The sequence below is a fragment of the Brachionichthys hirsutus genome, unplaced genomic scaffold (genome assembly GCF_040956055.1).
Source record: "Brachionichthys hirsutus isolate HB-005 unplaced genomic scaffold, CSIRO-AGI_Bhir_v1 contig_574, whole genome shotgun sequence".
In the NCBI taxonomy this organism is placed as follows: domain Eukaryota; kingdom Metazoa; phylum Chordata; class Actinopteri; order Lophiiformes; family Brachionichthyidae; genus Brachionichthys; species Brachionichthys hirsutus.
Window position 1 is genome coordinate 1 of NW_027180504.1, and position 110000 is coordinate 110000.

General features: G+C 43.0%; 2 protein-coding genes across 2 annotated transcripts; both read left to right on the forward strand.

Moving 5' to 3' along the window:
• Positions 1–716: 716 nt before the first annotated feature.
• Positions 717–24797, forward strand: LOC137915688 (fibrocystin-L-like; the record flags this gene model as incomplete). Its single annotated transcript, XM_068758828.1, has 21 exons — positions 717–909; positions 1435–1577; positions 1715–1819; positions 2148–2333; positions 2878–3051; positions 3244–3449; positions 4273–5245; positions 6740–6988; positions 7224–7373; positions 8369–8543; positions 9171–9327; positions 11360–11516; positions 11642–11851; positions 13880–14009; positions 15476–15717; positions 19308–19426; positions 19563–20592; positions 21421–21612; positions 22403–22554; positions 24094–24250; positions 24631–24797. Coding segments are annotated over 21 exons (5267 nt in total), but the record flags the coding sequence as incomplete, so codon positions are not given.
• A 7314-nt stretch (positions 24798–32111) lies between these two features.
• Positions 32112–81134, forward strand: LOC137915687 (fibrocystin-L-like). Its single transcript, XM_068758827.1, has 53 exons — positions 32112–32157; positions 33600–33744; positions 33858–33966; positions 34061–34118; positions 34192–34285; positions 34562–34615; positions 34710–34783; positions 34889–34931; positions 35206–35276; positions 38771–39033; positions 39138–39229; positions 39328–39487; positions 40964–41099; positions 41218–41361; positions 41505–41659; positions 41973–42081; positions 42776–42867; positions 43089–43199; positions 43382–43525; positions 44761–44885; positions 44965–45125; positions 45355–45524; positions 45633–45662; positions 45775–45895; positions 46531–46628; positions 46936–47058; positions 47343–47448; positions 47789–47896; positions 47981–48145; positions 48975–49096; positions 49332–49464; positions 50159–50351; positions 50720–50862; positions 51000–51047; positions 51469–51654; positions 52198–52377; positions 52573–52757; positions 53582–54554; positions 56055–56303; positions 56539–56688; positions 57684–57858; positions 58486–58642; positions 60675–60831; positions 60957–61166; positions 63196–63325; positions 64792–65033; positions 68624–68742; positions 68879–69908; positions 70737–70928; positions 71711–71862; positions 73367–73523; positions 73904–74066; positions 81098–81134. Exons 1-53 carry the CDS (start codon positions 32112–32114, stop codon positions 81132–81134), a joined length of 8790 nt encoding a protein of 2929 aa, XP_068614928.1.
• Positions 81135–110000: the final 28866 nt, after the last annotated feature.

Sequence of the window (110000 nt, forward strand, 5' to 3'; positions counted from 1 at the left end):
CCGTTCGTCAAACAACAGACAGAATAGAATAATGTCTAATTCTTGTTTGTGTGCTTTCGTTTCTTGTTTGTGTGCTTTCGTTTCTTGTTTGCGTGCTTTAGTTTCTTGTTTGCGTGATTTCGTTTCTTGTTTGTGTGATTTCGTTTCTTGTTTGCGAGATTTCGTTTCTTGTTTGTGTGATTTCGTTTCTTGTTTGTGTGATTCATTTTCTTGTTTGTGTGCTTTCGTTTCTTGTTTGCGTGATTTCGTTTCTTGTTTGTGTGATTCATTTTCTTGTTTGTGTGCTTTCGTTTCTTGTTTGCGTGATTTCGTTTCTTGTTTGTGTGATTCATTTTCTTGTTTGCGTGATTTCGTTTCTTGTTTGTGTGATTTAATTTTTGTTTGTGTGATTTAGTTTTTGTGTGTGTGTTTTTTTCTTGTTTGTGATTCCTTCTTTATTGTGTGCGCTACGATTTGTTGTTGTGTTTTGCACTTCAGGGCCACCGTAGACTACAGTTAGAAAGTGTAACTGCTGTAAACCAAATTGCCTTCCGAGGGACAAAATCAATAAAAAGTATTTAGTATTACCTTTCTCCTCATCATCATGTCCACCAGCTCTCTAGTTTTTCCCATCATCGTCCCTACTCTCAGTCCGAAACTCTTCCATACCGATTATCTTTGTAACAGACTCAAGACGCTTCATGCATGTGATCTGACGGATATTTGCTTTTATGTAGGACACAGAGTTCTCACCATTCAGGGTTTGAACCTGGGAGGACCGAACAATGACAGCAAGGTGTTTGTAGGCACTGAAGAATGTGTCACCATGGAGTGGATTGCGACAAACATCACCTGCCTTCTCCCCGTGCTGCCACCCGACCTGTATTGTGTACAGGTGCAGGTTGGAAACAGTGGCTACCCTCAGACAAGGTGCGTGGGCCATGACAGACATTTTCACACTCTGTGATTCCACAAATTATTCCAATTCATCACCATCAGCAATGGCGACAATGTGTTCTTTGTTTGTTTTTCTATGACAACCCTCATATTACTATTTGTTTTACTTTGTTTGACGTGTTGAAAGATGTCAGGACAGAATGTCCTGTGAATGTATTTTTCAGGAAGTGTAAGAAGTTCAAAAGGGCATGAACAAAAACTTTACAAGTTCTTAGCGTGCATAGAAAATATAGCTTGCACAGGAAGTGTACTCATACACACATAAATGTTTTAAGTGCTGGTGAAAACATATTTTGTGTTCACAAAAACATTTCTTGAGAGCACATGATCTAGCTATTCAAGATCATTAAGTTTATATATCAGATCAATCAAACTGATCCGGGGTTACCTACTTATGTCATCATAGTAAAACTGGTGAAGTCTTTATAATAAAAGTCATTTATTAAAATCCATCATATATTAATCAGTTGGGACTGTATTGCACGTTTTGTTTCATAGCAATGGTGTGAACACAACCATTGAATACATCCTCCAAGTCAACAGCATCTACCCAGTGGCTGGCTCTTTAATGGGAGGAACCAGGCTGACTGTTTCTGGATATGGTTTTAGCAACAATGTTTCTGACAACACCGTCTCTGTTGGTAAGCGACATGGAGGGAGAATAGAAATCCCATCATGCAACTTCTCCAAAACAGCTTTATTCAGAATTTTAAAAACTCAAATATGTAAAAGCAGCTGCTCCAGGTTTCATGCATGATGTTATGTTGTTTTTTAACAGGAGGAATCGATTGCGATGTGATGACAGCCTCAGAAAATGAGCTGCAGTGTGTTATGCAAGCAGTGGCGAAGAACCACACTGTCACCAACCAGGGAGTTCACCATAGTAGGTTTATGTTTCCATGCTTTTTGCATGTGTCAAACTAAATCCTAGTTCACCTAAGTTGTGTACAAAAGATGGAGGATTCATTTGCTAGAAACTGCTTGTGGCATGAAGATGCAAAGCAGTTGGGGAATTGGATGATTGATCACAGGTGTGACTGCTCTGCCGCTCCATTCTCTGCCACGCCCACTGTCAAAAGAGAGGGAGAGAGGAAAATGAATGAAAAACAAACCAAGGAAAAACCCAGAACCCCAACAAGCTGAACAAATAGAGAATATTTATATATAGAGAATATTTATAAGACAAGTTAACATTTGTCTCTGTTTTGTAGTCTATGGAAAGGGATATGCATGGGATCCTTCCTCATTGACTGTGTCTGTTGGAGACAGACTAATATGGAAATGGGAGGCTCAAATCGAACGGTCGCAGACATTTGCCGTCTATAGTGTGTCCAGCCCAGGTAACACCACCTATAATGGGGGACCAATCTACAGTGGAAGGACCAGGACCTCCAAAGGTACAATGCTAAGATATCGTAGCTCAGGAGAAATCAGATGTAAAGTCTCTCAAATTAAAAGGAAAATTCCACCTAAATAGTTTGGCAGTTTAAGATGTCATTGCTTTTTTACGGTCTATGCATATAAAGCATTATTTTTTGTACAGGTTTGTAACTGTGTCTGTATGATAGATTTTATTTTTAGTACATTGTATTTTATTTTTTGCTTAGCAGATTTTGCATAGCTTCCTCCTAATCAATAGTATTTTTCTTTTTCACCTAATTTATCATTCTACACCTATTGTTTGCATTTTAACAATCTTGAATTATACTCTTGATCTTATTACTCTTAATATTATTTTATAAATATATTATTATCACTGTATTATACTTATTTATTAGAATAACTTCTTTGCTGGCTTAGGTATGATGCATTTAAGCACAGCATTAGCTCTCTGGATTCGGGGGGTATATCATGTGTTAACGTTCGGTCAGTCCTCTCTGTGTGTATTCATGTATTTCTTGGAAAAAAGTTATATCATGAAATGTCTCTCACTTCCCTCAGGGTATTTAAGGTATCGATTCACCATACCGGGGAATTATTACTTCTCCAGTGGCTTCATAAACGATGCCGGAACCTTGCAGATGCAAGGAGTCGTCAAAGTGAGACCTCGAGAGGATAAGAGCAACAAAATCTCAGTCAGGGTGGGAAACCAGGATGCCAAATATGTGGCTGGAGGTAACTGTTTATGTGGATAAGCTAGTGTTCAGCAGCCTCATCCTCTAATGTGTGTGTGTGTGTGTGTGTGTGTGTGTGAATTTATTAATAGAAAGATAGGAAATCAAGTCAGACGTCCACGAGGTCCGTATTTGTTGCTCGGCAGGACAAATCATTGCAGTTCATGAATGGATTGAACTATCTCTCCTTCAGGTTATCATTGTGTCTCCAGAGCCACCTCACCGTGCGTCGCTTCCAGAGACTGCCAAGAGCCCAACCTGCCTCCAGAGGGCCTTTTCTTCGTCACCTCCTCCTGCTTCACCCCCACAGTGGAGTCCATCTCTCCCAACCAGGGCTCCTACCACCAGGTCATCCACATCCAGGGAAGTGGCTTCGGCATCATCACCTGCGCCAATGAGGTTTGTTTCATTTTCAAGTCTAGATTCTGCACTAACATTTTCATACAAATAATAAAACGTTTGATAACATTAGACTTAATATTTATTTGTCAGGGTCTACAGAAGTAAAAACAATAAAAGAGCACAACTCGCACTCCATTGCGTGTGTAAGACGTGGGTAGACTGAACACCTGGACTCCCACCAGCTCAGTGGGTCTGCACTTATTTGGATAAGCGGCTCCTCAAGATACGAGCTGACTTATTTTGCCTTTGTGTCAACCACGTCAAAATGTGTCCAGATTTTACTACGTTTTCTATCACTAGTTTTTTCCCTTACCCTTTCTAGCGCGTCGTTTGTCTCTAGTCTAAAGTTCTCCTCTCTCCCTGCCTCCCTTTTGTTTCGTCCGTTCGCTGTGCTGCATGTGCGTAACCCCCCCCCCCCTCTTCCCCCGCTCGTTGTGGACACGCAGATGCCCACACACATCTCGACCAATCACGTTAGACTTTAACATAATTTTTTTTGGCTCACAATCAGCTCCCAATGACGGGAACCGGCTCCTGTCGTTCACTTCAAAGTCTGAAGCGTGATCTACGGGCGGCACACATGCTTTATTACAGCACGGACACCCGACAATGTTAATTAGGTGATATTAGAAAAATAAAAAATAAAAAATAAATTATTTTTGGGTGATATTGGAAAATTTCTCGCGGCACACCGGTTGGGAAGCACTGTTGTAGACTATGAACTTAATTGTTTGTGTTTAAAGCCATGTTTTTCTCCACGTTTAATACAGTAGCCTTAAAGTTCATTTGGCTAATGCTGTTGTATCCCTTCATCCTGGAGGTGATGGTGGGAGGTCATCCTTGTCAGGTGATCAACAGCACTTCCTCTGAGATCAGCTGCCATCTCAGCTACAACAGTGAGCTTCCCATTGGCATCGTTCATGTTGTAGAGGTCAGAGTCAACAACCTTGGAAATGGCATCATCGCTATACCGAAAGAGATCAACCGTCGATTTGTGGTTCTGCCTGTGATTGATTCAGTCTCGCCTCTGACTGGCAGCCTCACCGGCTCCACCCGACTCCACATCCTTGGTTCTGGTTTCTCTGATGGACAAGTGACTGTAGCCAACGAGCCCTGTATCATTGTGTCAGTCAATTACACTTCAATCATCTGTAACACCGCTCCTTCTCAGCCTCACAATGGTGATGTTGTCTTCCATATGGGTCGGATCCAAAGCTCTTGTGTGTCTGACTGCTCCTTCCTGTACTCTTCCGCTGTCACGCCCACGGTCACCAGTATTTCCCCGAACAGCATCAGTCAACCAACCACAGTCACCCTCGATGGTTCAGAGTTTGGCAGCGATGTAGATGATGTGTCAGTGTTTGCCAGCGGAATAGAGCTGAAAGTCAATGCCGTGAAAGACACCAGCATCAATCTGAGCGTGAATGCCCTGCCGGCTGGTGACCACCTGCTCAAAATTATTGTGAGAAGTAAAGGCCTTGCATCAAGTGCAGTGACCCTGACCAGCCTTCCCCAAGCCGTCCTCAGCCCTGAAGAAGGCAGCCTTGCAGGAAATACCCTTCTTGTAATCACTGGAAATGGCTTTGTTCCGGGCAACACCGGTGTGATGGTCGGCAGCAAGCCCTGCAAGATTGAAAAAGTAACTTCAGGTTTGCTTCACTGCATGACGCCTCCTCACAGCGAAGGACAGGTGACTGTCAACATTCAGGTCTTTTTGGTGCAGTACCCTCCTCTCAGCTTCAACTACTCTGCAGCTCACACTCCCGTCATCAAATCTGTCATCCCAGCATCTGGTAATTATAGTTCTGTATCTCCTGCTGGTATATAGTTAAGTTTAATTCAGTTCTTTCAATCCTTATACATAGAGTTTTAGGTTTTGTTTTGTGTGAAATATTCAGTCTCATTCATACTAATAATTTAACTCTAAATAGTCCTTGAATGTGCATGGAATTTTGCTCAACCAGTCCAAATGTGTTTTTGAACTTGGAGAAGGAATTCGACCGTGTCCCTCGGGGTGTCCTGTCGGGGAGTCCTCCGGGAGTATGGGGTATCGGACCCCTGATAACGGGCCATCAGTTCCCGATATTTGATCAGAGCTTGGTCCGCATTGCCGGCAGGAATTTGAACACATTTCCAGTGCTGGTTTCACTCCGGGAGGGCTGCCCTTTGTCACTGATTCTGTTCAGAACTTTTATGGACAGAATTTCTAGGCGTTGAGTCCGGTTTGGTGACCTCAGGATTGGGTCTTTTTGCAGATGATGTGATCCTATTGGATCCATCAGGCTGTGCCCTCCATCTCTCACTGGATCGGTTCGCAGCCGCGTGTGAAGCGGCCGGGTTGAGAATCAGCACCTCGAAATCTGAGGCCATGGTTCGCTGAGCCGAAAGGCAAAGCTCTCAATTTACCAGTCGATCTTTGTTACTACCCTCACCTGTGGTCACGAGCTTTGGGTAGTGACAGAAAGAACAAGATTGCCGGTATAAGGCGCCGAAATGAGCTCTCCCCTCGAAATAGGGTGAGAAGCTCAGTCATCCGGGAGGAGCTCGGAGTAGAACCGCTGCTCCTCCATGTTGAGAGGAGCCAGATGAGGTGGGCATCTATTTTGGATGCCTCCCGGACGCCTCCCTGGTGAGGTGTTCAGGGCACGACCCACCGGGAGGAGACCATGGGGAACACCCATGACATGCTGGAAAGACTATGTCTCTCGGCTGGCCTGGGAACGCCTCGGGATCCCCCCGGAAGAGCTGGAAGAAGTGGCCGGGGAGAGGGAAGTCTGTGCTTCCCTGCTCAGGCTGCTGCCCCCTGCGACTCGGCCCCGGATAAGCGGTTGAAGATGGATAATGTCACTTTCAGTTTTTCACGCTACACTCTCTAACATCTCATCGATTAATTGATGCCAAGCATACGTACAGCAGCTCTGTTTCTTTCTTTGATAGCCAGATGCATCTTCTTTAACTCGAAAGCTGCATCATATCCATTTCCATGATTAGCGTGTGTTGGTGAAGCGCAAAATGACTGAAAAACTTAGTGTGAGTGTGTAGAAATCCATTAATTAGCCACATCATTGTATGACTTATTCCCGCATGGGGAAAACAGTTAGCAGTTTATCGTCTTTTAATGGCGTACAGAACGTTTATTTAAACACGTTTCATGAATTCTGCCTGCGGTGGAATCAAATAAGGGTTTAGCTCCATTTGTCATGAGTTATCTCACGAACCAAAAGCCATTTGGCGGAAGCTTATTTCTTTCATATCATATTGATTCACTCTGTGCCTATTTCCCACAGGGCCGAGTGGTGCAGTCCTCAGAATCACAGGTTCAGGATTTGGCTACGAGTCTCAGCAAATCAACGTCACCATCAATGACGTCCTCTGTGATGTGTCCTCAGTCTCTGACACACAGATTGAGTGTAAAGCAGGAGACAACCCGGGGGGGGCTTACCTGGTAATGCTGAATCACGACAGCCAGGGCAATGCCCAGTCAGATGTCATGTTCTCGTATGAGCTGACTCTGAGCAGCGTACAGCCGAACGAGGGTAGGTGGAGATGTCTCCATATGAATGAATGAATGAATGCATGAATGCTAATTATAAAGGGGGGTGTCTTGTTAAATTCAAGCCCCTCAGAATCCATTCCAGCTCCCTAAAGGATTATCCCCAATGACCTTGTAATCCTTTTTGATTAAACGAAATAGTTTACTGCTTTAGTGCATCACAATTTACAGGTTTTATATTTTCATAGTGAGAAAGTTCTTTCTCGTGTGTGATTCAGGCAGTTTTGGTGGCAGTGCTCTGCTGTCTGTTCTGGGTTCTGGGTTCGACCCACAAAACTCTACCGTGATGATCTGTGAGGAGGAGTGTGAGGTTCTCAGACGAATGTCGACATCGACCCAACTCTACTGTCTTTCTCCATTCAACAAAGGTAAGTTTGGTTTACATCATTTCACCTTAACGATTCACTCAGATGCAGTTCAACGTATCATCTCATCCATGTTTGTTAAGGAAAAAGTATGTGCTGTCCTCACTACTACTGTACTTTCGGTTTGTCCCCGGAGGGTTCGCCACAGTAAATCAACGTTCTCCAATCCACCCTGTCCTTTGCATCGTCCTCCCCAACACCAGCAACTCTCATGTCCTCCCTCACTACGTCCATGTATCTTCTCCTGGGACGATCTCTAGTCCTGTTCCCTGGCAGTTCCATCCTCAGCATCCTTCTACCGATATAGTCCCCGTCTCTCCTCTGGACATGTCCAAACCATCAAAGTCTGGTCTCTCTGACCTTGTCTCCAAAACGTCTAACCTTCACTGTCCCTCTTATTGTCTCGTTTCTAACTGCTTGACTGGAGCATAATAATGCAGTCAGATAACTCTTTGACAAATTGACAGGTGCATTGTGTTCTGAAATAATTTCTTAGATTATCAGATTAACTCAATTGGCAGAACAAAAAAACAAAAAAAACAGATCTACCATCAGAAAGGATGAAACGCTTTTACAAGTTAGGAATGTGTTCCTGCAGGTTTCTGGTATTTTGTTTTTGATGATGATGAATATATTTATTAGAATGTTAGAGTACAGGTACAGTCACACAGTAGCATGTATTACAGTACAAATACAGTCACACAGTAGCATGTATTACAGTACAAATAAAGTCAAACATCCTGTCTAAGAGGAGCATTTCAAAAAAGCCCTTGCGTTCTTGTTTCCATTGAAAGTCCTTAGTACATAGTTCACATACATGTTCACAGACTCACGCAAAGTTAATGCTGTCTGTCTGATCGGAATCAGTTTTCAGGAGATGATACAAGAATGTGCCATAAAACAATGACATGTCATGAATGATGAAGCACGCATTTTAATTCTTCCTGTTCTTTTGTCAACCGAATGTGACTGTGCTGGTTTGTCTTGTGTATTTTTAGGTAGCCAGTCAGAGTTGAGCTGCGTGGTTGCTGTTATTAACCCGTTGGATACAGTAAACATGCCGAATGGCTACACCTACAAAACTCAGTTGACTCCGGTGATCACTGATGTTTCTCCTCGTAGAGGAGGCACTGCTGGAGGCACCTGGCTCACAATCAGAGGCTACGGTTTCAGGTGCAATGAAAGAAGAGAGAATGTGGTTTGACAGATGACACAATGGAGGAATCCGCCCAGATTCTGACCGGTTGTTAAGAATTAAGTGCTCAACTTACGTGACACAATGACTTTTGTGTCACGAGATGTCCTTCATAGAGTTTAATGCAATGACATGTCAACACACAGTGTCCAGAGGTCCTTAGTCTTGTATGACAAGCACAAAGTATTTTGTGAATACAATTTTATGCATACAACAAACAGAAATATTTCCTTATAAATACACACACACACACTTGTCCCTCCCCTATTTCATGTGATACAGTATTTTTTTTGTTATATTTTTAGCTTGTGGGATTCCAACACCTATAAATAAGTGATATAATTGGTTCTTGAACTCTAACATGCTTCATTTACTTCCTGCTTACTGTTACTTCATAGCATTGAGATGTATTGTGTTAAAAGATAATAAGTCTTTTGCTCTTTCGTCTGCTCTATTTAATTTAATTTCATTATACTAACATTTTTATTCAGTGTATCCGCCTAATCCTTATATTGCCTGATATTTTAATCTCTAGACAATATACAGTATAGTATTTCTTTTTTGCCATCTTTCCCACATACTTTTCCTCTCCTTTTCCTCTACAGCACGGAAATGAATGAAGTCAATGTTACTATCGCAGGGTCAGTGTGTGATGTTCAGTCCTCCAGTGACGCACACATCATATGCTTGACAAACTCTCAGCAGCATTCTCAAGAAACCAAAGTCAGAGTCAGCATCAGAGACCTCGGCAAAGCCAAGCAGGTGAGAGAGGTGTAAAAACCCGGTGGTTGTGGGAGACATAAATATACACTCATATACATAGAACCCCTATGTCGGCTCTCCATTTCTAAAGGGTTAAATGAGTAAATGAGTAAACAGTGGCTTTCTCCTAGGGAGATTTACCCTGCGGCTTCAACGGTCTCGCTATTAGAAATCACTTAGGCTGAAACTAACATTTAACATCTTAACATAGCTTTTAGAATCTGGATGTTACGTCATAGAAGTAGTCAATCAGGAGAAATAAGTTTTATAATTTCTCTGAATTTATTGTAGGCATAAGCAATAAGCGGAGCAGAAAACATATAAATAACAAAAGCTAAAATCCAATCATAATAAATACTACTCAACCTCAGCTTTCCCTAACCACTGATCCTTCAACACCCCGAGTGTCCGTCCTTGTCATCATCCATTCAAGGGAGAAACTATTCTCCCTTGAATTCTCCCTTTGTGCATAATGCCCTCTGTTGCTCCTCGGGGCGTGCTCTTCAGTCAAAGTGGGGAATTCCAAAAAATGTATCAAAAGGGAAACAGAATAAGGGTCAAAAGGAATATTAATTTGAGAGATGGAACTCTTCCATTGGGCCCAAACAAAAGAGTTAAATCCTCTGCCGCGTAGAGCAGGACGCTGGAGGTGCTTTTTGATGAAGTCTCGCTGGGTTCCTCCATCACCTCAGAGTGTGGTCACGCTGCAGGTTGGAATTTCACTTTACAGAACAGGATGGCGAGTGTCGAGAACGCTCTAACTCACTTCGTGGTTTCAGCGAGCTTCCTCTGCAGTTGTTTAAAATAGCTGAAAATGTATTCTCTTTGAAAGCAGCACCACGTAGGCGATAAACAGGAAAAAGAAACCAAAAAGTCAATTCAACTCCGTCTCCTCACAACAGCCGGTGTGAGTTTGCTCTGAATCCATCTCGTCTTATTCCTGCTACACATTTTTGAACCTAAGTGCATGCAATTACTTTCCTCCTCGAACTCTGGAACTCTCCGTACCTTCTTGCTGCCACGCACTTGCGGCTATTTGGGAGAACTAGAACCTCTCCCACCGAGGCCCCGAAGATTTCCCTGCTTTCTGGCAGCTCAGAGTCTTTTATAGTTCCAGTTATTCTCCACGCGAGTCACGTGTTTTCTGATAAAAATTCTGTATTTCTCTTTTTTCTTCTTCTAAACACCAGGTGTTGAGAGGGGACGTCATCTCTTGGCCCCCCTTCACTCTCTCCACCAGCCTCTCTCTGTTCCTCAGTTGAATCTTCACCTAGTCTCTCTGTGTCCTGGAGTCACCTCTCCCAGTTCTGTGTCCCCAGTTGAATCCTCAATTAGTTCTCTCTGTGTCCTGGAGTCACCTCTCCCAGTTCTGTGTCCCCAGTTGACTCCTCACCCAGTTCTGTCTGTGTCCTGGAGTCACCTCTCCTTCATTTTGTTCAGGCATCCCAGGCGGCCATGGTAAGAGTCCTGTGGCTCTTCACTTTGCCATCATCTTCTCAAAATGTCCGCTCCACCCCGCCTTGTCTGTGTCTTCACCTGAACCATAATTTTAGCTCTGATCCTCCATTTTGGTCTTGTGACCATATTTGGTCCTGCATTTCCTCTTTCTCTGCTTCACTCAAAGTCATTACCTTCTCAAAATGTCCCTGATTAACCCTTTAACATTCAGTACAGTCAAACGTTTGATAAAGAGATCATATACCAATTTATTATATACCATTATCAATTCTTAACAGTTGATTTTCTCACAGATCATCATTTTACATAATCATTATGACCATGACATATTGTGTTACATGTTATACCCATGTTAATATCTTCTTATTTGATTCTTATCAATGCTCTAACCGATTTTATTAATGCAAAAAGCTGTTATCCTTTGAGTTGGCCTAGAGAGGGAGACATTTGACCTCAACCTAACTTGACAGAGGACAAGTCCCATTAAGGCTGCCAAAACACACAGTGTCTGTTTCACAATGTGCTGTCCACTCAGTGGATGTATCTGTCTTAAGCCTGTTTCTTTTTTCTTTAGGAAAGTGCAGATTTCTTCTACATTGATGTGTGGTCGTCCAGATTCACATGGGGTGGTCTGCCTCCCCCTGAGAAGGGTTCCTTTGCTGTTATAACTAAAGGCCAGACCATCCTGTTGGACATTAGCACCCCAGTGCTGAAAATGCTCCTTATTCAAGGTACAAACATCAGTACATGTAAAAACAGAGAAAGAAAACCCTCCTCACATCCAGTGTCGTTGATCAAAGCCTGAAGGTGAAACCTTGGACCTTTAGTGTATAACTTGCTGTTTCGTTGCACTCAGGGGGGACACTGATCTTTGATGAAGCAGACATCGAGCTGCAGGCAGAAAACATCCTGATCACAGATGGTGGACATTTGCAGATCGGGACAGAGGAGGCACCATTCCAGCACAAGGCCATCATCACCCTTCATGGACATGTACGCTCAGTTGAACTCCCCATTTATGGAGCCAAGACACTGGCTGTCTGGGAGGGAGTGCTGGACCTGCATGGTATGAACGCACAAAGACAGCATCGATACCACTCTCTGTTACAAGAGCTAATGGAGTACTGTACATAATATAAACCAATATATGAACGGATACACCAAAAATATCCATCCATCCATCCATCGTCATCCGCTTATCCGGGGCCGGGTCGCGGGGGCAGCAGCCTCAGCGGGGAAGTCCAGACTTCCCTCTCCCCGGCCACATCCTCTAGCTCTTCCGGGGGGATCCCGAGGCATTCCTAGGCCAGCCTAGAGACATAGTCTCTTCAGCGTGTCCTGGGTCTTCCCCGTGGTCTCCTCCCGGTGGGACGTGCCCTGAACAGCTCACAAGGGAGGCGTCCATGAGGCATCCTAAATAGGTGCCCAAGTCACCTCATCTGGCTCCTCTCAACGCGGAGGAGCAGTGGCTCTACTCCAAGCTCCTCCCGGATGACTGAGCTTTTCACCCGATCTCTAAGGAGAGCCCAGCCACCCTACGGAGGAAGCTCATTTCAGCCGCTTGTACCCGCGATCTTGTTCTTTCGGTCACTACCCAAAGCTCGTGACCGTAGGTGAGGGTAGGAACGAAGATCGACCGGTAAATCGAGAGCTTCTCCTTTCGGCTCAGCTCTCTCTTCACCATGACGGATCTGTGCAGAGTCCGCATCACTGCAGACGCTGCACCGATCCGTCTGTCAATCTCCCGCTCCACCCTTCCCTCACTCGTGAGCAAGACCCCGAGGTACTTGAACTCCTCCACTTGGGGCAGGATTTCCTCCCCAACCAGGAGGGTGCACTCCACCCTTTTCCGGCTGAGAACCATGGCCTCGGATTTGGAGGTGTTCATTCTCATCCCAAAAATATAAAACTTAAAATACAAATAAATCCAAAGTGGCCATATTTGAAACACTCGTTAAGCTGGTGCAGTGGTCCCCAACCAGCGGCCCAGTGCCGGTCCATGAGGCATTTGTTACCGGGCCGCACAGAAAGAATAACTAATGCATACAATTTCCATTGTATTGATTATTAGCGTCTAAAAGGTGTTTTATTTTGAAAAACGACCGGATCTTTGCCAACGTAACATTCGCCTGTGAATTTTCACGCTTTACGTGATACGTTACTAAACACAGACATGAACTAGCCAAAATTAAATTAAAGAACAAATGTCGTTGGAGAGCTTCTTTGCTAATGGGACAGTCCAACTGAGGAGGAAGAAGAGCCGCCGATAACCTCCAAGAAAATAAACCTTTTAACAGACAAACCAGGAGTCAGACTTAAAACTCAGATTTATCTACAGCTGCCTGCCTTCGTTAACGAGGTAACAAAGGGGTCAAAACTGCTTCAGCACATAGAGACAAAGAATCCCGAAGTAAAAGACAAGAACCCTGAATTAAAAATCAAGAATGTGGCATTTATGAAACAAAAAACCTGACCATGAAGGACAGAAGCGATTATTGCGACCACAGCTAATGGTGAGTAGATATTGGTGTAATACGTGTTTAATAGTTATTGCAAGTGCATAATATAAAGTTTATTGGTAAGATTAGATTCCTCTTTTTTTATTTAATTACCCCCCCTTGTCTGTGAAAAAATTGCCCGCCATGAAACCAGTCCGTGGCAGGAAAAAGGTCGGGGACCGCTGAGCTAGCGGACATCTCTGTATGAATCAAATCTTTACCAATGCAGATTGAATAAATGAATAAGCCAAACCAGTGGTCAAAGATTGTAGAGGTTTGCTGCTACTGGCATGTCGGTGCTATGTAAATGCTAATGAGGAGACTTATTGCAGTTGCTGCACCAGACATAAAGCTAACCTGCAGGTTAGACTGCATGTCTGAGCTCCACCACTGTTGACCCAAAAACTCACATTCATGCCTCCGTTTCATCTATATTGCATGTTTTAATGCATGTTGAAATTTCTTCCCAAACCCCAGTTATTGACATCATATCACAATAATTGGACCTCGTAGATTAACTTAAGTCATCTGTCCTGTGGGAATGTTCTCATTACTTTCTTCACTCAGGTGTAATTGTTCACAACCTGTCCGTCCAGGTGTTCCAGTTCCTGTCCCCTGGACCCATTTGTCCCAAACAGCCCCCCAGGGCTCCAGCACCCTGACCCTAATGAAGAGAGTGACATGGAAAGCTGGAGATGAAATTGTCATTGCTTCTACTGGTGACAGGTACAGCGAAGTCTACAGTTTATGATTGTAAAAAAATGAGTGAATACCTCAAAATCTAACATTTTAGGAAGCTTATTGAAATATTAGTATTAATAAGTGGCACTCTGGAGTGGCAGAGAATTATGTCAGAGTAGGTCAGGACATGTATGACAGTTGTACGACAGAAGTGATGTGTGCAGGGGAGTTTAATGTAGAGGTGGGATGCACCAGAGATCAGGTTTAACCCCCTTTTTGTTTGCCATGGTGATGGATAGACTAACAGATGAGGTGAGACGGGAAGCTCCTTGGAATATGATGTTTGCAGATGACATTGTGATCTGCATTGAGAGCAGGGCGCATGTAGAGGAGAATCTGAAGAAGTGGAGGTCTGCTCTAGAAAAGAGAGGAATGAAGGTGAGAGGAGTAAAACAGAGTACATGTGTGTAAATGAGAATGTCCAAGGGGGGACAGTGAAGTTACAAGGAATAGAGGGTAGAGCACTTCAGGGACTTTGGGTCAACAGTGCAGAGTGATGGAGAATGTGGAAAGGAAGTGAAGAAGGCAGTGTGCAGGCAGGCTGGAATGGGTGGAGGAGAGTAGCAGGTGTGCTCTGTGATGGGAGAGTGTTGGTGAAGCCAGCCATGATGTATGGATTAGACACAGTTGCTTTACAGTTAAAAGTGGCGGAGATGAAGAAGCTGAGGTTCTCCTTGGGAGTGACCATGTTTAATAGGATTAGAAATGAGACAATAAGAGGTACAGTGAAGGTTAAACGTTTTGTAGATAAGATCAGAGACCAGACTTTGATGGTTTGGACATGTCCAGAGGAGAGATAGTAACTGGTAGAAGGATGTTGAGGATGGAACTTCCAGGGAACAGGGCTAGAGGTCGACCCAGGAGAAGATACATGGACGTAGTGAGGGAGGACATGAGAGTGGCTGGTGTTGGGGAGGACGATGCAAAGGACAGGGTGAAGTGGAGAACGTTGATTTACTGTGGCGACCCCTCACGGAACAAGCCGAAAGTACAGCAGCAGTAGTAGTAATCGAAATCTTCCATTTTAAAATAGGGTAAAATGATAATACAGTGTAAAAACCCAAACTATGCCTTCTTCTGTGTAGCTATTTGCAGCCAGCAAGAGATAGCCTTACTAATAATTATCTAGGTATGAAAAAATATTTTGAACCTTTAGTATCTTATTAAATTTGTTGTTTCCCTTAAATAAAGCAGAAACAGGGAAATGAGGAACACCCGAAAAACTAGCTAGAGCACTGATGTTAACTGGTGTAGCAGCCCAATGACACTATTGTCTGAATTATGGGAAGTACAAATTAAATATTGAATAGGATTATTTTAAGATGCCTTTAGTAAAACAAGGCATTAAATAAAATGAAGACAACAACAAATAAACAAGAGCTCTACTTTCTGGTACCAATAAAAATGTGTGGAGGTTTATTTGTGGTAAATGCCATTTATGCTCTTTCCAGACATAGCCAGCGAGAGAATGAAAAGAGGACAATCGCTGCCGTGTCGTCTGACGGCAACACAATAACGCTGACCGAACCTCTCGCTTACACTCATCTCGGGGTGACCGTCACGCTGCCTGATGGCACAAACTTTGGAGGCAGAGCTGAAGTGGGTCTCCTCACCAGGAACATCGTGGTACAAGGCTCTCAAAACCAAGAATGGAAAGACAAGATTGATGCCTGTCCCAATGAGTTTAGCCCAGGTTCTGTATTTCAGTGGATTATGATAATATTTGAATTTTATTGGTCTTAACTCTGCTCTGAATGTCCTGTAAAAATAGAAAATATCAGACATAGCATCTTTGTTGTGAGAGAAGTTATTACATGCTCAAACTGAGAACAAATTTAGATTCACATATACGCCATATACTGTAATTAGCATTTTATTCCGTGGAGGCTTATTTCTAGATTGTGTACTTTTATAGACTTTTACGCGGGCACAACTTGCACTCAGGAGTGTCTGCCAGGCCCCAAGTGTGAAGGTTGGCCATGCTTGGGAGGACGTGGTAGACCGATTGTATGAGGAACTTTGTGCGCAGAGGTTCAGCTCTCCATAGCTCTGCGCAGGTGATTTTTGGACATGCCGACCATCTTGTTGCAAAGTTCTTCCTCCACCTCTGCACGGATCTTATCTTGGATCAGTTGCCGCTTCTCCTTTCCACTGGTATGGTCGTAGCGTGGCTTAGGAAAGCTACCAAGGCCTGCCCTCCCCATTGCTATGGTTCCAAGCAAGGTTTTATGCCTCACCTTTGTCTCCACTCTGCTAACAGCTTAGAAAGCCTTTATTGTCATTGCATAGTGGATATACAACGAGATTCGGAGTCTTGTGCCTGCCACTTCCTCCCGGTCATAACCAGGATTCCTGTCAAGGACACCTTGACATCTGCCGAGTCCCTGTACATCATCACCGTTCTGGAGTGGGTGACTTTGAACTCTTCTTTTAGTCCACTGAAAGGGAGGGACAAATCAATAAAAAGTATTTAGTATTTAGAGGTGCAGCTTGGTGGAATGGCTATGCAGGGCAATGCTGTTTAAGGACTGAGGGAGCCCCAGCCATCTCCTGAGAAACTGGCTGATGGTCTTCTCTAGTGCCTCTACCACGGTCATCGGTACCTTGTAGACTAATAGTGGCCAGAGTATTTAAGGCAGGACTGCTGGCACTTCCAGGCCTTCAAATTTCCTCAGAGACCGGATTTGTTGATGGCTGTAAGCCAAGGTGACAAGTCATTCTTGGTCTGCTGCTGCATCCTTCAGGGATCTGTTAAAGATTTTACCCAGGCTCTCAACAGGATTTTTGGTCACTGTTGGAATATTGGTCCCTGCCAGTGTAAAGCGGAAATGTTTGGCCACTTAACCTTTTTCAGAACCAGAGACCTTAAATTTGCTGGCTTAAATCTAATTGTTGCCCATGAGATGAGCTTTTCAAGCCCCTGAAGGAGCCACCTGCACCCAAGACCAGATGTAGCCATCACTGTTACATTGTCCACAAAATCTCTTATTGTCGGGCAGATGTTACTTGGCCTGAGGAGACTCTTGTGCAAAAGTTGTTGTAATAGTCTATGATGAGATTGCAGATTTTCTGAGGAACTTGGTGTCTTGTCAGTACTGTTTCGACAGGCTTGTGCAGGATAGAACCGTAGGCATTGGTTAAGTCAAGCCAGAGGGTTGCCAAGTCTCCTTTGCTTTCCTTTGCCTCCTGGATCAGCTGTGTCACAACTCCGGTATGCTCCAGGGACTCCCGGAACTCCCCCCTTCTGGTCAGAGGTGTCTATGTAGGCATTCTTCAAGAGGAACTCTGTTCGTCATTTAGACACAAACTTAAAGAAAATCTTGCACTCAATGCTGAGCTCTGAGATTATACGAAACTGCTGGATGCTACTAGAGTTCTCTTCCTTCGGGATCCAGATGCCACCGGCATACCTCCGCTGGGTGGCGACTTTCCCTCTCTGCCAGATCACCTTTAAGATCTTCCACAGCTGTTTGAGAAGCCGTGGACACTGCTTGTTGACCATGTAAGGTACGGTGCTGGGGCCGGCAACCAAGCCAGATCTTGCGGCTGTGACAGCTTATTTTACCTCTGCCAGGGTGGTTGCAGACCTATTGAATTGGGGGACTGTTGCTAGAGGTGTCACCAGTGCCTTGCAAGGGCCAAGCTCTTGATCTCTTGAAGTGTCACTGAAGGTGGTATTGAGATGATGTTGATCTCTTCTACGGGGCAGGCAAGGTGGCCGCTTTGCTTTAGGCCCAATATATCACAGCTTGAGGCGGGCCTGTGTCCTTTCCACACCAACTTCCCCTGTCATCTCAGATCCACCTCCTGCAATCAGTTAATTCCTGTCCCCTGTGGTCCTCTCATCACCTGCAACACATCTCTCATCAGCCCGGACTCTATATATAATCAACTCAGTCCGACAGGGCAGGCCTCTCCTCTGCCTTGGCTGCCTTGAACTGGCACCTCAAGTATTCCAATTCTTGTTTCAGCTGGTTTATCTTGACTTCCAGCTGGATGAGCTTTGCTGGGTTGCTTGCTCTTCGCATTTGTTCCACTCCAAAATGCTCAGCTCCTGTATTCATTATGAGGTAGCATATGGTTTGGAGTTTCTGGTCAGCACTGCCCTTCGAGATGGCATTCAGGCTCGTATCTACGTCCTCACCCAACTTGGTCCACTCCTTGCTGTTGGCAACAGGCCACTTTACGGGACGATGTTCAAATTTCCTGCTTGGTGGGGGGATGAGTGTTTCTTGGAGGTTCCGGGTGCTGTGGGGGGACGAGTGTTTCTTGGAGGTTTCGGGTGCTGTGGGGGGACTCCAAACCTGGCTCCTCCTCCATCTGACCAAAATCTGCAGTTGGTGCATCAAGGACTGTTGCGTCAGCTGCCGCCCCCTGAGCGTCGCTTCACTTGTTTACTCCCGAGGCAGGCCATCTTTGTCTGGTGGATCTTCAGACTGCTTGGGTTTTTGCAGACTTTGCCGCATATGCAGACTGTGCTCGGAATCTGTTGTCCATTTGCTTGGGTCGTTGCCAGTAAATCCGTCCTGTTTGGGATGCTCATCCTCCCTCCCTCACGGACATCCCTTGGGGTTTTTCCCGTAGATTTTTCATAGCAAGTTTAGGTGCTCCCTCACGGGAGCTGTAGGTTGGGCGGCTAACCTTTCCAACCCAAGCTGCTGTCTCTCCGGGCTGTCCGTTGTCTCTTTAGCCATCACCACTCTTTTCATGGACGTCCTCCAGACTTTCCTGGAAGTCACTGGCTGGGCCAGATGTGACAGAACTTTAATACACCTTACAATGATTCTTGGACACGCCATCAGTGATAAACCAGGGGTCACTGGGTGTTTTGGGTCTTTAATCATCATACACCCTCTAACTCCAAGGAGTTTGAGCACTCTCTGAAGTGAATGTCCAGCGAAACCGCTGCACCTGAATTCAACTGGCTCACAGCGGGCTTTCCAGCCATTGCTCCAGCACTGCAATGAGCTCAAAGTATTTGGCAAACTTGGGCTCATTTGCCTCATCAATCCGGTTCTCTAAGGGGGCAGTCTGTTCCAGCAGAATGACTTGTTTGGTGGACTCCGATGTTAACACCATATCTGGGCGGAGTGAAGTGGTAACTATGTTGGCCGAAAAAGGTAATTAAACAATACAGATCATTTCATTAAAAAAATATATAATGCATGTTGAAGGCTTGACTCCATCACATACCTTGTACGTATTATGAGATAATAATATATATATTAGTAAATGTCAGTATGTTCATGTAATATTAAGGCATATTCTGTCACTTTGTTGTAGATCAATTTGCAACCCAAACTTGTTTCCAAGGAAAGCTTGGGGAGGAAATCGGAGCAGACCAGTTTGGATGCAGCATCATGTTACAGAATCTTGCAGTTGGCAGAATAGAATATGTTGAGGTGCAATGCTTTTAAAATTTCATCTGAAACCTAGTTTTCTGTTATTCTACACTGCCCATTATTGCTCTGTTTTGATCAGCGGTAGTTGTACCTTTTTTATTATGGAGTGCAAACAAGTCTTTCTGCTATCTCACAGGTTTTCCATGCCGGACAGGCCTTTAGATTCGGACGTTATCCCATCCGCTTTCATCGGATGAGAGACATTAACAATCAACCATATGTGAGGGGTTGTGCTATCCATGAAACATTCAACAGGGCAGTAAACATCCATGACACTCACAATTTACTATTGGAGTTCAATGTCGTTCATAACATCAGGGGCAATGCTTTCTTCATGGAGGATGGCATTGAGACACAGAACATCATCCAGTATAACCTGGCAGTGTCGGTCAAACAAAGCACCAGCCTGCTGAACGATGACATCACCCCTGCTGCCTACTGGTCCACCCATGCCAGCAACATCATCCGACACAATGCCGCTGCAGGAGGGACTCACTTTGGCTTCTTGTACCGCATGCACGAGCATCCCGAGGGTGCATCTTTTGACAGAAACATCTGCCTGGAGATGATTCCCCTGGGGGAATTTTATAACAACACTGTACACTCACAAGGCTGGTTTGGTCTTTGGATCTTTGAGGATTATTTCCCCATGAAGGATGGGGTTTGCCACTCCAAAAGCCCGGAACCTGCCGTCTTCTCCTTCCTCACCACCTGGAACTGTGAGAAAGGTGCTGAGTGGGTTAACGTCGGTGCTGTGCAGTTCAAACAATTTGTCATGCTCAACAATGAGAAAGCTGGTATTGAAGCCAAGCGCCTGATTCCTTCTGCAGTGACAGGTTTTGGATTAGATGCAGGAGCAATAGTGTTCGACAGCATTATCGTGAGTCACGTTGATGAGCTCGGGCTGGGAGAGGAGCACTGCACAAGTCAAGGTGTCATTGTGCCTTTAGACGATGGCCTGAGTGTCCTTAACACAACATTCATCAACTTCAATCGGCAAAAGTGTTCAGCCATCGGGTTTACCTCCATTGATGGGAGTTGCACAGACCATTGTGGCGGCTGGTCATCCAGATATGGACAGCTGAAGTTCTTCAACTCACAGAACAAGGTTTTCTTCAGGCGGGAGCATGAAGCATGGCTACTCGACGTTGATGGCTCCCTGACAGGTACTCATATTTCTCTCATTAATATTCAATCTATTTGACTGCTAAGACTTCAACCAAGGAGGTCCTGTTGTCATTTTGTCATTAGTAGCAGGCAAAAATGTACTATTCCATTGACCATAGGACCTCCACCAATGTTGTCATTTTGTCAGTACTGTAATAGTTGGTACAAATTGACTATTGCAATGACAAAAGAAAAATGCATTTTTAGCTAAATTAAAATTGTTTCACACACTAAGCTTTAAGCCTATGAATGTAGACCTGTAAAAGCAGCTAAACATTTATATTTTTTTAAAAGATTACCTAAACTCAATTGTATCATATTTGATACACTTGATTTGTCAGGATTTTGAAACTTCTACATAAGATAAAGATTTTTTTCTTGAAAAACCTGTTGTAGGTATATAATCAGACACATACATTTGAATTTTGCACACACAAAAATGCAGAGTGTAGCAAAAATAATACGCTCAAGTATGGAAATTCATGATTTTTTGCAGGGGGAAATTTGTTATGGTTCCATAAATACTTTTTTTCTCTCGATTATTTCCTTGTACAGGATTTTCCGGGTTTGAGCAGTTCAACAAACATCTCTCAGAAACGAGTGAATAATTCATTTGTTAAGAACTATTTCCAGGAGTGTATACATATATCAGTAATAAAAAGAATGGGAGGTTTCTGTCTTCAGATTGATATATTTGGTTGTCAGATAACATTTTAACAATACAGTTCAGCACATTTTATATCATTATTTATTTGATATTTGATGAAAATCAGTTATTGTTTTTATTATCATGTTGAACTGGGTGCTGTTCATTTTGATCATTTCAGGTAAACCTGACCATAAAGTCGTGCCTATGAGCTCCTTGCTGGACCGTGCTCACTGTTCCCCGAGCCCTGAATTCAGCGTGGGTTTCCCCGCCGCTGTCTGCGACCACACTGTCAACTTACATCGTTTGGCATTAAATAAACCAACTCCAAGCGCTCTGGAGTGGAAGGATGTTGTCATAACCAACGAACATGGTACTTATTAAATACTCTCTTATTGCTTTCAAAGCAAAGTTGTATCTGCATCCATCGCTGACCTCTAGTGAACATTAGTTTGAATTGTGGTAAATAATGAAAAGGTTGCTTGTCACTCCCCAACCCCCCCAAAAAACAGCAACAATAAAATAAATCAAACTCTAACTAGAAATTCAACCAAACAGAATGGAAACATTTTAATATGCAATGCAGCTACGGTCTGGAATAGCTTATCAGAAGACACGTGATTTCCAGAAACATGTCACTGTGGGCTGGTGAGCCCTTCCAAATCTTTGCCGACACCAAAGTATCATCATCTTTATTTTCTTTTGTGTGATAACAATCCAGGCATAGTGTCATTACAAGCAATGTCAGCCCATCAAAATGTAATTTAATAAACAGACTGTGGAGAAATGAAGAGTGAAAGGATGCAAAGGACAGGGTGAAGTGTCGAAGGTTCATTTGCTGTGGCGACTACTGAAAAAGAGAGATTAAGACTTCTGCAGCCCGTTTCCTGCCTTCAGTTGAACCAAAAATGCAAAAATGCAACCACTTCACTTTAGCCATTGTTTAGCATTTATAACTGTAAATAAGGAGATATATAAACATCTGATAAATTTTCCATAGTAGAGTGTAATGAAGTGTAAACAGATTTTTTCTTTAACAGCTAGAATTTTCAGATAATGAATATAAAAAAAATACAGCTGTACTATGTAAATCTTTTATAGAAAGAAGACCATTAATTGCATTAAGACTGTTGTCTTTGTTGTTATTAAACTCCCTCATACAGGTTCAAGTGTGATTCCACATCTGGAGAAGAAACTCACTCATGGATTTTGCTGGATGTCTCTGCTGCCCTCAAAAACAACATACAATTTGTACTTTAAGAACTCGGGTCATATCACCAACATCACTTATAATGCAAAATTCTATGGCTTCAAGGTAAATGAACAATGTGTGATAAAAAATTAGCAATACAGTAGTCCCTCATTTTCCGTGGGGGTTACGTTCCAAAAACAACCCGCAATAAGTGAAATCCGCAATGTAGCGATCTTTATTTTTTTCAATTATTATACATGTACATACATGTTTACCCTCGCCGAAGCGGAGGCGAGGGTATTGCAATTGGGTGCGTTTGTATGTATGTCTGTCTGTCTGTCTGTCTGTCTGTTTGTTTGCTTGTTTGTCTGTCCGGGCGCATAACTCAAATACTAGTAACCCAATCGACTTGAAATTTTTACACAAGCAAGGTTCTGTCCGTGGCTTGGTCCTCCCCGTGAATGGCGTTGATCCGGATCTGGATCCAGATTCTAGAATTATTTTTGCCCTCGCCAAAGAGGAAGCGAGGGTATTGCAATTGGGTCCGTTTGTATGTCTGTATGTTTGTCTGTCTGTTTGCTTGTCTGTCTGAGCACATAACTCAAAAACTAGTAACCCAATCAACTTGAAATTTTTACACAAGCAAGGTTCTGTCCGTGGCTCGGTCCTCCCTGACAATGGCGTTGATCCGGATCTGGATCCAGATTCTAGAATTATTTTTATATCTGGAATTGTGCCTGTGCTGTAAACTGTCACTTTAAGAGGGAGGGAAACGAATGGCATGATGGGAAAAAGAGTCCAGAAGGTGTCCTGTAGTATGTACCGGAGCAGCAAGCTAGCGCAGGTTTGGCCCCTCTGATCCGGAAGCCCTGTTTACTGTCTCACAAGATCCAATAGTCTTTTGGAGCCGAGGGTCTGCAATCTCTGATTGTCGTTTTCTAGTTTAAGGCTGTAAAACCCCTCACCACACACTTTATACACGTTTAACAGTCAGGCATTAATCTTCATAGATTGTTTCAGTATTATAGAATGAAACCAAAGATCAAAACCCGTTTTCAGAACTAAACATTTGTTTGAGAAATATAAATATATAGTACGTACAGTAAACGTTTTCCTGTTAATAATGTTAAGGCGTGCAGGTCGAGGAAAGAGCCGCTTGGAGTGCAGAAGAACAAATATTCTACTCGTGCTGTCTTTAGCCTCTCATGCTGCTTTATTGGATAGCTTAGCACAGCGGAACGGCAGCGGCTACATATATCAACAGGAAGAAACAATACCTAAAAGGGATGTGATGTTTATGCTCCTACAAAATAAAAGCCTCTTTTTACACAGAGAATAAGAGCGCTATAAAACAAACGCTTAACAAATAAACGTGATAGCTTCTAGAAATAACAAATTTAATTTTAATGATCAACCTACGAGGTTGAACACATAAGAAGTTGTTAATAGCAACTCGTGCATATTTCACAGTTCCTCCGACCGCGCCTTCGTCCTTGCGCCATTTCAAGGCGCGGTCAAGTGCAAAAAATAAATTCTGAAAAATTGCATTAAAACTTCACGAAGTCGCGGAAGATGAACCGCATTATATCGAGGGACTACTGTATACTCAATTTTGTTTGTTCATACTTAGGTTTTATTCCTTCAACTTTTTTGTCCACACAGCCGGATGAATATGTGATCATCAGCCACAACTTCACCCAGAGTGTAGACAGGGTCCACATCATCGATGACAGGAACGGCTCTTCAGCACAGCTGACATTCAGCAACAGCAACGGGGACTGGTACTTCAACAAGACCTCCAATGTCCTCTCCTACATTGGTTAGGCACACTTTAATATGGATACTGTATGAAATGTTTGATTATTCCTGTCCTATTTGGTAGCTACGTCCTAGTGTCATGTCTCGCGCTTTCCATTTCCAACGTTCATGTCATTTGTGTTTTGTTTTGGTTTTACGGCCTATAAATTATAAATTCACAGCCCAAAACGTTCACAAATACTGGCTATGAGCATAAACATGGTAAATTGATGTGATTATTGCCATTTTCTTCAGTGGTGATGCCATTATCAGTGTGTGAAGGCCATGTCACAGTGTGTGTGTCCATAGAATCCATGCCCTTGATGGTTTAGCAGAAAGCGTTCAGGCGTGTATCTAATGATTGAGTGATTCTTTGCATTTTATATTGTTCTGTGCGTGCAGTGTCTGGGAGGACGAGCCAGCGTCTGCACCGGGACAGCGTTGACCGCTCTCTGGTTGACACGCAGGTCAACTTTAAGGTCTACCGCTGCTTCTTCCCCAGCTGCATCGAACCACCTCCAGCCGCACTGACCCCGCCTTTTGCCAATCAACCTGACAACTTTACGTAGGTTTAACATTTTATTCTTTACCTCTTAATTACTTCTTACTACAACAATATAAACATTATCCAGTGGAGCTGGTGGACAATATTGGTTAAAACCTGCAAAACCTAAAAATAAATATTTTTTTGTCATTAAATATTTCAACTAATTATTGCCAGCAGGTCCTGGTGATGATTTTAATCAACTTAAAATAACCTTAAATCATGGATCCAAATGGCTTCATGCAATGTTGTGGAATGACAAAAGATGTCTGCCCTGCGATTAGGTGGCATCTCATCTAACCCAAACCCTAACCCCGTCTCTCTCCCATAGCCAGCTGGGATAGGTTTCAGCAGACATGTGACCTGTGGCTGAAGATGAATGATTCTTGTAACGACAGTTATCAAAAGCAAATTGAAAAAAAACAGCAATAGAATAAACCGTAATTGAGTGATGAAAAATTTGGGGCACAAAAATATGAACGCTCTCTTTGTAAGGGTTTGAGTTTTGACAGCTGTATTAATCATTTTTGTTCCTGGTACTTCTCTGCATTCATTCTCTCTCATTCCCTCTCGGCAGGGAGCGTGGCAGAGGACCGATAGGCTGATCCAAGCAGACACACCTGTAACCCATCATTCCATCATTCCTTCACCAGAACACTAGTTACTGGATTATTTTATTGGCATTGGCTCCATTTACATGGACAGAATTTATTTAATCCGATTAGAGTTCGGAGAAAAATTGTGTTCGGATGCACTGTGTTCATGGACCCTAAACATATTGATTCGATTAGGATTTGCGCGTTTCTGCATCACACTTTCGAACGGGAAAAAATATTTTGACATGCGCAATTTATACCAAATATACAGGAAATAGTAGAAGAAGAAGAAGCCGTAGCGACTTCCGTTGTAAACAAAACATCGCTCCGCCCTTTACTGCTTGAAACGTTAGCGTTACTTTGCGCGTTTTCCCCGTTTGCGCTCTTAGTTTCCTCCTTTTATATCTCTGTAACATGTTTGTCTCAGATATTGACCAGTTCTGCCTTATACCCGCCGTGTCTTTTTGATTGGATTGAGCTTGAATGGGTCAGACTAATCTGATTTGGGTGTGTACATGAAGCATTTTTGCTTCATGTCCTTTTTTTAATCTGATTAAATGTGTCCATGTAAACGCACCTAGTGTCTCCCATGCTCGTCCTGTGTCAATCCATACTGTTTGCTCTGTGATGCCTTAACACTCTTGTCCAGTTAAACATTCACAAAATGTGCAAAGAGAAAGTGGAATAAAATAAGCAATACTTACATGGAGTGGCATGCAAGTGTATAGCACTGCCAAAGAAAAAACAATACTTTTTTTAACCACTTGGTTTTTAAAATGTATTTATGGATTTCATCTGTAATTAACATAGAACCAAAGTAGCGTTAATATGAAACTAATAATTATACCATGGACTGCTGCAGAAATAAAACGAAGGTCTTTACAGCAGACACACACTCTCTGTCTCTGTCGGCATGGCTGCACAGATGCCAGAGACACCGAATGCAATGACCAAATCTAGAGTATCCTGCCAGTGTTTACACATATATTCAATAACTTAACTTTTAGACACTGTAGTGTTATTGAATATCTGTGTAGTGTCTCTCTTCAATGAGTTATTGATGCCGGAAGTCCAAATCTGTGAATATCCTTCCAACTTTACCGAACTATATTGTCAATCATCATAACATGACAAAGTGGCAAATTAATCTAACTAATGATTTAAAGAATTATTTCATAAAACAGTATATACCTGTAACAAAACTCATTAAATTTTACAAGATTATAATAATTTACAATACCATACAGGGGTGTCTGAACATAGGGGTGCAAATAGGTTGAAATGTTCTGTACTGTCTGAACATAGAGGTGCCTGAACTTAGGGGTGTCTGAACATAGAGGAAAAAAGTGTCTGAATATAGGGGTGTCTGAATATAGAGTGGACCCGTCTGTACACAGGAAGCAGGCATGCAAGTTTTGTGTCAGACGTGTGGTCACGTCTGCAGACCCGACTCCTGTCTGCAGAGAGACAGAGTTCGGAAGGAGGGATCTGATGGCGTTTTTTGCCTCAGTCAAAATGTGGCAGAGTGTACTTGAATACATCGAGTGGAGAAAACAGACGTCATTGCCAGACATCCAAATGTATCATTTGTCATGAGAAATTGATGGAAAATGATTATCAACACTTGTGTTATATACAACCTCTCACTGTACAACCTCAAAATAATCACAAAATAATATTTTATGATTTTTAGACATTTGTGAATCTGTTGGGAAAATGTATATGTTATAATTAATTCCTATTCTAAAACTATCAAGTATGTTCATTTTAATCAAGTATAACCTAAAGTGTGAAGATTCATATTGTAGTGTGAATAAATGCTGAATGTGCTGTATGGAAGATTACTGACCAAACAGTGTGTTTTCTGTGTGAAACTGTTGATTATGGTTACCGGCTGAAACCGGTCGCAAGTTATCTCTTTCTCAAGGTTACATCCTTCAGACTGTGTGATTTATTTATGTAACCACCCTTATCTGTGATAAATATGGGAAAAAGGCACTGTTTCTTTGAGATGTGGGGAGCTGCGATCCAGAGTGCACTGCCTTCTTGTCCCTTACAAGAGAAGTTACTAGTGTCTTTCTTGCTGCAAGTAAAATTTCTGGTATCTAGTTTCTTGTCTCTTTGTCAAAACCTGTAAGAATGCATCTGTGAGTGAATGGAATTAGTCAAAGTTGAAATTGTAAAAAAACCTGAAATCTCCCGGGGCCAACGTACGGCTGGACGGTGTCAAACCTCAAGGTGACAAAGTGCGACACTCACTGGGGAAGACTTTTACAACACATTCATAAAGGATAGCTGGTGACTATACTGGATAGTCTAAATTGATCTGTAACTCTGTGATAGGACACCCAGTGAAAGGCCAAGTCAAACATCATGGCCCATTGGATGTGGCATTTCATGTATAAATAATTAAAAGAAAATGGGAAATAATAGTACTAAACTGCAATTAGAAGGAGATGCAAAATGCATGGAAAATAAACATCCCAGTTCAGCCCCTAAATTAGATACTTTGATCAAACAACATGGCCTTAACAGAAAATTAGAAGTTCAACCCTGGACAACTTTAGTGATTAAAATAAAATCTGAAAATAAACATGAAAGTGACAAGAAAAAGCAGGATTAGAGGAAGCGTCAAAATGGCTTGAAGAAGCGCATAGATGTAAAAATGGCATTGGGAAATGCAGTAAGGCAGACCCAGACTTAGAGACCGATGGCAGGAGGTAACTCTCGTATCGAGTTTCAAAAGGTGCTGGTGTGGTGTACCTGGCATGCGTGAAACCTCCACCTAAGGAAAGAGCTGTCATCCCGGGCCCAACAAGCACAGCACAAGCCCCGGAGCCCCACCAGGGCTACCCGCAGAAGAACCAGCCCAGGGCTGTTCCTGAGGCAGCGGCACTGACCCTGTCACAAGTACATCATTTCGATCAGGGTCAATGCGTGTGCCTGGACGCCATCCTCAGGTTGGAAAAGACACGGATGTTGTCTCAGACTCGGATGGTCGATTTGACAGCTGTAAGATTTTTTACGCTGGTAGCGTTTGATGATTGGCTTTAGTAAGTGGAGAATACCTGTTTTGAGAGCATTGAACAGAATGGTGAATAACCGGCCATCCACTTCGTCCGCACCGGATCCTGTCTAGGGATCGGGAGGGTTGGAAGGTACGGATGCATGTAGGTTGAGTTAGCGTTTGCAGCTTGTTGAAGTAGGCAGTTTAGTCTCCACGGTTTTGGGCGGTGAGGAGTTGGGTGCAGGTGGGGCATCGGGCCAGCCCGCTGTGCCCCCTGCCGCTGCACTGGCCTTGGTTTCATCAGCTGTGTTGGTGACTGTCGCTCTAGGGCACTGTGCTGGTTCTTCTGCAGGTGGCTCTGGTGGGGCCCCGAGGGTCGTTCTCGGGGTGCTGTGGGGGCTTGGGGTGATCTGGGGGTCTTGTGCTGCCGATGTTGGGTAGCAAGAGGTCTCTGAGTCAGTGGAGGTTGCTGGGTTAGTGTCTGTGGCGCTCCCTATGCTCTCCCTCTTCTTCCTCAGATCTCCTGAGAACTTGATGATCCAGACTTTCTTCTAGGGACTGATGAGAACCTGGTGCTTTAGGATAATTTTTGGTTATGGTTGGATGAAAGGGATTGAGACAATGAGCACAAATAAATCCACTGTACTTTCTCCTCAAGAACAGTGTATATCTTTCACTTTTTGTTTGTCCAACAAAACCCCGTTGGACAAACAAAGAGTTTCTAATGGGGTTGTTAAATACAATCTGAGAGGGAAAGAAGATGCCAGAGGAATGGAGGAGAAGTGTTCTGGTGCCAATTTTCAAAAAGCAGGGAGACAAACAGAGTTGCAGAAACTATAGAGGGATAAAGCTGATGAGTCATACGATGAAGCTATGGGAAAAAGTAGTTGACGCTAGACTGAGGATGTAAGTATTTGCGAGCAGCACTATGGCTTTATGTGAAGGGAGAATACCACAGAAGCAATGTTTGCACTGAGGCTAGCAATGGAGAAGCACGGCAGCATGGTGGCACAGTGGTTAGCACCGTTGCCTCACAGCAAGAAGGTCGCATGTTCTCCCTGAGTCTGCGTGGGTTCTCTCCGGGTTCTCCGGCTTCCTCCACCAAAAACATGCAACTTAGGTCCAGGTCGTTATTGAAAAAGAGAATTAATTATCAATTGACTTACCTGGTTAAATAAAATAAAAAGTACAGAGAAGGTCAGGAGGAGCTGTATTGTGTCTTTGTAGATCTAGAGAAAGCCTCTGACAGGGTGTCCAGAGAGGAACTGTGGTACTGCATGAGGAAGTCTGGAGTGGCAGAGAAGTATGTCAGAGTAGTTCAGGACATGTAGGACAGTTGTACGACAGTAGTGAAGTGTGTAGTATGTTAGGGTTTTTCCTAACCCTCTCCCGGTACTTTGTTCTCCGTTGTGGGTGCGTAGTCAATAAGGAGGATTTGGGTCAAGCTTAAGATATTTATATAATGTGCAGATTAGTACAAGTTAGTTTGGATTACCAGCGCTGAGATTCCACCATGTGTCTCGTGAATGTCCCATGGCGGAATAAAGACATTTCCTGCTTTGTCCTCGAGTCAGGCCTTCCCCTGAAGGCGGGACTTTGTCCCAGCCAATCTAAGCCCATGTTTATGTGTGTTGTGTGTGACGTCACTGTTGTGATGCGTTCAATTGAAATCAGTCATTACAACACCAAACTAAATGTAGTGCGTTCCTAGTGGTGTCGGCATGTAATTACGTTGTGGAATCCCATCTAATGCGGAAATTCCCTACAACTAGGAGTAACAGGGGAGTTTAGTGTAGAGGTGGGATGCACCAGGGATCAGCTCTGAGCCCCTTTTGTTTGCCATGGTGATGGATAGACTAACAGATGAGGTAAGACAGGACGTTCCTTGGAATATGATGTTTGCAGATGACATTGTGATCTGCAGTGAGAGGAGTATCTAGAGAAATGGAGGTCTGCTCTAGAAAAGAGAGGAATGAAGGTGAGCAGGAGTAAAACAGAGTACATGTGTGTACATGAGAAGGTCCCATGTCCATCCTTCCCTCACTCGTGAACAAAACCCTGAGGTACTTGAACTCCTCCACTTGTGGTTATTCCTCTTATCCATTGTTGTTTTACTTTGTGTTGTTTCCAGAAGAGGATACAGTCTGGGGACAAGGTTCTAGCTAAATCCGGCGTTCAACAGTCTGTTTTTTCAGTGTTTTGTTTCATTTGTTTTGTTGATTCTGATTCACATCTTCCATCACAAGCTGAACCAGTGGACACTGCTATCGTGTTTCTGTTATCATGATCTCTGGTTTCATTGAGATACCTTCTCAGCTGTTGAAGTCTGATGGCTTGAGCTAATAATAGGGGAAGAGTATCAGAGCAACCATTATCTGTGAATGGTTGTTTGGCTCTATTGTTGTTCTCGTGGAGGATAAGTCATCAAGTACTTTTCCTTGACAACAAGCTTCTCGTAAACAGAAGCATATCTGAGCCAAGACGGAGATCATGGATGTTTAACCTCTAACACAGACCATCACCATATTGACACCTCTTTATTACAGTGAATTCAGTCATAACATTCTAAAATTCAAAGCATTTATTATTATTGTGTTAATATTTAGCCACTATATAAACAAGGTATACTAGAATTCACTATTATACTATTCATGTACAATATGTGCATTTGCGCGATAATGATAAGTTTTTGGTAAGAAAAAAATAAGAATGAGATGCGTAACTTGAAGTGTATTTGCATTTTTATTTTTTATTCCTCCTGAATCTGCACCATGACATCATACAAATCTATAATGTCATTTGTTTTCTTGGACAATAATCACATACAAGAGATGTTTCTTTGATTATTGATATTGATAAATTTTAATAATCGCATCAGTTTTTATTTATGAAGCCGTTCCGTCATTGTTGCTTTTTTTTTGTTATTTCCTCTTTTCATCTAAAGTCACGATTACGATTCTCATCAAAGCCGCCGTTAAACACAAAAAAACTGGAATAAAGAAGATTCTCATCAAACTCCACCCGGTCAGAGGTGGAGCATCACAAGGCAGCTTCATAAGTACCGAGTGCTCTCTCTGGCAGTGTCAGACTCTTTCTCGACACCTGACACGTCTAACAGGTAAATTACCTTTCAATAAATCTCATGATGAATCATTCTAATTGGAAAATACGAAGCAAGCCTTGATTAAACATATTTAGTTTTGGGTTTTAATATCTTAACATGACTTAATTTCTATAATAATGAAAGGGTTTATTAGGTAACAAGTCAAAATTTTGATTTTTTTTTTATATCATTGTAAACGCTGATATAATTCACGAATAATGAAATTTATTCTGAACAGTGTTTGTTTTAGGTATAACGTATCTAGTTTTTTATGTTTTTCATTCAGCTAATTAATTATTTTTCTCTAAACAGTCTGAAATACGGAAAATGCTGTCGTATATTAGCCTTCAATATACATTATTCCTCAAAATTTATAGTGAAGTATTTTACCGTTTCCCTGCAGCTAAAGCATTAGTCTACAGCAGACAAGTGAGGCGTTCGTGGACAGTGGGAAAACTCGGGATGTCCCCACTGAATCCACCGGTGCTTTTCCTCGCACTGTGGTGCTGCTGCAGTAAGAAGACAACTTCGATTAAGTGTAAAATCTAGAACATCCTGTCTTTGAAACGAGATGTAATTTAATGTTGGAGTTATATTTCAGGTGCTGGGCGCGTTGACTTCATCTTTCCTCGTATGGGAAGCTACAACGGAGCAACAAAAATCACCATTTTTGGAGCAGGTAAGGGATAAATCCACAAAAGAGGGGTTACCGTTGTGGTCACCGCAGTGTTCAATTTAAATTCCTTAGATTTTTTGATTCATTGATCAGAGGATGACATGCAGATAAATGTAATATATTTGGTGTTTAAATACTTAATTGAATGCAGGTTTTTGTTTACATTTCATCTAATACCATATTTTATAAATTGAGGCATACTCGATTAAACTGCATTGTCCTGGTGTAATAGTAGCTGCAGTTATGGACTGTTTCATGCATGAGACAAAGGCTTGTTTCTTAACACGAAATCTTTAGGATGTCAAATGTATTTTTCATCTTTTGTAAGAAATAATCCATTATCTTTGTTATATATAATAAACATAATAAAGTTATATCCTTTATTCAGAAAATAATGAATTAGAATATTTTTGTTATTTATGGGTACGAGGGCAGAACCCCAGGATGCGGAGATGGAGGCAAGACGATGCTTTAGCGCACATGTCAAAGTCATGTGTGAGGCCCGCGAGAAGGTTTTCTTCAGCCCCTGGGATGATATTGATTTATTATTAGAACCGGCCCGCAGCTCTTTTACTACATTTCCCACAATGCCATCAAAAATGGCAAAACGGAAGGTGGACACTGAGAACCGGGGGTTTCAAACAAGATGGGAGTCGGAGTCCATGTTCATGGAGGTAGCTGGAGAACCGGTGTGTCTTCTGTGTGGCGGGACTGAAAGAGTGTAATCTGAGACCTTATGAAACGAAACACGTGGACAAAAACAAGAATATGGACACGGAACAAAGGCTACAGAAGGTTGAGGAATTAAAGCAAGGCCTCAAATCTCAACAGGCTCTGTTCAAAAAAAGCCAAATCACAAAGCCAGGCTGTTGTCAAGGGCAGTTTTATTCTGGCAGAAGAGATCTCTAAATCAGCCCGGCCATTTACAGAGGGGGATTTCATCAAAGACTGTATGCTTAAAGTTTGTGACAAAGTTTACCCTGAAAAAAAGAAACTCTTTTTAAACGTGAGCAGAAACACCGTTCAGAGCGAATAGACCAGCTGTCCATCAATCTAAAAGAGCAGCTTGACTACATTTTAACATTTTTCAATGAACATTCAATCAGTCCAGCCCTCGGCTTGGAGCTAAATGTTTTATTTGGCCTTCCGTCCATTTGACTTTGACACCCCTGCTCTAGCGTCTTTCAATGATGCTCAACAAAAAACGTAACTTATGGGGGTGGGGATGGGCTGGAAGTTCCAAAAGTTCAAAACTCAACCAAACTAAATCAGAAACCAAAAATCACAGCCACCAGTAAACAATCGGGTAAAACAAGCTGGAAAAAAATACTAGGATAATACATTCATCCTCTGCCACGGCCAATGCCAGGAGAGAGACAGGAAACAAACATGAACATACACGATCACAACTAAAACCCTGACAATTTTGTCACAATTTTTTCCAGGTTTCGCCCAGAAGCAACAATTCCTGCTGAATCAAACAAATCAAAATGATGGCAATCAAGTGAGCTTGGTCTCGGACTTCCTGTCGGTCCCCTGTGATGTGGAGAGGGACTCAACACATGGCACTTTGATCCATTGTTACACCAGGTATGTCTGCAGACTCAGCTATTCTCAGCTGAATACATGTATATCTTAGAAAACAAAAAGTCACTTCACGACTGTATCGATGAATCCAAAATGATCACTTTGGTCCACTGCAGAGCCATGCCAAGGGGTCAGTATGTGGTCAAAGTCAGCGTGGATGGCGTTCCCTTTCCTGACAGTAGCATATGCAGGGGCCGGATCAAGGGGTACCATTGCAGCTTTTATGTAAGTTTGCAGCAAGTGCAACATAACTACTGCACAGGTTAATATTTACTGCTGTCACATTTGGATTTCTCACTGTTAATGTGACACTCCTCAGACTGTCTGGTATCGCACACCCACTATCAGAGAACTGAGTCCATCCAGCGGCCCCCCAGGTACAGCTACTTACATGTACAACATACAATCCAGTTTAAACCATATATTTAACCCACCTCTAAATCTCTGCAGGCTCTTTGCTGACCCTGCGAGGGCGACTCTTCACGGATGTATATGGAATCCACCATGGAATAAAATCCAATAAACGCGACGTCAAGATTTTGAGGTAGAAATATTGATAAGTATTTTGAATATTTATATTACTGTATAGACGTTAGTCACACCCACAATGATTCTGATGCTTAAAATGAGCTGAACTCTGAGATAATGAAAGTTACAGACTCAGTCGTATTAGTAGTAGAATAATGTTAATGCACATTAGAAAAGAATGAAACATTGAATACAGCTGCAGTGTTCTTGCTCGATGTTTAATCATGCAATGTCTAGATTAGTCATGATAATTCTTTAGTGAATCATCCATCAATGTTCATATTTATTGCAGAGTCTACGCAGCAGGGATGCCGTGTGAGCTGCTTAAACCAGACTTAGATGAACTGTATGTACTTTACCAGATACAATGCCATAAAAAAATAGAATGCAATGTTCTTGGAGCAGTGTTAAACCTTAAAATGTATCTATTTTTTTTAAAGATATTTGCTAAAATTGGACTCTGAATATTCTTACTCGGGACACATGTCCTGCAAAATGACAGGGACATATGTGGGTGAGTTGGTTTTGATCATTATTAGCTGCTTTACTTCATTTAAAACTCAAAAAACTATTCTTAATTTTTTTTCATTGTTCTTTTTATTGTCGTTGCTTCTAACAGGACACCAAAATATCAGTTACATTCTTGATAAAGACTATGGAAGGTAAAATGTTTGTATGGTGATGTGTCCGTACTTGTATGGTTTTTGTATTTTGTCATTACTGTTAGATGTAGCACGACTTTACCGAGAAACATTCCTAGTCAGTGAACCCTCACTGACAATGGCAATGAACTACTTCTAATTCTGAGTCTGATTCTGATGTCTCTGTAGTAATTTCAGTTTGATTTTTTCTTCTTCTTCCAGATCAACATTCACATTCAATTTTTACTAAAATTGTTTAACAAAATATTACTAACTTTGAATTAAAAATTTCTAGATCTCTTCCAGACAAGAAGATTTACAAAGTTTCAGGAAGTAATAGGCTCCACATGTTTCACACCTATGCAGGTATGGATTACAATTAATCACAATTTAGCCCCGACTGTCCACATGTTGAAGTGTCCTTCGGAAAGATACTGACCCCCAAATTGCCCCCAGTGGGCCTGACAGCTCCTTGCATGAGGCCTAATGTAAAGTTGTAAAAAGCGCTTTATAAGTGCAGTCCATTTACAATAAATAGAGTATTTATAAATTCACTTTTATGTCCGTCTTATCTACTTATTTATGTCTCTAATGCAGAGGTGACCGGTGTCTCCCCATCCAAGGGCAGTCTCATGGGTGGCACGTTACTGACAGTCCATGGGCGTTTCTTGGATGACCAAACTCATCAATCACCACGTGTTCTTGTTGGAGGTAATCTCCACCGTCACAATGGAAACTTGCAGCTACAGTTTTGTTCACTTTCATATAAATAAGAGTTTTGTGGTGTTTTCACAAAGGAATGTGTTGCGTTTCATTCTTTGTGATAAACACAGAAAGATGAACATGAGTTATTGCATGGCAAATTAAATCTTCTGAAGGCTACGAAACGCAACAGACAGTGGCCGACATCTTTCCCAAGCCTGAATCAGTCATCTAACATCCTGTAGACTTATAGAGCAAGTTTTTCTTTACAAGGAAGGAAACTGTTTTTGCTCTAATGTTGGACAGAATCCTAAAATGTCTCTGTCATGAAGAACTGAGCTCTGGACCCACAATGCAGACACAAGACGGAATGGCTGGTGGTAAAAAACAAAAGGGTTTATTAATTGAAAGTTGGAGTGGCTGGGTCTTGGGAGGTGTCCAGAGGTTATCCGGGCGAGTTGGCAGAACGGACCGAGGCTGGGTCAGGTGGAGTGGTGTGCAGGGTCCAGAGGAGTCACGGCAAAAAACATGAACGTGTAGGCAAGCAGACAATCTGGCGATGAGCTGTGAACTGGGCCGATGTTATATCCAGAGTGGAACGAAGGGGGTTTGATTGCAGATGGCTGGCAGGTGTGCCGGTGAGTGGTGACAACGACTCCGCCCAGCTCCAGACCAACACACACCAACGGGAGAAAAACAAAAGCAAACAAAGACTAGGATCCTGACAATCTCATATAAGCATAGATAATTGAATTAAATTTCTATCCTTTCATATTCTGACATCACAAAAGTGTGATAATTTTAAGGGACTTCATTGGCCTACACGACAAGACAAATAGATGTAAACGAACATGTAAAAGCAATCCAGTGAAAAATAAACAAGTTGAATTTCCCGTATGCTATAGTAATGGGGAAATAATTGTTACTATCCACTTCTCTTTCCCATAATCTTTTTTCTTCTTGAATAATTTTTTGATCTGACAGTATTTTAAGAACAAAAAACAGTAGGCTAAATTAAGAACCATTACAGCAGCACAAGAAAGGAAGACATCAACATGCTCATGATGAGAGAACAACCAGTTGTACAGAGCTTTTAAGGAAAGTATTTTTAATTCTCCTACTTAGATTTTATTACAGTCGGTTGAATAAATTCCACATTTATATATTAATTATTTTTAGATGTATGTTTGGTTCCAAAGTTATCCAGTTACATATAAAGTTCAGACATCAAATATCATATTTATTTTTGAAGAGATGGAGGACATCGAAAGAAAGGTATAAAATGTTGCTTTTATTGTAATAAATTAACTTCTGTAATTCCAGCAGCCCTCACCTGTCTGTTTCTGAGGGCAGTCGATAATGAGTGAATGTTGCCCTTGCAGTTAACTTAATCCTTTGTGTTTCCGAGGCTGGATGTCCCTCTTCAATGTCTTTATTCAGGCCTCCCTTGTGAAATCCAGAGTGTGTCTGATGACAGAATTACATGTAGAACTGCCAAATACAATATGAAGAGTGACAACCGGACATGCTATCCAGGTAACAACACAGTTTTTCTTCTTCTGCCTCTGGATTCATCTGATTTCATGCAAATAGGCGCCTGTGTTCATCCATCCCACTCCTGCATTATGGGCTTTGTCAAAGCAGTCGACATGTTGATTACTGCTAACAATCTCTTGCCACTGCTCGTGACGACAAAGATCGTGTGCAAGATAATCTGTTGTCTGATCGTGAGTAAGAATCACTAATTCAAGACAAAGAAGACTTCTCCAAGCGATTTCAGCAAATGTATTTCAAGTGTGTAGACAGAGAGAGTGAGCCGGGGAACGGATGAGAGGGGAAGCACATATACACCCCCCTCATCAGTGGCAAATGTGCTACAGGTGCTCAGCACCACACCTGCCTGCCGAATAACCTCATAAACAAGGAATGTCTGGGCAACCCAACCAATCACCCGGTTACACGAGACTAAGGACAGAAGTCAGTATTTGTGAGCAGCAGTATAACTTTATGCTGAGGAAGAGTACCACAGATGCAATGTTAGCGTTGAGGCTAGCGATGGAGAAGTACAGGGAAGGTCAGCAGGAGCTGCATTGTGTCTTTGTAGATCTAGAGAAAGGAACTGTGGTACTGCATGAGGAAGTCTGGAGTGGCAGAGAAGTATGTCAGAGTAGTTCAGGACATGTAGGACAGCAGTGAAGTGTGTAGTAGGAGTAACAGGGAAGTTTAGTGTAGAGGTGGGATGCACCAGGGATCAGCTCTGAGCCCCTTTTTGTTTGCCATGGTGATGGATAGACTAACAGGTGAGGTGAGACAGGAAGCTCCTTGGAATATGATGTTTGCAGATGACATTGTGATCTGCAGTGAGAGCAGGGAGCAGGTAGAGGAGAATCTAGAGAAGTGGAGGTCTGCTCTAGAAAATAGAGGAATGAAGGTGAGAGGAGTAAAACAGAGTACATGTGTGTAAATGAGAAGGTCCCGGGGGGAACAGTGAAGCTACAAGGAATAGACGTAGAGGAGGTAGAGGACTTCAGGTACTTTGGGTCAACAGTGCACAGTGATGGAGAGAATGTGGGAAGGAGGTGAAGAATCGTGTGCTGGCATGCTGGAACGGGTGGAGGAAAGTATCACGTGTGCTCTGTGATAGGACGAAGGGACAAGTCTACAAGACAGTGGTGAGGACAGCCATGATGGACGGCTTAGAGACAGTGGTGAGGACAGCCATGATGGACGGCTTAGAGACAGTGTGAGGAAAAGACAGGAGGCGGAGCTAGAAGTGGAGGAGATGAAGAAGCTGAGGTTCTCCTTGGCAGTGACCAGGTTGGACAGGATTAGAAATGAGACAATAAGTGGGACAGTGAAGGCTACTTGTTTTTTTATTTAAGGTGAGAGAGGCCGGACTTCAGCATGTCCAGAGGAGAGACAGGGACTATATCGGTAGAAGGATGCTGAGGATGGAACTGCCAGGGAACAGGGCTAGAGGACGACCCAGGAGAAGATACATGGACGTAGTGAGGGAGGACATGAGAGTGGCTGGTGTCGATGAAAAGGACAGGGTGAAGTGGAGAACATTCATTTGCTGTGGTGACGCCTCACAGGACAAGATGAAAGTGCAGTAGATTGTGTTATGGCGAGTCACTTTATTTCCTTTTTAAACCCAGGTGGAAGAGGCATGAAGATGGAGATCTGGAACAATACACAGCCTTCAAACCTGGAAGAGATTTTCAACTACAATGAAAACACAGTTGGATACTGGCAACAGTGGATTGGCTCCTTGCCAGGAAACCATCCTGAGATGGATTTTTCCACTTCACGTTCCCGAGGCTTCTTTGTTCCTGCCGTTAGCGCTAACTACACGATGTACATCCAATGCGATTACAGATGTGCGCTCTACCTCAGCAATTCCAGCTGCCCAGCAGACAAGGTTTGAATATGTTTTGTGTCATCTGAGAGTACGAAAAAGAAATTACAATTCTATATTTTATATTGTGATAAGGTTTTTCAACAAACATTGTGTTCAATCTTCAGGTTAAAGTTGCTTCCCAGCAACATTTTGCCTGGACTATCACATCAATGCAATCTCAAAAGTCTCCAGTCATGGCTCTTAAAGAAGGAAGCTAGTGAGTACAGAAAGATTATGAAACATCAAATCAGCAATTAATTTGATACCATTTTCATCCTTTGAAACAAACTTAAAAATCTCTTTTTTTCCGTAAAGCTACTACATGGAAGTGCTTCTTCACGGATATAGACATTACACAAATTTTAGAGTTGCATTGTTCAAAGAGGAGAGTTTCTTTACAGAAGATCAGACGGATGATGCTGTCAATGAGGTTCAGAAAATCATAGCCAAATATGACGTGTTCAATGAGGAACAGGTAAGGAGCTAACCCAGACATGGGCAAACCCAGGCCCGGGGGCCATATGCGGCCCGTTGGTCTTTTTAATCCGGCCCGCCGAACTTGTCCAAATTATATCATTAAATATAATTGTATTATAATTAAACCTCATTCATTTGACCTTTTCCCTGTAATGCTACCTGTAAAAGGCCAAATCCTTTAATGCAATAGCTTTCATGTGTCATTTATATTCGCTCACACAAATACTCCATCCATATGTTCTTGGTCCGGCCCCTCTGTCAAATTTTAGAACCTATTGTGGCCCGCGAGTCAAAAAGTTTGCCCACCCCTGAGCTAACCTGTAGTAGAGACACATAGAGCTAATATGTCGGATTGTACTATTGTTTTTTTTTAAATAACTGCGTAAATTCAGAATCTTTACACTATGCTATCTCATCTGTGTACTAAACATGAAGGTACAGCCACGAGCCTGTTACAATAGCTTCGTGCAAAGACTGGGCAATGGTGGAAAAACCTTTCAAGAAAGTCAGAATCTTTTTTTTTAATTAATGTAATTATTATTTTTTATGGCTATTTTTTGGAGAATAGGCAAAATTTGACAAATGGTATTAATTCAATGGAAAACTAGAGAGCAAAGATTGGAGATGCTCAAGGTAGTACGGGCTAGAAATGACTGAGGTGAGCACCTACATACACGGGAATAAATGGAGAGCTGATAAAGGACAGGTGAAATGAACGGTGGAGGGGGGAAAAGGCCTTACAAATCCAAACATGACACATAAGGCTGAAATTCACTAACTATCAACTAAAACTCAAGGTCACGACACCTGTTTGCCATTCTAGCAACAGTTTTATCAGTGTATATTTAGAACTGTGACCTATAATAAAATGCTACAGTTAATATTGGTGAAAATTTGTTGTGCAGGTAGGGTGTAGCCCCATGGATGGAGTCCCCACGGCACCTTGGGTTCAATTCCCTGTCGAGGGTTAGGGCTGTTCAATTCTATTTCCTGTCATAAATCTCTCAAGCTGTTATAAATACCTAATAAAGGTAATGTTTTTCACATTTATTTAGCGAATGCAAAAACTTCTAGCCAAGCCTCCTGGTCTGCAGTGTGAAGGGCGGCTAGTCCTCATCAGTGGAGTGGACAGGCCTCGACAATGTTAATTGTTCAAATAAAATATCTTATTGGTAAGGATAAAAACTGAATTGAATGGCGGGCGGTAAACTCCCCAACGTGATCATGTCGACTGACCGTCTTTGAGGAAATAACATTCTGAGATGCGACCAGTGATGGCCCTCTCACTGTCGTTCTCTTCTCCTTCATCTTTAGCTGCCATTTGTTTCAATAATTTAGCACTAAAAGGGCTACAAAAATGAAAAAGTGGTTTGCGAGAACAAAACTGTGACGTCCTCTTATCCTGCCTGTTGTTTCGGTGTTCTATTGACAGCACTTTTGGACCTTGCTTTCACTCACTCTCACCATTAAACAGGTTTTAAAATTCAGATCGTGGCCTGGCAATGCCACGGCAGTCAAAGAGGTGCAGAGGGTCACCGTCCGCAGCAACTGTTCCAGCCATCTCTGTGGGAGTACTTACTTCAGTCTGATCCAACAAACAGCCCATACTGGTAACGTGTTGTACATTCAAATCCTAAACCTGCTGCTATGATCCCAATAGAAGCATAGATGATGCTATAGAATGGACCATCTAACTTTGTTCGTGACATTTGCCTCTATGATCTCTAGGAATGATTCCAGTGGGTGCTTCGGCGGAGGTGGTAGAAGGTGCCTTGAACCAGCTTTGGTCCATTAAACCGGACACGGTCCAGGTCACCAAACAGGACGATGGCAAAGAATCTCACTACACCATCACATTTATTTCTGGCAGAGGTATGAAGAAAGCTGGTTGCTCTTCAGTTGACCTGTGTGGTTGTTAAATTCATATGCAGTATATATCGTATGTGTACGTGTGCTTGTATTTATAAATTCAACACAGCCAATTAATCAATCACCTCTCTTTCTCTGGACTACAGGAGATTTCTCACCTCTTGGCTATAAGGTTTTTGACACTGACCTTAGCATTACCATTACTGAAGTGACAAAGGGGAGAAGCAACATGGAGACCTTCACTCTGCGCTGGGAGGGGGTTACCACAAAGCCCATCCCTGTCAATGCCAATGAGTCTGAGGTCTGTTGTGTAACAAGGTTGAAATCTGAATCTTCTGCAAAGAATATCTGGCTGGAATGTGGTTAGAATAATGGCATTTAACTGCAAAGTAACCAGTATAACTACTTTATTTTAAAATCAAGGAAGAAAATTGTTTTCCCCCTCAGTTGCTATCTTATCGTGGTGGAGGGGTTTTCGTGTCCCAGTGATCGTAGGAGGCCAGTTGTCGGGGGCTTTATGTCCATGGTAGGGTCACCCATTACAAACAGGTCCTAGGGGAGGGACCAGACAAAGGGTAGCTCACGAAACCCTTTTGATGAACCCACTCCTTGAGCCAGACCTGGGGATGGGGCTCAATGGCAAGCGCCTCGTGGCTGGGCCTTTGCCCATGGGGCCCGGTCAGGCACAGCCCGAAGAAGCAACATGGGGCCTCCTTCCCATAGGTTCACCACCCATATGAAGGACCAAAGGGGTCAGGTGCTTTTTGAGTTTGGCGGCAGACGAAAGCAGTCCAGGCATGGGAGGTGTTTGATGAGGCCATGGAAATCAACTTCTGAATGGCATCTCAGGAGGAAGCAGTGCATGGTCAACAATGTGTATGGTGGGGAACTATCCGTCAGACTCTGACGGATAGTTGAACCTCGGATTTAGGAGGAGCAATGTGGTCTGTTCCCTGTATGCCTGGTGTCAGAGCTTGGTCCGCAGTAAGTCAAACACATTTCCAGTGAGGGTTGGACTCTGCCAAAGATGCCCTTTGACCTGATTCGGTTCATAAACTTTATGGACAGAATTTCTAGGCATTGCCAGGGCGTTGAGGTGGTTGGTTTGGTGACCACAGGATTGGGTTGCTACTATTTGCAGATGACGTGGCCCTGTTGGCTTCATCAGGTTAGCAAAGCTCTCGATTTACTGGTCGATTGTCATTCCTACCCTCACCTATGGTCACAAGCTTTGGGTAGTGACCGAAAGAACAAGATTGCGGGTACAAGCGGCCAAAATGAGCGTCCGCCATAGGGTGGCAGGGCTCTCCCTTAGAGACAGGGTGAGAAGCTCGGTCATCCAGGAAGAGCTTGGAGTAGAGCTTCTTTTCCTCCGCATTGTCAGGAGCCAGATGAAGTGGCTCTGGTATCTATTTAGGATGCCTCCTGGACACCTCCGTCCAGGGCACGTCCCACCGGGAGGAGACCACGGAGAAGATCCAGGACATGCTGGAGAGACTACGTCTCTCGGTTGGTCTGGGAACGCCTCAGGATCGGCTTGGAAGAAGTGGCTGGGGATAGGGAAGTCTGGGCTTCCCTGCTTAGGCTGCTGCCCCCACGACCCGGCTCCACATAAGCAGTTGAAGATGGATAGATGGAGGATAATTTTTGACCTGAACTTACAGAAATGACTGCCTGTACTAAAGAAAAGCAGATTACCAACATCCAGGTTGCGTGTTTTTTGTGAACAGGTGCAGTCGGTTCTGGAGGCTTTTCTTCAAGCAGAGTGTCCCAGTGAGATCCTGCCGGAGGAAGGGTCCGACGTGAAGTACTTCAATGACTTTGAATATAAAAGCTCTCAGGTCAGTGGATTTATCATTACCTCCACCGAGGCGGAAGAAATGGTGACAGGAAAAAAGGAAAGCACAATCCACGATGCAAACACTACAAATTAAAGAGGAAGTGATTAAAATTAAAGAACCGTAACAGACACAGTAAACTGATGTTGACTGCTCACTGCTTTCTGATTTATTTTACTCTCCAGTTTAAAGGTAATACAGGGACTCTGGTGAAAAACGCTTGCTGTGGCCAGTGGTCGCTGAAGAACGCTGAGGTTCTATTCAAGGAGACTTTCAGAAAAGTGTCTGGAGGAACGTACGGACCAGTGTCATTAGATGAGCATCCCACGGTAAAACACGTCTTTTTTTGCATGGGCTCTCAGTTTCAGATTTTCAGGCTGCCAAATCATTATTCATCACTCATTTCAGATTCAAACAGCTTGTTTGTTAAGTAGAGAGAAGAGCAGCTCTTTCCAAGCACTGTGATATCACACACCAAACATTGGTCTGATGTCTGCAATGTCTCAGCTGCTGTTTGTTTGTTTGTTCTTGAAAGTATAAAAATATACACAAAGGATGTCCTTGCAAATATGTTTTCTGGCACAAACAAACCAACTTTCTTTTATAATGTGGAACATTTCAGTTTTTGTAAAAAAAAAAAAAGAAGAATTGGAGCAATGATCTCAGACAGGACTGTTTAGCTCTGTCTGGTTGACCAACAGCTGAATCACTGGAATGTTGTTCAGTATAATAGCAAATACCACGGTAGTACACTACCCTGGTTTAGTTTTCTTTAGAATTTATCTGGGAGGCAGCTACAGTGCAGTGAAGCTTCATTTTGTTTAGAATATTTTTTTTAGAATATTTACTAGTAGCATGCTCGATGCTGTTTATTTGATAAATATTAAAACAACGCATTCTGTCATGAAATCATTGCACATTCTGTCTGTAAAAGGATTTTGATCTTTCCCTGACTCTTCATTATAACCTCTGCCGAGGCGAGGCGGCGGTTATGTAATCACCGGCGTTTGTTTGTCTGTTTGTTAGCAAGATAACTAAAAAAGTTCAAGACGTGTCTGGATGAAATGTCCAGGAAATGTTGGCAATGTTACCAGGAACAGATTACTTAAATTGGTGATGATCCAGAAGAGATCCTGGATGCTGGATCATTTTGAAATTTTCATTAACATTGCAGTCAAGCTTCAAAATCTGTTCCTCAATATTTCAGTGGATTATTGATCGATGTTTATGGAATGTGACAGTCATGTAGGGTGGGGAAATCTATTTTACCACTGGATTTCATCCGGATCCGATCCAGAATGACATTAGGAAAAAAAATTGCATTTAAACTTAAAACTCCATTTACAGATTCAAAAATCAGTTAAAAATACACATCAACTTTGATTCACTTTTACTTTTCATGGTTGGTGTATAAAGATACCAAGAACAATTTCAAACACTTTGGTGCTGATCCAGATCACCATGTGGACAGTGTAAATCCAGTTAGGAATGGAGTGAGATGCTCGGCGGAGGTCTGCGCTCTCTGAGTGCTTTTCTAGTTCCTCAAAAAATCTGTTTCCCACAGATTTGCTTTGCTTACAAGGGATCCATGAAGCATGAAGTTGGATTGAAGTTTTCTTACCTTAACAGCCAAGGCAAAACCATGACAGAAACCAAAAGGATCATCGCATTCCTGTCTACAACCGACATGTCAGTGAAAACAATCAAGTCATTTCAGTTTGGATTGTACCATAAGTGCAAACATGTAAATGTTGTTTTTACTCGACAGATGGAGTTACAAATGCATGGACCTGCAGAGTTCACTGCAGACATTCTTTGTTGGAAGCAAATACCGCTTGCTGGAGTTTTACCTCTACAAATATGAAAATAAAGATTTTTATGTGGACGCCGTTTATTTTGGAAAGAATCCCACCACGGGGGATGAGAACGGTACACACTTTGATTGTAGTTTTAAGATTCTAAATGTCTAGGAAGTGCAATAAGATTATAGTCTGTTGTTATTTTTCTGTAGCTTTTCATCATTCTTTTCCATTAATTCAAAGTATGGAGCATGTTCATGTACTTCCATGAACTAAATTTGATTTAAGTGTTTAACAATAGGACTGTGGAGGCATTAAGAATCACCATGTTATCTTACCTGCTGCTGTTTTTTTTACAGCGGTGCTTTACAAGAGGAGACCAGCACCGTTTGAGCGCTTTGGTCAAACCTTTGAGGCAATTGCTGTTAGCAAAGGTGCAACAAATGATTCGGAGTTCAGCTACACCATCAAGGCCACTCCAGACGATTGTGCTTTTGGGTTTCCACTGCTGGAAGTTCTTTTCATGCAGGTAACTGCTTCATGAAATATACATAACAATGTATTTTCAACAACTTTAAACAAATACCTATTTTGTGTTCTGCATTCTGCGGTTCCATATTTGCCATAATCCCTAAAGCAAAGTGGGATCACAGAGGAGAACATAAGAGTAAGTGTATGTGTCAGTCTGGTGCAGTACACAATCTTATTTCTGCTCCCAATAACAAGTTTCTGTCTTCTAAAAATGATAAAAATCTCTTTTCACTTCATGCATTTCATAGAGGTCCTCCAGTGTGGAGTACACAGAGGGAGCGGCCTCCATCACCATCGACCTTCTTCACAGAGCCAGTCCTCCTCTGTATGGCACTTTTGATGTGGAGATTCATGGAGACTCTGCTACAGGTGCAGTTCTGTACATTTCTTTAAATGTCACATCGGCCCACTGAGCTCCAACAATCCATATAATGAAATTCTAAATCCCCAATTAAAAACAGTTTACCTTCACTTTTCCATGGATCTGACTCCCTGACTCCGTTCCTACCCTCACATGTGGTCACGAACGTTGGGTAGTGACCGAAAGAACAAGATCACAGATATAAGCGGCTGAAATGAGCTTCCTCCGTAGGGTGGCTGGGCTCTCCCTTAGAGGTAGGGTGAGAAGCTCAGTCATCCGGGAGGAGCTCGGAGTAGAGCCGCTGCTCCTCCGCATTGAGAAGAGCCAGATATGGGAGCTCAGGTATCTATTCAGGATGCCTCCTGAACGGCCTCCCTGGTGAGGTGTTCAGGGCAAGACCCACTGGGAGGCTGTTGCCCCCGCGACCCAGCCCCAGATAAGCGGTTGAAGATGGATGGATGGATGGAAGACCCACATAAATAGTTTAAATAATCGAGAATCTTTAATTAAAAAAAAAAAGAAAAGAATATAACCTTGATCCTGAATATAAAATTCCTAATGGTCACACTTCCTTTTAAGAGACAGTTAAAAATGGTGTAATGGTGTTTCGTAAGACATGAGTAGGTATCTGTCCTACATGCAGCACTCTGCTCTAACACCACCTTCTTCTCAGGTCTGCCGGTGAACATCAGTGAAATCGATCTGAAGTATGCCCTTGAAGGAATCGCAGGAATGGGTCAGGTTGACGTTTCGTGGCAGGGAAGCTGCAGACAACCCACATGGAGAGTGAAGTGGCTCACGAAACCAGGAGACCAGCCTCTGATCCATGTCAGACTCCATCTGTCTGTTTAAAAAATGTTTATAAATATGTATGGCCTAGTCTTTCTGAATAAGAGTTAAAAGCAGCTAGTTTGTGAAATAATAACAACTTTTAAATGTGTTTTGTTTCTTAGTGTTTGCTTAGGTGTTAATTTGTACTGCTACTTTATGTTTGGATAATTATCCAGCGTGTCCTGGCTCTTCTGATTGTGATTTATTCTCTTTGTAGATAAATAGCTCATTGGTTATCGGTGAAAATGTGGTGGTTTCAGCCTTTGAGATCACAAAGGGAGGCACGCTTTGGCGAAATATACCAGATGAGCTCTTCCGTGTTTGTGAAGACAAACCACAGGTACAGTCATGAATCATAAGCCCTCTGGGTTTCAGCATTATCTGTCTGCCACTTTGTTTTGTGTGTTCGTTCTAAATATTCTAAAACTGTTCCAGCTGTATTTATACATCTCTTTCCTCCAGGAAGGAATTAGTGAATATGATTCCCATGCTCTTGCTTCTGTATAGAAGTGACCTGCAGTGACAGTCCTCTATTATTCTATTGTTATAGCATGTTATGTTTGAGTGATTCCAGGTGCCATTTATATATCTTGAAATCAAGAAGTTTTGTGATTCTGTTTGCAGGTCGAGGTTAGCATCAATGGCATTATCTCAAAGTGTTCTGGTGACTGTGGGTTTGAATGGAGTGAGGACAGCACTCCAGTTGTGACTGGAATCAGCCCATCTCAAGGTGCGCTTAAGTACAATATAAGGGGACTTCTGGTTTGAACGGTGATGGTCACTGATTCTCTGAGGTATTGCAAACGTTGTGTGAAGAATCAGTTCTCTCTGATCACTTATTTCATGAAGCACAGAGAGAAAACACATTTCTCAGATCCCTTAGTGCTTAAGCTGTCAGTTAATAAGAGGAAAACAGATCTAAACCTCAGCAGGTGTGAATCATGCCTTTGACAGAGCGTTGACCTTCTTTCCACAATGGTGACTCTTGAGTCAGATTTTCAGACCACCTGAGTCAAACATAAAGCTTGAAAGAATGTCGTTCCTAGACTGAAAGGACTCGATTGTTTCAGGTTCTAACAGCCTGGGGACTCTGCTGACTGTCACTGGCACTGGCTTTAGTGATGAAAAGGCCTCCGTCTTTGTGGGAAAAGCTGAGTGCCACATTGAACAGTTCAGCGGTAAGTGAGTTTACAAGTAAATACTGCATTGCGTTCCTGAGTTTATCATCTCATAGTATTATCTCTTTTTCACCGGTGTTCCAGCTGTCAGTCTGGTGTGCAGACTGGGCAGCTCCAGTGCTGGAACCCACCCTGTGTTGGTCAGCTTCCCCTCTGTGGGGATTGCACGCTACCCAAACAGCGACATGCTCTACTTCACCTATCAGCTCATTGTTTCCTCCTTCTCTCCTGCCTCTGGGAGTGTAGCAGGTAAGACGTTACCACTCGTGCCACAATCTGTTATTTTCTTCATAAAATTAAAGGAAACCGCAACATACATATATTTGTAGTAAATAGTCCTTCATTTTCTGATGTCTAACGTCTCTTTCACAAGGTTCAGTATTGGGACCTATGTTATTTATACTTTATTTGAATCAGTAGTCTATTTAATAATTTTGAATTTATTTAATTTGCAGATGATAGAAATTCATTGCATTCAGAACCAGAAATCAAAGACTTGTTGACAACAGTAGAAAAGGAGATGATCAAGTTAAAAAAAAAAGTGTTTGATTGCAATAAGTTATAATTATATGAAAATAAAATTACATTTATGGTGTTTGGTGTTGTCAGGGTAAATTGCAAATTTTAAATTCAACTAAAAAACTAGTTACATTTAAAGATCATATGAAATAATATTATCTTTAAAATGTGTAGATATTGTATGCTTGTGAGTTGTGAGCTATTATTTCGGGTAAAGAATAACAGTCTTCCCAACTTCGCAGTGAAAGTGGAAAGACGTCATTGTCTTAATCTTTTATTTTGCAGTTAATTTTTGTGCTGACATTTTCTGAAATGACTAAGGTATATAATGTCAAATGTTTAGATAATTTAGAATAATTTTGTTATCTTTTTTCCCCTTTCTTTTCTTTTTCCTTCTTTGCATTATTGATTTGGGGTTTTGGATTAATTGTACAAGATAGGCAAAAATAAAATTTGGCTTCAGCCTATTCTTTTTTTTGTTATGGTGTTTGTAAACTTTCCTTAATTTTGCAATTTTGTATACTGAAGATTTTAACCAAAATAAACCATTCATTCATAGGAGGCACGCTACTGACAGTGAGAGGTTTCGGCTTTGGTAAGAACGCCATAGTTGCTGTGGGCAGCGCAGAATGTGCAGTGGTTCATGCCAGTGAGACAGAGCTGACGTGCAGATCTCCAGCAGTAAGTGTTGAGCATGAGTGTTGAGCAGGCACTGCTCCAGTCTACTAATTGAATAAAAAAAAAAGTTTTGAAGCAATTGTTGCAGACTGGTATAAACATAAACATGTAAACTAACTCAGAATTAAATGTATACATCAATAAAAACACATTAGATACATGAGATGATCATGGTCTCTAGCTTGGATGTAGTTACTAATTTGATGAAGTCCTTCATAAATAAATGGTTGTATTTCAGGGAGTTACAGGGTCAGAAAACATCACAGTGATGATGGAAAACATGAGTCAGATGGCGAGTGACTTGTTTACCTATGATGCTAACCTCACACCCCAGATCAGCAGCATAACCCCCAACAAAACGACTGTAACAGGTAAGAAGAGTCATATTTTTGTCCTTTGAATCAACGTTTTCCACTTCACCCTGTCCTTTGCATCGTCCTCCCCAACACCAGCCACTCTCATGTCCTCCCTCACTACGTCCATGTCTCTTCTCCTGGGTCATCCTCTAGCCCTGTTCCCTGGCAGTTCCATCCTCAGCATCCTTCTACCGATATAGTCCCTGTCTCGCCTCTAGACATGTCCAAACCATCAAAGTCTGGTTTCTCTGACCTTGTCTCCACCACTTCATCCAAGTCACTCCAGAATTTCTCCTTCTCCTCTAACTCACCTCCTACCTGTGGAGCGTACCCACTAACAATATTCAACATGACACACTCAATCTCCAGCGTCAAACTCATCAGTCTATCCGACACTTGATTCTCCTCTTGAACACTCTGCACCAACTCTTCCTTCAAGATAACCCCTCCTCCTCTTCCTCTTTCCATCTCCTCTGTTATAAACAACTTGAATCCTGCTCCTAAGCTTCTTTCCTTGCTTCATTTCCACCCGGTCTCCTGGACACACAACACATCAACCTTTCTCCTCATCATCATGTCCACCAGCTCTCTAGTTTTTCCCATCATCGTCCCTACTCTCAGTCCGAAACTCTTCCATACCCATTATCTTTGTAACAGACTCAAGACGCTTCATGCAACTGTGATCTGACGGATATTTGCTTTTATGTAGGACACAGAGTTCTCACCATTCAGGGTTTGAACCTGGGAGGACCGAACAATGACAGCAAGGTGTTTGTAGGCACTGAAGAATGTGTCACCATGGAGTGGATTGCGACAAACATCACCTGCCTTCTCCCCGTGCTGCCACCCGACCTGTATTGTGTACAGGTGCAGGTTGGAAACAGTGGCTACCCTCAGACAAGGTGCGTGGACCATGACAGACATTTTCACACTCTGTGATTCCACAAATTATTCCAATTCATCACCATCATCAATGGCGACAGTGTGTTCTTTGTTTGTTTTTCTATGACAACCCTCATATTACTATTTGTTTTACTTTGTTTGACGTATTGAAAGATGTCAGGACAGAATGTCCTGTGAATGTATTTTTCAGGAAGTGTAAGAAGTTCAAAAGGGCATGAACAAAAACTTTACAAGTTCTTAGCCTGCATAGAAAAATACTACTTACATCATCATAGTAAAACTAGTGAAGTCTTTATAATAAAAGTCATTTATTAAAATACATCATATATTAATCAGTTGGGACTGTATTGCACGTTTTGTTTCATAGCAATGGTGTGAACACAACCATTGAATACATCCTCCAAGTCAACAGCATCTACCCAGTGGCTGGCTCTTTAATGGGAGGAACCAGGCTGACTGTTTCTGGATATGGTTTTAGCAACAATGTCTCTGACAACACCGTCTCTGTTGGTAAGCGACATGGAGGGAGAATAAAAATCCCACCATGCAACTTCTCCAAAACAGCTTTATTCAGAATTTTAAAAACTCAAATATGTAAAAGCAGCCGCTCCAGGTTTCAAGCATGATGTTATGTTGTTTTTTAACAGGAGGAATCGATTGTGATGTGATGACAGCCTCAGAAAATGAGCTGCAGTGTGTTATGCAAGCAGTGGCGAAGAACCACACTGTCACCAACCAGGGAGTTCACCATAGTAGGTTTATGTTTCCATGCTTTTTGCATGTGTTAAACTAAATCCTAGTTCACCTAAGTTGTGTACAAAAGATGGAGGATTCATTTGCTAGAAACTGCTTGTGGCATGAAGATGCAAAGCAGTTGGGGAATTGGATGATTGATCACAGGTGTGACTGCTCTGCCGCTCCATTCTCTGCCGCCCACGCCCACTGTCAAAAGAGAGGGAGAGAGGAAAATGAATGAAAAACAAACCAAGGAAAAACCCAGAACCCCAACAAGCTGAACATATGGAGAATATTTTTTTAAATTGCAATCTCTGTCATTTGTGCATAATATATTTATGTGTGCAAAGTTTTCAGTTAACATTTGTCTCTGTTTTGTAGTCTATGGAAAGGGATATGCATGGGATCCTTCCTCATCGACTGTGTCTGTTGGAGACAGACTAATATGGAAATGGGAGGCTCAAATCGAACGGTCGCAGACATTTGCCGTCTATAGTGTGTCCAGCCCAGGTAACACCACCTATAATGGGGGACCAATCTACAGTGGAAGGACCAGGACCTCCAAAGGTACAATGCTAAGATATCGTAGCTCAGGAGAAATCAGATGTTAAGTCTCTCAAATTAAAAGGAAAATTCCACCTAAATAGTTTGGCAGTTTAAGATGTCATTGCTTTTTTACGGTCTATGCATATAAAGCATTATTTTTTATACAGGTTTGTAACTGTGTCTGTATGATAGATTTTATTTTTAGTACATTGTATTTTATTTTTTGCTTAGCAGATTTTGCATAGCTTCCTCCTAATCAATAGTATTTTTCTTTTTCACCTAATTTATCATTCTACACCTATTGTTTGCATTTTAACAATCTTGAATTATACTCTTGATCTTATTACTCTTAATATTATTTTATAAATATATTATTATCACTGTATTATACTTATTTATTAGAATAACTTCTTTGCTGGCTTAGGTATGATGCATTTAAGCACAGCATTAGCTCTCTGGATTCGGGGGTATATCATGTGTTAACGTTCAGTCAGTCCTCTCTGTGTGTATTCATGTTTTTCTTGGAAAAAAGTTATATCATGAAATGTCTCTCACTTCCCTCAGGGTATTTAAGATATCGTTTCGCCATACCGGGGAATTATTACTTCTCCAGTGGCTTCATAAACGATGCCGAAAACTTGCAGATGCAAGGAGTCGTCAAAGTGAGACCTCGAGATGATAAGAGCAACAAAATCTCAGTCAGGGTGGGAAACCAGGATGCCAAATATGTGGCTGGAGGTAACTGTTTATGTGGATAAGCTAGTGTTCAGCAGCCTCATCCTCTAATGTGTGTGTGTGTGTGTGAATTTATTAATAGAAAGATAGGAAATCAAGTCAGACGTCCACGAGGTCCGTATTTGTTGCTCGGCAGGACAAATCATTGCAGTTCATGAATGGATTGAACTATCTCTCCTTCAGGTTATCATCGTGTCTCCGGAGCCACCTCACCGTGCGTCGCTTCCAGAGACTGCCAAGAGCCCAACCTGCCTCCAGAGGGCCTTTTCTTCGTCACCTCCTCCTGCTTCACACCCACAGTGGAGTCCATCTCTCCCAACCAGGGCTCCTACCACCAGGTCATCCACATCCAGGGAAGTGGCTTCGGCATCATCACCTGCGCCAATGAGGTTTGTTTCATTTTCAAGTCTAGATTCTGCACTAACATTTTCATACAAATAATAAAACGTTTGATAACATTAGACTTAATATTTATTTATCAGGGTCTACAGAAGTAAAAACAATAAAAGAGCACAACTCGCACTCCCTTGCGTGTGTAAGACGTGGGTAGACTGAACACCTGGACTCCCACCAACTCAGTGGGGCTGCACTTATTTGGATAAGCGGCTCCTCAAGATACGAGCTGACTTATTTTGCCTTTGTGTCAACCACGTTAAAATGTGTCCAGATTTTACTACGTTTTCTATCACTAGTTTTTTTCCTTACCCTTTCTAGCGCGTCGTTTGTCTCTAGTCTAAAGTTCTCCTCTCTCCCTGCCTCCCTTTTGTTTCGTCCGCTCGCTGTGCTGCATGTGCGTAACCCCCCCCCCCCCTCTTCCCCCGCTCGTTGTGGACACGCAGATGCCCACACACATCTCGACCAATCACGTTAGACTTTAACATAATTTTTTTTGGCTCACAAACAGCTCCCAATGACGGGAACCGGCTCCTGTCGTTCACTTCAAAGTCTGAAGCGCGATCTACGGGCGGCACACATGCTTTATTACAGCACGGACACCCGACAATGTTAATTAGGTGATATTAGAAAAATAAAAAATAAAAAATAAATTATTTTTGGGTGATATTGGAAAATTTCTCGTGGTACACCGGTTGGGAAACACTGTTGTAGACTATGAACTTAATTGTTTGTGTTTAAAGCCATGTTTTTCTCCACGTTTAATACAGTAGCCTTAAAGTTCATTTGGCTAATGCTGTTGTATCCCTTCATCCTGGAGGTGATGGTGGGAGGTCATCCTTGTCAGGTGATCAACAGCACTTCCTCTGAGATCAGCTGCCATCTCAGCTACGACAGTGAACTTCCCATTGGCATTGTTCATGTTGTAGAGGTCAGAGTCAACAACCTTGGAAATGGCGTCATCGCTATACCGAAAGAGATCAACCGTCGATTTGTGGTTCTGCCTGTGATTGATTCAGTCTCGCCTCTGACTGGCAGCCTCACCGGCTCCACCCGACTCCACATCCTTGGTTCTGGTTTCTCTGATGGACAAGTGACTGTAGCCAACGAGCCCTGTATCATCGTGTCAGTCAATTACACTTCAATTATCTGTGACACCTCTCCTTCTCAGCCTCACAATGGTGATGTTGTCTTCCATATGGGTCGGATCCAAAGCTCTTGTGTGTCTGACTGCTCCTTCCTGTACTCTTCCGCTGTCACGCCCACGGTCACCAGTATTTCCCCGAACAGCATCAGTCAACCAACCACAGTCACCCTCGATGGTTCAGAGTTTGGCAGCGATGTAGATGATGTGTCAGTGTTTGCCAGCGGAATAGAGCTGAAAGTCAATGCCGTGAAAGACAACAGCATCAATCTGAGCGTGAATGCCCTGCCGGCTGGTGACCACCTGCTCAAGATTATTGTGAGAAGTAAAGGCCTTGCATCAAGTGCAGTGACCCTGACCAGCCTTCCCCAAGCCGTCCTCAGCCCTGAAGAAGGCAGCCTTGCAGGAAATACCCTTCTTGTAATCACTGGAAATGGCTTTGTTCCGGGCAACACCGGTGTGATGGTCGGCAGCAAGCCCTGCAAGATTGAAAAAGTAACTTCAGGTTTGCTTCACTGCATGACGCCTCCTCACAGCGAAGGACAGGTGACTGTCAACATTCAGGTCTTTTTGGTGCAGTACCCTCCTCTCAGCTTCAACTACTCTGCAGCTCACACTCCCGTCATCAAATCTGTCATCCCAGCCTCTGGTAATTATAGTTCTGTATCTGCTGCTGGTATATAGTTACGTTTAATTCAGTTCTTTCAATCCTTATACATAGAGTTTTAGGTTTTGTTTTGTGTGAAATATTCAGTCTCACTCATACTAATAATTTAACTCTAAATAGTCCTTGAATGTGCATGGGATTTTGCTCAACCAGTCCAAATGTGTTTTTGAACTTGGAGAAGGAATTCGACCGTGTCCCTCGGGGTGTCCTGTCGGGGAGTCCTCCGGGAGTATGGGGTATCGGACCCCTGATAACGGGCCATCAGTTCCCGATATTCCCGGTGTCAGAGCTTGGTCCGCATTGCCGGCAGGAATTTGAACACATTTCCAGTGCTGGTTTCACTCCGGGAGGGCTGCCCTTTGTCACTGATTCTGTTCAGAACTTTTATGGACAGAATTTCTAGGCGTTGAGTCCGGTTTGGTGACCTCAGGATTGGGTCTTTTTGCAGATGATGTGATCCTATTGGATCCATCAGGCTGTGCCCTCCATCTCTCACTGGATCGGTTCGCAGCCGCGTGTGAAGCGGCCGGGTTGAGAATCAGCACCTCGAAATCTGAGGCCATGGATCGCTGAGCCGAAAGGCAAAGCTCTCAATTTACCAGTCGATCTTCGTTACTACCCTCACCTGTGGTCACGAGCTTTGGGTAGTGACAGAAAGAACAAGATCGCCGGTATAAGGCGCCGAAATGAGCTCTCCCCTCGAAATAGGGTGAGAAGCTCAGTCATCCGGGAGGAGCTCGGAGTAGAACCGCTGCTCCTCCATGTTGAGAGGAGCCAGATGAGGTGGGCATCTATTTTGGATGCCTCCCGGACGCCTCCCTGGTGAGGTGTTCAGGGCACGACCCACCGGAAGGAGATCATGGGGAACACCCAGGACACGCTGGAGAGACTATGTCTCCCGGCTTGCCTGGGAACGCCTCGGGATCCCCCCCCAGAAGAGCTGGAGGAAGTGGCCGGGGAGAGGGAAGTCTGTGCTTCCCTGCTCAGGCTGCTGCCCCCTGCGACTCGGCCCCGGATAAGCGGTTGAAGATGGATAATGTCACTTTCAGTTTTTCACGCTACACTCTCTAACATCTCATCGATTAATTGATGCCAAGCATACGTACAGCAGCTCTGTTTCTTTCTTTGATAGCCAGATGCATCTTCTTTAACTCGAAAGCTGCATCATATCCATTTCCATGATTAGCGTGTGTTGGTGAAGCGCAAAATGACTGAAAAACTTAGTGTGAGTGTGTAGAAATCCATTAATTAGCCACATCATTGTATGACTTATTCCCGCATGGGGAAAACAGTTAGCAGTTTATCGTCTTTTAATGGCATACAGAACGTTTATTTAAACACGTTTCATGAATTCTGCCTGCGGTGGAATCAAATAAGGGTTTAGCTCCATTTGTCATGAGTTATCTCACGAACCAAAAGCCATTTGGCGGAAGCTTATTTCTTTCATATCATATTGATTCACTCTGTGCCTGTTTCCCACAGGGCCGAGTGGTGCAGTCCTCAGAATCACAGGTTCAGGATTTGGCTACGAGTCTCAGCAAATCAACGTCACTATCAATGACGTCCTCTGTGATGTGTCCTCAGTCTCTGACACACAGATTGAGTGTAAAGCAGGAGACAACCCGGGGGGGGCTTACCTGGTAATGCTGCATCACGACAGCCAGGGCAATGCCCAGTCAGATGTCATGTTCTCGTATGAGCTGACTCTGAGCAGCGTACAGCCGAACGAGGGTAGGTGGAGATGTCTCCATATGAATGAATGAATGAATGCATGAATGCTAATTATAAAGGGGGGTGTCTTGTTAAATTCAAGCCCCTCAGAATCCATTCCAGCTCCCTAAAGGAATATCCCCAATGACCTTGTAATCCTTTTTGATTAAACTAAATAGTTTACTGCTTTAGTGCATCACAATTTACAGGTTTTATATTTTCATAGTGAGAAAGTTCTTTCTCGTGTGTGATTCAGGCAGTTTTGGTGGCAGTGCTCTGCTGTCTGTTCTGGGTTCTGGGTTCGACCCACAAAACTCTACCGTGATGATCTGTGAGGAGGAGTGTGAGGTTCTCAGACGAATGTCGACATCGACCCAACTCTACTGTCTTTCTCCATTCAACAAAGGTAAGTTTGGTTTACATCATTTCACCTTAACGATTCACTCAGATGCAGTTCAACGTATCATCTCATCCATGTTTGTTAAGGAAAAAGTATGTGCTGTCCTCACTACTACTGTACTTTCGGTTTGTCCCCGGAGGGTTCGCCACAGTAAATCAACGTTCTCCAATCCACCCTGTCCTTTGCATCGTCCTCCCCAACACCAGCAACTCTCATGTCCTCCCTCACTACGTCCACGTATCTTCTCCTGGGTCGATCTCTAGTCCTGTTCCCTGGCAGTTCCATCCTCAGCATCCTTCTACCGATATAGTCCCCGTCTCTCCTCTGGACATGTCCAAACCATCAAAGTCTGGTCTCTCTGACCTTGTCTCCAAAACGTCTAACCTTCACTGTCCCTCTTATTGTCTCGTTTCTAACTGCTTGACTGGAGCATAATAATGCAGTCAGATAACTCTTTGACAAATTGACAGGTGCATTGTGTTCTGAAATAATTTCTTAGATTATCAGATTAACTCAATTGGCAGAACAAAAAAACAAAAAAAACAGATCTACCATCAGAAAGGATGAAACGCTTTTACAAGTTAGGAATGTGTTCCTGCAGGTTTCTGGTATTTTGTTTTTGATGATGATGAATATATTTATTAGAATGTTAGAGTACAGGTACAGTCACACAGTAGCATGTATTACAGTACAAATACAGTCACACAGTAGCATGTATTACAGTACAAATAAAGTCAAACATCCTGTCTAAGAGGAGCATTTCAAAAAAGCCCTTGCGTTCTTGTTTCCATTGAAAGTCCTTAGTACATAGTTCACATACATGTTCACAGACTCACGCAAAGTTAATGCTGTCTGTCTGATCGGAATCAGTTTTCAGGAGATGATACAAGAATGTGCCATAAAACAATGACATGTCATGAATGATGAAGCACGCATTTTAATTCTTCCTGTTCTTTTGTCAACCGAATGTGACTGTGCTGGTTTGTCTTGTGTATTTTTAGGTAGCCAGTCAGAGTTGAGCTGCGTGGTTGCTGTTATTAACCCGTTGGATACAGTAAACATGCCGAATGGCTACACCTACAAAACTCAGTTGACTCCGGTGATCACTGATGTTTCTCCTCGTAGAGGAGGCACTGCTGGAGGCACCCGGCTCACAATCAGAGGCTACGGTTTCAGGTGCAATGAAAGAAGAGAGAATGTGGTTTGACAGATGACACAATGGAGGAATCCGCCCAGATTCTGACCGGTTGTTAAGAATTAAGTGCTCAACTTACGTGACACAATGACTTTTGTGTCACGAGATGTCCTTCATAGAGTTTAATGCAATGACATGTCAACACACAGTGTCCAGAGGTCCTTAGTCTTGTATGACAAGCACAAAGTATTTTGTGAATACAATTTTATGCATACAACAAACAGAAATATTTCCTTATAAATACACACACACACACTTGTCCCTCCCCTATTTCATGTGATACAGTATTTTTTTTGTTATATTTTTAGCTTGTGGGATTCCAACACCTATAAATAAGTGATATAATTGGTTCTTGAACTCTAACATGCTTCATTTACTTCCTGCTTACTGTTACTTCATAGCATTGAGATGTATTGTGTTAAAAGATAATAAGTCTTTTGCTCTTTCGTCTGCTCTATTTAATTTAATTTCATTATACTAACATTTTTATTCAGTGTATCCGCCTAATCCTTATATTGCCTGATATTTTAATCTCTAGACAATATACAGTATAGTATTTCTTTTTTGCCATCTTTCCCACATACTTTTCCTCTCCTTTTCCTCTACAGCACGGAAATGAATGAAGTCAATGTTACTATCGCAGGGTCAGTGTGTGATGTTCAGTCCTCCAGTGACGCACACATCATATGCTTGACAAACTCTCAGCAGCATTCTCAAGAAACCAAAGTCAGAGTCAGCATCAGAGACCTCGGCAAAGCCAAGCAGGTGAGAGAGGTGTAAAAACCCGGTGGTTGTGGGAGACATAAATATACACTCATATACATAGAACCCCTATGTCGGCTCTCCATTTCTAAAGGGTTAAATGAGTAAATGAGTAAACAGTGGCTTTCTCCTAGGGAGATTTACCCTGCGGCTTCAACGGTCTCGCTATTAGAAATCACTTAGGCTGAAACTAACATTTAACATCTTAACATAGCTTTTAGAATCTGGATGTTACGTCATAGAAGTAGTCAATCAGGAGAAATAAGTTTTATAATTTCTCTGAATTTATTGTAGGCATAAGCAATAAGCGGAGCAGAAAACATATAAATAACAAAAGCTAAAATCCAATCATAATAAATACTACTCAACCTCAGCTTTCCCTAACCACTGATCCTTCAACACCCCGAGTGTCCGTCCTTGTCATCATCCATTCAAGGGAGAAACTATTCTCCCTTGAATTCTCCCTTTGTGCATAATGCCCTCTGTTGCTCCTCGGGGCGTGCTCTTCAGTCAAAGTGGGGAATTCCAAAAAATGTATCAAAAGGGAAACAGAATAAGGGTCAAAAGGAATATTAATTTGAGAGATGGAACTCTTCCATTGGGCCCAAACAAAGGAGTTAAATCCTCTGCCGCGTAGAGCAGGACGCTGGAGGTGCTTTTTGATGAAGTCTCGCTGGGTTCCTCCATCACCTCAGAGTGTGGTCACGCTGCAGGTTGGAATTTCACTTTACAGAACAGGATGGCGAGTGTCGAGAACGCTCTAACTCACTTCGTGGTTTCAGCGAGCTTCCTCTGCAGTTGTTTAAAATAGCTGAAAATGTATTCTCTTTGAAAGCAGCACCACGTAGGCGATAAACAGGAAAAAGAAACCAAAAAGTCAATTCAACTCCGTCTCCTCACAACAGCCGGTGTGAGTTTGCTCTGAATCCATCTCGTCTTATTCCTGCTACACATTTTTGAACCTAAGTGCATGCAATTACTTTCCTCCTCGAACTCTGGAACTCTCCGTACCTTCTTGCTGCCACGCACTTGCGGCTATTTGGGAGAACTAGAACCTCTCCCACCGAGGCCCCGAAGATTTCCCTGCTTTCTGGCAGCTCAGAGTCTTTTATAGTTCCAGTTATTCTCCACGCGAGTCACGTGTTTTCTGATAAAAATTCTGTATTTCTCTTTTTTCTTCTTCTAAACACCAGGTGTTGAGAGGGGACGTCATCTCTTGGCCCCCCTTCACTCTCTCCACCAGCCTCTCTCTGTTCCTCAGTTGAATCTTCACCTAGTCTCTCTGTGTCCTGGAGTCACCTCTCCCAGTTCTGTGTCCCCAGTTGAATCCTCAATTAGTTCTCTCTGTGTCCTGGAGTCACCTCTCCCAGTTCTGTGTCCCCAGTTGACTCCTCACCCAGTTCTGTCTGTGTCCTGGAGTCACCTCTCCTTCATTTTGTTCAGGCATCCCAGGCGGCCATGGTAAGAGTCCTGTGGCTCTTCACTTTGCCATCATCTTCTCAAAATGTCCGCTCCACCCCGCCTTGTCTGTGTCTTCACCTGAACCATAATTTTAGCTCTGATCCTCCATTTTGGTCTTGTGACCATATTTGGTCCTGCATTTCCTCTTTCTCTGCTTCACTCAAAGTCATTACCTTCTCAAAATGTCCCTGATTAACCCTTTAACATTCAGTACAGTCAAACGTTTGATAAAGAGATCATATACCAATTTATTATATACCATTATCAATTCTTAACAGTTGATTTTCTCACAGATCATCATTTTACATAATCATTATGACCATGACATATTGTGTTACATGTTATACCCATGTTAATATCTTCTTATTTGATTCTTATCAATGCTCTAACCGATTTTATTAATGCAAAAAGCTGTTATCCTTTGAGTTGGCCTAGAGAGGGAGACATTTGACCTCAACCTAACTTGACAGAGGACAAGTCCCATTAAGGCTGCCAAAACACACAGTGTCTGTTTCACAATGTGCTGTCCACTCAGTGGATGTATCTGTCTTAAGCCTGTTTCTTTTTTCTTTAGGAAAGTGCAGATTTCTTCTACATTGATGTGTGGTCGTCCAGATTCACATGGGGTGGTCTGCCTCCCCCTGAGAAGGGTTCCTTTGCTGTTATAACTAAAGGCCAGACCATCCTGTTGGACATTAGCACCCCAGTGCTGAAAATGCTCCTTATTCAAGGTACAAACATCAGTACATGTAAAAACAGAGAAAGAAAACCCTCCTCACATCCAGTGTCGTTGCTCACAGCCTGAAGGTGAAACCTTGGACCTTTAGTGTATAACTTGCTGTTTCGTTGCACTCAGGGGGGACACTGATCTTTGATGAAGCAGACATTGAGCTGCAGGCAGAAAACATCCTGATCACAGATGGTGGACATTTGCAGATCGGGACAGAGGAGGCACCATTCCAGCACAAGGCCATCATCACCCTTCATGGACATGTACGCTCAGTTGAACTCCCCATTTATGGAGCCAAGTCACTGGCTGTCAGGGAGGGAGTGCTGGACCTGCATGGTATGAACGCACAAAAACAGCATCGATACCACTCTCTGTTACAAGAGCTAATGGAATACTGTACATAATATAAACCAATATATGAACGGATACACCAAAAATATCCATCCATCCATCCATCGTCATCCGCTTATCCGGGGCCGGGTCGCGGGGGCAGCAGCCTAAGCAGGGAAGTCCAGACTTCCCTCTCCCAGGCCACTTCCTCTAGCTCTTCCGGGGGGATCCCGAGGCGTTCCCAGGCCAGCCGAGAGACATAGTCTCTCCAGCGTGTCCTGGGTCTTCCCCGTGGTCTCCTCCCGGTGGGACGTGCCCTGAACAGCTCACAAGGGAGGCGTCCAGGAGGCATCCTAAATAGGTGCCCAAGCCACCTCATCTGGCTCCTCTCAACGCGGAGGAGCAGCGGCTCTACTCCGAGCTCCTCCCGGATGACTGAGCTTCTCACCCGATCTCTAAGGGAGAGCCCAGCCACCCTACGGAGGAAGCTTATTTCAGCCGCTTGTACCCGGGATCTTGTTCTTTCGGTCACTACCCAAAGCTCGTGACCACAGGTGAGGGTAGGAACGAAGATCGACCGGCAAATCGAGAGCTTCGCCTTTCGGCTCAGCTCTCTCTTCACCATGACGGATCTGTGCAGAGTCCGCATCACTGTAGACGCTGCACCGATCCGTCTGTCAATCTCCCGCTCCATCCTTCCCTCACTCGTGAGCAAGACCCCGAGGTACTTGAACTCCTCCACTTGGGGCAGGATTTCCTCCCCAACCAGGAGGGTGCACTCCACCCTTTTCCGGCTGAGAACCATGGCCTCGGATTTGGAGGTGTTCATTCTCATCCCAAAAATATAAAACTTAAAATACAAATAAATCCAAAGTGGCCATATTTGAAACACTCGTTAAGCTAGTGCAGTGGTCCCCAACCAGCGGCCCAGTGCCGGTCCATGAGGCATTTGTTACCGGGCCGCACAGAAAGAATAACTAATGCATACAATTTCCATTGCATTGATTATTAGCGTCTAAAAGGTGTTTTATTTTGAAAAACGACCGGATCTTCGCCAACGTAACATTCGCCTGTGAATTTTCACGCTTTACGTGATAGGTTACTAAACACAGACATGAACTAGCCAAAATTAAATTAAAGAACAAATGTCGTTGGAGAGCTTCTTTGCTAATGGGACAGTCCAACTGAGGAGGAAGAAGAGCCGCCGATAACCTCCAAGAAAATAAACCTTTTAACAGACAAACCAGGAGTCAGACTTAAAACTCAGATTTATCTACAGCTGCCTGCCTTCGTTAACGAGGTAACAAAGGGGTCAAAACTGCTTCAGCACATAGAGACAAAGAATCCCAAAGTAAAAGACAAGAACCCTGAATTAAAAATCAAGAATGTGGCATTTATGAAACAAAAAACCTGACCATGAAGGACAGAAGCGATTATTGCGACCACAGCTAATGGTGAGTAGATATTGGTGTAATACGTGTTTAATAGTTATTGCAAGTGCATAATATAAAGTTTATTGGTAAGATTAGATTCCTCTTTTTTTATTTAATTACCCCCCCTTGTCTGTGAAAAAATTGCCCGCCATGAAACCAGTCCGTGGCAGGAAAAAGGTCGGGGACCGCTGAGCTAGCGGACATCTCTGTATGAATCAAATCTTTACCAATGCAGATTGAATAAATGAATAAGCCAAACCAGTGGTCAAAGATTGTAGAGGTTTGCTGCTACTGGCATGTCGGTGCTATGTAAATGCTAATGAGGAGACTCATTGCAGTTGCTGCACCAGACATAAAGCTAACCTGCAGGTTAGACTGCATGTCTGAGCTCCACCACTGTTGACCCAAAAACTCACATTCATGCCTCCGTTTCATCTATATTGCATGTTTTAATGCATGTTGAAATTTCTTCCCAAACCCCAGTTATTGACATCATATCACAATAATTGGACCTCGTAGATTAACTTAAGTCATCTGTCCTGTGGGAATGTTCTCATTACTTTCTCCACTCAGGTGTAATTGTTCACAACCTGTCCATCCAGGTGTTCCAGTTCCTGTCCCCTGGACCCATTTGTCCCAAACAGCCCCCCAGGGCTCCAGCACCCTGACCCTAATGAAGAGAGTGACATGGAAAGCTGGAGATGAAATTGTCATTGCTTCTACTGGTGACAGGTACAGCGAAGTCTACAGTTTATGATTGTAAAAAAATGAGTGAATACCTCAAAATCTAACATTTTAGGAAGCTTATTGAAATATTAGTATTAATAAGTGGCACTCTGGAGTGGCAGAGAATTATGTCAGAGTAGGTCAGGACATGTATGACAGTTGTACGACAGAAGTGATGTGTGCAGGGGAGTTTAATGTAGAGGTGGGATGCACCAGAGATCAGGTTTAACCCCCTTTTTGTTTGCCATGGTGATGGATAGACTAACAGATGAGGTGAGACGGGAAGCTCCTTGGAATATGATGTTTGCAGATGACATTGTGATCTGCATTGAGAGCAGGGCGCATGTAGAGGAGAATCTGAGGAAGTGGAGGTCTGCTCTAGAAAAGAGAGGAATGAAGGTGAGAGGAGTAAAACAGAGTACATGTGTGTAAATGAGAATGTCCAAGGGGGGACAGTGAAGTTACAAGGAATAGAGGGTAGAGCACTTCAGGGACTTTGGGTCAACAGTGCAGAGTGATGGAGAATGTGGAAAGGAAGTGAAGAAGGCAGTGTGCAGGCAGGCTGGAATGGGTGGAGGAGAGTAGCAGGTGTGCTCTGTGATGGGAGAGTGTTGGTGAAGCCAGCCATGATGTATGGATTAGACACAGTTGCTTTACAGTTAAAAGTGGCGGAGATGAAGAAGCTGAGGTTCTCCTTGGGAGTGACCATGTTTAATAGGATTAGAAATGAGACAATAAGAGGTACAGTGAAGGTTAAACGTTTTGTAGATAAGATCAGAGACCAGACTTTGATGGTTTGGACATGTCCAGAGGAGAGATAGTAACTGGTAGAAGGATGTTGAGGATGGAACTTCCAGGGAACAGGGCTAGAGGTCGACCCAGGAGAAGATACATGGACGTAGTGAGGGAGGACATGAGAGTGGCTGGTGTTGGGGAGGACGATGCAAAGGACAGGGTGAAGTGGAGAACGTTGATTTACTGTGGCAACCCCTCACGGAACAAGCCGAAAGTACAGCAGCAGTAGTAGTAATCGAAATCTTCCATTTTAAAATAGGGTAAAATGATAATACAGTGTAAAAACCCAAACTATGCCTTCTTCTGTGTAGCTATTTGCAGCCAGCAAGATATAGCCTTACTAATAATTATCTAGGTATGAAAAAATATTTTGAACCTTTAGTATCTTATTAAATTTGTTGTTTCCCTTAAATAAAGCAGAAACAGGGAAATGAGGAACACCCGAAAAACTAGCTAGAGCGCTCATGTTAACTGGTGTAGCAGCCCAATGACATTATTGTCTGAATTATGGGAAGTACAAATTAAATATTGAATAGGATTATTTTAAGATGCCTTTAGTAAAACAGGGCATTAAATAAAATGAAGACAACAACAAATAAACAAGAGCTCTACTTTCTGGTACCAATAAAAATGTGTGGAGGTTTATTTGTGGTAAATGCCATTTATGCTCTTTCCAGACATAGCCAGCGAGAGAATGAAAAGAGGACAATCGCTGCCGTGTCGTCTGACGGCAACACAATAACGCTGACCGAACCTCTCGCTTACACTCATCTCGGGGTGACAGTCACGCTGCCTGATGGTACAAACTTTGGAGGCAGAGCTGAAGTGGGTCTCCTCACCAGGAACATCGTGGTACAAGGCTCTCAAAACCAAGAATGGAAAGACAAGATTGATGCCTGTCCCAATGAGTTTAGCCCAGGTTCTGTATTTCAGTGGATTATGATAATATTTGAATTTTATTGGTCTTAACTCTGCTCTGAATGTCCTGTAAAAATAGAAAATATCAGACATAGCATCTTTGTTGTGAGAGAAGTTATTACATGCTCAAACTGAGAACAAATTTAGATTCACATATACGCCATATACTGTAATTAGCATTTTATTCCGTGGAGGCTTATTTCTAGATTGTGTACTTTTATAAACTTTTACTCGGGCACAACTTGCACTCAGGAGTGTCTGCCAGGCCCCAAGTGTGAAGGTTGGCCATGCTTGGGAGGACGTGGTAGACCGATTGTATGAGGAACTTTGTGCGCAGAGGTTCAGCTCTCCATAGCTCTGCGCAGGTGATTTTTGGACATGCCGACCATCTTGTTGCAAAGTTCTTCCTCCACCTCTGCACGGATCTTATCTTGGATCAGTTGCCGCTTCTCCTTTCCACTGGTATGGTCGTAGCGTGGCTTAGGAAAGCTACCAAGGCCTGCCCTCCCCATTGATATGGTTCCAAGCAAGGTTTTATGCCTCACCTTTGTCTCCACTCTGCTAACAGCTTAGAAAGCCTTTATTGTCATTGCATAGTGGATATACAACGAGATTCGGAGTCTTGTGCCTGCCACTTCCTCCCGGTCATAACCAGGATTCCTGTCAAGGACACCTTGACATCTGCCGAGTCCCTGTACATCATCACCGTTCTGGAGTGGGTGACTTTGAACTCTTCTTTTAGTCCACTGAAAGGGAGGGACAAATCAATAAAAAGTATTTAGTATTTAGAGTTGCAGCTTGGTGGAATGGCTATGCAGGGCAATGCTGCTTAAGGACTGAGGGAGCCCCAGCCATCTCCTGAGAAACTGGCTGATGGTCTTCTCTAGTGCCTCTACCACGGTCATCGGTACCTTGTAGACTAATAGTGGCCAGAGAATTTAAGGCAGGACTGCTGGCACTTCCAGGCCTTCAAATTTCCTCAGAGACCGGATTTGTTGATGGCTGTAAGCCAAGGTGACAAGTCATTCTTGGTCTGCTGCTGCATCCTTCAGGGATCTGTTAAAGATTTTACCCAGGCTCTCAACAGGATTTTTGGTCACTGTTGGAATATTGGTCCCTGCCAGTGTAAAGCGGAAATGTTTGGCCACTTAACCTTTTTCAGAACCAGAGACCTTAAATTTGCTGGCTTAAATCTAATTGTTGCCCATGAGATGAGCTTTTCAAGCCCCTGAAGGAGCCACCTGCACCCAAGACCAGATGTAGCCATCACTGTTACATTGTCCACAAAATCTCTTATTGTCGGGCAGATGTTACTTGGCCTGAGGAGACTCTTGTGCAAAAGTTGTTGTAATAGTCCATGATGAGATTGCAGATTTTCTGAGGAACTTGGTGTCTTGTCAGTACTGTTTCGACAGGCTTGTGCAGGATAGAACCGTAGGCATTGGTTAAGTCAAGCCAGAGGGTTGCCAAGTCTCCTTTGCTTTCCTTTGCCTCCTGGATCAGCTGTGTCACAACTCCGGTATGCTCCAGGGACTCCCGGAACTCCCCCCTTCTGGTCAGAGGTGTCTATGTAGGCATTCTTCAAGAGGAACTCTGTTCGTCATTTAGACACAAACTTAAAGAAAATCTTGCACTCAATGCTGAGCTCTGAGATTATACGAAACTGCTGGATGCTACTAGAGTTCTCTTCCTTCGGGATCCAGATGCCACCGGCATACCTCCGCTGGGTGGCGACTTTCCCTCTCTGCCAGATCACCTTTAAGATCTTCCACAGCTGTTTGAGAAGCCGTGGACACTGCTTGTTGACCATGTAAGGTACGGTGCTGGGGCCGGCAACCAAGCCAGATCTTGCGGCTGTGACAGCTTATTTTACCTCTGCCAGGGTGGTTGCAGACCTATTGAATTGGGGGACTGTTGCTAGAGGTGTCACCAGTGCCTTGCAAGGGCCAAGCTCTTGATCTCTTGAAGTGTCACTGAAGGTGGTATTGAGATGATGTTGATCTCTTCTACGGGGCAGGCAAGGTGGCCGCTTTGCTTTAGGCCCAATATATCACAGCTTGAGGCGGGCCTGTGTCCTTTCCACACCAACTTCCCTTGTCATCTCAGATCCACCTCCTGCAATCAGTTAATTCCTGTCCCCTGTGGTCCTCTCATCACCTGCAACACATCTCTCATCAGCCCGGACTCTATATATAATCAACTCAGTCCGACAGGGCAGGCCTCTCCTCTGCCTTGGCTGCCTTGAACTGGCACCTCAAGTATTCCAATTCTTGTTTCAGCTGGTTTATCTTGACTTCCAGCTGGATGAGCTTTGCTGGGTTGCTTGCTCTTCACATTTGTTCCACTCCAAAATGCTCAGCTCCTGTATTCATTATGAGGTAGCATATGGTTTGGAGTTTCTGGTCAGCACTGCCCTTCGAGATGGCATTCAGGCTCGTATCTACGTCCTCACCCAGCTTGGTCCACTCCTTGCTGTTGGCAACAGGCCACTTTACGGGACGATGTTCAAATTTCCTGCTTGGTGGGGGGATGAGTGTTTCTTGGAGGTTCCGGGTGCTGTGGGGGGACGAGTGTTTCTTGGAGGTTTCGGGTGCTGTGGGGGGACTCCAAACCTGGCTCCTCCTCCATCTGACCAAAATCTGCAGTTGGTGCATCAAGGACTGTTGCGTCAGCTGCCGCCCCCTGAGCGTCGCTTCACTTGTTTACTCCCGAGGCAGGCCATCTTTGTCTGGTGGATCTTCAGACTGCTTGGGTTTTTGCAGACTTTGCCGCATATGCAGACTGTGCTCGGAATCTGTTGTCCATTTGCTTGGGTCGTTGCCAGTAAATCCGTCCTGTTTGGGATGCTCATCCTCCCTCCCTCACGGACATCCCTTGGGGTTTTTCCTGTAGATTTTTCATAGCAAGTTTAGGTGCTCCCTCACGGGAGCTGTAGGTTGGGCGGCTAACCTTTCCAACCCAAGCTGCTGTCTCTCCGGGCTGTCCGTTGTCTCTTTAGCCATCACCACTCTTTTCATGGACGTCCTCCAGACTTTCCTGGAAGTCACTGGCTGGGCCAGATGTGACAGAACTTTAATACACCTTACAATGATTCTTGGACACGCCATCAGTGATAAACCAGGGGTCACTGGGTGTTTTGGGTCTTTAATCATCATACACCCTCTAACTCCAAGGAGTTTGAGCACTCTCTGAAGTGAATGTCCAGCGAAACCGCTGCACCTGAATTCAACTGGCTCACAGCGGGCTTTCCAGCCATTGCTCCAGCACTGCAATGAGCTCAAAGTATTTGGCAAACTTGGGCTCATTTGCCTCATCAATCCGGTTCTCTAAGGGGGCAGTCTGTTCCAGCAGAATGACTTGTTTGGTGGACTCCGATGTTAACACCATATCTGGGCGGAGTGAAGTGGTAACTATGTTGGCCGAAAAAGGTAATTAAACAATCCAGATCATTTCATTAAAAAAATATATAATGCATGTTGAAGGCTTGACTCCATCACATACCTTGTACGTATTATGAGATAATAATATATATATTAGTAAATGTCAGTATGTTCATGTAATATTAAGGCATATTCTGTCACTTTGTTGTAGGTCAATTTGCAACCCAAACTTGTTTCCAAGGAAAGCTTGGGGAGGAAATCGGAGCAGACCAGTTTGGATGCAGCATCATGTTACAGAATCTTGCAGTTGGCAGAATAGAATATGTTGAGGTGCAATGCTTTTAAAATTTCATCTGAAACCTAGTTTTCTGTTATTCTACACTGCCCATTATTGCTCTGTTTTGATCAGCGGTAGTTGTACCTTTTTTATTATGGAGTGCAAACAAGTCTTTCTGCTATCTCACAGGTTTTCCATGCCGGACAGGCCTTTAGATTCGGACGTTATCCCATCCGCTTTCATCGGATGAGAGACATTAACAATCAACCATATGTGAGGGGTTGTGCTATCCATGAAACATTCAACAGGGCAGTAAACATCCATGACACTCACAATTTACTATTGGAGTTCAATGTCGTTCATAACATCAGGGGCAATGCTTTCTTCATGGAGGATGGCATTGAGACACAGAACATCATCCAGTATAACCTGGCAGTGTCGGTCAAACAAAGCACCAGCCTGCTGAACGATGACATCACCCCTGCTGCCTACTGGTCCACCCATGCCAGCAACATCATCCGACACAATGCCGCTGCAGGAGGGACTCACTTTGGCTTCTTGTACCGCATGCACGAGCATCCCGAGGGTGCATCTTTTGACAGAAACATCTGCCTGGAGATGATTCCCCTGGGGGAATTTTATAACAACACTGTACACTCACAAGGCTGGTTTGGTCTTTGGATCTTTGAGGATTATTTCCCCATGAAGGATGGGGTTTGCCACTCCAAAAGCCCGGAACCTGCCGTCTTCTCCTTCCTCACCACCTGGAACTGTGAGAAAGGTGCTGAGTGGGTTAACGCCAGTGCTGTGCAGTTCAAACAATTTGTCATGCTCAACAATGCGAAAGCTGGTATTGAAGCCAATCACCTGATTTCTTCTGCAGTGACAAGTTTTGGATTAGATGCAGGAGCAATAGTGTTCGACAGCATTATCGTGAGTCACGTTGATGAGCTCGGGCTGGGAGAGGAGCACTGCACAAGTCAAGGTGTCATTGTGCCTTTAGACGATGGCCTGAGTGTCCTTAACACAACATTCATCAACTTCAATCGGCAAAAGTGTTCAGCCATCGGGTTTACCTCCATTGATGTGAGTTGCACAGACCATTGTGGCGGCTGGTCATCCAGATATGGACAGCTGAAGTTCTTCAACTCACAGAACAAGGTTTTCTTCAGGCGGGAGCATGAAGCATGGCTACTCGACATTGATGGCTCCCTGACAGGTACTCATATTTCTCTCATTAATATTCAATCTATTTGACTGCTAAGACTTCAACCAAGGAGGTCCTGTTGTCATTTTGTCATTAGTAGCAGGCAAAAATGTACTATTCCATTGACCATAGGACCTCCACCAATGTTGTCATTTTGTCAGTACTGTAATAGTTGGTACAAATTGACTATTGCAATGACAAAAGAAAAATGCATTTTTAGCTAAATTAAAATTGTTTTACACACTAAGCTTTAAGCCTATGAATGTAGACCTGTAAAAGCAGCTAAACATTTATATTTTTTTAAAAGATTACCTAAACTCAATTGTATCATATTTGATACACTTGATTTGTCAGGATTTTGAAACTTCTACATAAGATAAAGATTTTTTTCTTGAAAAACCTGTTGTAGGTATATAATCAGACACATACATTTGAATTTTGCACACACAAAAATGCAGAGTGTAGCAAAAATAATACGCTCAAGTATGGAAATTCATGATTTTTTGCAGGGGGAAATTTGTTATGGTTCCATAAATACTTTTTTTCTCTCGATTATTTCCTTGTACAGGATTTTCCGGGTTTGAGCAGTTCAACAAACATCTCTCAGAAACGAGTGAATAATTCATTTGTTAAGAACTATTTCCAGGAGTGTATACATATATCAGTAATAAAAAGAATGGGAGGTTTCTGTCTTCAGATTGATATATTTGGTTGTCAGATAACATTTTAACAATACAGTTCAGCACATTTTATATCATTATTTATTTGATATTTGATGAAAATCAGTTATTGTTTTTATTATCATGTTGAACTGGGTGCTGTTCATTTTGATCATTTCAGGTAAACCTGACCATAAAGTCGTGCCTATGAGCTCCTTGCTGGACCGTGCTCACTGTTCCCCGAGCCCTGAATTCAGCGTGGGTTTCCCCGCCGCTGTCTGCGACCACACTGTCAACTTACATCGTTTGGCATTAAATAAACCAACTCCAAGCGCTCTGGAGTGGAAGGATGTTGTCATAACCAACGAACATGGTACTTATTAAATACTCTCTTATTGCTTTCAAAGCAAAGTTGTATCTGCATCCATCGCTGACCTCTAGTGAACATTAGTTTGAATTGTGGTAAATAATGAAAAGGTTGCTTGTGACTCCCCAACCCCCCCAAAAAACAGCAACAATAAAATAAATCGAACTCTAACTAGAAATTCAACCAAACAGAATGGAAACATTTTAATATGCAATGCAGCTACGGTCTGGAATAGCTTATCAGAAGACACGTGATTTCCAGAAACATGTCACTGTGGGCTGGTGAGCCCTTCCAAATCTTTGCCGACACCAAAGTATCATCATCTTTATTTTCTTTTGTGTGATAACAATCCAGGCATAGTGTCATTACAAGCAATGTCAGCCCATCAAAATGTAATTTAATAAACAGACTGTGGAGAAATGAAGAGTGAAAGGATGCAAAGGACAGGGTGAAGTGTCGAAGGTTCATTTGCTGTGGCGACTACTGAAAAAGTGAGATTAAGACTTCTGCAGCCCGTTTCCTGCCTTCAGTTGAACCAAAAATGCAACCACTTCACTTTAGCCATTGTTTAGCATTTATAACTGTAAATAAGGAGATATATAAACATCTGATAAATTTTCCATAGTAGAGTGTAATGAAATGTAAACAGATTTTTTCTTTAACAGCTAGAATTTTCAGATAATGAATATAAAAAAAATACAGCTGTAATATGTAAATCTTTTATAGAAAGAAGACCATTAATTACATTAAGACTGTTGTCTTTGTTGTTATTAAACTCCCTCATACAGGTTCAAGTGTGATTCCACATCTGGAGAAGAAACTCACTCATGGATTTTGCTGGATGTCTCTGCTGCCCTCAAAAACAACATACAATTTGTACTTTAAGAACTCGGGTCATATCACCAACATCACTTATAATGCAAAATTCTATGGCTTCAAGGTAAATGAACAATGTGTGATAAAAAATTAGCAATACAGTAGTCTCTCATTTTCCGTGGGGGTTACCTTCGAAAAACAACCCGCAATGTAGCGATCTTTATTTTTTTCAATTATTATACATGTACATACATGTTTACCCTCGCCGAAGCGGAGGCGAGGGTATTGCAATTGGGTGCGTTTGTATGTCTGTCTGTCTGTCTGTCTGTCTGTTTGTTTGTTTGCTTGTTTGTCTGTCCGAGCGCATAACTCAAATACTAGTAACCCAATTGACTTGAAATTTTTACACAAGCAAGGTTCTGTCCGTGGCTTGGTCCTCCCCGTGAATGGCGTTGATCCGGATCTGGATCCAGATTCTAGAATTATTTTTGCCCTCGCCAAAGAGGAAGCGAGGGTATTGCAATTGGGTCCGTTTGTATGTCTGTATGTTTGTCTGTCTGTTTGCTTGTCTGTCTGAGCGCATAACTCAAAAACTAGTAACCCAATCAACTTGAAATTTTTACACAAGCAAGGTTCTGTCCGTGGCTCGGTCCTCCCTGACAATGGCGTTGATCCGGATCTGGATCCAGATTCTAGAATCATCTGGAATTGTGCCTGTGCTGTAAACTGTCACTTTAAGAGGGAGGGAAACGAATGGCATGATGGGAAAAAGAGTCCAGAAGGTGTCCTGTAGTATGTACCGGAGCAGCAAGCTAGCGCAGGTTTGGCCCCTCTGATCCGGAAGCCCTGTTTACTGTCTCACAAGATCCAATAGTCTTTTGGAGCCGAGGGTCTGCAATCTCTGATTGTCGTTTTCTAGTTTAAGGCTGTAAAACCCCTCACCACACACTTTATACACATTTAACAGTCAGGCATTAATCTTCATAGATTGTTTCAGTATTATAGAATGAAACCAAAGATCAAAACCCGTTTTCAGAACTAAACATTTGTTTGAGAAATATAAATATATAGTACGTACAGTAAACGTTTTCCTGTTAATAATGTTAAGGCGTGCAGGTCGAGGAAAGAGCTGCTTGGAGTGCAGAAGAACAAATATTCTACTCGTGCTGTCTTTAGCCTCTCATGCTGCTTTACTGGATAGCTTAGCACAGCGGAACGGCAGCGGCTACATATATCAACAGGAAGAAACAATACCTAAAAGGGATGTGACGTTTATGCTCCTACAAAATAAAAGCCTCTTTTTACACAGAGAATAAGAGCGCTATAAAACAAACGCTTAACAAATAAACATGATAGCTTTTAGAAATAACAAATTTAAATTTAATGATTAACCTACGAGGTTGAACACATGAGAAGTTATTAATAGCAACTCATGCGTATTTCACAGTTCCTCCGACCGTGCCTTCGTCCTTGCGCCATTTCAAGTGCAAAAAATAAATTCTGAAAAATTGCATTAAAACTCCACGAAGTCGCGGAAGATGAACCGCATTATATCGAGGGACTACTGTATACTCAATTTTGTTTGTTCATACTGAGGTTTTATTCCTTCAACTTTTTTGTCCACACAGCCGGATGAATATGTGATCATCAGCCACAACTTCACCCAGAGTGTAGACAGGGTCCACATCATCGATGACAGGAACGGCTCTTCAGCACAGCTGACATTCAGCAACAGCAACGGGGACTGGTACTTCAACAAGACCTCCAATGTCCTCTCCTACATTGGTTAGGCACACTTTAATATGGATACTGTATGAAATGTTTGATTATTCCTGTCCTATTTGGTAGCTACGTCCTAGTGTCATGTCTCGCGCTTTCCATTTCCAACGTTCATGTCATTTGTGTTTTGTTTTGGTTTTACGGCCTATAAATTATAAATTCACAGCCCAAAACGTTCACAAATACTGGCTATGAGCATAAACATGGTAAATTGATGTGATTATTGCCATTTTCTTCAGTGGTGATGCCATTATCAGTGTGTGAAGGCCATGTCACAGTGTGTGTGTCCATAGAATCCATGCCCTTGATGGTTTAGCAGAAAGCGTTCAGGCGTGTATCTAATGATTGAGTGATTCTTTGCATTTTATATTGTTCTGTGCGTGCAGTGTCTGGGAGGACGAGCCAGCGTCTGCGCCGGGACAGCGTTGACCGCTCTCTGGTTGACACGCAGGTCAACTTTAAGGTCTACCGCTGCTTCTTCCCCAGCTGCATTGAACCACCTCCAGCCGCACTGCCCCCGCCTTTTGCCAATCAACCTGACAACTTTACGTAGGTTTAACATTTTATTCTTTACCTCTTAATTACTTCTTACTATAACAATATAAACTATCCAGTGGAGCTGGTGGACGATATTGGTTAAAACCTGCAAAACCTAAAAATAAATATTTTTTTGTCATTAAATATTTCAACTAATTATTGCCAGCAGGTCCTGGTGATGATTTTAATCAACTTAAAATAACCTTAAATCATGGATCCAAATGGCTTCATGCAATGTTGTGGAATGACAAAAGATGTCTGCCCTGCGATTAGGTGGCATCTCATCTAACCCGAACCCTAACCCCGCCTCTCTCCCATAGCCAGCTGGGATAGGTTTCAGCAGACATGTGACCTGTGGCTGAAGATGAATGATTCTTGTAACGACAGTTATCAAAAGCAAATTGGAAAAAAAACAGCAATAGAATAAATCGTAATTGAGTGATGAAAAATTTGGGGCACAAAAATATGAACGCTCTCTTTGTAAGGGTTTGAGTTCTGATAGCTGTATTAATCATTTTTGTTCCTGGTACTTCTCTGCATTCATTCTCTCTCATTCCCTCTCGGCAGGGAGCGTGGCAGAGGACCGATAGGCTGATCCAAGCAGACACACCTGTAACCCATCATTCCATCATTCCATCACCAGAACACTAGTTACTGGATTATTTTATTGGCATTGGCTCCATTTACATGGACAGAATTTATTTAATCCGATTAGAGTTCAGAGTAAAATTGTGATCGGATGCACTGTGTTCATGGACCCTAAAAATATTGATCCGATTAGGATTTGCGCGTTTCTGCATCACACTTTCGAACGGGAAAAAATATTTTGACATGCGCAATTTATACCAAATATACAGGAAATAGTAGAAGAAGAAGAAGCCGTAGCGACTTCCGTTGTAAACAAAACATCGCTCCGCCCTTTACTGCTTGAAACGTTAGCGTTACTTTGCGCGTTTTCCCCGTTTGCGCTCTTAGTTTTCTCCTTTCATATCTCCGGTAACATGTTTGTCTCAGATATTGACCAGTTCTGCCTTATACCCGCCGTGTCTTTTTGATTGGATTGAGCTTGAATGGGTCAGACTAATCTGATTTGGGTGTGTACATGAAGCATTTTTGCTTCATGTCCTTTTTTTAATCTGATTAAATGTGTCCATGTAAACGCACCTAGTGTCTCCCATGCTCGTCCTGTGTCAATCCATACTGTTTGCTCTGTGATGCCTTAACACTCTTGTCCAGTTAAACATTCACAAAATGTGCAAAGAGAAAGTGGAATAAAATAAGCAATACTTACATGGAGTGGCATGCAAGTGTATAGCACTGCCAAAGAAAAAACAATACCTTTTTTTAACCACTTGGTTTTTAAAATTTATTTATGGATTTCATCTGTAATTAACATAGAACCAAAGTAGCGTTAATATGAAACTAATAATTATACCATGGACTGCTGCAGAAATAAAACGAAGGTCTTTACAGCAGACACACACTCTCTGTCTCTGTCGGCATGGCTGCACAGATGCCAGAGACACCGAATGCAATGACCAAATCTAGAGTATCCTGCCAGTGTTTACACATATATTCAATAACTTAACTTTTAGACACTGTAGTGTTATTGAATATCTGTGTAGTGTCTCTCTTCAATGAGTTATTGATGCCGGAAGTCCAAATCTGTGAATATCCTTCCAACTTTACCGAACTATATTGTCAATCATCATAACATGACAAAGTGGCAAATTAATCTAACTAATGATTTAAAGAATTATTTCATAAAACAGTATATACCTGTAACAAAACTCATTAAATTTTACAAGATTATAATAATTCACAATACCATACAGGGGTGTCTGAACATAGTGGTGCAAATAGGTTGAAATGTTCTGTACTGTCTGAACAGAGGTGCCTGAACTTAGGGGTGTCTGAACATAGAGGAAAAAAGTATCTGAATATAGGGGTGTCTGAATATAGAGTGGACCCGTCTGTACACAGGAAGCAGGCATGCAAGTTTTGTGTCAGACGTGTGGTCACGTCTGCAGACCCGACTCCTGTCTGCAGAGATACAGAGTTCGGAAGGAGGGATCTGATGGCGTTTTTTGCCTCAGTCAAAATGTGGCAGAGTGTACTTGAATACACCGAGTGGAGAAAACAGACGTCATTGCCAGACATCCAAATGTATCATTTGTCATGAGAAATTGATGGAAAATGATTATCAACACTTGTGTTATATACAACCTCTCACTGTACAACCTCAAAATAATCACAAAATAATATTTTATGATTTTTAGACATTTGTGAATCTGTTGGGAAAATGTATATGTTATAATTAATTCATATTCTAAAACTATCAAGTATGTTCATTTTAATCAAGTATAACCTAAAGTGTGAAGATTCCTATTGTAGTGTGAATAAATGCTGAATGTGCTGTATGGAAGATTACTGACCAAACAGTGTGTTTTCTGTGTGAAACTGTTGATTATGGTTACCGGCTGAAACCGGTCGCAAGTTATCTCTTTCTCAAGGTTACATCCTTCAGACTGTGTGATTTATTTATGTAACCACCCTTATCTGTGATAAATATGGGAAAAAAGGCACTGTTTCTTTGAGATGTGGGGAGCTGCGATCCAGAGTGCACTGCCTTCTTGTCCCTTACAAGAGAAGTTACTAGTGTCTTTCTTGCTGCAAGTAAAATTTCTGGTATCTAGTTTCTTGTCTCTTTGTCAAAACCTGTCAGAATGCATCTGTGAGTGAATGGAATTAGTCAAAGTTGAAATTGTAAAACAACCTGAAATCTCCCGGGGCCAACGTATGGCTGGACGGTCTCAAACCTCAAGGTGCCAAAGTGCGACACTCACTGGGGAAGACTTTTACAACACATTCATAAAGGATAGCTGGTGACGATACTGGATAGTCTAAATTGATCTGTAACTCTGTGATAGAACACCCAGTGAAAGGCCAGGTCAAACATCATGCCCCATAGGATGTGGCATTTCATGTATAAATAATTAAAAGAAAATGGGAAATAATAGTACTAAACTGCAATTAGAAGGAGATGCAAAATGCATGGAAAATAAACATCCCAGTTCAGCCCCTAAATTAGATACTTTGATCAAACAACATGGCCTTAACAGAAAATTGGAAGATCAACCCTGGACAACTTTAGTGATTAAAATAAAATCTGAAAATAAACATGAAAATGACAAGAAAAAGCAGGATCGGAGGAAGCGTCAAAATGGCTTGAAGAAGCGCATAGATGTAAAAATGGCATTGGGAAATGCAGTAAGGCAGACCCAGACTTAGAGACCGATGGCAGTCTATCTACCCTTCAGAGGAGTAAATCTAAAGGAGGCCTGGAAGCCCCAAATTTTATGAATTATTACTTGGCTAACCAGCTACAATATCTTGTACTATGGATGCACCCGAATAGAGACTCTAATTACTGGTTAGAATTGGAACAGAAGGACTGCAAGGATATTAGACTCGCAGATCTCCCCTTTATCACAACAACCATTAAACGGCATAACTGTTTTAAAAACCCGATGATTTCTTCCACCTTGTCCGCCTGGTGGAAAGCGTTAGAGGTTACAAATTCTAAACTGGAACCCTGCATGTTCTCTCCAATCTGGAATAACCCTGACTTTCAGGCTAGCAATCAACCTTTCCATGTAGGTATGTGGGAACAGAAGGGAATCTCTCAACTCCATCATCTCTTTCATGACAATACGTTTATGTCATCTACAAAATTGTTCCAAAAATATGAACTCGGAAGCGGAAATTTCCTTTACTATCTTCAGGTAATGAATACAATTAAGAAAAGAATTCCAACGCTCCGGGGCCCACCTCAGCCACCTGTATTTGTTATGGAAGTCACAAAGATTTCCCCGACAGTTAAAAAGACCCTTTCTAAGATTTATAAACTCCTCTCAAGCACAGATACGTTACTTCTTCCCATCTCAAAATGGGAGACGGATCTGTCACTAACCTTAGATCATGACTTTTGGACACAAATCTGTGAAAATGTATTTAAAATGACAAAACACAGAAATCTTCAACTCATCCAGTATAAGATCCTTCATAGAACACACATTACTCAGTATATGATGAAGAAAATGGGCTTCTCCGAATCTGACATCTGTTCTCAATGCTCCCAAAATACTGCTGACACTTATTTCCATGCCATATGGTTGTGCTCACCCGTCCAGGATTTCTGGGTCGCAGTATCACATAAACTGTCGTCCATCTTAGATTGTACGTTCCCTTTATCTCCGATCACTTGTCTACTCGGTGACTTGGCAGAAATCGTTATTTCTAAGAAACATACGCACCCCACACTCGCAGCCCTCGCCATCGCCAAGAAAACAATCCTCATTAACTGGAAAAATAAACAGTCTTTAAACATCAATCACTGGTTGAATCTCCTCATAGAACACATATCAATGGAGAAAATCTCTGCTTCCAAAAAATAAATAAAAAATATTTGAAATATTTTACAGAAAGTTGGTCTCCTTTTATTAAATCATTAAATATAAATATTGCAACCTGATTCTGCCTGCTAGCGAAAGCCACCACAACGATGTAAATGGTAATGCTGCTTGTTTCTGTTTTCTGTATCCAGGACCGAGTGGACCTCAGAAATACATCGCCGCCCAGCCATTCTAACTTTCTATGTTTCAGCTCCAGTCTCCAGCTCAATGTTCTTCACACAAGAATGGTTGATCTCCGGGGCTGTTGGCATGCTGGGCTAACTCTTCAGGGGCTGTCCCCGTGGCTTGATATGTGCAACCCGGCTCCTCGGGTCTCTGCTGGGTGGCGCATGCTTCTCGGGCGGCCGCCGGTGTTCCGCTAGGCTGCCATGCGGGGGTGCTGGCCTATGCGTTCGGGATGGCACTGAGCTGGCGCAGTCTGTCACTCCTCTGCTGGTAGTAGCGGACGGGGTCCGGCTGGTGACCTGGCGTGGCCATGGCCCCCTCACCTCCCCTCCCTCCTCCCTGATCTCTCTCCTCCACCCTCCCCGTCCCCCGCTCGCCCTCTCCTCCTTGGTCTCGTCTCCTGTCCTGCCTCCCCCTCGCCCCTCTCCCTTCTCCTTCGCCTCCCCTCCTCTCCCCTCGTGGTCTCCCCCTTCCCCGCTCTCCCCGCATCTCCTCTTCCGGCATTCTGCCTCCCGCTGGGGCCTCGCGGCTCCCTCCTTCCTGGGGGCTTGATTATGGGGGATGGGTGGGATGCGTCGGGGGCGGCGCTCGATCCAGGCCCTGTGCATGGTTGGGCCCTCTGACACCTGTGGGTGGGATGGGTGAGGCTGGGGACTATGGTCGGGCTCCCTCCTTCCCCCGCCTGGTTGGCTGGGGGGAGGAGGGGGGTGGGGGTGGGGGGAGGGCTGGGCCGTGGGGGGGGCTGGGGGACTGTGGGGGGGTGTGTGGGATGGGTGGAGGGTGCTGGGAGGGGGGCGGGTGGTTGGGGGGGGGCGTGGTGTTGGGTGCTGGTGGGGCGCCGGGCCGGCCTGCTGTGCCCTGTGCCGCTGCGCTGGCCTAGGTTTCGTCGGCTGTGTTGGTGTAAGTCGCCCCCGGGCCCTGGACTGGTTCTTCTGCGTGTGGCTCTGGTGGGGCCATGGTGGTCGTTCTTGGGTTGCTGTAGCTGCTTGGGGTGATCTGGGGGCTTATGTTGCCATTGTTGGGTCCGGGATGGCTGCCCCGTTCTTAGGTGGAGGTTTCACGCATGCCAGATCCACCACTCCAGCACCTATTAAAACTCGTTTAGAGAGTCAACCCTGCACACAGATCTCTGAGTTAGTGGAGGTTGCTGGGTCAGTGCTTGTGGCTCTCACTATGCTCTCTCTCTTTTTCCTCAGATCTGAGAACTTGGTGATCCATACTTTCCTCTAGAGACGAATGTGAACCTGGTGTATTGGGACAACTCTTGGTGATGATTGGATGGAAGGGGTTGAATTAAGGGGCACAAATAAATCCATTGCACTTTCTTCTCAGAACACTGTGTATTTGTCACTTTGTGTTTGTTCATGTTGTATGTTCACTGCGGTGTGCACAGCCCTCTACGGCGGTAAGCAGGTAATAAAACCAATAAAATAGGAATAGGCTAGGCTGCCAAGAGGGCAGGTGACGGTCACAATCACTATAAGAATAAAAATTGCATGGAACTCCAGCAGTGACTGACGTTGTGTCCGTCACTGTGGAGCACGAATGCAGACAAGGTAAATAAAAAAAATAAAAAAAAAAGAGACCGATGGCAGGAGGGAACTCTCGTATCGAGTTTCAAAAGGTGCTGGTGTGGTGTACCTGGCATGCGTGAAACCTCCACCTAAGGAAAGAGCTGTCATCCCGGGCCCAACAAGCACAGCACAAGCCCTGGAGCCCCACCAGGGCTACCCGCAGAAGAACCAGCCCAGGGCTGTTCCTGAGGCAGCGGCACTGACCCTGTCACAAGTACATCATTTCGATCAGGGTCAATGCGTGTGCCTGGACGCCATCCTCAGGTTGGAAAAGACACGGATGTTGTCTCTGACTCGGATGGTCGATTTGACAGCTGTACGATTTTTTACGCTGGTAGCGTTTGATGATTGGCTTTAGTAAGTGGAGAATACCTGTTTTGAGAGCATTGAACAGAATGGTGAATAACCGGCCATCCACTTCGTCCGCACCGGATCCTGTCTAGGGATCGGGAGGGTTGGAAGGTACGGATGCGTGTAGGTTGAGTTAGCGTTTGCAGCTTGTTGAAGTAGGCAGTTTAGTCTCCACGGTTTTGGGCGGTGAGGAGTTGGGTGCAGGTGGGGCATCGCTCCGGCCCGCTGTGCCCCCTGCCGCTGCACTGGCCTTGGTTTCATCAGCTGTGTTGGTGACTGTCGCTCTAGGGCACTGTGCTGGTTCTTGTGCAGGTGGCTCTGGTAGGGCCCCGAGGGTCGTTCTCGGGGTGCTGTGGGGGCTTGGGGTGATCTGGGGGTCTTGTGCTGCCGATGTTGGGTAGCAAGAGGTCTCTGAGTCAGTGGAGGTTGCTGGGTTAGTGTCTGTGGCGCTCCCTATGCTCTCCCTCTTCTTCCTCAGATCTCCTGAGAACTTGATGATCCAGACTTTCTTCTAGGGACTGATGAGAACCTGGTGCTTTAGGATAATTTTTGGTTATGGTTGGATGAAAGGGATTGAGACAATGAGCACAAATAAATCCACTGTACTTTCTCCTCAAGAACAGTGTATATTTTTCACTTTTTGTTTGTCCAACAAAACCCCGTTGGACAAACAAAGAGTTTCTAATGGGGTTGTTAAATACAATCTGAGAGGGAAAGAAGATACCAGAGGAATGGAGGAGAAGTGTTCTGGTGCCAATTTTCAAAAAGCAGGGAGACATAGTTGCAAAAACTATAGACTAAGGATGTAAGTATTTGCGAGCAGCACTATGGCTTTATGTGAAGGGAGAGTACCACAGAAGCAATGTTTGCACTGAGGCTAGCAATGGAGAAGTATGGCAGCATGGTGGCACAGTGGTTAGCACCGTTGCCTCACAGCAAGAAGGTCGCAGGTTCGCCCTGTGTCTGCGTGGGTTCTCTCCGGGTTCTCCGGCTTCCTCCACCAAAAACATGCAACTTAGGTCCAGGTCGTTATTGAAAAAGAGAATTAATTATCAATTGACTTACCTGGTTAAATAAAATAAAAAGTACAGAGAAGGTCAGGAGGAGCTGCATTGTGTCTTTGTAGATCTAGAGAAAGCCTCTGACAGGGTGTCGAGAGAGGAACTGTGGTACTGCATGAGGAAGTCTGGAGTGGCAGAGAAGTATGTCAGAGTAGTTCAGGACATGTAGGACAGTTGTACGACAGCAGTAAAGTGTGTAGTATGTTAGGGTTTTTCCTAACCCTCTCCCGGTACTTTGTTCTCCGTTGTGGGTGCGTAGTCAATAAGGAGGATTTGGGTCAAGATTAAGATATTTATATAATGTGCAGATTAGTACAAGTTAGTTTGGATTATCAGCGCTGAGATTCCACCATGTGTCTCGTGAATGTCCCAAGGCGGAATAAAGACATTTCCTGCTTCGTCCTCGAGTCAGGCCTTCCCCTGAAGGCGGGACTTTGTCCCAGCCAATCTAAGCCCATGTTTATGTGTGTTGTGTGTGACGTCACTGATGTGATGCGTTCAATTGAAATCAGTCATTACAACACCAAACTAAATGTAGTGCGTTCCTAGTGGTGTCGGCATGTAATTACGTTGTGGAATCCCATCTAATACGGAAATTCCCTACAACTAGGAGTAACAGGGGAGTTTAGTGTAGAGGTGGGATGCACCAGGGATCAGCTCTGAGCCCCTTTTGTTTGCCATGGTGATGGATAGACTAACATATGAGGTGAGCCAGGAAGCTCCTTGGAATAGGATGTTTGCAGATGACATTGTGATCTGCAGTGAGAGTAGGTAGAGGAGAATCTAGAGAAGTGGAGGTCTGCTCTAGAAAAGAGAGGAATGAAGGTGAGCAGGAGTAAAACAGAGTACATGTGTGTACATGAGAAGGTCCCATGTCCATCCTTCCCTCACTCGTGAACAAAACCCTGAGGTACTTGAACTCCTCCACTTGTGGTTATTCCTATTATCCATTGTTGTTTTACTTTATGTTGTTTCCAGAAGAGGATACAGTCTGGGGACAAGGTTCTAGCTAAATCAGGCGTTCAACAGTCTGTTTTTTCAGTATTTTGTTTCATTTGTTTTGTTGATTCTGATTCACATCTTCCATCACAAGCTGAACCAGTGGACACTGCTATCGTGTTTCTGTTATCATGATCTCTGGTTTCATCGAGATACCTTCTCAGCTGTTGAAATCTGATGGCTTGAGCTAATAATAGGGGAAGAGTATCAGAGCAACCATTATCTGTGAATGGTTGTTTGGCTCTATTGTTGTTCTCGTGGAGGATAAGTCATCAAGTACTTTTCCTTGACAACAAGCTTCTCGTAAACAGAAGCATATCTGAGCCAAGACGGAGATCATGGATGTTTAACCTCTAACACAGACCATCACCATATTGACACCTCTTTATTACAGTGAATTCAGTCATAACATTCTAAAATTCAAAGCATTTATTATTATTGTGTTAATATTTAGCCACTATATAAACAAGGTATACTAGAATTCACTATTATACTATTCATGTACAATATGTGCATTTGCGCGATAATGATAAGTTTTTGGTAAGAAAAAAATAAGAATGAGATGCGTAACTTGAAGTGTATTTGCATTTTTATTTTTTATTCCTCCTGAATCTGCACCATGACATCATACAAATCTATAATGTCATTTGTTTTCTTGGACAATAATCACATACAAGAGATGTTTCTTTGATTATTGATATTGATAAATTGTAATAATCGCATCACTTTTTATTTATGAAGCCGTTCCGTCATTGTTGCTTTTTTTTTGTTATTTCCTCTTTTCATCTAAAGTCACGATTACGATTCTCATCAAAGCCGCCGTTAAACACAAAAAAACTGGAATAAAGAAGATTCTCATCAAACTCCACCCGGTCAGAGGTGGAGCATCACAAGGCAGCTTCATAAGTACCGAGTGCTCTGTCTGGCAGTGTCAGCCTCTTTCTCGACACCTGACACGTCTAACAGGTAAATTACCTTTCAATAAATCTCATGATGAATCATTCTAATTGGAAAATACAAAGCAAGCCTTGATTAAACATATTTAGTTTGGGGTTTTAATATCTTAACATGACTTAATTTCTATAATAATGAAAGGGTTTATTAGGTAACATTTTGTAAGTCAAAATTGTGATTTTTTTTTTATATCATTGTAAACGCTGATATAATTCACGAATAATGAAATGATTTATTCTGAACAGTGTTTGTTTTAGGTATAACGTATCTAGTTTTTTATGTTTTTCATTCAGCTAATTAATTATATTTCTCTAAACAATCTGAAATACGGAAAATGCTGTCTTATATTAGCCTTCAATATACATTATTCCTAAAACATTTATAGTGAAGTATTTTACCGTTTCCCCGCAGCTAAAGATCATTCGTCTACAGCGGACAAGTGAGGCGTTCGTGGACAGTGGGAAAACTCGGGATGTCCCCACTGAATCCACCGGTGCTTTTCCTCGCACTGTGGTGCTGCTGCAGTAAGAAGACAACTTCGATTAAGTGTAAAATCTAGAACGTCCTGTCTTTGAAAAGAGATGTAATTTAATGTTGGAGTTATATTTCAGGTGCTGGGCGCGTTGACTTCATCTTTCCTCGTATGGGAAGCTACAACGGAGCAACAAAAATCACCATTTTTGGAGCAGGTAAGGGATAAATCCACAAAAGAGGGGTTACCGTTGTGGTCACCGCAGTGTTCAATTTAAATTCCTTCGATTTTTTGATTCTTTGATCAGATAATGACATGCAGATAAATGTAATATATTTGGTGTTTAAATACTTAATTGAGTGCAGGTTTTTGTTTACATTTCATCTGATACCATATTTTATAAATTGTGGCATACTCGATTAAACTGCACTGTCCTGGTGTAATAGTAGCTGCAGTTATGGACTGTTTCATGCATGAGACAAAGGCTTGTTTCTTAACACGAAATTTTTAGGATGTCAAATGTATTTTTCATCTTTTGTAAGAAATAATCCATTATCTTTGTTATATATAATAAATATAATAAAGTTATATCCTTTATTCAGAAAATAATGAATGAGAATATTTTTGTTATTTACGGGTACGAGGACAGAACCCCAGGATGCGGAGATGGAGGCAATACGATGCTTTAGCGCACATGTCAAAGTCATGTGTGAGGCCCGCGAGAAGGTTTTCTTCAGCCCCTGGGATGATATTGATTTGTTATTAGAACCGGCCCGCAGCTCTTTTACTACATTTCCCACAATGCCATCAAAAATGGCAAAACGGAAGGTGGACATTGAGAACCGGGGGTTTCAAACAAGATGGGAGTCGGAGTCCATGTTCATGGAGGTAGCTGGAGAACCTGTGTGTCTTCTGTGTGGCGGGACTGAAAGAGTGTAATCTGAGACCTTATGAAACGAAACACGCGGACAAAAACAAGAATATGGACACGGAACAAAGGCTACAGAAGGTTGAGGAATTAAAGCAAGGCCTCAAATCTCAACAGGCTCTGTTCAAAAAAAGCCAAATCACAAAGCCAGGCTGTTGTCAAGGGCAGTTTTATTTTGGTGAAGAGATCTCTAAATCAGCCCGGCCATTTACAGAGGGGGATTTCATCAAAGACTGTATGCTTAAAGTTTGTGACAAAGTTTACCCTGAAAAAAAGAAACTCTTTTTAAACGTGAGCCTGAGCAGAAACACCGTTCAGAGCGAATAGACCAGCTGTCCATCAATCTAAAAGAGCAGCTTGACTACATTTTAACATTTTTCAATGAACATTCAATCAGTCCAGCCCTCGGCTTGGAGCTAAATGTTTTATTTGGCCTTCCGTCCATTTGACTTTGACGCCCCTGCTCTAGCGTCTTTCAATGATGCTCAACAAAAAACGTAACTTATGGGGGTGGGGATGGGCTGGAAGTTCCAAAAGTTCAAAACTCAACCAAACTAAATCAGAAACCAAAAATCACAGCCACCAGTAAATAATCGGGTAAAACAAGCTGGAAAAAAATACTAGGAAATCCAAAAAACAACTGCTGCGAGTAATACATTCATCCTCTGCCACGGCCACTGCCAGGAGAGAGACAGGAAACAAACAGGAACATACACGATCACAACTAAAACCCTGACAATTTTGTCACAATTTTTTCCAGGTTTCGCCCAGAAGCAACAATTCCTGCTGAATCAAACAAATCAAAATGATGGCAATCAAGTGAGCTTGGTCTCGGACTTCCTGTCGGTCCCCTGTGATGTGGAGAGGGACTCAACACATGGCACTTTGATCCATTGTTACACCAGGTATGTCTGCAGACTCAGCTATTCTGAGCTGAATACATGTATATCTTAGAAAACAAAAAGTCACTTCACGACTGTATCGATGAATCCAAAATGATCACTTTGGTCCACTGCAGAGCCATGCCAAGGGGTCAGTATGTGGTCAAAGTCAGCGTGGATGGCGTTCCCTTTCCTGACAGTAGCATATGCAGGGGCCGGATCAAGGGGTACCATTGCAGCTTTCATGTAAGTTTGCAGCAAGTGCAACATAACTACGGCACAGGTTAATATTTACTGCTGTCACATTTGGATTTCTCACTGTTAATGTGACACTCCTCAGACTGTCTGGTATCGCACACCCACTATCAGAGAACTGAGTCCATCCAGCGGCCCCCCAGGTACAGCTACTTACATGTACAACATACAATCCAGTTTGAACCATATATTTAACCCGCCTCTAAATCTCTGCAGGCTCTTTGCTGACCCTGCGAGGGCGACTCTTCACAGATGTATATGGAATCCACCATGGAATAAAATCCAATAAACGCGACGTCAAGATTTTGAGGTAGAAATATTGATAAGCATTTTGAATATTTATATTACTGTATAGACGTTAGTCACACCCACAATGATTCTGATGCTTAAAATGAGCTCAACTCTGAGATAATGAAAGTTACAAACTCAGTCGTATTAGTAGTAGAATAATGTTAATGCACATTCGAAAAGAATGAAACATTGAATACAGCTGCAGTGTTCTTGCTCGATGTTTGATCATGCAATGTCTAGATTAGTCATGATAATTCTTTAGTGAATCATCCATCAATGTTCATATTTATTGCAGAGTCTACGCAGCAGGGATGCCGTGTGAGCTGCTTAAACCAGACTCAGATGAACTGTATGTACTTTACCAGATACAATGCCATAACAAAATAGAATGAGATGTTCTTGGAGCAGTGTTAAACCTTAAAATGTATCTATTTTTTTTTAAAGATATTTGCTAAAATTGGACTCTGAATATTCTTACTTGGGACACATGTCCTGCAAAATGACAGGGACATATGTGGGTGAGTTGGTTTTGATCATTATTAGCTGCTTTACTTCATTTAAAACTCAAAAAACTATTCTTAATTTTTTTTCATTGTTCTTTTTATTGTCGTTGCTTCTAACAGGACACCAAAATATCAGTTACATTCTTGACAAAGACTATGGAAGGTAAAATGTTTGTATGGTGATGTGTCTGTACTTGTATGGTTTTTGTATTTTGTCATTACTGTTAGATGTAGCACGACTTCACCGAGAAACATTCCTAGTCAGTGAACCCTCACTGACAATGGCAATGAACTACTTCTAAATCTGAGTCTGATTCTCATGTCTCTGTAGTAATTTCAGTTTGATTTCTTCTTCTTCTTCCAGATCAACATTCACATTCAATTTTTACTAAAATTGTTTAACAAAATATTACTAACTTTGAATTAAAAATTTCTAGATCTCTTCCAGACAAGAAGATTTACAAAGTTTCAGGAAGTAATAGGCTCCACATGTTTCACACCTATGCAGGTATGGATTACAATTAATCACAATTGAGCCCCGACTGTCCACATGTTTAAGTGTCCTTCGGAAAGATACTGACCCCCAAATTGCCCCCAGTGGGCCTGACAGCTCCTTGCATGAGGCCTAATGTAAAGTTGTAAAAAGCGCTTTATAAGTGCAGTCCATTTACAATAAATAGAGTATTTATAAATTCACTTTTATGTCCGTCTTATCTACTTATTTATGTCTCTAATGCAGAGGTGACCGGTGTCTCCCCATCCAAGGGCAGTCTCATGGGTGGCACTTTACTGACAGTCCATGGGCGTTTCTTGGATGACCAAACTCATCAATCACCACGTGTTCTTGTTGGAGGTAATCTCCACCGTCACAATGGAAACTTGCAGCTACAGTTTTGTTCACTTTCATATAAATAAGAGTTTTGTGGTGTTTTCACAAAGGAATGCGTTGCGTTTCATTCTTTGTGATAAACACAGAAAGATGAACATGAGTTATTGCATGGCAAATTAAATCTTCTGAAGGCTACGAAACGCAACAGACAGTGGCCGACATCTTTCCCAAGCCTGAATCAGTCATCTAACATCCTGTAGACTTATAGAGCAAGTTTTTCTTTACAAGGAAGGAAACTGTTTTTGCTCTAATGTTGGACAGAATCCTAAAATATCTCTGTCATGAAGAACTGAGCTCTGGACCCACAATGCAGACACAAGACGGAATGGCTGGTGGTAAAAAACAAAAGGGTTTATTAATTGAAAGTTGGAGTGGCTGGGTCTTGGGAGGTGTCCAGAGGTTATCCGGGCGAGTTGGCAGAACGGACCGAGGCTGGGTCAGGTGGAGTGGTGTGCAGGGTCCAGAGGAGTCACGGCAAAAAACATGAACGTGTAGGCAAGCAGACAATCTGGCGATGAGCTGTGAACTGGGCCGATGTTATATCCAGAGTGGAACGAAGGGGGTTTGATTGCAGATGGCTGGCAGGTGTGCCGGTGAGTGGTGACACTGACTCCGCCCAGCTCCAGACCAACACACACCAACGGGAGAAAAACACAAGCAAACAAAGACTAGGATCCTGACATTCTCATATGAGCATAGATAATTGAATTACATTTCTATCCTTTCATATTCTGACATCACAAAAGTGTGATAATTTTAAGGGACTTCATTGGCCTACACGACAAGACAAATAGATGTAAACGAACATGTAAAAGCAATCCAGTGAAAAATAAACAAGTTGAATTTCCCGTATGCTATAGTAATGGGGAAATAATTGTTACTATCCACTTCTCTTTCCCATAATCTTTTTTCTTCTTGAATAATTTTTTGATCTGACAGTATTTTAAGAACAAAAAACAGTAGGCTAAATTAAGAACCATTACAGCAGCACAAGAAAGGAAGGCATCAACATGCTCATGATGAGAGAACAACCAGTTGTACAGAGCTTTTAAGGAAAGTATTTTTAATTCTCCTACTTAGATTTTATTACAGTCGGTTGAATAAATTCCACATTTATATATTAATTATTTTTAGATGTATGTTTGGTTCCAAAGTTATCCAGTTACATATAAAGTTCAGACATCAAATATCATATTTATTTTTGAAGAGAGGACATCGCTGCAAAAGATCTACATGGTGATTGTTTTAAATTATATTCTGAGGAAAATGAGCTGCTTGGCGGAACTCTGCGCTCTCTGAGTGTTCTTCTAGTTGTCCCACTTATGTTAATGTTAGACATTAACCAATAATTAATCTGCTCATTTCCTCCTTCAAAGAGTTATTTTATCAGCAGCCATTATTTAACTCAAGAGAAAAAAAAGTACTCGGGGGGGGGGGGGGGCAGAAAGGTATATTATTGTAATAAATTAACTTCTGTAATTCCAGCAGCCCTCACCTGTCTGTTTCTGAGGGCAGTCGATAATGAGTGAATGTTGCCCTTGCAGTTAACTTAATCCTTTGTGTTTCCGAGGCTGGATGTCACTATTCAATGTCTTTATTCAGGCCTCCCTTGTGAAATCCAGAGTGTGTCTGATGACAGAATTACATGTAGAACTGCCAAATACAATATGAAGAGTGACAACCGGACATGCTATCCAGGTAACAACACAGCTTTTCTTCTTCTGCCTTTGGATTCATCTGATTTCATGCAAATAGGCGCCTGTGTTCATCCATCCCACTCCTGCATTATGGGCTTTGTCAAAGCAGTCGACATGTTGATTACTGCTAACAATCTCTTGCCACTGCTCGTGACGACAAAGATTGTGTGCGAGATAATCTGTTGTCTGATCGTGAGTAAGAATCACTAATTCAAGACAAAGAAGACTTCTCCAAGCGATTTCAGCAAATGTATTTCAAGTGTGTAGACAGAGAGAGCGAGCCGGGGAACGGATGAGAGGGGAAGCACATATACACCCCCCTCATCAGTGGCAAATGTGCTACAGGTGCTCAGCACCACACCTGCCTGCCGAATAACCTCATAAACAAGGAATGTCTGGGCAACCCAACCAATCACCCGGTTACACTAGACTAAGGACAGAAGTCAGTATCTGTGAGCAGCAGTATGGCTTTATGCTGAGGAAGAGTACCACAGATGCAATGTTAGCGTTGAGGCTAGCGATGGAGAAGTACAGGGAAGGTCAGCAGGAGCTGCATTGTGTCTTTGTAGATCTAGCCCTTGTATTATGTTGAAAAATAATTACGTTGTTTATGTTAGGGTCATTTTGACCCGCACTGTGTAAATCCACTCAAAACAGTAAAACAAAACAGGTTAAACCAATAACATCTTCATTTTAGATTATATGAACATTTAGAAAAGAGACATACAATACATTTTTAATTCCAACACTATATTTAAGAACTATTTAAAGTTTTTTCCTCTTCATGAACACTTTTTTTTTTTCATTCGACTTGCTCCATTTCCTCAGATTTTCAATGTTCAACAGCTCTGGTGTCGCGGTTGTCAAATCGGATCACACGAGATATCATGTGAAATGTCGCCAGAGACATTGTTGCTCGAAAGATTGGCCTTCATTCCGCAGACTTGCAGTTGCTTCTCCCTTTGACCTGTAGACTCCAGCTAATACCAGAATCCCGATGTAATCATGCAAGTCAGTCTGATCCAGTGGCTTCCATTTCTCTTGAAATACACGCCCTCCCTCCAAATTGGTCATGTCCAGTATTATCTTCTCTGTTGGTGGGGATATGAAGAGCTGAAATGCTGATTGAATATCATCGACTCGTGTGACAGCAAATCTTGTAGGACCGGGAGTCATTTTGATGACATTGGAAGATGACAGTCTACCTCGGCTTTGGTGTGGTGCTGTTGACCATTTTATATTACCAACTTTAGATGCCCATGTCCCCTCTGTGGATGATGATTGCTGCATTCCTTGGTTTTCTTCTGAATCCTTCTCATTGGAGGAAAATTGACAATCTGGATCATCAATAACATTGTCCCGGGTCTCTGAAATCTCTTCCTCTGCATCAGTTGCCAATCTGTGCCAAAGTAGCATCAACTGAAAACCTTCTGGAGCTCATTTTTGGTGTGTTAGTCAAAGAGATGACATAAGAACAGTGACAAGGACAAGGGAGAAAAAGTTCCTCCTCTACTCACACCTGGGTCTCTGTGTCTAAATAGCTATTAGGAGGGAGTCAAAATACAAATAATTGGGCAATCTAAATAAAGGACATAAAAGACATCAATGTTTATTTTGGATCTGAACAGCTTCTTCCCCACATTAAAGTGTCCGGGTCAAAATGACCCAAACATCATATTTGTATACAAACTCTGCACAGACATTATACTACACATCAAGGTGTCCAGATTTTACACACAAGTTCATGACCCAAGATGATACAAAATTGTATGACGAAAAATAAAGGATAACCAGTACTTTGGTCAACACGAAAACTGAAATGGGTCAAATTGACCCTTAACATAACATAAGGGCTAGAGAAAGGAACTGTGGTACTGCATGAGGAAGTCTGGAGTGGCAGAGAAGTATGTCAGAGTAGTTCAGGACATGTAGGACAGCAGTGAAGTGTGTAGTAGGAGTAACAGGGAAGTTTAGTGTAGAGGTGGGATGCACCAGGGATCAGCTCTGAGCCCCTTTTTGTTTGCCATGGTGATGGATAGACTAACAGGTGAGGTGAGACAGGAAGCTCCTTGGAATATGATGTTTGCAGATGACACTGTGATCTGCAGTGAGAGCAGGGAGCAGGTAGAGGAGAATCTAGAGAAGTGGAGGTCTGCTCTAGAAAATAGAGGAATGAAGGTGAGAGGAGTAAAACAGAGTACATGTGTGTAAATGAGAAGGTCCCGGGGGGACAGTGAAGCTACAAGGAATAGAAGGTCGAGGACTTCAGGTACCTCGGGTCAACAGTGCACAGTGATGGAGAGAATGTGGGAAGGAGGTGAAGAATCGTGTGCTGGCATGCTGGAACGGGTGGAGGAAAGTATCAGGTGTGCTCTGTGATAGGACGAAGGGACAGGTCTACAAGACAGTGGTGAGGACAGCCATGATGGACGGCTCAGAGACAGTGTGAGGAAAAGACAGGAGGCGGAGCTAGAAGTGGAGGAGATAAAGATGCTGAGGTTCTCCTTGGCAGTGACCAGGTTGGACAGGATTAGAAATGAGACAATAAGTGGGACAGTGAAGGCTACTTGTTTTTTTATTTAAGGTGAGAGAGGCCGGACTTCAGCATGTCCAGAGGAGAGACAGGGACTATATCGGTAGAAGGATGCTGAGGATGGAACTGCCAGGGAACAGGACTAGAGGACGACCCAGGAGAAGATGCATGGACGTAGTGAGGGAGGACATGAGAGTGGCTGGTGTTGGGGAGGAAGATGAAAAGGACAGGGTGAAGTGGGGAACATTCATTTGCTGTTGTGACCCCTCACAGGACAAGATGAAAGTGCAGTAGATTGTGTTATGGCGAGTCACTTTATTTCCTTTTTAAACCCAGGTGGAAGAGGCATGAAGATGGAGATCTGGAACAATACACAGCCTTCAAACCTGGAAGAGATTTTCAACTACAATGAAAACACAGTTGGATACTGGCAACAGTGGATTGGCTCCTTGCCAGGAAACCATCCTGAGATGGATTTTTCCACTTCACGTTCCCGAGGCTTCTTTGTTCCTGCCGTTAGCGCTAACTACACGATGTACATCCAATGCAATTACAGATGTGCGCTCTACCTCAGCAATTCCAGCTGCCCAGCAGACAAGGTTTGAATATGTTTTGTGTCTTCTGAGAGTACGAAAAAGAAATTACAATTCTATATTTTATATTGTGATAAGGTTTTTCAAAAAACATTGTGTTCAATCTTCAGGTTAAAGTTGCTTCCCAGCAACATTTTGCCTGGACTATCACATCAATGCAATCTCAAAAGTCTCCAGTAATGGCTCTTAAAGAAGGAAACTAGTGAGTACAGAAAGATTATGGAACATCAGATCAGCAATTAATTTGATACCATTTTCATCCTTTGAAACAAACTTAAAAATCTCTTTTTTTCCCTAAAGCTACTACATGGAAGTGCTTCTTCACAGATATAGACATTACACAAATTTTAGAGTTGCATTGTTCAAAGAGGAGAGTTTCTTTACAGAAGATCAGACGGATGATGCTGTCAATGAGGTTCAGAAAATCATAGCCAAATATGACGTGTTCAATGAGGAACAGGTAAGCAGCTCACATATTAGAGACACATAGAGCTAATATGTCGGATTGTACTATTGTTTTTTTTTTAAATAACTGCGTAAATTCAGAATCTTTACACTATGCTATCTCATCTGTGTACTAAACATGAAGGTACAGCCACGAGCCTGTTACAATAGCTTCGTGCAAAGACTGGGCAATGGTGGAAAAACCTTTCAAGAAAGTCAGAATCTTTTTTTTAATGTAATTATTATTTTTTACGGCTATTTTTTTGTAGAATAGGCAAAATTTGACAAATGGTATTAATTCAATGGAAAACTAGAGAGCAAAGATTGGAGATGCTCAAGGTAGTACGGGCTAGAAATGACTGAGGTGAGCACCTACATACACGGGAATAAATGGAGAGCTGATAAAGGACAGGTGAAATGAACGGTGGAGGGGGGAAAAGGCCTTACAAATCCAAACATGACACATAAGGCTGAAATTCACTAACTATCAACTAAAACTCAAGGTCGTGACACCTGTTTGCCATTCTAGCAACAGTTTTATCAGTGTATATTTAGAACTGTGACCTATAATAAAATGCTACAGTTAATATTGGTGAAAATTTGTTGTGCAGGTAGGGTGTAGCCCCATGGATGGAGTCCCCACGGCGCCTTGGGTTCAATTCCCTGTCGAGGTTTAGGGCTGTTCAATTCTATTTCCTGTCATAAATCTCTCAAGCTGTTATAAATACCTAATAAAGGTAATGTTTTTCACATTTATTTAGCGAATGTGAAATCTTCTAGCCAAACCTCCTGGTCTGCAGTGTGAAGGGCGGCTAGTCCTCATCAGTGGAGTGGACAGGCCTCGACAATGTTAATTGTTCAAATAAAATATCTTATTGGTAAGGATAAAAACTGAACTGAATTGAACGGCGGGCGGTAAACTCCCCAACGTGATCATGTCGACTGACCGTCTTTGAGGAAATAACATTCTGAGATGCGACCAGTGATGGCCCTCTCACTGTCGTTCTCTTCTCCTTCATCTTTAGCTGCCATTTGTTTCAATAATTTAGCACTAAAAGGGCTACAAAAATGAAAAAGTGGTTTGCGAGAACAAAACTGTGACGTCCTCTTATCCTGCCTGTTGTTTCGGTGTTCTATTGACAGCACTTTTGGACCTTGCTTTCACTCACTCTCACCATTAAACAGGTTTTAACATTCAGATCGTGGCCCGGCAATGCCACGGCAGTCAATGAGGTGCAGAGGGTCACCGTCCGCAGCAACTGTTCCAGCCATCTCTGTGGGAGTACTTACTTCAGTCTGATCCAACAAACAGCCCATACTGGTAACGTGTTGTACATTCAAATCCTAAACCTGCTGCTATGATCCCAATAGAAGCATAGATGATGCTATAGAATGGACCATCTACTTTGTGACATTTGCCTCTATGATCTCTAGGGATGATTCCAGTGGGTGCTTCGGCGGAGCTGGTAGAAGGTGCCTTGAACCAGCTTTGGTCCATTAAACCAGACACGGTCCAGGTCACCAAACAGGCCGACGGCAAAGAATCTCACTACACCATCACATTTATTTCTGGCAGAGGTATGAAGAAAGCTGGTTGCTCTTCAGTTGACGTGTGTGGTTGTTAAATTCATATGCAGTATATATCGTATGTGTACGTGTGCTTGTATTTATAAATTCAACACAGCCAATTAATCAATCACCTCTCTTTCTCTGGACTACAGGAGATTTCTCACCTCTTGGCTATGAGGTTTTTGACACTGACCTTAGCATTACCATTACTGAAGTGACAAAGGGGAGAAGCAACATGGAGACCTTCACTCTGCGCTGGGAGGGGGTTACCACAAAGCCCATCCCTGTCAATGCCAATGAGTCTGAGGTCTGTTGTGTAACAAGGTTGAAATCTGAATCTTCTGCACATAATATCTGGCTGGAATGTGGTTAGAATAATGGCATTTAACTGCAAAGTAACCAGTATAACTACTTTATTTTAAAATCAAGGAAGAAAATTGTTTTCCCCCTCAGTTGCTATCTTATCGTGGTGGAGGGGTTTTCGTGCCCCAGTGATCGTAGGAGGCCAGTTGTCGGGGGCTTTATGTCCATGGTAGGGTCACCCATTACAAACAGGTCCTAGGGGAGGGACCAGACTAAGGGTAGCTCACGAAACCCTTTTGATGAACCCACTCCTTGAGCCAGACCTGGGGATGGGGCTCAATGGCAAGCGCCTCGTGGCTGGGCCTTTGCCCATGGGGCCCGGTCAGGCACAGCCCGAAGAAGCAACATGGGGCCTCCTTCCCATAGGTTCACCACCCATATGAAGGACCAAAGGGGTCAGGTGCTTTTTGAGTTTGGCGGCAGCCGAAAGCAGTCCAGGCATGGGAGGTGTTTGATGAGGCCATGGAAATCAACTTCTGAATGGCATCTCAGGAGGAAGCAGTGCATGGTCAACAATGTGTATGGTGGGGAACTATCCGTCAGACTCTGACGGCTAGTTGAACCTCGGATTTAGGAGGAGCAATGTGGTCTGTTCCCTGTATGCCTGGTGTCAGAGCTTGGTCCGCAGTAAGTCAAACACATTTCCAGTGAGGGTTGGACTCTGCCAAAGATGCCCTTTGACCTGATTTGGTTCATAAACTTTATGGACAGAATTTCTAGGCATTGCCAGGGCGTTGAGGTGGTCGGTTTGGTGACCACAGGATTGGGTTGCTACTATTTGCAGATGACGTGGCCCTGTTGGCTTCATCAGGTTAGCAAAGCTCTCGATTTACTGGTCGATTGTCATTCCTACCCTCACCTATGGTCACAAGCTTTGGGTAGTGACCGAAGGAACAAGATTGCGGGTACAAGCGGCCAAAATGAGCGTCCACCATAGGGTGGCAGGGCTCTCCCTTAGAGACAGGGTGAGAAGCTCGGTCATCCAGGAAGAGCTTGGAGTAGAGCTTCTTTTCCTCCGCATTGTCAGGAGCCAGATGAAGTGGCTCTGGTATCTATTTAGGATGCCTCCTGGACACCTCCGTCCAGGGCACGTCCCACCGGGAGGAGACCACGGAGAAGATCCAGGACATGCTGGAGAGACTACGTCTCTCGGTTGGTCTGGGAACGCCTCAGGATCGGCTTGGAAGAAGTGGCTGGGGATAGGGAAGTCTGGGCTTCCCTGCTTAGGCTGCTGTCCCCACGACCCGGCCCCAGATAAGCAGTTGAAGATGGATAGATGGAGGATAATTTTTGACCTGAACTTACAGAAATGACTGCCTGTACTAAAGAAAAGCAGATTACCAACATCCAGGTTGCGTGTTTTTTGTGAACAGGTGCAGTCGGTTCTGGAGGCTTTTCTTCAAGCAGAGTGTCCCAGTGAGGTCCTGCCGGAGGAAGGGTCCGACGTGAAGTACTTCAATGACTTTGAATATAAAAGCTCTCAGGTCAGTGGATTTATCATTACCTCCACCGAGGCGGAAGAAATGGTGACAGGAAAAAAGGAAAGCACAATCCACGATGCAAACACTACAAATAAAACAGGAAGTGATTAAAATTAAAGAACCGTAACAGACACAGTAAACTGATGTTGACTGCTCACTGCTTTCTGATTTATTTTACTCTCCAGTTTAAAGGTAATACAGGGACTCTGGTGAAAAACGCTTGCTGTGGCCAGTGGTCGCTGAAGAACGCTGAGGTTCTATTCAAGGAGACTTTCAGAAAAGTGTCTGGAGGAACGTACGGACCAGTGTCATTAGATGAGCATCCCACGGTAAAACACATCTTCTTTTGCATGGGCTCTCAGTTTCAGATTTTCAGGCTGCCAAATCATTATTCATCACTCATTTCAGATTCAAACAGCTTGTTTGTTAAGTAGAGAGAAGAGCAGCTCTTTCCAAGCACTGTGATATCACACACCAAACATTGGTCTGATGTCTGCAATGTCTCAGCTGCTGTTTGTTTGTTTGTTCTTGAAAGTATAAAAATATACACAAAGGATGTCCTTGCAAATATGTTTTCTGGCACAAACAAACCAACTTTTTTTTATAATGTGGAACATTTCAGTTTTTGTAAAAAAAAAAAAAGAAGAATTGGAGCAATGATCTCAGACAGGACTGTTTAGCTCTGTCTGGTTGACCAACAGCTGAATCACTGGAATGTTGTTCAGTATAATAGCAAATACCACGGTAGTAAACTACCCTGGTTTAGTTTTCTTTAGAATTTATCTGGGAGGCAGCTACAGTGCAGTGAAGCTTCATTTTGTTTAGAATATTTTTTTTAGAATATTTACTAGTAGCATGCTCGATGCTGTTTATTTGATAAATATTAAAACAACGCATTCTGTCATGAAATCATTGCACATTCTGTCTGTAAAAGGATTTTGATCTTTCCCTGACTCTTCATTATAACCTCCGCCGAGGCGAGGCGGCGGTTATGTAATCACCGGCGTTTGTTTGTCTGTTTGTTAGCAAGATAACTAAAAAAGTTCAAGACGTGTCTGGATGAAATGTCCAGGAAATGTTGGCAATGTTACCAGGAACAGATTACTTAAATTGGTGATGATCCAGAAGAGATCCTGGATTCTGGATCATTTTGAAATTTTCATTAACATTGCAGTCAAGCTTCAAAATCTGTTCCTCAATATTTCAGTGGATTATTGATCGATGTTTATGGAATGTGACAGTCATGTAGGGTGGGGAAATCTATTTTACCACTGGATTTCATCCGGATCCGATCCAGAATGACATTAGGAAAAAAAATTGCATTTAAACTTAAAACTCCATTTACAGATTCAAAAATCAGTTAAAAATACACATCAACTTTGATTCACTTTTACTTTTCATGGTTGGTGTATAAAGATACCAAGAACAATTTCAAACACTTTGGTGCTGATCCAGATCACCATGTGGACAGTGTAAATCCAGTTAGGAATGGAGTGAGATGCTCGGCGGAGGTCTGCGCTCTCTGAGTGCTTTTCTAGTTCCTCAAAAAATCTGTTTCCCACAGATTTGCTTTGCTTACAAGGGATCCATGAAGCATGAAGTTGGATTGAAGTTTTCTTACCTTAACAGCCAAGGCAAAACCATGACAGAAACCAAAAGGATCATCGCATTCCTGTCTACAACCGACATGTCAGTGAAAACCATCAAGTCATTTCAGTTTGGATTGTACCATAAGTGCAAACATGTAAATGTTGTTTTTACTCGACAGATGGAGTTACAAATGCATGGACCTGCAGAGTTCACTGCAGACATTCTTTGTTGGAAGCAAATACCGCCTGCTGGAGTTTTACCTCTACAAATATGAAAATAAAGATTTTTATGTGGACGCCGTTTATTTTGGAAAGAATCCCACCACGGGGGATGAGAATGGTACACACTTTGATTGTAGTTTTAAGATTTTAAATGTCTAGGAAGTGCAATAAGATTATAGTCTGTTGTTATTTTTCTGTAGATTTTCATCATTCTTTTCCATTAATTCAAAGTATGGAGCATGTTCATGTACTTCCATGAACTAAATTTGATTTAAGTGTTTAACAATAGGACTGTGGAGGCATTAAGAATCACCATGTTATCTTACCTGCTGCTGTTTTTTTTACAGCGGTGCTTTACAAGAGGAGACCAGCACCATTTGAGCGCTTTGGTCAAACCTTTGAGGCAATTGCTGTTAGCAAAGGTGCAACAAATGATTCGGAGTTCAGCTACACCATCAAGGCCACTCCAGACGATTGTGCTTTTGGGTTTCCACTGCTGGAAGTTCTTTTCATGCAGGTAACTGGTTCATGAAATGTACATAACAATGTATTTTCAACAACTTTAAACAAATACATATTGTGTGTTCTGCATTCTGCGGTTCCATAAATGCCATAATCCCTAAAGCAAAGTGGGATCACAGAGGAGAACATAAGAGTAAGTGTATGTGTCAGTCTGGTGCAGTACACAATCTTATTTCTGCTCCCAAGAACAAGTTTCTGTCTTCTAAAAATGATAAAAATCTCTTTTCACTTCATGCATTTCATAGAGGTCCTCCAGTGTGGAGTACACAGAGGGAGCGGCCTCCATCACCATCGACCTTCTTCACAGAGCCAGTCCTCCTCTGTCTGGCACTTTTGACGTGGAGATTAATGGAGACTCTGCTACAGGTGCAGTTCTGTACATTTCTTTAAATGTCACGTCGGCCCACTGAGCTTCAACAATCCATCCATCCATCCATCCATTTTCTTCCGCTTATCCGGGGCCGGGTCGCGGGGGCAGCAGCCTAAGCAGGGAAGTCCAGACTTCCCTCTCCCAGGCCACTTCCTCTAGCTCTTCCGGGGGGATCCCGACGCGTTCCCAGGCCAGCCGAGAGACATAGTCTCTCCAGCGTGTCCTGGGTCTTCCCCGTGGTCTCCTCCCGGTGGGACGTGCCCTGAACACCTCACCAGGGAGGCGTTCAGGAGGCATCCTAAATAGGTGTCCGAGCCACCTCATCTGGCCCCTCTCAACGCGGAGGAGCAGCGGCTCTACTCCGAGCTCCTCCCGGATGACTGAGCTTCTCACCCTATCTCTAAGGGAGAGCCCAGCCACCCTACGGAGGAAGCTCATTTCAGCCGCTTGTACCCGGGATCTCGTTCTTTCGGTCACTACCCAAAGCTCGTGACCATAGGTGAGGGTAGGAACGAAGATCGACCGGTAAATCGAGAGCTTCGCCTTTCGACTCAGCTCTCTCTTCACCATGACGGATCTGTGCAGAGTCCGCATCACTGCAGACGCTGCACCGATCCGTCTGTCGATCTCTCGCTCCATTCTTCCCTCACTCGTGAACAAAACCCCGAGGTATTTGAACTCCTCCACTTGGGGCAGGATCTCCTCCCCGACCTGGAGGGTGCACTCCACACTTTTCCGGGTGAGAACCATGGCCTCGGATTTAGAAGTTATAAACAGAATCGGTGACAAAGGGCAGCCCTGGCGGAGTCCAACCCGCACTGGGAATAGGTCCGACTTATTGCCAGCAATGCGGACCAAGCTCTGGCACTGGTCATATAGGGAGCGGACACCCCGTATGAGGGGGTCCGACACCCCATACTCCCGGAGCACCCTCCACAGGACTCCCCGAGGGACACGGTCGAATACCTTCTCCAAATCCACAAAACACATGTGGACTGGTTGGGCAAACTCCCATGCACCCTCAAGGACCCTGCCGAGGGTGTAGAGCTGGTCCACAGTTCCACGGCCAGGACAAAAACCACATTGCTCCTCCTGAATCCGAGGTTCGACTATCCGGCGGACCCTCCTCTCCAGTACCCCTGAATAGACCTTACCAGGGAGGCTGAGGAGTGTGATCCCTCTGTAGTTGGAACACACCCTCCAGTCCCCCTTCTTATAAAGAGGGACCACCACCCCGGTCTGCCAATCCAGAGGCACTGCCCACGATGTCCATGCAATGTTGCAGAGTCGTGTCAACCATGACAGCCCTACAACATCCAGAGCCTTAAGGCATTCCGGGCGGATCTCATCCACCCCCGGGGCCTTGCCACCGAGGAGCTTTTTAACTACCTCGGCAACCTCGGCCCTAGAGATAGAGGAGCTCACCCCCGAGTCCCCAGGCCCTGCTTCCTCACTGGAAGGCATGTCGGTGGGATTGAGGAGGTCTTCGAAGTAGTCCCTCCACCGATCTACGACGTCTCGAGTCGAGGTCAGCAGCGCACCATCCCCACCATACACAGTGTTGACCGTGCACTGCTTCCCCCTCCTGAGATGCCGGATGGTGGCCCAGAACCTCTTCGAAGCCGTCCGGAAGTCGTTTTCCATGGCCTCACCGAACTCCTCCCATGCCCGGATTTTTGCCTCAGCAACCACAGTAGCTGCACTCCGCTTGGTCTGTTGGTACCTGTCTGCTGCCTCTGGAGTCCCACAGGCCAAAAGCGCCTGATAGGACTCCTTCTTCAGCTTGACGGCATCCCTCACCACCGGTGTCCACCAAGAGGTCTTGGGATTGCCGCCACGACAGGCACCTTACGGCCACAGCACCGATCGGCCGCTTCAACAATGGAGGCACGAAACATAGTCCACTCGGACTCAATGTCCCCTGCCTCCCCCGGTACATGGTCGAAGTTCTCCCGGAGGTGGGAGTTAAAACTCCTTCTGACAGGAGATTCTGCCAGACGTTCCCAACAGACCCTCACAATACGTTTGGGCCTGCCAGGTCTGTCCGGAATCCTCCCCCACCATCGGAGTTGGCTCACCACCAGGTGATGGTCGGTTGACAGCTCCGCCCCTCTCTTCACCCGAGTGTCCAAGACATGCGGCCGCAAGTCCGGTGAGACGACTACAAAGTCGATCATCGAACTGCGGCCTAGGGTGTCCTGGTGCCAAGTGCACATATGGACACCCTTATGCTTGAACATGGTGTTTGTTATGGACAATCTGTGTCGAGCACAGAAGTCCAATAACAAAACACCACTCGGATTCCGATCAGGGGGGCCATTCCTCCCAATCACACCCCTCCAGGTCTCACTGTCATTACCAACATGGGCGTTGAAGTCCCCCAACAGAACGAGGGAATCCCCAGAAGGAGCACTCTCCAGTACCCCCTCCAGGGACTCCAAAAAGGGTGGATACTCTGGACTGCTGTTTGGACCATAGGCACAAATAACAGTCAGGTTCCGTCCCCCCACCCGAAGGCGGAGGGAAGCTACCCTCTCGTTTATTGGAGTAAACTCCAACATACAGGCACTGAGCCGGGGGGCAATAAGTATTGCCACCCCTGCCCGGCGCCTCTCACCAGTGGCAACTCCAGAGTGGAAGAGAGTCGAACCCCTCTCAAGAAGGGTGGTTCCGGAGCCCTTGCTGTGTGTCGAGGTGAGGCCAACTATATCCAGTCGGAACTTCTCAACCTCGCACACCAGCTCAGGCTCCTTCCCCGCCAGAGAGGTGACATTCCACGTCCCTAGAGCTAGTTTCTGGAGCCGAGGGTCGGACCGCCAAGGTCCCCGCCTTCGGCTGCCGCCCAGCTCACATCGCACCCGACCCCTCTGGTCCCTCCTATGGGTGGTGAGCCCACGGGAGGAAGGTCCCACGTAGCTTCTTTGGGCTATGCCCGACCAGGCTCCATGGGTGAAGACCCGGCCACCAGGCGCTCGCCATCGTGCCCCACCCCCAGGCCTGGCTCCAGGAGGGGGCCCCGGTGACCCGCGTCCGGGCAAGGGAAGCCCAGGACCAATTATTGTATTCATCATTTAGGGTTTTTCGAGCCACCCTTTGTCTGGTCCCTCCCCTAGGACCTGTTTGCCATGGGTGACCCTACCAGGGGCATATAGCCCCGGACAACTGAGCTCCTAGGATCATCGGGACACGCAAACCCCTCCACCACGGTAAGGTGGCAGCTCAGGGAGGGGCTTCAACAATCCATATAATGAAATTCTAAATCCCCAATTAAAAACAGTTTACCTTCACTTTTCCATGGATCTGACTCCCTGACTCCGTTCCTACCCTCACATGTGGTCACGAGCTTTGGGTAGTGACCGAAAGAACAAGATCACAGATATAAGCGACTGAAATGAGCTTCCTCCGTAGGGTGGCTGGGCTCTCCCTTAGAGGTAGGGTGAGAAGCTCAGTCATCCGGGAGGAGCTCGGAGTAGAGCCGCTGCTCCTCCGCATTGAGAAGAGCCAGATATGGGAGCTCGCGTATCTATTCAGGATGCCTCCTGAACGCCTCCCTGGTGAGGTGTTCAGGGCAAGACCCACTGGGAGGCTGTTGCCCCCGCGACCCAGCCCCAGATAAGCGGTTGAAGATGGATGGATGGATGGAAGACCCACATAAATAGTTTAAATAATCGAGAATCTTTAATTAAAAAAAAAAAGAAAAGAATATAACCTTGGTCCTAAATGCAAAATTCCTAATGGTCACACTTCCTTTTAAGAGACAGTTAAAAATGGTGTAATGGTGTTTCGTAAGACATGAGTAGGTATCTGTCCTACATGCAGCACTCCGCTCTAACACCACCTTCTTCTCAGGTCTGCCGGTGAACATCAGTGAAATCGATCTGAAGTATGCCCTTGAAGGAATCGCAGGAATGGGTCAGGTTGACGTTTCGTGGCAGGGAAGCTGCAGACAACCCACATGGAGAGTGAAGTGGCTCACGAAACCAGGAGACCAGCCTCTGATCCATGTCAGACTCCATCTGTCTGTTTAAAAAATGTTTATAAATATGTATGGCCTAGTCTTTCTGAATAAGAGTTAAAAGCAGCTAGTTTGTGAAATATTAACAACTTTTAAATGTGTTTTGTTTCTTAGTGTTTGCTCAGGTGTTAATTTGTACTGCTACTTTATGTTTGGATAATTATCCAGCGTGTCCTGGCTCTTCTGATTGATATTTATTCTATTTGTAGATAAATAGCTCATTGGTTATCGGTGAAAATGTCGTGGTTTCAGCCTTTGAGATCACAAAGGGAGGCACTCTTTGGCGAAATATACCAGATGAGCTCTTCCGTGTTTGTGAAGACAAACCACAGGTACAGTCATGAATCATAAGCCCTCTGGGTTTCAGCATTATCTGTCTGCCACTTTGTTTTGTGTGTTCATTCTAAATATTCTAAAACTGTTCCAGCTGTATTTATACATCTCTTTCCTCCAGGAAGGAATTAGTGAATATGATTCCCATGCTCTTGCTTCTGTATAGAAGTGACCTGCAGTGACAGTCCTCTATTATTCTATTGTTATAGCATGTTATGTTTGAGTGATTCCAGGTGCAAACCAGTGTCATTTATATATCTTGAAATCAAGACGTTTTGTGATTCTGTTTGCAGGTCGAGGTTAGCATCAATGGCATTATCTCAAAGTGTTCTGGTGACTGTGGGTTTGAATGGAGTGAGGACAGCACTCCAGTTGTGACTGGAATCAGCCCATCTCAAGGTGCGCTTAAGTACAATATAAGGGGACTTCTGGTTTGAACGGTGATGGTCACTGATTCTCTGATGTATTACAAACGTTGTGTGAAGAATCAGTTCTCTCTGATCACTTATTTCATGAAGCACAGAGAGAAAACACATTTCTCAGATCCCTTAGTGCTTAAGCTGTCAGTTAATAAGAGGAAAACAGATCTAAACCTCAGCAGGTGTGAATCATGCCTTTGACAGAGCGTTGACCTTCTTTCCACAATGGTGACTCTTGAGTCAGATTTTCAGACCACCTGAGTCAAACATAAAGCTTGAAAGAATGTCGTTCCTAGACTGAAAGGACTCGATTGTTTCAGGTTCTAACAGCCTGGGGACTCTGCTGACTGTCACTGGCACTGGCTTTAGTGATGAAAAGGCCTCCGTCTTTGTGGGAAAAGCTGAGTGCCACATTGAACAGTTCAGCGGTAAGTGAGTTTACAAGTAAATACTGCATTGTGTTGCTGAGTTTATCATCTCATAGTATTATCTCTTTATCAACGGTGTTTCAGCTGCCAGTCTGGTGTGCAGACTGGGCAGCTCCAGTGCTGGAACCCACCCTGTGTTGGTCAGCTTCCCCTCTGTGGGGATTGCACGCTACCCAAACAGCGACATGCTCTACTTCACCTATCAGCTCATTGTTTCCTCCTTCTCTCCTGCCTCTGGGAGTGTAGCAGGTAAGACGTTACCACTCGTGCCACAATCTGTTATTTTCTTCATAAAATTAAAGGAAACCGCAACATACATATATTTGTAGTAAATAGTCCTTCATTTTCTGACAAAGTCTAACATCTCTTTCACAAGGTTCAGTATTGGGACCTATGTTATTTATACTTTATTTGAATCGGTACTCTATTGAATAAGTTGGAAATTATTTAATTTGCAGATGACACAACTTCATTGCGTTCAGAACCAGAAATCAGTAGAAAAGTATATGATCAGGTTAAATAAGTTATAATTTAATTTAAATAAAACAAAATGTATGGTGTTTGGTGGTGTCAGGGTAAATTGCAAATTTTAAATTCAACTAAAAAACTAGTTACATTTAAAGATCATATTAAATATTATCTTTAAAATGTGTAGATATTGTATGCTTGTGAGTTGTGAGCTATTAATTTGGGTAAAGAATAACAGTCTTTCCACCTTCGCAGTGAAGGTGGAAAGACGTCATTGTCTTAATTTTTTATTTTTAAGTTAATTTTTGTGCTGACATTTTCTGAAATGACTAAGGTATATAATGTCATATGTTTAGATAATTTAGAATAATTGTGTTATCTTTTTTCCCCTTTCTTTTCTTTTTCCTTCTTTGCATTATTGATTTGGGGTTTTGGATTAATTGTACAAGATAGGCAAAAATAAAATTTGGCTTCAGCCTATTCTTTTTTTGTTATGGTGTTTGTAAACTTTCCTTAATTTTGCAATTTTGTAAACTGAAGATTTTAACCAAAATAAACCATTCATTCACTCATTCATTCATTCATTCATAGGAGGCACGCTGCTGACAGTGAGAGGTTTCGGCTTTGGCAAGAACGTCATAGTTGCTGTGGGCAGCGCAGAATGTGCAGTGGTTCATGCCAGTGAGACAGAGCTGACGTGCAGATCTCCAGCAGTAAGTGTTGAGCATGACAATGAGTCATGAGAAAATCATTTCTAGATTGTGTACTCTTGAAGCCTTCAGTAGAAAGTAGCAGCACGTTTTTACATTTATTTTGGGTGAATTCATTCTTAGATTAATCAAGTAATAAATAGGTAATATTTAGAATTATCAATAAATTGGTCAATACATTGATCAAATACAAAATACAATACATAATTTAATTAATTAAAGGTGACATATTATGAAAAACTGACTTTTCACATGTTTCTACACTATTATGGTGAATTTTGGTCCTTATCAACCCCAAAACAGCTAAATAAACCATAAAGTCATTCCTTTGTAGTTTGGGTAGGTCTGTAATCACCTCCAGAAACTCGTCTGGAAGAAATCGCTCCCCTTCTGACGGCAGAATGGGCAAATGTGCACAAGATCTGCGTGCACATGCTTCCGAGCGTCCCGGTGTCTGCCTGTCCAAGCTTGAGGGCATTGTCCCTAGCATTTTTTTAGTGGGTAGATCTTTGTGACTTGGTCATTTTATAAGTAGCTCGCATGGTGAAAAAGTGTGAGCACCTCTGAGTACACTAACTCAGAACTGAATTTATACATCAATAAAATGCAACACATTAGATACATGAAATGATCGTGGTTTCGAGCTTGGATGTAGTTACTAATTTGACGAAGTCCCTGATAAGTCCTGTTTTGTGATGTGTCTGTACTTGTATGTTTTTTGTATTTTGTCATTACTGACATGTAGCACGACTTCACAGAGAAAGATTCCTAGTCTGTGAACCCTCACTGACAATAGCAATTTCAACACCTTCTGATTCTGATTCTGATAAATAAATGGTTGTATTTCAGGGAGCTACAGGGTCAGAAAACATCACAGTGATGATGGAAAACATGAGTCAGACGGCGAGCGACTTGTTTACCTATGATGCTCACCTCACACCCCAGATCAGCAGCATAAGCCCCAACAAAACGACTGTAACAGGTAAGAAGAGTCATATTTTTGTCCTTTGAATGAGTGTTCAGTGAAATTTCAGAGAGCGTGACTGAGATTACTTAAACCAGATTTTGGATTATGTTAAACGGTATTGTTAGATGAAAGGTTATTTACCGAGATGTCTGTCATAAAAGGCCATTAGAAAACATATCCGTTCGTCCAACAACAGACAGAATAGAATAATGTCTAATTCTTGTTTGTGTGCTTTCATTTCTTGTTTGTGTGCTTTCGTTTCTTGTTTGTGTGCTTTCGTTTCTTGTTTGTGTGCTTTCGTTTCTTGTTTGTGTGATTTCGTTTCTTGTTTGCGAGATTTCGTTTCTTGTTTGTGTGATTCATTTTCTTGTTTGTGTGCTTTCGTTTCTTGTTTGTGTGCTTTCGTTTCTTGTTTGTGTGATTTCGTTTCTTGTTTGTGTGATTCATTTTCTTGTTTGCGTGATTTCGTTTCTTGTTTGTGTGATTTAATTTTTGTTTGTGTGATTTCGTTTCTTGTTTGTGTGATTTAGTTTTTGTGTGTGTGTTTTTTTCTTGTTTGTGATTCCTTCTTTATTGTGTGTGCTACGATTTGTTGTTGTGTTTTGCACTTCAGGGCCACCGTAGACTACAGTTAGAAAGTGTAACTGCTGTAAACCAAATTGCCTTCCGAGGGACAAAATCAATAAAAACTATTTAGTATTACCTTTCTCATGAACGTCATGTCCACCAGCTCTCTAGTTTTTCCCATCATCGTCCCTACTCTCAGTCCGAAACTCTTCCATACCGATTATCTTTGTAACAGACTCAAGACGCTTCATGCAACTGTGATCTGACGGATATTTGCTTTTTTGTAGGACACAGAGTTCTCACCATTCAGGGTTTGAACCTGGGAGGACCAAACAATGACAGCAAGGTGTTTGTAGGCACTGAAGAATGTGTCACCATGGAGTGGATTGCGACAAACATCACCTGCCTTCTCCCCGTGCTGCCACCCGACCTGTATTGTGTACAGGTGCAGGTTGGAAACAGTGGCTACCCTCAGACAAGGTGCGTGGGCCATGACAGACATTTTCACACTCTGTGATTCCACAAATTATTCCAATTCATCACCATCGTCAATGGCGACAATGTGTTCTTTGTTTGTTTTCCTATGACAACCCTCATATTACTATTTGTTTTACTTTGTTTGACGTATTGAAAGATGTCAGGACAGAATGTCCTGTGAATGTATTTTTCAGGAAGTGTAAGAAGTTCAAAAGGGCATGAACAAAAACTTTACAAGTTCTTAGCGTTCATAGAAAATATAGCTTGCACAGGTAGTGTACTCATACACACGAAAATGTTTTAAGTGCTGGTGAAAACATATTTTGTGTTCACAAAAATATTTCTTGAGAGCACATGATCTAGCTATTCAAGATCATTAAGTTTATATATCAGATCAATCAAACTGATCCGGGGTTACCTACTTATGTCATCATAGTAAAACTGGTGAAGTCTTTATAATAAAAGTCATTTATTAAAATCCATCATATATTAATCAGTTGGGACTGTATTGCACGTTTTGTTTCATAGCAATGGTGTGAACACAACCATTGAATACATCCTCCAAGTCAACAGCATCTTCCCAGTGGCTGGCTCTTTAATGGGAGGAACCAGGCTGACTGTTTCTGGATATGGTTTTAGCAACAATGTCTCTGACAACACCGTCTCTGTTGGTAAGCGACATGGAGGGAGAATAAAAATCCCATCATGCAACTTCTCCAAAACAGCTTTATTCAGAATTTTAAAAACTCAAATATGTAAAAGCAGCTGCTCCAGGTTTCATGCATGATGTTATGTTGTTTTTTAACAGGAGGAATCGATTGCGATGTGATGACAGCCTCAGAAAATGAGCTGCAGTGTGTTATGCAAGCAGTGGCGAAGAACCACACTGTCACCAGCCAGGGAGTTCACCATAGTAGGTTTATGTTTCCATGCTTTTTGCATGTGTCAAACTAAATCCTAGTTCACCTAAGTTGTGTACAAAAGATGGAGGATTCATTTGCTAGAAACTGCTGGTGGCATGAAGATGCAAAGCAGTTGGGGAATTGGATGATTGATCACAGGTGTGACTGCTCTGCCGCTCCATTCTCTGCCACGCCCACTGTCAAAAGAGAGGGAGAGGGGAAAATGAATGAAAAACAAACCAAGGAAAAACCCAGAACCCCAACAAGCTGAACATATAGAGAATATTTATATATAGAGAATATTTATAAGACAAGTTAACATTTGTCTCTGTTTTGTAGTCTATGGAAAGGGATATGCATGGGATCCTTCCTCATCGACTGTGTCTGTTGGAGACAGACTAATATGGAAATGGGAGGCTCAAATCGAACGGTCGCAGACATTTGCCGTCTATAGTGTGTCCAGCCCAGGTAACACCACCTGTAATGGGGGACCAATCGACAGTGGAAGGACCAGGACCTCCAAAGGTACAATGCTAAGATATCGTAGCTCAGGAGAAATCAGATGTAAAGTCTCTCAAATTAAAAGGAAAATTCCACCTAAATAGTTTGGCAGTTTAAGATGTCATTGCTTTTTTACGGTCTATGCATGTAAAGCATTATTTTTTATACAGGTTTGTAACTGTGTCTGTATGATAGATTTTATTTTTAGTACATTGTATTTTATTTTTTGCTTAGCAGATTTTGCATAGCTTCCTCCTAATCAATAGTATTTTTCTTTTTCACCTAATTTATCATTCTACACCTATTGTTTGCATTTTAACAATCTTGAATTATACTCTTGATCTTATTACTCTTAATATTATTTTATAAATATATTATTATCACTGTATTATACTTATTTATTAGAATAACTTCTTTGCTGGCTTAGGTATGATGCATTTAAGCACAGCATTAGCTCTCTGGATTCGGGGGTATATCATGTGTTAACGTTCAGTCAGTCCTCTCTGTGTGTATTCATGTATTTCTTGGAAAAACGTTATATCATGAAATGTCTCTCACTTCCCTCAGGGTATTTAAGATATCGTTTCGCCATACCGGGGAATTATTACTTCTCCAGTGGCTTCATAAACGATGCCGAAACCTTGCAGATGCAAGGAGTCGTCAAAGTGAGACCTCGAGAGGATAAGAGCAACAAAATCTCAGTCAGGGTGGGAAACCAGGATGCCAAATATGTGGCTGGAGGTAACTGTGTTTATGTGGATAAGCTAGTGTTCAGCAGCCTCATCGTCTAATGTGTGTGTGTGTGTGTGTGTGAATTTATTAATAGAAAGATAGGAAATCAAGTCAGACGTCCACGAGGTCCGTATTTGTTGCTCGGCAGGACAAATCATTGCAGTTCATGAATGGATTGAACTATCTCTCCTTCAGGTTATCATCGTGTCTCCAGAGCCACCTCACCGTGCGTCGCTTCCAGAGACT

Excerpts from the sequence above, each read along its gene's own strand:
- LOC137915687 (XM_068758827.1), top strand. The coding sequence starts at position 32,112 with ATGGGAAGCTACAACGGAGCAACAAAAATCACCATTTTTGGAGCAG. Across the intron at positions 33,745-33,857 it reads TTGATCCATTGTTACACCAG|AGCCATGCCAAGGGGTCAGT; the intron begins GTATGTCTGCAG and ends GGTCCACTGCAG. Across the intron at positions 45,663-45,774 it reads TCACAGAGGAGAACATAAGA|AGGTCCTCCAGTGTGGAGTA; the intron begins GTAAGTGTATGT and ends TGCATTTCATAG.